Source organism: Ciconia boyciana, chromosome 3 (genome assembly GCF_034638445.1).
Source record: "Ciconia boyciana chromosome 3, ASM3463844v1, whole genome shotgun sequence".
NCBI classification, from domain to species: Eukaryota; Metazoa; Chordata; class Aves; order Ciconiiformes; family Ciconiidae; genus Ciconia; species Ciconia boyciana.
Window position 1 is genome coordinate 99,644,869 of NC_132936.1, and position 123,528 is coordinate 99,768,396.

The following is a 123,528-nucleotide window of genomic DNA, read 5'->3' on the forward strand; positions in this document are numbered from 1 at the left end:
ATGAAAAGAATAAAATAGTCCTGAGAGGCCTAATATTTAAGTTAGTAAGATTTCCTACCCCAAAAAGCTGACAGACCAACTAATTACATTGACACAGAGCTATTTTCAAGACCACTTATAGACATGAGATTCAAATAAATCAGAATTGGTTGTATGCAGACCCCTGCTTTCTATTTTCTTTAATTCATTTACTTACTTAATTCTGTTCATTCCTTGAGGCACAGCGTATCAGTGCTAATGCTTAACTCAAAAGTAAATGCTTAGTTTCAGGTAGAGCATTCTGACTTACATCTCCAGCAAGGTGCTCTAGAGTGCTGCAAAATGAACGGTAAGTTACCCTGTTACCTAGTGTCAGGATTTCCAAGGTAATTACATTTGGAAGTACCTACATGGCAACTGGTATTATCTAGGGTCCCATTTTGGAATTTGATGTGTGGTCATTCTACTGGCAACTAATTTATTTAACTTAGAAATAAATTGCTAACTAGCTGAAATAAAGAGCATATTATAAATCATGAAACAACACTAATTACTAGATGAGAAAATAAGCATGTGAGGCACAATAACGATATACGATATATTTGTAAAGAACAATTCCTCATGTTTGAAGTAATTTATGAATAACTTATACATTAAATTTTCCTTTGTTGTTTTGCTGCAGAGGAGGATGTCCCATGGAGCACAAGCAGAATTCTAAAGCTGCAAGTCTATAAACACTAAGTGATGCTATATACGGGAAACTTGAGTTGAAGTTTTCTACAAGGACGTAAGGCAGTGTACCTTTTACAAATGAGGTGTAAATTTTACACTGATATGTAACTATGCCACAGATACTTTCACTAAGGGCTGCCTTCAGCCGTGACTGATTTTAATATCCATTCTTACACCTTCTATAGCTCATCCCAGATCCTTTGGTACAAAGAATTGCAGCGGCTTTGTGTACTGTCAGTAAACTCCATCAAGACTTTCTTCCACAGCTGGCTGAAGCAGAAACCAAAAAATCAACACAGCTAGTATAATCAAGTTATAAATATACTGACCCCGTTTAAAGCCAAAGGAACTTCACATTATTGTAAAGTCCATCAGCTTTGATTAGCTTTCTCATATCCATGGAGCACAGCTTAGATCAAACTTTGGATGCACCTATGGCCTACAGTTATAACGGAGTCTAGTGTGTGGTTCTTACTGCTTATTATTCATCAAGACTGCAAAATCTTTTAACATCTCATGCAATGTCTTTCCTTTGGCTTTTTACTTACGAAATCAGACTTTTCCTATCACACTAGCAAAACTGAATATCTGCAGCAATGGGGAGAACTTTTCTATACCTTTCTGTTTGTAATCTTGTGTTGGAGGTATAAGGATACTGCCATTTTCAAATATTTCTCTGCCCATTTAAGATAAATGTTTTTAATTGCATGTCTAGAAAATTTGGAATGGATTTATCATCAAAACATAAAATGTTCATAATTTATTTTAGAAAGTCATCTAAAAGTTATGTTCACATACAATTGTACATTATTACAAATTATAAGTCATAATATTTAATGCACTACATTATGCAAAAAGTCTGATGATGTTCACAACAGCCCTTTCCAGCTAATCTGAAGTGATCTGCTTTGAAATCCTGAACATGCTCCTAGACTACCACTCAACTTCCAAAGAAAAACAGTGCAGAAGTGATGACAGCATCATAAAACTTTTTCCTGACACTTTCAACAGTTTGATAGTGTAGTGTTTGATAATGTAGTGTCATTTTCTTTCACTGAAAGAAAATGGAAACATCCCAAAGTAATGCGAGTGGCTACCCTTGAGGCATTTTGCCTTAATATCTCTATGCCTCAGTTTTTCTATTTTAAAAAACGTTCATAATATTCATTCACACCAGCAGGGTGTTGTAAAGCTAAATTTATTATTGTTTGTAAAATGCTTTTAGAGCATTCAACTGGAAGAATGATAGATATGCAAAATAGAACCTCTTGTAGTTATTATCCTCAGACAATTTCTGTTGAATGTATATAAAAGGAATACTGATTATTCTCAATTATTCTCAAACAATTTGTGTTGAATTTATTTAAAAGGGAATACTTTTTTTTTTAACAGTATAAAGAAAACTTGGCCATTAATCACTAAATAGTATGGTGCCCTCAGATTTTTTTGCAAATAAACAATAATAAATTAAATTGAAAATACATCAGATAGATACACTCCGCCTCTGTTAAGATGTGGATGCACTGAACATCTATGTCATGCTGACATGTGTAACACGAACACAGGCCCACAGTCATCCTTGCCTCTTCTTGTCAGTAAAACATGTACAAAGGCTTCTAAGCATGTGTTTGCTTTTGATGTGCAACTTTCAGCTAAGAAGAAATACAACACTGCCCACTATTTTTTATTTCTGGTACTTGTCTGTGAATCCTGTCAAATTCACACTTCAAAAGGAGCATCTTAACATAGTTTTCAGAGCATGAGGAGACCCTCACTTGCTCATTCCAGTCATGTTCAAATCAAATAAAAAGAGGCAAGATGTGCTCTCATATGGGACTGGAAGTCAAACCAAGCCTGTGCTTTGCGCTGCCATCCACTCACTTTGCAACTTTAGTCACAAAACTCTGAATTTTCACTCCAATGACCATAAATTTACTGCTACAGTTCCCATAAGTCAGCTCGACCTCCTCCCATACAAAATAAGAGTCCATACCTCTCCTCGGATGTTGACATTTAGGGTATTGTGAATTAGCCAACACCTGGGTTCTGCTTTTTAATCACTTGCACCGTCCATCCTTACCACTCCCAGTTCTGCACAGGCACAGAATGGCTGCAGTTTGATCAAAACTGAAATTTATATTGAAGTTTTTAGTTTTAGAATGTGTAAACAGGACAGACCAATATACCATATAAACTATTACCAACATTCAGAGTAACATATGAGTTTCTGTAAGGTGTTACCTGGATCAGAGCTACTTGCTACTATAACACACATGAACAAAAGGAGATGGCCAGAATGAATATATGCACTCCCAACATTGTGAATAAAAGTTAGTGATCCAAAGGAAAATGTGTTACTCAAGACCAGAATAAGGAGTTGTGACATTTTCAAGAAATCTGAGTTCAGAAACATCTGAATAGCCTTATATTTATCCATAAATGTAATAATTAATGTAAAAATAAATGGGTGAACAGGACTGATTTTTTTTAATCGATGCACCATGACCTCACTACCTGCAGGTCTGAAGATCTGAATGGGCTTCATCCAAACTACAGCCCTTCTGGGACTCTTCATACACTTCATGAGCAGGAGATTCGGTTCTATAAAGCACCAAATCAGCTGGGCAGTAGTAATTATAATGTGATCCGGGATTATCCCTTCCATTCAAGCTCTCACACTAAGCCATCACCAGGCTGGGTAGAAGACGGCAGGCACGTGCACGTGGGGACACGTGCGCAGATGACTCTTCCCGCTCTTTTCTGAAAGACCCGTGTCTGATGCTGGCAGCAGGAGTGGGCAGGAACCTGTGCCAGAGAGACCCTCTCTGCCTGGAGCTGGAGAGGATAATCCCCTGCAGGGTTCTTAATTTGAAGATGTTTAGGGGGAAACCAATAATGACTCAGAAGAAAACTAAGAGAGAAACCATATTCCTTAGTCCCCAGCCCTTTTATATATTTACACAGTGGGGATAGGCAGTGACAGCTGTGAAACCTTGCGATCTAACCCCAGGCACTATTGACTTGGCACCATACTACTTCCTTTTCCCTAAGACCAAATGCCTAAAAATAGCAACGCTTGCCAAAATGTTTATGTTTTTAGCTTCGGTCGGTTGTCTTCACATTCAGACCTCTTCTCTTCTTCTGCCCTATCCCTCTGATTAGATTACATTCCTCTTAGTTGTGGGAGCTGGGATTACGCCTGAGCTGGGAACTGGAGGGAATACAGTAAAGCAGTCTAAAAGGGAAGGGGGAATATTTCTGACATTCCTCCCAGTGAAAGCAAGCAGTAATTGACCAAACACGCTGTACATCCACACTCGGCGCTTACACACTGGGTGAAAGGGTCGGCCCTTGATCTCTCTGTGTTGCCTTCTTGCATTTCCCGCAAGGCATTACCTTTGTTGACAGATTCCGTCCTTCTCGTCAATGAGGACTGTCATCTGGTCCCTCAGGCTACGCTCTTGACTGCTTCAATTGATCCTTTATTTTGCTCTTATTTCTGGATGCCATGTTGTCACTGTCGCCGGGATTTCGTATGTGCAACTGAGTATTACTATAAGTATAAATCATAGCGCCTCAATTTAAAAAAATAAATACAAATAATTAAAAAAATTAAGATTGTCCAAAATCCTCTAGCTTTACTTTTGCTTGTGTTTAATATTTCTAAACATTACATCCCTCATTCTCTTCATTTCCACCCCCTGCCACGTAGCTCTGAATGACTTTCAACCTCACTGCCAACTACTGCAAAAAGAATAAATCAGGTAGCAACTGGTTTCAGCCGAAGTCTACAGTGATTCTTACTGGCATTGCAAAGCTTACTTGAATTCACAAGGGGCTTAAAAAGCACTGAGATGGCAGAGATTGTTGTGGCAGAAGCAACTGGAAAATGTCCTGAGATTGAAACACAGACATATTAACATCACCCTTGTGGACGCTAATGACTTGCACTTTAAAATGCCAGAGGCTCATACTGCCAGCTAAAACAAAGAAAAAACACATTTTTCGTCTCCAAAGACTTTAGATCTTTCCAAACTCTGAGGGCAAATTCAGCCATAATGTATTTTTGCAGTAGAGCAGGGCAGCTCATGCATGCCACTGGGGGAATCATTGCCTGGAGTTGCTGTAGGCAGTGTAGTCGGTATAGCTAAATAAAACAGCAGCTGAAAACCTTTGAGAGGTTAGACTAGTAATGAAGCATTCTATAATGCAATGCAATCAAACCTAAACAGTTTGAAGGCATATCTTGCTGACACTCGCAACCCTTGTCTTTCTCACTGAAATGTATTTAAGGAAATGACGACCAAACGCAAGGATTTCTGCAAAAGCTTTACCATTTAAATTGACACATAATTAGAAAAATATTTTAATCTTTTGATGAGGTAACAATGTCCTACTTAGATGTTTCTAGATGAGGAATTCTGTTAAGAGCTTAGTAGTAATGGCAGATTGGAAACTTTCTGAAACTGTAAATGTTTAAAGAGATCTACTCGAAGAAACGGAAAGGTAACAGGAAAGGAAGAAAAACAGATGCTGACAATAAAGAGAAGGCTAGGAAAAGGCTTAGAACCAAATCTTTGGAATAAAAAGTAAAAACAGGACTGGTTTAAGTGGGAAAATACGTGTAGGATAGGAAAACTAGAGGCCAAATTCATCCTCAGTATAAATCTAATGATGAACCAAGCTCAAGAAACTTTAAGTGGACTGGGAAAAAGTCTGTTTCCTTCTTTTTTGATGCTTTTTAATACGTAAAAGAAAAAAATTCCAAGTTTTATTTGCTTACATTAGAAATGCAAGCCACATGTACTTTTTTTCTTCACAGATTCCATGGATGACTAAACAACGAGCAGGGTAAGATTTCTGTGCTATATGGATTGCATTAAACCTGAATAACTGAGAAAGTAATTTATACTTCACCTAACTGAAAATACATTTTCTTCTTCTTAAGGACAAAAAATACTGATTAATTAATGTTTCAGAGTTTTCTTAGGGACCTACTGCTACCTCCATGTGAAGTAATTCTTATAATAGAATGAGTCTGAAAAAAGAATGTTTTGTCAAAGTCAAGTGAGAAAGAGATGAAAATGCAAAAAGATATAGAAGAAAAACTTTGTATGGTCACCCATGTATCACATATTTATAATGGAATTCGGTCTTGGTGAGGGGAAAAATGTTTGCTCAATGAATTTCTGGGTCTGCGCCTCACAAATGTTTAGGCACATCTCTATCCTCACGTACATCTTAGTAAAGATATGTGTTACGTACATTTAAGCCAGTGGCTGGAGTTGTCAAGTGAGTAGTTAAAAAGATGAAAGTAAAATGTGAAAGTGTGAAGTTTGTAGGCAGAAATTAAAACAAAAACAAAACCCAGACAAAAAAAATTAAATTCCTCCCAAAAATGAGGAAATAAAGTGTAGTTCAGGGATAAAAAGGTAACACATATACACGACTGAAAACCAGAAGAAATCAGTTAAATTCTGAGGGCTAATGTTGGGGGGGGGGGGGCGGGGGGGGGGGGAGAAAGAGATTAACTTGCCAAGATCCTCAATATAAGGGACCAGCTCCATTCCTCTTTTGACCTATCCCGCCAATAGGCAAACTCCTTCCTATTGGAGTCCTAATGCATTCCAACTAATTCACTGCGCATCTTCTAAATTCAGATTTAGATTTAAAAGTGTTGGAAGTGGTCCTCTAGGTAAAAAGTTTAGATTCCATTTGTTCTTGTAAAAATATTTTCTAGATGCTCGAGCTTGAATTTCATCATGTACAGATAACCTTTACCAAAAAACTCTGGGAAGATGGAGAGTCTTGACCAAATAATGAGAGTTAACTGTAAATGAACCTGCAGGAAAGTGGGCATGCTTAACATGGTTGTAATTCTAGTCGGTCTTTAAACCAGGAGTGAACAAATTATCCAAGATTCAAACACAACCTGGCCAGAAAAATGTATAGTAGTATCGAACTGAAGCAAGTGAAGTAATTTAAACAAATATAAATGTTATTGAGCTGATCCATAAGTCCTTGCACACCCTAAAATGCTATTGATGAAGTCCTTACACTGAAGTTTTACAAGGACCAGAAACACAACTTTGGGCCATGACCATACAGATTTCTCTGTATGTTTAATATTTTTTCAGAACAGAGAATGTAAATTTAAAGCACTGTATGTATCACCAACTAAATCTTTGTGGAGTCCCCCTTATTCTGTACAAAGTATGTTTTTACTCTCAGTTTAAGCTTTATATACTTCAAGGAATTCTTACTCCAAAATAAAAGTTTAAAAATGCTGATAAATTATAGCAAGCTTATCTCCAGAATTGCATTCAATGCTGAAAGAAGCAAAGTAAGAACTATTAATAAAGATCATGCTGTGTAGCCAGGGAATATCTAACACAGCAACCCAGGGTACAGACAGCTAACAGTCATCAGCAAGATCCTTCTCTTCAGTTCCCCTTCTGCTCCCTAGCTAAAAGTCAGGAAAATATTCTACTTGGCCTGACTTCAGTTTATAAAGCATCGGAACCTGTCAGCAGTATTAGCACCAATTTTATTATTGTCTTACTAAAATTTACAAATAAATAAGGACTAATATCTCACTAGATCACATTTTAAATACCGAATTTAATAACTAACTTCAGTGTCATGAACACTTCAAGACAGGATAAAATAGCATCATTGCTAAAAGAAGACATCTAGCCACCATCAGTCTCTTAGCTTCCCATTTCTGCATAGGCCCACTCCTTGTCATCACCGTGTGCTGGCACAAACATGTGTGTGGCTGTACAGTGTAAAGGATTGGGGAGGTAATCTGGCTTAAAACTAACCCAGACTGATACACCCATCTGGTTCATCAAATAGCTATGTAAACACTTGTACCAGCACAAAAGGATGGTGTGGGTCAGGACTCAGAAGCAAAATACAGATGGAGGGAAATATTTTTAATATATCCTTCTTGCTACCTATCTCAGAGGGTTCCTCAGCTCTTAGTGACAGACTGATTCCCCCACAGATATCAGACTGCATTCACATGACAGCCTCACACTTCGATACATAGTCCATTGCCTCAAACAGAACAAGCACTTCTCAATGTATAAAGATCAGGCTAAGCTTATTTATTTGATTAATCAAAATTATTTCAAACTTTTATATATGTCCCTGTCTCCTGCTCTGTCCTTGCCTTTCCTCCATGAATTTTTGGGGCTACACAGTAAAATTGGATGCTAATGTCCATTGAATAAGAAACGTGTGGAAGAAGGATTTAAACAGAGAAGTGGGGATGGATATGGCATGGCATTGTCTTAACACACTTTCTAAGCAAAGATACAGGAGCTAATACATGCACACATCAAGCCGATCACAACACATTGTGGTGTTCTCAGTGCCAGCAACATCTCCCTCCCCATCACCTCGTGCTCTTCTGACCTACACGATGGACATTCACAGGCAGGTCTCACAGAGGTAACCCTGCATCTCCAGGGAGGGTGCCCTGCCAAGAAAGTCCTCTTCCACAGTGACCACTCATTCCAACACACCTGAATTTTACATGGGCTGAAATAACTCCGTTATTGTTCATCTGTACCAGCTGACTACATGATCCCAATAATTTTTTATAAGTGAGCGAGCCATTTCCATTACTTACTGCTCCATGAGTTTTCTCACTAATTCAGTGATTCTTCCTTTAGGTTTTAAGTAAAGTACTAAGCTGAGAATGATCTCTATATAACCTCACTAGATTATAATTTATTTTGCTAGCTATTCCTAGCAAATACATTTTGACTATTACTAGTTAACGCATTCTGAATTTACTGTTGTTGAAGAGCAATCATTTTTGAATTGGTGTCACTAAGTCAAATGCCTTACAAAAGTGTGCCAACACAGCTGCCACCTGTATCAACCAGACTGGTAGTCCTGTCAGAACAGTATCAAAGACAAGACCTAATTTCTGTGAAATCGTGCTGGTTAACATTAACTGCATTCTCAGCATTTAATTCTCTATTGATGAAGTCCATGATCAGTTGACCTGTTACTTTCTTGAAGCTCTGTGCCTAAAGTTGTCTTGTATTTCATTTCCCAAGTCAACTGTCTTATCACTTAGAACAGTGGCAGATCATTCTCCTGGTTCTCTGGAACTTCTCAGATTTTCATTTAAAAATCAACATCACTAGTCACCACAGGTCTGTTAAGAACCTCTTGGGATGACTTGTTTCAACCTGCTTACATAAAAATACTTAATGCTAAAAAGTAGTCCTTTTATCCTCATTGTGGGGCAATAAAGTTTTATTGTTCATATATATGGAGGCACCCAGGTTTGTTGTAAATTACAACCATGACATTATTAACTACTTCTACATTTTCTGCATTGTAGAAAATTCTGCCTTTTATGCTGAGAAACTGACCTTTCACTAACAGAATTCTTCTTTTTTCATGTAATGAAAAAATTACTTTTCCCTATTTTTGTGTATAATGAGAACAGTCTCTGGGTTGAGAGTTTTAATATAACAACTGGATCCCAGCCATTAGATTGTACAAGAAACCTGAAACCTTTTGGCTAGATAAAACAGAGTCATGTCTTCATTTTGAAGTATAGGTAGTTGAATATTTTTCAAAATCCGTGCTTAAACCTGATAGTTATGTTGCTAATATTAGACAGCAGTAAACATACTTTTCTTCCTTGCTTTTTGTTTGCAAGTGTTGACTACAGAGTACCTGCATAACAATAAGCCATTATATCAGGTATTGGGCCACTGAGAAATTCTGAATAACTGAAGATTATAGAGTGCCTAACCTTCAAACAGGATTCAAGGCAACATAGCGTGATTTTCACCAAAGCTGCAAACCTAGCCCAGTGCGTGTTGGAGAGACATCTGGCCCCTTGGATGGAAGAGAAATTTTCCAGGGATTAGATGTAGCCAGAAGCTCCTTTGAATAAAGCAGAAGAGGAGGAAGAATCCTTCAATCTCAGTTTGTCCTGCAAGTTTATAAACCTAGCCATACCATTTAAGAACTGGTTATTTATTTTTTTCCTTGCTAACATTTATTCAGCGCAAATATTACAAATATGTGGGAAGAAATTCTCACTGTGAAAGATGCAATATGCTCTTCCCTCTGAAAATAAGCAATTTTTACTAGTACTTTCCTAAGAACAGCAACAATCAAGAAACAAAACAAATGAGGACAAAGCCCTTCTTAAAATTTTATTTTAAGGCCAATATTCAGTGTACAAAATCAGACTTACTGGAGCATGAAATTCTTGTCTGAGTCACTGATTTAGTAAAATAATCAAAAAGTGTTTCATGGCTTCACCAGAACATATATTTGCCAATAATAAGCAGAGGATTTTGCAGAGTGAGTCCATGTTTGAAATATTTCTTTCCGTACTGCTAAAAATACCTTCTCTTTTGCATGTTTTTGATTAATGCCTTTAAAACATGAGTTTACAGAAATACACAAATACTTTTATGCCACAAAGTCATGTATTTAAAGTAATTTATTAGACAAGTTAGGGAAAAGTAAAAGTGATTATTTCATAGGAGATATGTTTAAAATGTTAATAATTTTTTCTTCCTTTCCAGGGATCACTTGTGCCACACCTTGGATAGCCCAATATATTCGACTGCTATTTTATCTTGATTTATCCAGACAGTATCTGCCCTATGGGAAATACTTGAACTTTACAGCCTTCACACATTGCAGCAATGGGAAAATATCAGCAACACAACCCATGTTGCTGAAACAGGTTACCCTCTCCAGTTAAATGATCCCCAGTCCAGTCATCCTAACTGAAGTTTATGAAAAAAGAAATCTGTTTGATAGAGTCTGCAGTATTTAATGATAAACATTTATTTTGAGTAGCACAAAATCTAAGTAGTTAGGAAAATATAAAGTAGTCAGAAACCCCAAAGAGAATTCAAGCTGTTTGTTAAGCAAATTTGGAATTCACACTTGGATTTGACTCTCATTAACTGACAATTTTATTTCATTTGAGCTGACATTTTGTCCCTAACTCACTCTGTGTGTGTACAGGTCTAGCTAGAAAGATGTTTTACTATAAATGTGCACTTCTTGAGAAAAGAACAGATTTTTTTCATGACACAACATAAAAATATATATAAAATCCATTCAAGGGCCTAAAGCAACATGGAAAAGGCGACCACTGAACCCTACTTATGGTAAGTATATCTATTTGTTTTTTAAACTCAGCAGCTCTGGAGTTCAGGAGGAAACCCTTTCAGAAAACAATTAAAGCCAGGAAAACAATACAAATTTTCTACATGACTAATTGACACTTGAGTTATAAGTTTTGTCTTGTTACATAATCAGTACTTGCACTTAAAAAAAAGTAAAAAAATAATTGTTTCTGCCCTGCCTTCACAATTGGAAGTACTACTTCTCAGTTAGAGCACAGTCCTACCAACATTTGATTTGGCATTTGACTTAACCAATGGGGCAGAAATGTCCAGCAGGGATGATGGAAAACTATAGCAAGAGAAGAAAAATCTCTCAAAGCAGACCAGCTGCCAAAAAAATTAAAAACTTCTTCCATCAGTGACTGATCTGTTTTAAGAGGTTCTTGCTCTCTGCCCTTCAAAATGCTTGTTTACACCTCTCTGGATATTTCTGTCTTCTTGGTCAGTCGGGTTTGTGGACTTACTCTGAGGGAAGAGAAATAAACAGAAAAATGGGAGTTCTTAACACAATGAAAGCTAATTTGATTATTGTTCATAAAGATATCAATCCAGCTACCATTTTAGACATCCATATCATATTTGAATGACCTGAATGAAAGTAAATTAAGTGTTGTTCAGATGTACAAATGTATAGTAGCATGCTGTATCTGTCCCTGGCACGTATACCAGTGAGGCAGACATGTGTGAGATAGATACATATACTGTATGTGTACACCAAGGGTTTTAACATTTGTTTTAATGTTAGTGGATTAGGCCTTGCAGACTCCAAGTGGCCTTTGGATTAACCCTTCTAGATCACATATGACTAATTGCCCAACTCCTAAAAAATATTCAATAACCATTAAGATAAATCAGAACATCTGTAAGAAAAGCTCAAATACTTTGAACCAAAGCAGAAACCTAGACTTTAGATGCTCTCACTCAGTCTGTCTTATATCCAGAATTACACATTTTTTTCCTTGTTTGGGATAGGAGGAGATTTGGCAGAAAGAATCAGCCAGCGTGCCCACTGATATAAAAACAGCATAAGGATTCTTATCTAAAGTAAACCCTGCAAGCTTATGAATCATGTTTTATGATAATTTCCCAGTCCAGCTAGCAATCTGCATGATCTCTGAATAATTCCATTCTTGTTTCCAACCAAAAGTTAAAGCATGCATCAAAATCTGAAAATTATTTATTACATACTGGAGCTACTGGCAGCTGAAATACAGTTTTACCATTCCTGAAACTTGTCTTACTACCTCCTCCCCTCCAATACTCATAATAGCCAAACCCTGGGACATGATATTCTTTGTAGTACAGCGTGCCCACAGTTAAACATGTAAAACAAAGGCAATGACGGAAGAAACACAATATGTGATGCACATGCACATATATCTTAATTCTTACTTTGCTGTTATTTAAAAGCAACAGATTTAAGAGACTGAAGGACTACTAATCAGTTACAGATTTATGATGGTTTTGCAGTTTTCAGTAACAGTACAGCATGCAAATCTCTCAACTATGAGATTCACTACAGCTCTAAGAATATACCTTCTGACAAAAGCAGCTACCTCAACTTCTCATTTTATGCAGCCTATAGAAAAATTTCAGATGTGACCCAGTTATGTCACAACCATTTTCAAACTGTGATCCTCTGAAAAGTAACTATATAAAAAAAGCACCTTCTTACTCATCAGATCTACTCCCCATAGATAGCCAGGATAAGATCTGCTGACTTGGTTACAAAAATAAAGGCTCTACTACTTATTAAAATTTCTACTAACCTTGCAAAACTAACAGAGCTGAGGAGAACAGGGAGCTAAATTCTTTTGCATCTTCAGTGGAAATAATTATTTTACAGTGCAATACAGCTCTAAAAGAGCTCATCAAAGATTTTGAGTGGGATCAAACAACAGCAAAGGCATACTTTTGTCTGCAGAAACATTTTAACTAACAGATACATGGAATAAGGAATTAATTTAGCATTTTGTTAGAGATTAAATCACCATTGGCCATTGGAAAGGAATTGTTTTACATGAAAGCCGAGCATTCTTTATATGGAAATCAACAGGGCTCTCAAGCAGCAACTTTCAAATCAAATTGTCTATTATCTGTCTTTCTCCGGTTCCTTGGTTTGCCACTTTATTGTCATTTCAACAAGACTTTTAGATATTAGCCTACAAATCGTAAGATTTGGCTCTTTGATTCTTTCTTTGCTACTGCTTGTTCCTGTTCCAGTAGCTCGGTTTGATTTTATCCCCCTGCCAGACCCAGAACAAAGCAAAACAATATGCCATACCCTCAAGGCTTCCAGTCAGGCTTCCATAGATTACGAGAATGGCTTAAACTTAAGTAAACTTACAGCATGGATAAGAGGACCTGTTTTTGTTGGAGGGGAAGAGGGGAAACAGTTGACACTTGAGAGACAAACAGCCCCCAAAGGCACCCAAGCAACAAAAATTAATCTTAAATGTCCATGAAAAAATACATGGATCTTCCCACCATCTTCTTGCAAGTGAACTGTGCTTACTTTCATTTTGTTTCTGGGACATGACCAGCAATCCCTTTTCCATCCAGTCAGCAGCATTACCAGTTACTCAGTTACTCCCATCTCACAGATTTCTCCTTCCTCTCTGACAAACTATTCTATTTTCACCTTTCTCTGCTTCCCTTCTGAACAATGTGTTTGTTTGTACCACCTCCATCTCACTTCTATAGCTCTTGAACTTCCTACTTCATTTTCATCCTCTCAAAATAAAACCTGACTAGTTCAGAAAATGTGTTGACTTCAGTCTTATTGCAACTAGAGATTTTTTGTGGAGTACCTGCTTTGCTGTATGTTAGGTAACACCAGACAAATTGCAAGACCTGAAAGACACTGAAGTAATAAAAGCGGGAGGCAATTTGGGATCCTGGAAAATATTCCTAAGAAGGAAATCACATTACTGCTAGCATTAAGCAACTCAAGCTCTAAAAATCACATATTTGTTTAAAGAACCACTCTTTTAACATATTTTTTTCTCTAAGTTCATCAGACGTTCTCAGGTTATGCTTTAAGCTTTTTTGCAAATGAAGCCGAAATATGCATTTTCACAAGATCTGAGAAATATTAAGAGATTCAACAGAAAAATGTGAGGGTTTCCAATAGCAATTGTGCAAGTACTTTAACCTGATCCTACTTTCTTCTCTCAGAACAAAATGGAAATGAGATATTAAAAGTGTACAAAAACCTCAGCAAGTGTGAATTTAGACTTAGGTTTTCTTTGCTGTCACAGAAGACTATCTGTATATAGATATATCTATCTATATAAAAACATACAGAGAACCACATTCATCATTATCCTTTTATCTTTTACTGACTCGAGAGTCGTCTCTTCCAGAGGCGTTACTGCTTCAGCCTGAATTGCATGCCCGAGATTAGGCAAGAGGCTTAAGCCAACACTTTCAGTCAGGTTTAGAGAACAAGCCATAGGGAAAGGTCACTTTTTGGTTTCTTTGTCATGTTTCCTCAAAATATATTAAGAATGCGTGTTCTTCATACCAGAATCTGTTAATCTGAAATCTAAGGTTATCCTTACTCAGCCATCAGAAATAAAACCAATAGTGATACTAACAATACAAATAAGTATGTATCTCACTATCTTCTCAATTCCATGTCCCACCTTCCCCCAAAGTCTCAGGTAAACACCCCAAATTATTCTCTCCATGGCAAACCTTCCTGATTTCCCAAGATGAATGCAGCCACTAAATGAATGCTGGGAACTATGATGCCTCTCCTCATTGTGAAACATAGACCATGTACCACACTGAATTATGACCTTGGTGGGGGGGATGGATGTCTTACTGCACTGGTGTCATCCACACAGAGCTGCCTCTAGATGAGGCCATGTTAATTTAGGGAACAGGAGAGAACAGGCAAAAGTATCAGGAGGTTAGGAGCAAGAGGTCCCCTCCCTACACACCACAAGATGTTTTGTGCCCACCTTAAAACCTCCTCCTGCCTTGAAAACTCTAGAAATGAACCCCATCTTTCCAGCAGGGATTTGATGGCTCCGTCAGACAGCTCAGCCAGTAGAGGGCACCTCTGAGACCCCCAAAGGAACCATGGAATTAACCTAGACCCGGCTGCACAGCCTGCAAGCACAGACCACATTTGGCTTTTTCAAAGGTTAACATCTCATAAACCTTTTATATGAGATAAAGGCAATTAGCCACGATCCCTGTTATCATCTTACCCTCCGACACACAGCAGCCACATCCAAACCGCCTAACGGCAACAGTCCTAGGCCAAAGTTGATTCTCTTCTGCACCTCCTCTTACGTTTCCTCCACTGTTGCAGGCATTTTGACACAACTTGGATCATTCACTCCCAAAGTTTTTACTGCTCAGATTCTGGGTATGCATTTATAGTGTAATTTTAACTTTGGATTTCCAGATTTTCCAAAGCTAATTGTGGCATAAACTACATTTTTTAGCTGTTTTGTACATAGGGGGGTTTATTTGAAAGATAGGAAAGCGAGTGAAGAAAGCTCCAATTACAAAGTGTAATTATAACTCTTGCTTTGGAAATTTCAACATCATGCTTCAATTAAGTTTTAAAATTATTAAGAAGTGTTTATGATGAACTCTCTATGGAATCAGCAGAAACCTTATCAGAACTTACAAGCTGCAGTAGAGACAGTATGCATGTAGGCAATGCGTATCTATGACCTTAAATAACTAGAACCATTCTGTGGCCTTCAAGCCGACTGGAAGAGTTTAGCCACTTTTAAATCCTCCCACCCTCCAGCGCAGCGTGGCGATCACCAAACTGCCTACTGGCAACAGCCCCAAGCTGTTTGATGCTAATTCTTCAAACTATGCCAGGCAACATAACATGGCACTGCATAATTATTATCCCTAGGGATAGTCTCCTGGGAATTATTAATGATGGGAATAAATTGCCTGGGCAGAGCAAATCCAGCCAAGAACCTTGGAGGATGTGGCCTGTTTAGAGAGAGGAAAAAACAGGAAGTCAGCAGAGGATTTATTTTGCTTGTCTGGAGCTTTCTGTTAATTCTTTCTTTTGGTTGCAAGACCAACAAACCATGTTTCCTTAGACTGCTTCCTTCTCCCGGTCCCTTGTCTGCCACACGTCTTTCCTTCCCATGTCTCTTAGCCTGGACTCACTCACGCCTGATTTTTCACTTCTCCCTTACGCAGCTGACCACAGCTTTTCTTTCTGTGGCTTCTACGACTCCTTCCTTTCCCTAGTGCATCTTTTGCAACCCTCCTACTTGGATGAGTTTCTTCATCCCCCTCATTGGGTATGTTTGTGCCTTTGGCCTTTTCCGTATCTCTGGATCTGTACTTTTCATATCTGGATAATCTTTTCTACAAATACAGCATAGCTACTGTGCTGAGGACCCACAGATCTCTCTCAAGCTTTTTGTCCATGCTGAAATCCTGGTGCCTCATTGACACCTTGTGTATGACTCATCAACTCAAGCATGGCGTGGCTAAAATGAAACTTTCACTCTTCACCTAATAACTCCTCCTGTTTCTCAACTACTACTGGTGACACTACCATACAGTGCTTTCTCTAAATCCTCACATATGAGCGGTAATAATTTTTCTCCACGAATAACATATCTAATACACTATTTGCTTTCTTCACCCAGAGAACTAAAACTCTCACCTAGACTCTAAACATTGTCTCAATTTACCAATTAAGAATTTTCTCTTTTTCACATCTTGATAAGTGTGACATAGACCCCCACATCCATTCAGAGAACTTCAGCAAATATAATTTCTTAAGTCTACTGCTTCAGATGTATCACACTTTGAATTAATTCCTTGGGACCTCCTTTCCTTTTCACATCAAATAGCTGTCTTCACAGAATCATATCTACAACCCCTCATGCAGCAGTGAAAAGACAGCTTCTCTCTAAGCAGCCCATCATTTCAGATCCCGTTATCTACTTACTAGCTTTTCAAACACCTTTTCATTTTCTTTGTCCTTTGGAGGAATTTCTGGTCAGCATCTGTCCCATTGTTCTCCTTCAAAACACTTCTTAAAACTGCTCTTTACTGATTCAGTAGCAGTGAAGTCTCAGCAGCAAGAACCTACTATTTATTATGCTGACCAATGTCATCTCATTGTTTTCCTTTACTCTTCTAGTCATTTATCATTTCTGGTCCTTATTGTAAGCATAGTAGACATTTTTGTATGGTGTCTTTAGAGTGAGCTCCCAGGGGTTCTACTCCATAATCAAGTTTGGCAAGCACATACCAAAGCCAGCCTAATAATTAGCATGAATGCTACTAGGTTTGTACTTGGGCTAAAAAGCTCATCTTGGTGTTCCTTATTAAGACTGAACTCTGTATTCTGTGAAATACCATAACATTGTGATACATCAGAAGCCATGATAACCAGCAACATTACTAACGTTGTCTTACTACCTGGAGCTCATGCCTTATGGCTTGACTATGAGAAGTCTTGAGCATCCAGGACTTTCTTATAAACAGCAAAACTGGGTGTTCACAACTTTTAAAAACTGGGCCCTTCGCATCTTGATGAGGAGACCTTACAAGTCTTACCAAATAAAGTGTAATTGGAAGTGGCTGATAGTAATTGATTTGATAAAAATCAATCATGTCATCTCTTTTGATGAACAATCTGCACCCTGGAGTAATTATTTGCAACCTATGGCAAAAATAATTACATATTTTTTGTACGAAAACATGCACTTAACTTATAAGTACCTATCTAATTTAGTGTTTTATGTCATAGGAACCAGCTTTAACTTGCATGCCAAAATGAAACATCAATGCTGATGGCATCGTAGAAAATATAAAGACGCTCAGGTAGAGACTTACTTAAAAACTTAAAGTTTTTAATTAAGGTTCTTCCCTCTGCCCCTCGCTCCCATTTTGTTCGCAGAAGGGAGGGCAGTAGGGGATGGCGACGTTTCAGAGGCCCCCGTAGCCCTGTAGAGGCTGACCGCCACCAGTGGCTTTCCCAGCCCAACTATGCAAGTATTGCCTTCCTGGAGCAACACGTACAACTCAACTAGCGGCACGCTCAAGACGGAGCTTTTTTTACTACCCACAAGAACAGGCTGAGGGATTTTTTTTCGCATTTGCACGCCACCTGCAGCGTTTTCAGCGGTGTCTGAAATACCCCACAGACAGTGAGCGGCAGCTCCGTCCCGCCTCAAACCCTGAGCGAGCGGGAGCCGCCGGGAACCGCCTTCCTCTCCCTCCGGACAGCGACCGCCGGGCTCCAGGGCACCGGGAGCCCCTCCCCTCACCGCCCAGGGGCCCGCAACGGCCGCCAACGGCCCGCCGAGCTCCGGCCCGCTGGCGCGCGGACTACAAGCAACGCCCGCGCCCCGCCGCCCACGTGACTTCCTTCCGCTGGCAAGGACGGGCAGGTGCTACCCACCCGCGAGACTCTCCCGGGCCAACCGGCACCTATCGCGGAACTGCACGGAGGGCGCGTAAAGCCGTGCCCATCTCCCGGGAGAGCCGGCCGGGAAAGCCTGTGCTTCCCTGTGCTCTCTTCCGCCTCCAGGAGCGCGGCGAGACACGCCGAGCCCACGCCTTTTTCCCCTGACGGTACCCTCCCGACCGCCTTCCGCTGGCGCCGCTCCGGGTTGGCTGTCGATCGACCCGACCCGGGGTTGGGGCTGCGCCGCCGACCGTGCGTGGAATAACCCATCAGTGGCACAGGGTGGAACTGGAAGCACGCCGGTGCCTGAGCGGGCCCGCTCCGACAGCGGGGCCGGCAGCCCCCCCCCTGCGGAGAATGGTTCCTGCCGTCACGTGGGCCGGGGGAGGCGGAGTGCCGACGCCTGCCGCCCCTCGCCCCCTGGTGCGCCTGCGCAATAGCGCGGCGCCCGGCTCACGTGCTCCTCCGCGTCCGGCGCGCGCGGCGGTCATGGCTGCGTTGCTGAGCTCTGCCGGGCGCCTGCGAGCGCTCTGCTCGCGCCTCCTGCCTCTCCTCCGCCCGCCCGCGGCCGCCGCCCTCCCGCCGGCCCCCGTCAGGTGAGACCCTGCGCCGCGGGGCTGCCCGGCGCTCGGCGGTGGGCCGGCAGGCCGCTGAGACGGTGGGAGGCGCGGCGGGGCCGGCTGAGGCGGCGGTCCTCGTGGCCAAGGGCACTGCCGGCTGGGCCGCCTCGCGCGCCCGCGGCCGTTGGCCTCTCCTGTGCCGCCCCCTGGGGCTGCCGGCGGGAGGCCTGCGGCCCGGCCCGGCTCGGCGGCCTCTCGCCGAGGGTTAGCTCGGAAGGGTTAGCTCAGGGTGAAAGGTGGTGGGGGAGCCCCGCTTCCCTCCGGCCGGGTCGGCGAGGGCGGACCGCTCCTTCCGCAGCGCCACTTCGCAGCCGTGTCTCGTTGGGCTCAAACGAAAGCAGAGCGCTCTCCTTTCTGAAGAGCAAAGGGCACTGTCCTCCGGAGGATACTGCTGTAGTGGGACAAACTGCAGAGCGGGAGCCGAGGAGAAGAGGAGAGACCAGGCGGACATAAGCAGTCATTGACTGTGGATAACCGCAGTTGGAATCTGGGCTTCTTCACTGTGCCTGTCAGACTATGCTGTTATTGAGAGGAATATCTTAATTCCTTTGCTATGGTTCCCTCTCTTCCATAATGCAGGCAGGGTGGAAAACTCACCTCACCTGTGTGCATGCCTGTCGCTGTTTTGGCCACACTAATATGTGGTTGGTGCCCTGCAGGAAGTTTGGAGAGACAACCCTTCCATAACATGAGTACTTTTTTTTTTTTAGGTTAAAAAAATGTTAGTTTTGAAGATCTAAGCTTTCTTTCCAGTGGTGGTGCACTGCAGCTCCACATTTGGGATGTTTTTTCTCTTAAGCACATACTTCTTGTATGTAGATGTGCAAAAAAAGGCTCAGCCCTGAATACATGAACAACATGTCAGAATCCATGTTTGTAGGAAACATACAATATTTCAGGGGTTTTTGCATGCACAATTTTTTCAATAAATCATGAGGGTGATGTTGGCATTCTGTTATATAGGCAAACTAGTTGTTTCCATAATTTTTTCCTTAATTACTTTTCCTCAGAAGGAAGCATCTTGTGCAGATGATAGCTATGTCAAAGTTTGGTATTTATTTTTTGTATTTCATGTAGTGAGTATGCTGTTACAACTACATGAAGATTTGTGCAAGCTTTTTTAACGTTAAGGTTACTTCATTGTCAACAAGTTCTCAAACTGCTTGTGAATGAGGGAGAGGTTTGTTTATGACTTCTGAGTCTTGATGGAGTTAGATTTTTCGTTTCCACTATGTCCAGTTTCTAAGTCTTAAAACAGGGAGTTGGAAATGAGTTGAGATACTTACCTTTCATTTATGTTAAATGACTTGGTGTGATTATAATTATAGTTGTTAACTAAAAATTTGTATAAAAATAAACAATTAGAATAATTAGAAATAATTTGTAAAAATAAATGCCTAGCTAAATAGATGTTTAGGTCAGTTTCCTCCAAGGATATTAATATTTGCTGTGTTTCTTCCAGTGTTTGCAAAACCTAGTGAGGATCCAGCGCAGGTGGGTGGGAAGGGGATTGTGCCTTGTTATAGCTCTGGTGGTCCCTCTAAGTCAATGTAACTTAATTCCTCGTAGAAAACCAGAACAGTTGTCTGCCATTCTAGATAGATTAATATATTCAGCAGAGGACTTGGTGAGTTCCGGAGCTGGTTCGGGAGAAGGGATGGGAACAGATGAGAGTCAGCAATAGTGAACTGCTAGAGGGAAGTCTTGCCATCAAATAAGGAAGTTGTTGCTACCTGCGCTAGCTTTAGTGCTTATCAAACCTATCGTGAGCTGATTTTATTTGGTAGCCTGACTGAAATGTTACCTAAAAAAGAATATAATTTTCTGCTGGTTTTAGTTGTTGAAGTGTAACAGATTGTTAAATGCTAAAGTTGGTGTGAAGGATGGAGTAGACCTGTGTGCAGGAAGGACCGGGAACTGGGAAGACGTGCTGTATGGTTGGGAACAGAACCACATGTTTAGTTAGTTCCAAATCATGAATAAACTTTTCTACTTCGTGGTAATGCAGCTGAGTTTTGTTTTCCTCAACTGGAAGCTTAATTTCCTAAATTAGTTTGTTCCAAGAAGTAATATTCACTGAAATTAATGTATGACTTGATGAAGGACTAACAGCACTTTTTTTCTAGAACTGTGTTTCTGGAAAGAACTTGAAAAGTGCTTTATGTGATGATTGGCTCTAACAGTTGGGTTTTGTTTTTTTGTTTGGTGTCATCACCCCACCCCCACCCCCCCAATACTTTTTTCTTGCACCAAATTATATTATTCTATATTTTCAAGTATAAATGGCGTCATATGTGGGATAGTTTAGTGATCATGCTGAAAACTCGTTAATTCTCAGGCTAGATTTAGTTATGTGAGAAAGGTGCTTGGTAGTGAACATATTCACGGGCAACAGCCATGGTATTTATTTCATAGCTTTTAGGTCTCAGTCTAAACTGTGAATTATATGAAAGTAAGACTGAGCAGCACACCTACATTTGTGCATTCTTTTGTAACTTCATTCCTAAGATAATTTTTCACCTAACATCTTTGTCTTACCGTCACTTTACTATATGGGTTTAGGCATCCTAGTGCACACGTGATAATCTAGGACCAAAGTGTAAAGCAAAGGTAACGTTTATGAACTGAAATGGCACATATAAGCAGATAATCACATTTCATTTTTTACCTCAAGTAACTGTTCAGTTTTGTTTTTTTCTACCTAACTCTTAATTTCTGGAAATAGACCTCTTTTGAAGAACTAGAATAACATATGGACAACATTTAGACTTGCTGCACTTGCTGTTCAGGTCTCAAGGTGGTATTTCGAGAGTGAAATGCATTCTGCTGCAGTAAATTCCAGAGAATATTGATAAAGTTCCAATTGGAATAGTGGGGAAAAACCCCCACAGTTTTAAGAGTAAATAAATAACAAGGAATAATCTAGCATTTCGCAAGAGAACTGGGTAAATGACTAGATGTTTACATGTGCTTGGTAGAGTTGCTTTAGCATTGAACATAAAGTCAGTACAGAGGCAGGTTTGAGACTTGCATTTTAGTAATGGTTACAGAAAAGTTGGAAATCTGTTAACTTCTTTAGAGATGTGAAACAGCATCCATTCACATTTAAGCACAGGTTTTATCAAAGCATTGTATTGCTCTGATTTTTCAATCTAAACTTATTCTGAAAATGAGTTAGGACAGTAGATGGATATCCAATTGCATTGGATGGTTGAGAAGCATTTAATAGCAAATCAGATCTAATGCAAATTTACCATTTCACTTGACTGCCTCTAGTATGAAATGTGAAATATACTGAGCTATATGTCATCACTCTCATGCCATGCAATTATAACATAAATAAGCCATGACAGACCAATACAACAAACTTCAGATCTACAACAACAAACTTTAGCATTGTGCTGATTTATGTGGTACAGATTATTTACTGGAACTTTGTTCATAGAAGCTTCACTAAGGGAAGAGGTGCTTAAATTTTCTGCTAGTAGCTGACTGTCAAGAATGCTGTAACAAACCTCTCAATCGATGAGTGTTCAGAGTAGATTTTGAATTAATGTCAGAATATCTCTTGGGGACTTTACATACTCTAGGTGATTATGTTATGGTTTGATGTTACAGCTTGCTGCTGTCAGAAAGTTAGTGTTAGGAGGAAGGGTATTGGCTCCATTCTTCCCACATTGACCACCCTCCTGCTCTAAATCAGGGTGCTCCTTGGACCTATTACTGGGCTGATTTCATTTGCTAGACTGCAAGGAAAAAGTTTTCTGACAGATCAGCAGGTTTTATTGGATCAGGTAAGGATTTGATGAACTCTAGAAGGGTGGGACCACGGGCAAAAGGAGAAGAGGAAACCCTGCGTGATGACTGTGTGATATTAGATCAATGCAGCTGTATTGCTGAACTGCACTTCTAGATGTGTGAGTGCTAGGATACTCATCCTGAAGTCGTCACCCTATCTCTCCTCAGAGAAAAGGAGAACAATTAAGCTCCTAAGGCATAGATCATAAAAGTAGCTGAGGAGGAAAATCAAGTGGAATTTCTACATGCAAGTCTTGCAAGGCATCTTTGGCCTTGCTGTCACTTCCTCAGTTTGAGATTCTCATCTGTGAATTTAAATGTTGGTTTTTGGGACTGTGGGGCAAAGAGCATCTCCCCAAACAGCAAATTATGCTGTAGTGAAACCTTTTGCTTTTTGCAAGGTCTGTGTTCAATTCACAGGAGTGATTGCTGAGGAAGTTGGTAAGAGGGTACCATGTGCAATGCTTTTCAAGTTGTCCTTGTAAAGACTGTTGACTTTTGGTACGTTGTGGTGTGTTTGTACAAGATTAAAGCATGTTGGTGAGATGGGAGGAAGAATACCCTTTTAAAGAATCTTGTTTCAGATCTGGGGGGATTTGATTTGAGCTTTTGGTAAGCCATAAGTTAAAAACCCAAATGATTCAGGGTTTAATACATGGTACTTTTTTTTTTTTAATTAGCTACAAACAAGTTGGTTTTGGCTATTCACTATCATACTCAGCAATCCATCACCAGTGGACAAAAATGTAGAATTGAATGCTTAATTATTTTACATTAGAAAAATGATAGAATTAGTGGGCTTTAAATGCAGAGGAGGCATTCAGTAGATTTGTTTTTGATAATACTGAATCAATGCTCTGTTGTAGTAAAGTTTCGCAAGCTGCATTGTTGTTGTAGTTATTGTATATGTTTTACTGATGGACATAAAATGTCTAGAGACTTCCAAAGAAATAGTGCAAATCAAAGCTTTTCTGCTTTGCTTCTTGCAAATCACTTGGGCAAAGTTTTAGATATTCTCCAAGAAACTTGAGGTTTCTCAGTCTAAATGAAAAAACATAAAGTTTTCTCTCTTGTAGGATCCTACTGTATCTCATTGAAACAAGGATACAGTGGCCTGACATTGTGGCCTTTATTTTGTAGGTGACCATAGCTAAGTCAGGGGAAATACCATTTAGCAGTCATGTGAGTCATGCTAGGATCTCAGGTGGTATATTTAGTCTTATTTAGTAAATTTAGCTAATGTTAAGTCTGTAGTGCTTCTATGTACCGTAATTAATTTTAACTCTTAAGTTTACCATTATTTTGCTTTGAGCATGTCTTATATTTTGAAAACTTTCATACACCTTTTGCCTATTTAGTTTAGAAAGAACAAAATATTTTGTACTTTTCGTAGAAAAAGCATAGTAACTACCTTATTGTGGCTCTGATAAAGGGAGGCAAATATCCATACAGTGGCTTTTTCTTTTTTTGAATGTTTGGAATTGGTCAAATTTTGCACAAAGTAAACTTTCTGCTGCTGCCAGGGAGAGCACTGGAACCACTTTGTGAGTTTTGGGGAAGATGGGACATTTTTTACTCAGGCTGGTGTGTAAGATGTGTTCCTTTAGGAAATTGAAGGCACTGCCTTTAGTCTGCTCTAGAAATGTGGAAAACATGTAAGTACATTAATACGGTACTGGGATTCTCACTAAACCCTTGCAAACATAGAAGAATTTTACTAGTTGACTTGGTATAAATTTCGCAATGCACACTTCATCTCTCCGTAAGTTTTTTTATGAGTTTATCTTCAACTACTTTCCAAATGTTCTAAGCTAAATTGGAGGTGAAAAGTTACCACTAAATAGCAGGTGGTTGTGTGTTGGGATTACGAATGTATAATTGGTTAACTTTTCCAGTGTAGGCAAGATCTACAGTTTTAATCCTCACAATTGTAGAGACGAAGCTGAAAATGGTGTAAAGGTACAATTATGTAAAGGCTCAAATATCGGAAGGCTATCTCTAATCTTGTGATTGTGGGAATAGGGGAGAGATCACTTTATAGGGCTTGATATATCCTTTTGAGCTTCTCTGGGTAGGTACAAAGAAACACAGTTCTGAAGCATAGTAAAGAGAAATTACACATGTTGGGGAAAGAATCAGATTGCTAATTCAAACGGATCTGAAGTTTATTGTGCAGCTTCACGTGCTTGTAAATATGTTTCACATGGAGAAAATCTTAAAATGCTGTTTAAAGGTAATTGGTGGAAATAAATACTTGGTACTCATTGCAGCCCTTGGAGAAGTATCATGCATTTTGCTGTGTAGCATAGCATTTAATTCTGAACAAAGTTAATTAAAATAATTGAATAAATATGGTTACATCATAAGACTATATAATCTAACACCTAGCACTGAGGCAGCATCAGAAATGCCAAGGTCATGTGGGATTTTTTTTTCCCCCTCCTAATCTTATTTTATGAGCTTCCAAATGAGAAAGTTTGACCGTCGAAGTATCCTGTTCTAATATTTCATTACAATTAATATTACAACAATTAGTATTACTACTGTGATGCCTGATGGATTAAGTACAGTTGCTTCTCTGCTTAGAGTGTGGGATGGGGTAGATGGGTCTTTTGAGTTTTTTAAACTTGTTTTTTTTTCAGTAAACACCGTGACAAGCAGAATAATTCTCTCTGTATTTTATCTATGTTGCTTTTGTTAGGAGTTGAAGAATTGAAGTTTTCTTTTTTGCTGCATGATATTTCATGTTTAGCAGTGGCTCATTTTCAGTACTTTTTTTGCTTGTACTGTTGTCTAGCCAATTGTACACCATCTTACATTTCTGCTTTTGTTTTTTGTCTAAAACATATAACTTCTTGGTCTGTATTGAATTTCCTTTTTGCTGATTTCAGACCATTACCTCAAGTAAAAAAGATGACTCTGAAATCTGAGGCTCTCCTTCTAAGAGTTTGCTACCATTATGATGTTGTCTGCAAATTTTAGAAGTTTATTAACTCTTCTGTCATCCAGATTGTTAATGAAATTGAGTGGACACTGATTGTACCAGTCTTTCAGTTGGGTCAGCAGATAGCTTAATTTCGAGTCCCACAAAATATATTCCCAATTTTGCAACAAACCCTGATCAGCACATTTTAATTTTATGTATTTTTCTTATTTTTTTTAAACAACTACTGCACCCATATTTTTGTAACTAAAAGTACATTGTTTTGCTTGTTTTGCTTATGAGATTGTCAGGTAACATGGTGCCAAAAGCCTGTACGTCAATCTGTATTTTTTTATTGATTATGCTTCTGTTTTTCATGATTTTGGAAGGTAATTCCAAAGGACTGGAGATTGAGTAAGGTCCATTAATGTGTCTTAAATATAACATATCTTAATGTTTCCAGAAATTACTTAGCTCATTCTTCCTTATTCTCACCTACAACCTCATCTCCATGTTAAAATTTAGTCATGGTAAAATGGTTAAAATTTACATAGTATGGTTACAATTAACATTTTTTGAAACTTAAACAGTGTATGATCTGTGATTTTTCTTTTTTCCATTTTAAGAGGTATGCGTGTTTTCTAAAATCATTTTTCTTGTATTTAGAAGCCTTTCTTGCTGCCTTTTTATGTGACTTCCTGACTGAAATGGTTAACATGGCCTCCTTGATTTTTATCCTCGCTTTTTTAAAATTCCCCTTAATTGTGTGTTCTTTCTCAACTTCTAAAAGTTAAAGAAGAATCACACAAGGTTGTTGAAGATTCCTGATGCATGGATAACTGCTTCATTTTGTTAGCTTCTTTTTCTGTTTCATGGGGAGGTTGTGGCATTAGTATCAGTTTTCAGTAAATATGTTGTCTACTGTGTTCTTCTGTCCTTCACTTGATTGCCTGAAATAAAACCTGATACTGTGTCCCTTAATTTGTTAAGTTTGCATTTTTTTGGAAGCTTTCTGGTCTGCTTAATCTTTCATCTTTTAGAATAGTGAGCTCTTAGCTTTTTTTTTCATTTTCTCCTAAGTTTTGTGTTCTAAGTTGATTTGTAGTGCTAAGAACCAAATTCAAGACAGTAGATGCCTGCAGCTTCATCCAGCTTTTGAAGCCACAGTTATTTGTAACAAATTCTTACTATGGGATTGGCTTAGCATTACACAGTGCCTTAAATCATGCTCGAAGTGTAATTTATTCAAATGCTGAAAGCCTACAGATAAGGTACACCTGAGTCTTATGTTAGATGTTATATTTCAGATTGATAATGGTAATTTAGGTGGATGCCAGTGGAAGTTTAAGAGTTCTTCAGGTTGTTTTGTACTCTTGTGCTGTTTTCCCTTGTCTGCCTAAAACTGAAACTCAGACTCCCATGTTGCCATTCCTTAAAATGTCTTTAATCAGTATAAATTAACAGAAACACCAGTACCATATTTGATAATATTGGGGGGATGGGGGTGGGGGGTGTGGTGTGAATAGAAATGCCCAATTCTGCTGGTCTTTCAGAAGCTTAAGTTAGTGTATAAATATAACACTTCATATAAGAGTATAGTATTTTAAAGTGTGCAACTGTAGCAATTGATATAGTATATTCTAAACTTACGTTATAAACAGCATCATGCTAAACACGAAGCAGGGGGAGTTTAGTAACAAACGAAACTTTAGTCCCCTCATGCTGTTAACCAGCGTATTTTGAGCACGCAAATACTGTTTTTATCTTCATACTTAATATTGATGGAGCTATGCAAGTGCTTTAAAATGTTTGTGACTTTTGACACATGGAGAATCTTACAAAGATGTCTTTCTTAATACAGTGCAGGACTTAAGAATTGTAGATGTCAATTAGTTTATGGTTACAAGTGTGCTATGTGGTATAAGATATAATTCAATAATTTGCAAAATACTATAAAATAATAGCAGATTTTTATAGAGAAAGGCATTTCAATTTTAATCTGAAGCACAGGAGTTTTGTCCACTTGTGCTTTGATTGTTCATGGAAATTGGAGAATAAATTTCTATGTTACAAAGACAGTAAGTCCTGTGTTGCTACTTGCTTACAAACCATTTTTTCCAACCTGACTTGAAGTATTCTGAAAAGCTTTCAAGTAGCTTTTTTAAATGCGTATATAAGAGTGGATGATACCATTTTCTTTTGTATCTATATCTTTAAGAAAAAATAAAGAACTTGCAATCATAACAGTTCCATTCTTATAGGTATCCAGTGGCTAGCTCATAGTTGAGTATTGCTATTTATGTGTTATTAAAGAGTTTATCTAAGTTGTAGACATTTCATTTGGTTGTTACACCCAAGAGGACTTAAGATTTAGTATCTTACTCTTATTCTTACCTTGTACTACTGGATTTTACTCTAGTCTAATGATTTCTGTTTTAGGGAAAGTACCTTGTGTCTGGTTATATGATGAAGTAGAAGAAGAGGAAAAGGAAGGAAGGAAAGAATCAGGGAAAATGACACCCTTGGAAATGCTTCTAGTGAGGGATGGCATTACTACTAACAAAAAAAAAGTTTGATAGTGTTAATCTGATGAAACACCAAAAGTGGTGTTTAAGTTTCTTCTTTTTCTTCCTAGTTCCTCTGATTTTAGCCACCTATTCCTACTCCATTTATTTTTTTCTGGTTCGTTCTGGTGTTTTTTGGGCATCGTGAGCTGTTTCCACTCCAACCTGATGGAACAGTAATTGTTTTTTTTGTAGAAGTGGCTGAATTGGTATTGTGCTAGGTTAGTGAGTTAAATAAGCTCACAGAGGGATCTGAATAAATTGAGAGCTAGCCCAAAGGAATCAGTGGGAACTTGCATCTAGAAGGAGGTAGAACTGAGACTGAAGGAGGGGATCTCTCCTTTTCTGACAGTCTTTTTCCCTTCTCCAATTTTTTCTTCCTTGTCCTTTTCCTAGTCAAATAAAATGCAGATAATTTGTTGGCCTCTGGAAAATTCTTCACGAGGAAACTGGAGGAGATTGGGCACTGTAAAATTTGCCTGCTTGAAAAAGATAATGCCAAATGGTAGTGATGTTCCTCATTACTAAAGAATTTTTTTTTAAATGCCTTCAAAAATCAAACGTCTTCTACTAAACTGTTTTCACAGCTCCATTAGGAAAGAGCTTCTGCTTCAGGCTGGTTTTATTTGAAGAATTTTACTCCTAGAACTTACAGCCTGCTCAGTTATCAAACCAGGATTTCAAACAGCAAGGAAAAAGGTGGTCTTTGGGCTACTTCCTACTCACAAGAGGCAACCAGATGGGAAACCACTGGTCTGTTTTTTCCACCACACTGATATGCACCCCACTGCTGATTTTTCTGCCGTTTAGCACCTTGCTGCGAATGCTGCTGAAACACTGAATTGCCAGCAAGCTTTCTCTCCTCCACTGGACTTCCTCTCCTAGGGCCGTAAACTAGCATGGGTTGGTGAGAAACCAACCACCAGATATACCTGTGAAAAAGTTCCAGGTGTGGGAAATAATTTTGTAGAGGATGCCAATACTTCTCACTTCTAGGCTGCCATTTCAACAAAATGTGCAGCCATTACTGCATAGGACTCCTGGAATATCTGTAACAGCAGGGAGTACAACTAGGTTTTTTTTAAGCTAGTCTAGAGACCTTACAGAAATGTAGCTGAAGAGCTGTCTAGAGAGCCAGAGATGAGGGAGGGCAATTTCAGAAGTTGCTGAATCTTTTTGCCATCCAGTATGTATTACTTCCTTCGTATAGGATTCTGGAGGAAGATAGTCTTAGTTTATTTTATGAAGTTGTAAGGACAATTGACAACAGACTTCCAAAAATGCTTGTGTGTAATGATCATTTTACCTGCACAGGCTGTTCACAATTCCACTATGGCACAAATACTATTTTCTTATTCTTACATACATCACTTGTTCTTTAAAAAAAAAAAAAAAGCAAGCTCTTATTGTTTTGCTAGACATAAGAAAACTTTCTCATCGTGTTTCTTGTTGTTGTCATACTTCAGTTTGAGAAAATAAATATTTAAACAAATGCAGTGTTCATGTTTGGTTTACATTGCAGGATGGCCACTTCATGCTTCTTAATGTAAGTTCTGCAGAATGGGGAACGAACGCATTGCTCTTCAAGCCATTGTTGTCTAAAACACTGGCCTTTAGGTTTTGTGTATTTTAATTGAAAAGAAAAGTATGATTTGCTGCCTTGATTTGCTGTGTTCTGGAAGAGATGTTTGTGACGGTTCTTGGAGTGATTTTTCAAAAGCATGGGAGAGCTTTTGTGGGAAGCTGTAATGGGACAATAGACTTTTTACAGCACTTGGATGACTTGAAGATTTTTATTTTTGTGGGAATAGTGTTTGAACCATTTAACGCATGAGGTGAATCCAACTGAAAATCTCAGAGAAACAGTTGTTACTGTGAGAAAATACAGGACTATCTTTTTAAGTAGAAAGACACTGAAATGAATCACCTGTATTTGTTTATATCAATATGGAATGTTTTTGAGAAACTGTTCAGCAAGAAGTGCATTATCTTTTTGACATTGTGTGACTAGTGTAGTTGCAAAATGACTCACGGAAGTGTAATCTCTATTTTTTGTTTGTTTTTATTTAAGCAAAAACATTATGTACCAAATAAGGTTCCTTACGGTTGCACCTCAAGAGGAGGGAAGTGTTAAAGAAGAACCAATTTCAGAAATTCAAACCAGATGGACCTGGCAATTTGACTGGGCATTAAATAAACTGGATAACTCTGTCAGAAAAACTGGCCGCATCCCTAAAGCCCTTCTACTAAAAATCTTCCATGAAATATGCAAAACAGGTAAGTTGCTTCCAATTAAAACAAAATAAAAGGTAAATTTAAAGCTGCAATGTAACGATTCGTCAAACCAAGGAAATTAATTGAAAGAGTTCTGATTTATATTTTGTCCTTGAGTGGTGTTTAATCTGCTGCATATGTTGATGAACAGACTTTAAATGCTTTAGAGATGTTATTTTGCTTTGAATGCACACATTTACTTTTCCAGGTTTTTTTGTCTTTGGGAATTTATAAGTCTTGTAAAAATTCAGTGTAGTTTTAAGAAATCTTATCATGTTGCCTTGCTTATTGTGGATTTTTAATCTGGTAATGTTACACCTTCCTTATATAACTGTATTGTGCACACTGAACAGGGATCATATCTGTCTGTTTTACACAGTATATTTTTTAAATGTCTGTAATAAACCATGCTGTCCTTAAGAGGTTATTTGTTTTGAAATGGAACTATACAGGGAAATGTGGAGGTGATCCCCAAGTTTCCGCATTCCTAGGTAGCTGTGGTTATTCAGGACAAGAAAGCTTTATTTTTTTGAATAAAATGAGAATAAACAGCTGAGGCACTGTTCATTGTGACAGATTCAATACCCCTTTGGCTAAAAATAGCCAGACTGTATTAATATTTTGCAAACCACGTACTACAATTGATGAGGTTTGGTACCAGTTAGGATGAGTCAATGGAGATATTTGCTAAATATACTCACTAAGTATTACTGCCAATATTTATTGATGACAGCATGTATTGTTTTGTTTTAGTTTTAAACTTTGCTGTGTATTGCTCTGGACTGTTAATGGCCTGGGTACCTGGGATTGCGCTTTTAAAAGTTTTGTGGTTCACTGTTTAAAAGCTGAGTCTTCAATTCATGCTCTCTTTCTGTTGAACTTCTTCATTTTTTTTTCTTTTTGCTTGTGATATCTTTTCTGATTCTAACTGCTTTGTCTTTTTTAGGCATAAATTTATAACTTGTGAGTGTGGGTTGGCTAGAATTTTATGTCTCTAAGCTTATCTGCGAATCACAGTTCTTCATGACCTTTGATTAGTTACACAGTTTTTAAGAAGTCATATTAACAAAAAGATTAATTGCTTATGGTGGTTTCCTTTGGCTGTGTAAGTATATTTAAAAAAAAAAAAAAAGCGTAGAACTTCAACAGATTTAACTAGGACACTATTAAAATAAATGACAAATATTTCCATATGAAAAATTCAGTCCTTTTTTATTAATAATGTTGAAAACTAATTTAGCAAAAGTGTGGGAGGTTAGTTACTGTTGATTTCTTAAAGATTTGCCTGTGTTCTTCCATTTCTGATTACAACATGAAAAATGCCCAAAGAAGGTGCTTGCTGTAGATCTCTTGTCCTGCATCTTTCCATACTCATACTGCCAAACCTTTTCGTGTTTCTTTCACCTTTCAAGGTACTCAGTCACTAATATAACGCTGGCATTGTGAAACTGGAGATGTGTTGGCGTGCTTATTGCACAAACTAATTGTATGCAGGGATTTGAAAGTTAGTCAAGTATGACTTATCTCACCACTCCATTATGTCTTCAGAAGTTCAAATCCCCATTTGAAGTTTGTACCTGCTCCCTCTCACTGTTTTAACTTATTTCTCTTCTTTTCTCATTATTGCTTATTTTTTCCCCACTACTGCCTGTGTTTCTTCCCAGATGAGTTTACTCTGTATAAATAACTTTTCTGTTGTAGATTGCGCTCTTGAAACATAGTTTACAATAGTTATGTAGTATCCTAGATTTGCTGGTCCTTCTTGGTACCTGAAGATCTAGTTCTAGACAGTATATAGCTTTCTGTTGTTGAGGTTTTTTTACTTTATTTTGCTGTTATTTTGTAGCTGCATAGCTGTTTCTATAGCTCTGTATAATTAAAAATTACACTTGCAGTGATCAGCAGCAGCTGGAGAGATCTTTACTGGCAACAGCTCCTGCCTCTATGCTGGGTGTTGGCATGATGATTTGGAAGTAACTTACAAAGCATTAGTGATGCTTTAGACTTCAAGTCATTTTGGAAATCTGAATCTTTCAGGTCTGCATGTATGTCTCTCAGATAGAAAACCCTGCAGATTTTTTCATCACTTATGTTGTATGTGAACATTTATCTTGCTCCTTGTTAGATGAAGTTAGTTCTGAAGTATACCTTTCTCTGTGATAGGAAAGGAATAGACAACATTTTTTTGCCCTTTTTTTTTTCTTTCCAGTATGCTTCTTTCTAAAGAAACTCTCCTTTTTATTTGAAATTGCTGGGTTTGCATATAAAGATGTGATTGAAAAAAATTTGTCTCTAGCTTATTGGGTAATCTGTGATTGCTCTGCCTTACTTTGCCTCAGGAGTAGTAGTGGAGTCCAAGAAAGACAGATGAGTTAATAGTTACTTTTTTGACGTTCTGGGGCTAGTGCAGAAGTCAGAGAAGGTAGACATTCTTAGAGCTTCCTCTGCTATTCTATAGATGTAAATGATCTCATTTATTTTATATTGAGCATGGGCAGAAGTGGAAATGGAAATTTAAATGTGGAATGTCTCTGAATACCAGTTTTGGAATAGTATGGAATTGGTATGAAGTATTTTGCCATTTTAGAAATTTACCAGAAAGTAATGTCCCTGTTGAAATGATCAAATGAATGATCATATGGATGAAATGATCTATGGATCTTGGATTAGGAAATCTAAAGTACTAGATCATCTGAGTTTAGTATTTTGTGTTGTACTTTTTAAAAATTTCTTCTCAGCTGAGCTCATTATTGTACTAAATGAAATGTTTTATTGTCAATCTTTTTCATGATAGTGCATAATAGTGTCATTGTTTAATCATTTGGGTATCCTGTTCAGTAAAAATCTTCAGTCTTGGAGGAGATTCTATTCTATACAAAATGCTTAAATATTTCAGTGGGTCAGTCTCGAATCTTTTTTCTAATATTAAATGCATAATTATTTATAAATAAATTTGTTGTGTTCCACTTGCAGGGTGTCCAGGGAGTAACCAGACCTTGCTTTTGTTGCGAAGTTGTGGTGCTCTTTTACCAGAGGTATTGTCACCTGAAAGAACAGAACTAGCCCATATGATATGGGACAAGATGAAAGAACTGGGTAGGTTGGTTTTGTTAGTCCCTTTTGCAAGAACAGCTATGTGCTTTAGTTACTTTCTTTGTAATAGAAGACTGAATGTGTTTTAGTAGTGTTTAAATGTTAGGTTATAACAGCAGATACTCATTACCGAATAAACACTAGGTTTTATTATTCAGGTGAGAGACCTATTTCCTATTCTGGGAGTTATACTGACATCTAGGGGTGTTAATAATAAATCTAAAGATTTTTTTTTGTAAGATGCTTAAATTGGACTTTCGCTTGATTTTGATTATTGTAAGAATGTATTTTACTTTTCTGTTAGATGTTACCTTGATATCTGGTGGGCTGAGTATTCCCAGTGCTGCCAGCTATTTTATCAGATGATTGTTTTTAAGTTAATCATTTATCTATAGATGTTGCATAGGTGAACTGCTTCTTGATAGTAATATTGCTGAATCTGTAAAATAAATACAGCTGTAGAGACTGTGGAATAGCATGCATATGAGCATTGATGTTACTGTGCTCTTATGTTTTAGCCTTTTATAAACACGTGTGCTGTTAAATAGATGTCTGATATTTCCAAGGTGCATAAAAGGAAGCAGTCTGATTATACATGAAGTTCATACAGAATAAAATTGGTATGAAAGTAATTACCTGACAAAGCTTTAAAATCATGTTGAATTTAGAGAATCTACATTGACTGACTGTGATTGAAATATTTCCTTAGGTGCTGTGTATGATACAAGCCATTATAATGCTTTACTTAAAGTCTACCTTCAGAACGAGCACAAATTTTCTCCAACAGAATTCTTGGCCAGAATGGAGGAAACTAATGTGCAGCCCAATAGAGTAGGTACCCTTTTATGATATCTTCATTCTTAATGGTAGTATCCATTTATTGGATGGAAATCATTAACTTCCCCTTTTCATTTTCTGTAGGTTACATACCAGAGGTTGATTGCTGCTTATTGCAATGAGGGTGACATTGAAGGAGCAAGGTATTATTTTGCATTTATGTTTAAAGGGATTTCCACAAAATCTGTTTCTCATATTCCCTGCCATTAATGCTAAAACTCATTTCAGTGTAATTCTTATAAATTGAGCAAAGCAAAGAGGGGGTTTAAGTATACTTTAACCAAGCACTGAAGAGCAGTTTATTAGAGACAGCTGGAACCTACACAAGCAAAATAAAAATAAGTGATAGACTAGTGTGTTCAAATCAAATTATATTCAAGTTGCTCAGAAAATAACTTGTTTTGTCATTTCTAGAGCCAGTGTGAAAAAGTGTGAGGTTATGAAGGCTTACTGCCTATGTAAGAAAATGGCTACTGGGAAAGGCATTTGAGAACAAAGTGGGCTAAGGAGCAAATAGTAGTAATTCTGTTTGTTGTTGTTATTGTTCTGCAGGGCTTGCTGAATATCTGTCTAACGTTTTAATTTTAGCAATTAAATTTAGCAGTGTGATTGCTGGGCATGAGACATAAGTAAAAGGAAGAAAAAAATAAAAAAACCCAGCCCCACCCTTGTGTCTGCATATTTCAAAGTGACAAATACAATTCATCTGAAAAAGTGAAAATGACCAAATTATGAGCATTGTATGCAGCATCCTCAAATGTAATTGCTCAGTGAGATCAGGATTTGGTTTTGTTTGATGATACAGTACTTGTCCAGCAGAGCAGCAATAGCTCAGTAGTTTATCTTTTCAAAGGAAAAAATATCTAATAATTCATTGTCTTGTATTTTGCAGTAAGATTCTTGGATTTATGAAGAACAAAGATCTCCCAATCACTGAGGCAGTATTCAGTAGCCTTGTGAAAGGTCATGCAAGATCAGGGTAACTTTTAATACCTTTTTTCCTTTGTTTTCTTCTAGTTTTATTACAATATAAAGTGTACAGAAAAATTACATGCTGCAGAATAGTGTGATGGTTTTGAATAATAATCTATGGAAGACTGTCTTTTTATACATTTTTGAAGCAAAACAGGGCTATTTAACAAAGGAAGTAGATTTTTCTTGTGTCTGAAAATCTTGAATTTCAAGATAAATTACTGAACTTTTGTACTGTTTGAAAAAGAAATTTGCTGCACTTAGTTTTGAACTTTTTCAACTGCTAAAGTTGAAGAGTATTTTAAGTAATACAATAATTAACAGATTGGCACTTACACCTTTCAGGATTTGCTTAGTTAAAATAAGTTTCTCTATGCTTGTTGCAGTCTTTGTTTCCAACTCTAATTTAATGAGGAAATGTGGAAGTGACAGTAAATGTTATTATGATTAAATCTACTGAGGGTCTTTCTTTTGAATTCTTTTAGAGATATGAAGAGTGCAGAAAATATCCTTTCAGTGATGAGGATGGCCGGTGTTGAACCAGGTCCAGACACCTATTTATCACTGCTGAATGTGTATGCTGAAAAGGGTGATGCTGATAGCATCAAAAAGGTATTGCAAGTTTGAGTTTAAATACAGTTTGTTTGATCTTTTGTTCAATTTAACTTTGGAATGCTTTCTATCCATGCAGGAGGAATAATACTGAATTTTATAACTTGTTTCCTCCTAGTCTGCAGCAGATTTTTTTTTTTTTGCATCTGAATAGCTCGTTAATTGAAAGCAGTCTCATACTTTATGAAAAATACTTGTCTTTTGATAGTTGCCTTTCACTCTGAGAAGATATGTTTGCCAGTGAGTGATTTAATAATTCAGGGTTTTTTTTAGAGACAGATAGTGCACATGAGATATTTATATATTTATTTATAAAAGTTAATAAAAAGTAAACCTTGATTATCCTGCTCCCACTGATCCATTCTTTGGCTTCCATTGAAGCCACAGAACCTTTCCAGTAAAACTGAAATTTTTTTGAGAGTTCATACCAACAACTTAGGTATTCATGAAGTGTGGATAAGATAATGCTGCCTTACAGCCCTTTGTGTAGCTGATTTTTTTTCAAGTATTCTCTCTTACTTTTGTTAAATCAAAGAAGTATTCGGAAAGGAATGAGAAAAGAAAATGGGTTTCAGTTTAATAAGTAGTATCAGATTGAGAGGACCAAATCAAGGAAGAGGATGTGGGCAACATAATATTGTTCTGTGACATACAAATTAAAGACAGTGTCATCAACCAACCTTCTTCCAAACACTAACAAAAAGTTTGATTAATCATTCTCCCCTTTTCAAATAAATTCTTTTGAAAGTCATCTCACAATGGGAATACCTCTGGTGTTTTCATATATTATTAGGTATTGGAGAGAAACTATTATATCCCTTTTATCTGTCCCTTTTTCTTCTTACAGTCGAAAGGTGTTTGATCTCTGTAGATATTAGGTATTCTCTTTACCATGTTCCATGTATTTAAACCCATGGTTTTAAAAAAGGAAAAAAAACCTGGCTTTTTGTGTGTGGGTTTTTTTTTTTAAATTTTTATGTATCCTGTTTTGAGTCACTTTGGATTTTACTAAAGTTAGATTTATTCTGGTTTACAGACTCTAGAAGAGGTTGAGAAGACTGAAGGGTACCTTATGGATAGAATTTTGATGCAGGTGATTTTTAGCCTTGCCAAGGCTGGATATCCTCAGTACATTGAAGATATTAAAGAACGCATAAGATTTGAAAGGGAATTAATTCCAGGTATGTCCTTGGTTACTACAGCAGTGTTTTGCTACTCAGGGTGGAGAGGGAAAGCTTTTTTTTAACAATAACTAATGTTACCAAAAATAGGCAATTTTGTACTTCTCTTGAATACTTAGGAAAAATACTATTTTTGCCATTAATTTGTGGACTCATTTGTGCTGCTTTGGATCACATTTTATAAAATTTAAATATAACCCAATTTTAATCATTTACCTACAAAAATTAATCTATCAATTTTTTAACTTCTAAAATTCATTAAGATTTTATAGGAAAGCAGTAAGTGTGGAGTCCTATCTTCAGACAACACTGTTGTGACAGCTCTTTGTGAATATCATAAAAGGAGACTAAACACTGAATATAGTTTTCTTTATCTACAGTTCAAGTCACTTTTGGATCCCAATATGCGTAATCTGATTGATAACTGTTAATTATACTTCATCCATTTTTTCTTTTTTGACATGTCTAGGAATGTTTCTCTTTAGTATCCTTCTGTCATGCTGCAGTGGTGATGCTTCTGTAATTTTTGGCATGGTCTTCTAATGGGAAGAGTGAGTTTCATTGATAAATATAAATAATTCTGAAAAAGGTAGTCTCAAATTTGGTTAATCATGTTTAAAAGTATGCTAATCATACTTGTAAAACATTTACTTTTCTAGCTTTAATTTTTAGTAGTTTAATGCGAAAATAGTTATATGCACTTTTTAAATTTTGTTTTGTTGTTCTCTGTTTTTCAATTGCTAGATGCGATGAACCTGTGTTTGACTCTGATAACTCATGGCTTCGAAGATATAAGTTTCCGTATTTTGAAGTCTCTTAATCATTTATCACGTGATAATGTGGACCAGGGTAGCTTCTTCTTGCAACATTGTGTAAATAGAGATGTGGTATGCAGAATAGTAATACTTTTTTTCTTGATATACTAATAACAGTATATTTATTTAGTTTCATGCAACTGCGAAGATGGAAAATGGTAGATTTCTTGCACGGTTCTTAAAGAATAAAAGAAGGATTTTAATGTTTCATATCACTTTGCATAGTAAATTGAAATTCACAGAGGAATCGTGTTTGGCATGTGTAATATCCATTTCCTAAACATTAGAAGAATGTGATGTTCTTAACAATTTGAGCAATTGAAAAATATACTAAATTAATTTTTGAAATTCTTTGCAGCCTCTGAACAAGCTGAAGCAATTTTGTAATGAGTTAAAAGAAGCAAAAATGCACTCGGCACCGTTACCATTTATTTTGCGTTGCGCTTTGGAGGCCAACAAATCAGGTACTCTGCTTATTTGGTTATTTTACATATGCTTATTTAAAGTACTTGGTCACTGTTTAATTATCCTGTGAATGTTTTCAGCATTGGCCATTGATGTGATGAAGATGATGAAAGAGGAAGGCTTGCCACTCAGACCTCACTATTCCTGGCCTTTGCTAGTTACGTTCCAGAAAGAGAAGAATCTTAAAGGTTAGTTACCTGATAAATGCTCCTCTAGCTTTATTGCAAACCTAGTGCACAAATCTGTATTAAAACATTGCTATGAGATTGAGCAGACTCTTTAAAGTAAACAAAGGCCTTGCTACGTGTCTTTGTTGCAAACAATTTTTCCTTCAGAAAGACTTTTTTAAAACCTCCTTTCTTACTTAATCATGGTACAGTTCTACAAATTTCAAGTCTACCTTTGCACAGAAAGGTGTGAGAGAGTGTTTAATTATCTTTTTAACTCTTCACATTCTTTCTGCCTTCCACTGGTTCTTTTTGCTGCTCATTACCTTCTACAGAGTTTACTCTTGAAGAAACTGAAATCTGAGAGAAGAATTTAAAAGTAAGGTTATGTTATAATAGCTCTCTTGGACTGCAAACACAATCCTTTTTTCAAGCCAACTTATTATTATCTACCTGATAAGCCAAACGCGAGTTTCGTTACAATAATAAAAACTGCAGGAGAACTTAGATTGCTGAATGTGTGAGCCTGACCTGACAGCATACTGATTGAAGGACAGAAATGCTCAATCTTTGGGATTCTTAAGTAGGTTTAAGCATTTAGCATACTTTCCCCTGTTACACATGGGGATGTCTACAGGATATGAATAAGAATTGAACAAATATTAAATTTTAGAGTACAGTATCTAATTCTTTGGTTTGCGTTATTGGTAATTCAGAAAGAATGGTATTGTAAAAAGATGCTTTTAACAGAAGTACTTCCCCCTTGGGGAAACAAAAAACTGTCTTTTTCATCTTATCTCACAGTATAATGTGCTTTAGAATGAGATGCAGAGTTGTTAGTGTGACACTGGGTGACAAACAAAATGCACAAACAAAAAAAAAGTGCTTTTAGCAGAGTCTTCATATCGCAATTTTATCTTAAATATACAGTCACATTCCAGTTTGGAAGAAATGCTGAAACAAGTATTCCCTAATTGTTTCTGGCTATAAAAATGTCTCAAGTCTTTTTCAAAAAGCCTTTGTGAAAACAATATTCAGTTTTTATTAACTCTTTAAGCTCTGTTCCTGCTAGACTACTTCCCAAGTTTATCTTCTCCCAGGTTTTCAAATGCTTGAAAGTTCTGTGGTATTTTAAAAGTCTGGCAATGTTGTTTTAGTTGGGTCCTTTGTGACTTACCTGAAGTACAATGTTGCCAAAAAAAGTAAATTGAAATCAGTGTCATACTTCTCTTTGTGGATGCTGCCCACTGAAAAAACATGCTTTCTGTTTGTTACTCCATGGAAAATTTCACCTCGCTAACACAATTATAAGAGACGTCGGAAGTATTTTTAGATTTTGTCTTAGCTCCCAAAACTGAAGCAATATCTGACTGTTGAGAGAAACTTAAGTTTTCATATCTCTTTTGATCTTTGGCAAGATCAGAGGTTGCCTTAATTTGGACTCCTACTGTAGAAATCAACTATGCTTTGGCTAGTAGTTCCTGCTGGAACTCATGTAAGCAAATTGAGAAGAAAACTGGTGAAGGAACCCTCAATTCTGGCTCTCTTTGCCATTTTCTAGAGACTCTTTCTATCTGCAAAGGCATTGGATACATAAACTTCTGTATGGCTGTATGACAGTACTGTGGATCTGCAAACACGTTTTTGTAACCTGGTACTTAGAGTTTGAATTGTCAAGTGGGAACATTACTACTGTGTGCGTGCCTACAAAAGCCAGTGATTTTGCAGTTCTTAAAATACATAAGAAGATATCTAAGCAATTTCTTCTGCAGTGAAGAATCAGTGGAATTATTCTTGCTGCAATGAAACAAGTTGTCTTGTTCTTTCCCATGTGTAAGCTCACATTCATTTTTTGAAATTCAATAATAAAAAAATGAGTAAATGAGATCCACTATCTAAAAATACAGCCAATACACTTGAAGGAAAGTAAATAGGGGGGGAAAAACCCACCCCCCCGAAATTGTTCCATAGAAATAATAGAGCAAAAAATAATGCTGCAGTGAGAACCTAAAGGTGACAGCAGATAGTAAATGAACAGAATGGTGCTTTCTAGCAGCAAAAAATAAGAGCTGTGTGAACAAAAGTGTAGATAGACACTGTATCACATCTCATACCAAAAATGAGGTAATAATTCCTTTCTCTACAAAGTAGTAATGCATGGCCTAGTATGTGTAATTTTTCATCTCGGTATAGGTAAGGCTGAAAATGGAGAAGAACTTAGAGGAAAAACTATTAAAAATCTGATGGGATTTAGACAGTAGACTAAATAATCATTAAAGAACACAGAACATAAGCAACAACCTATCTAGAATTGCAGGGTACAATGTCTGAATCGGTACAATGTCTGAATCGGTATGTATAATGTGACCCAAACAATTATATAACTAGTAGCAATGTTTAATTATATGTTTATCTAATTTTTATTTTAACGAAAGCCGACACTGGATATCAAAGGAAATTCCCTAATTTCTGTATTATGGAATTGAGTTTGAAAGAAAAGTAGCGGTGAAGTGCTGGTTAAGAGGAATGAAACTAAGGAAGGCCATTTTTAAATATACCATAGAGAACTTAACCACTCTGAAATAGCAAACAGCTCTTTTCAGTCATTTTACACAGGCAGATAATTTCAGATGGGGCGTTCTGGCTTTTATGTGCATCTGTTATATAAGTTGATAATTACTTATTTCCATAGTATTTATCTAGGTAAATGCTGTTAGGCTTTTAGGAATGGAAGGTGCTTGCAGGGTTTAAAAGATCAATATGTGGTGGATCTGAAACTGTTATTGGCGCTGAGATTCTTCTTGTATCGGATAATACAGTAAGAACAGGAGGGCCTAGTATAAATAAGCAGAAATGTTGGACTTATACTTGTTAGTGAATATTCTATAGCTGCCCTTCATCTTTGTATAATCATGTTATTTTTAAAGACAGTTTTTAAAAGTCAGTTGCGTATTTCACTTTTGTTTTCTACTAAACTGTTATATACACAAAGCATGGTTAGTGAATTGTAATTCAGTTTTTACTTTGGGAAATAAGGGAAATAAGAGTCTGAGTCCAGAGAGGAATAAGGGTGGTGATTTCACAAAGTAACTACTTGAAACACTGTTTTGTAGACAGGCCTTTCTGGCAAAGAACTTTCTGAGTGCATCTGAAATTAACAGCACAGCAAAAATATGTTAAATATTATGTTGTTTTCCTGAATGCGACTTCACTTTTTGAACTGAGAGTTTTATTTTTTTGTTTCCTTAGAAAACTGCTTAAAGCCCAGTTTTACTGCCCTTGCACGTGTAGAACTGTACGTAACTGCCTTAGAAATCCCCCCTGTTCTGATGGGACTACTTTAGGAAGAAGGCACGACTTATTGTGAGAAACTTAGGAAATGAAAAGGGGACTGAAATGCAAGTCTCACTTTTCACTTCTTGAAAAGCAGCAAGTTGTTCTGCTCTACCACAGAAATATTATAACCATCTTGTAACTTATCTCTTCTGTATTTGTACTTGGATATACTGATTCGAGGCTGGAATCTGTTCTGTTGAGGTGTTTGAGTGCTATTTCCAGTATAGACAAAAAGGAGAACAGAAGTTTGTCTGTGTTTTGTTCCCTATTTCTGTCCTCTTTCCACTCACTCAATTATTTGATTTTTAGATACTCAGCTCCTGCAGTGCTTGCATATCTCAGCCCAAGATCTCAAAAACCTGTTCTTGATCGAGCAGGGAGACAGCTGGAAGACTTTACTGTGGGTTTTAGTCATATCCAGTCTTCTGGATCAGTGGTCTCCAAAGTGGGATGTGCAAGGCAATCCATTGGGGTGTGAGTGGGCTGTTAATAAATAAAATAAATAATTTTTTACTTTGTATTTTTGTGTTTATTTTATAATGTGCATAATATATCAGTACAGTAGTACATGTATATAATTTCTAAATAAATATATATGTGCTGGGGGTGTGTTCTGAAAAAAATTTGGGAGACCAGTGTTCTAGATAAGTGTGACTGCACTTTTGTGTCTCTCTTTTTAGTCTGTTCTTTGGTTTGGGGAGAGAAGAGGTTAGTGTATTTTCCAATATGAGGAGCAAAGAATTTTTGAAAGTCCACACACATAATGCTCAAATCCTATTTCATGCATGTATTTGACAATTTTGTAGTATTTTGATTGAAGTGTGAATGTTTCATTGCTTTGTATTGTGGAAAATATCTATGTGATAATAAAGTAGTTCTGTTCTCAGTGAGGTAGAAAATGCATGCAAAATTGTGGATTCTGTGTTGGTTTTCATTAGTCTTCTATTCCCCCCAAAATTGTACATCAGCCATCGTAGAAATGAAGAAATGTGTGGCAGCATTTTTTTCAAGTTTGCGATTAATTTGCCTATGTGCAGTATTTACTGGTATTCCTCAATCTGCATCTCGGTGTTGTGCTGGTGTTCTAATCTTTATATATGCCCTTTCCTACTCAGGAACTGTGCCCTAGTAGGCATTTGTGACAAGTGTCTGCTAGGGAATGGGGACACTTAACAAGCCTGTTTTCTATTCTGTTCTAGATGGAAATTTGAACTCAAATCTCCTGAGTTTACCACACCTTATTCACTGTGGTATCTAGTTCTTGGTCTTCAAACTACTTTCTAGTGGTACATATACAATTATTTTTGAAAAGGTTTCAGCATAAGAGGACTTAATATATTTTCTGGGAAGTTGAAAACATGAAATAGAAACTAGCTGTCAAAATTTGAAAGGTATCAAGAAAGACTTACTGTAATTAATTCTTTATTCATATTTTTGCAGATTCTGGGCCAAAATCAGAGTTTTGTTTAAGGCAAACTCGAACAGATGATGCGACTTTAATCTAGTGTGACTTGCCTGCATGTATTTTCAAGTGCTCAAAGGGAATTCACATTTGATTATTTGCACCATAGTGCACTGCATAAAATATTCATGGAAGTGTCACTTTTCCATAGGTGGCACTCCAGGGCAAAGACAGGGACTTTGGGAAACTTTACATTTTTAAAGTAATAAGTATGAAATGCAAGTTGCAAAAAACATATGCTGTTTGGTACTGGTGTCCTGCAGCAACTGACAAATCATTTTCAGACCAGCAAAAAATGATAATGCCTGTATTGGTTTTGACAGGGGTTCAGAGTTTGCTAGCTAGGGTTACTGTAAGAAGTTTCTGCAAATCAGAAGAGTGTGAGCAATTAAAAAGCATGACATATACTCTAAAACTCTACACTCTTATTGCTGAACTATTAAGATTTGATATCTGTTGTCTTCAAATGCATATCTACAGTAGTAATATACAGTCTAGTTGTGTGTATTGATCTGAACCCTGTAAAAGTTATAATGTAGCTTCACTGGGACCTGGGAGACTCCAGCCTTTCTCTGAATTTCCAGTTTGAAGTTGATGTGTTGATAGAGTAATCAACGTGTTTACTTACAAAAATGTTACTTGTTTTAAAGAAATCTAGAGACAAATCTTGAAAGCTTGCCTTGCTAATCAGGGTTGGATACTGGGAACAAAGCTAAGAATGTATTGCGTGTTGAAGAATGCATTTGTATATTGAATTTGATTATATATTTTACACCAAATATCAGATTTGGTTTTTATTCACAATAATACAGACATTTTGATAGCTCTAAAAGATGTTTTGCAAACATGACTAAGAGTAACTGTCATATATTCACTGTGTTAGAAAATAACTTTGTATACTAGCAATTTCCAAACTAGCCAAGAGTTTCATGTTTTTGATAGTACAGCACAGGAAGTTTAGTGAATCTATTTTAAGTTTCACAGTTAAGAACTTTATTAACACCTAAAATAAAAATGCAGAATTTTGCATGGCAATTTCAAGGAGGGAAATTGAGGAGACAAGTCCTTTTTTTTGAAAAACAACGTTTATTTTTAAATGTTGAGCCTCAAGTTTTCATTTTTCTGAAATGCTTAGCCTTACCAATTTTGCCTTTATAGGTGTCTTTGAGGTCCTCAAAGTGATGCACGAGTTGGGGGTGGAACTGGATACAGAAACGTACACAGACTATGTTTTTAAAAATTTTGCTGATAGTGAAACTGCCCGTGCCCAGCTGAAGGTGAGTTTGCATTTAGAATTCATAGAAAAACAAGCCAAACAACAGTAATTTTTATGCTCTCTGTGAAGGCTTTAGATCCCAGTAGTGCTCTAAACATGAACTTGGTATGGTGAAGCCTGTTCAGAATATTTAGATTATTTTTGAAACAGTTGTGGCACTGATGGTTTGTTTACTGTGTCTTTCTCCTACTGCTTTTCTTTCTCATTTTCAGAGCTAACCAAAATATTTTGCTCAAGACTTACTAGCTTTCTGTTTCCAGAAGTGGAAAACTAAATAAATGAATGATGTCCTTTTTTTTTTTTTTTACACTTAGGGGGATGAGAAGTATTACAATTGTTTCTGTTGATTTTTTTTAAAACTTGCTAAAGAATTCAGAATTGCAGATGAAGTTTAACTGTCCCACTCTTTCTGCCTTTGATAACTTTGTCTCTTGCAATTGATTTCAATACAAAAGCTGGATAATTTTTGATCAGTAGCAACTTACCTGGCTAGCCATGTAGACTTCTGTAGAGCACCTTCTATGTTCTACCAATAAACATATTGTTCTACCAACAGCTACCAATAAAAGAATGCCAATGTCCTTTTGGAGAGAAGCGTTTAAAAATACAAAGTATCAGAAGGTCTTTTCTGTGTGTACTTCCAATGATTGTTTGCTTTATGTCTAGAAAAATGACTGCCTATTTGAAACTGTTGGACTCTCTGTAGCAGAAATAAGATATGAAGCAGCACATGGAAGACTGAACAATGTTCTTTCTCTACGTAAGTAATTTTCATGTTGCATATTACTACGTACTTGGCGGTAGCGTTGATTGTTTGTAGGGTAAGAGATTTACATGTATTAATATATGAGGTTTAAAGGTAGTGGGAAACTTGAGCAAAGCTTTTATTATGTGAGGTCCTCTATGATGAGATATCAGACTGTTTGAAACTACCTATTCTGGACAACATATCATAGTTAAATTCTTTTTTAATGTTGAACCTGGCCGTAAGATTTACATATAAGATATTTACAAATCACAGCTTTGCTGTGATTGTGATAGGATTATGATCCTCTTGTACTTAGAGGGCTTAAGGAAACAATTTGCCTTGCACAATGACTGTTAAGTTGTTGGTGCGGGGATTGTTTTTGTTTGCAGCATCAGTTACAACAGGACGCTAGTCTAACAATATGGCTCTGAAGTACTACAGAACTATTAATAAGAGAACCAGCTTTAAAGAACTGATTGGCACTGACATTAACCTGAGGGTTCTCTGCTGATCTGTTGGTCATGGAAGTTATGTGTATAAATTTGATGGGTTGATTAGGTGATGAAGTTGTAACAGCATGAATTAATCACTTTTTAAGAGTTTTCTCCGAAGACTGTTCTAATGCTCAGTGCTTGCAAAAGTTAATATACATCATTGACTGAGTGTATGGGTTGGGATGATTTGCTTGGTTAAGTCAGAATATATGTTTCTCTTCAAAATTTAAAACAAGTACAGTTTTTATTTGCCTAGTATACTGAGACAATAATAAAACACCTAAATTTGGACTAAATCTGATACAGAAAGATCTGTGTGGTGTTTTTTTTTTTTTAAACAACAGTTTTATGTGTCCAAGGTTCAGGGAAAAGCTTAAGCAGTCTTTTGCTGCAATTGTCATCAACTGTTTTATTTAATAAATACAGAAATATGTAGTCTATACACCATGACCCTGGGAAGCTGTTGTGTTGGAAATAAGAACAATAAATGAGAACAATAAATGAGTAGTTACTTATCAGTGATTTAATTTTTGTATTGGAGATTTATCAATTAGTGAATTTTTAAGATTCACCTTACATTCTGCCATTATTTTGTTTGTTCTTATTACAAAAAAACCCCCCACAACATTAACCATGGAAAATGAAGTACCTAAAATAACTTTGAAATTTTTTTCAAAGGATAACTATTTATTAGGAGCAATGAAATTTATTCTGGAAAGTGAAATAGTGGTTTGGGTGTGGTTTGGGTTTTTTTGTTGTTTGTTTTGTTTTGTTTTTTCTTACATGAAAAAGTAGACCCACCCCTGCACACTAATTTTGGTTAACTGAAACAGGTTTTAATGTGTTATAAGGCACAAATATGTGTGTGCCTGGTATATGGTAAATGTATATGGTATCAAAAGTATGATACAGGCACATAGAGTAGGCTGCATTCTGTCTTACTATCATGAAATTAGTCTCACAGTGTATTCTTTAGCTGTTGTTTGTGTGTTGAATTTAAATCTTGTAGCGGTATTTCTGTTTACAAAGGCTAGGGTTAATAATTCATGGTTTCATGAATTTCTTTTGAACTTGAGCTTTAAAGGAAGGTACTCCTGTAAATAGTTTACCAAGCTGAAATGAATGCTAGTAAATCTAATTAGCACCTATGTAATGATAAGGCACCAATATTAAACAGATTATTTTTTTGTTTTGTTTTTGACTTGGCTCCTTTTGCAGTGTTACAAAGAGGGAAAAATAGATGCAGCATGGAAAATAGTTAAAGATTGTCTCATCAGTGTAGTCGGGGGAGGCAAAGGTTGGTTATTAATGCAGGTTGCTATCTAGGTGTATTGATTCAGCTTCTCATACCTTATAATGTATAGATTTCTGCTACTGACAAGATGAAAACTACGAAGCATCAGCTGAGGAATCTGGGCGCATAAGGCAGCGTACATGAGAGCTGCTTTTTCCCTTTATCGTGCCGTTCCATTCCACTTCATTGTCAGCCTCTTGATTTTTCTCAGACTTGTTTGTTGCTAAGGAAACCAGGTTGCCGATTGTCAGCAGCAGCTGAGCATGCTAAGATGCTTTTCTGCTCATCTTTTTATGAGCAAAAAGTTTAATATACCACTGGAGGAGGATTTGTATTAAGAGTTTCTTGAAACCAAATTTACCTGAGATTTTCAAACTAAAATAAACGTTCCAACATTTAAAACTTTTCATTTTCTAAATGCCTGGAGTTAGACTAAGGAGTGGTTTTAGGATGTAGTTCCTGCCATTTATTTCCCAGGTTCCTGTAGAGCTGGTGTTTTTGTTTCAGTTCTCTTCTACCATATACCATATTGCAGTCCTTGCTGAAAGGGCCCAGTGCATTCAGGTTTTTACAGGGGTTAATTCTATTGTGATAGCAAAGTCAGATGTTAACAACTTCATACAGGACTTAAATGCATCTACTAGTGTATTTTTTTTCTTTGCTGGACTATGGTGCTGGAATGAGAGACAGCAATTCTAGAGGAAGAAGGTAGAATGATTTGGAATATTTACCCAAGAAATGATGTAAAGATGAGGACATAGGGCGTAACTGTACATGACGTCTCACGGACATCTAATTTTAAGTAATTTTAGAGTTTCCTTTGTTTTTAGCCAATATTGTAAATATCAACATTTACAACTGTGTACCTTTTTCTTTTTTCCCCTTATGTTTACCTTAATTCAGTGGATAGTACTTTAGAAGGAACTAGTTATTCTTTCTTGTCAGGCAATTTACACCAGCAGAAGCAAATGCCTAAGAAGGTGTCATTGTTTTTATTTATTTATTTATTTATTTTTTTAAATAATAATTAAAAAAGGCAAAATTGTAAAGTCTATTTTAAGGCAGGTATTCAGTCTGAAACAATTAGCAAACCATTTGCCTCTGGTGTCTCTTTTTTTGTTCCAGTGCTAATATCTCAAGTTTTCTTGATTAGAATTGTTTGGATTTTGTTTTGCTTTTTGGAACGTAATACTTTTTTCAGTCTCATACTTTTTTACAGATAAGATGCTTACTCCTATTACTAATTTGTATAAAAGACTGATGTATTAACTATTGACATTAAAGGAAATGAAGAGGGAAAAATCTCTCTTTTAGAATATTTGATCCTTTTTGAAATGGAACAGATTTAGAGCTGGTAAAACCTTCGTATTTGAGATTTTGATTTACAAAAGTTTGTCAGCATTTACTAAACTAATGAAATAGTTCTTGTAATGATACCCTATGTACATGACCTAATGACTTGTTGCAGTTCAGGGATTTTTTTTTTTTACAATGAATATTTAGAAATATTTCTTTCATATGCAGTGTCTTCAGCAAGCACACCTCCTATTGATGCTCGTCAGTTTAGAAACAGCCTCATTTTGGGTTTTAAAAGGTAAGGTTGCTATATGAATACCTTGTTTTTTTCCTCTGTAGCAAAGTTCCCTCACTTTTTTGCCTTCTCGAGCGCAAGTCTGCACAGTCTTCCCCCCCACCCCCCGTTTGAAAATTTAAAAGTGGGGTTCCAGCTGTAGCAGATCTGAGGGATATCTTTGTTCCTTTCTGCTCTCCCTGGTTTCCTTCCTCCTGCTATATGTGAGCATACCTTTGAAGTATTATGTACAGTAAATTAAAAAACTTCACTGTTTTTGTTTGTTCTGTGGTATTTGACAGCATATAAACTTCTTGGGAAAGTAAACATTTGGGGTTTTATGTTCACTTTTTTGTTTATAAACTGCTATGCTAATGTAAGATTTCCCTAAATTTTATCACTATTAACCATTAAAGTAAATGCGTACTTAATGAAGACAAAATACCAGTAGGAGCCAGGTGTATTCTACTACATCTGATAACTTTCTGAGCCCTCTGGGTTAATACAACTCCAGAATACTCATATTTAACATCTAATGTTATGCTACATTGCCATGACTTTGTATTCACAGCCATATGGTCCCGTTTTGCAAGGAGGGTTCCTTGCTAACTTGCAGGGTTGTCTTAAGCTTATGCAAGTATATGTGAATTAACAAGCATTTCTGTCATTCACTGTTTGCCCAGTCAAACATTTAGGACTCTGAGGTTTTTTTGCAGCATACCTACACCACTGGGAACCAGAGAGGTCACTTTAATATTACTCAGTCTGAAGGCTGATTTTGTTGACTAAGTTACTGCCTAAAATTTTGTAATGGCTATGCGATATAACTATGTTTAGGTTGGATATTAGTAAAACATACCAGGTGAGTATGACCAAAATAATTTCCTAGTAAACTGCAAGTTCTATCTAGCTGATCCTGCTCTACCGTGGGAAAAGGAGGAGAAAAAGCAAACCAGTGTTCAAATTGGGTTTGTTAACTAGACCCTAGCTGACATTGACATCCAAGGGATAAGTGAAAGAATGTTTTAGATCCAGTAGGGGTATTTTACTATGCCTTTTAGTAGTCAGTCCCAGAATCATCCTTTTCAGATGTATTAATTACAGTAACAAATTTTTGAAACACATTTTCTCTGTAAGTGTGGATAAATATTCAATTGAAGTAGGACTTGCACTAGAAAGGAAGCCATATCAATGTTTACCACACACAACCAATGCTAGCATGAAATACGCCTACCACTGGAGAGTTCTGCAGGTGTTCAGAATGTGATTTAAAGTATCTTTCAAAAGTTATCAACTTGTATTGTGAAAACTAGCTGCTGAAGAATCATATTCTCCTCAAGTGAAACAGTTACTCTCCTCAGGGGTGGAACAGTTACTACTGTTGGGATTTCAATAGTTATTGGACATCTGAGCTAAAAACTTGAAATTCTGAGGGAAATTAAGGTTGGGGGTTTTTTTTGTTTTGTTTTGTTTTTTTACTTCAGCTTACTGTTTTCACCATCTCCTTGCCACTTGTAAGTGTGGCATAAGTTTTTTTTATTTCTTTAATATTAATCTCTCTTGTTTGCCTTTATTGCTACCTGGCTTCAGAAGCTATGTACAAGGTTGGCTGTGCCCAGATTTCACCCTTATTGTTTCTGAAAAAGTGCCAATTCATGTTTCCTTTTCTATTTTAAACTTAATGGTTAGAACAGCCTGAAAATGAACCTTGAGGGTATGATAGGATAGAAGAAAAGAATACTTGTACCTTTTATAAAGACCACAGCACAATTTTATGACTAAATGCAGGTCTCAAATGTTCTGAGTGGGGTTTAGGACTGGCGTACAAAAGTACAGGGTATGGACACCAGGGACATATGTGCAATGTCTGTGGCAGACTAGTTTATGGATTACTGTTGAAGCTGCTCTTCTCTAGTAACTGCTTTGAAGTATTCCCATTCTATCTGCTTGATGTACCATTACTATTTCAGAGTCAAGTACTTTAGGAAATTGATGCATTTGATATCTGCAGTTCATTGTCATGCTGTCAGTGGTGGAGTGAGTTCACCCAGGAAAGCTTAACTAACCTCACAGATAGCTTCCCCCCCCTCCATGGACCTGCATTTCACTCATTTTCAAATACAAGTGGCAGTTGCACAAAAAGAATAAATGTTTCATAAGCTTGAACCTCCTAAATAAAATACTAAACTTCTATGAATACTTTCAGTTTCTGTTTAGCTGTTCAGACTGACATTTTCTCCTTATGAGAATTATAGGAAGATAAAATAAAGTCATAAATTTTTGTTCTCTTAGCCTTGTCTAAGTTAATGCTGCTTTATAGTTGTGGAAAAGTTATAGCTTCCAGTGAGAATTTTGATGTTCTACAAATTATAGGAATATGTCGGGTTTTTTATACTTCAGTGAACTGGTTAACATTTTAATATGTTGAATTTTTTATGCCTTAGTAAACTGGATAACATTTGATCTTTGGTTGTAACCTGATGATGTACAGATAAGTGCTCTCCATCAAGTCCTGTTCTGTTCTATGAGGGGAGAAATTAGAGGAGTTCTATGTTTTGTTTTCTATTTTTTAAAATATTATCTATTTATCTCACTATAATAAGTATTATACCTTAAGTAAGAGATTTAATTACTTTCTTTTTTGCATGGTATAAATGCATTTATAGCTGCCTGTAGTTACCTGTATGTACTAAAAAAAAAAAATCTAGTTTTAATGCACAGGAGTCCAGATTTTTGCTGTAGCAAATTCCACATATCAAGTGTTTGCTATGTAAAATGTGACTTGAGTGAACCTTATTTTCTTGAAATGATAAATAGTATGAAGTATAAAATAAAACAGTACAATTAGGACATGTTAAAAGATTGAACTGAAAATAAAACTAAAATATATTCTTTGTAGTCTTAGTTATCTGTTTGGATTGCTGCATTATTTTAAGGTATTTAGCAGAAACTATGCCCATATGCGGTATAGTAAAAAGTACAATACTTACTCTGTACAAAGTTGGTTTAAACAATATGTGGCAATTATTTGTGTATTTGATTTTATTTAAATTATTGAATAAGATCCTCAGTGTTAACGATCTGTGGTTTTGGTTTTTTTTAAAAAGATACAAGAGTAAAATCATTTTGTTGCTTTTAATTTGTTATCCTTTGCTGCCCTCTTCAGCTCAGATGATGTACATCTTTGGAGCAAGGTAAGTGGAGATAATGCTGTAAATAAAATCAAGTTCTTTAGGCGCTGCATGTTTGTGATTCATTACTGTAAATCTAAATTCTGAGCCCGATAATTGTAGACCTGATTAATTTGAGCAAGACTTTTGTCAGTGGCAGATTGTACAACTGTACAAAGTTGAATTTTCAAATTGGACAGTTAAGTGTAATTGTGAAAAATCAAATGTGGTGTTACCGTGTAGTGTAGCTTATGCTACTCAATTTCTAGATCAATGTTATAGCTGAGAAAGTACTGTATAGTTGTAGCTTTTGGAACAAAGTCTGCCATGGTTGTGTAATCTGACATTGTTTAATTCCTTTCCTTGCCTTGCCTAAACTTTCTTCCTATCCCCACACTAGTACTAATAAAATAATAAGGCACAATTAGAATTTTAAAGTTTCTGTCATGTAACTTAAAACATTGAAGGCAAAGCCAGATAAAAGAAATCACCTGAATGAAGTCAAGGGGAAATGACTGGTCATCTTGCCCTCCCTGCTATGGGCTACATTAATTAGAAAGACATTGCAGTATAACTTGGTCAATAAATTTTGCAGAGCACTAGCATAGAGGAGATGTTGGCAGATATTGCCTGGGATGAGGTTACAGAATTTGGGAAGGGATGCACTGTGCTTCTTGTCTTTTTTTTCTTCGATGCTGTACCTGCTGACTAATAAACTAGCACATAGCTTGCAGTATATTTTAGATTTTGCAAAGAAATCTTGGAATGAAATGGAAATTGTAATTTGGAAAGTCACTGATTAATGATTTTTATAAATCAGGTACAGCTTGTGAGGTGCAGGTTTTTTGTATTTTACTACCATTTTCTGTTTTGTGAAGATTATGGTGAGGTGATGTTTTTGTCCTCTGCCTCTATCCTTCCTTTTTTGCATTTAAAAAATAAAACGGGAGGGCAGGGAGAGAAAAAAAGGAGATCTCTTATTACTCCCATTGTGAAATTAATTTTGAAGGATAGTTAGAGGACTGAAGTAATGGTGGGCTGCACATGAAGTAGTATATAGAGTTACTTCTGCTGTTCTCCACAATGGAAGAAAGATACATTTTCTTGTCTTCGCTAAATTTATGAGTAAATATGTGTATTAACCTTCTAAAATAAGAAATGCGAACTTGGGGAATAAGTAGATACTGAGCATTAGAAATAATATCATACATTCATTTTTTCCTGTAATCCATCCTTTTTGGTATTCTCGGAGATTTGATTCAGAAGGAGAACTGTGTTATCCTGACTTTCTTGGATTTTATTGTAGTTGTAGATTCTTCTGAGTGTTGATTTGTCATAGGAGGATGAGGGCAAAAGGGCAGAAGAGAGCTGTAGTTTAACTGTGCACAATGTCCGTGGTATTGGTAGAATGAGAAGTGATAGGTATTCCATTGCACATCTCGTATTTTCTGGCTTTGTTTATCCATTTTCATTAACAATTGAAGGTGAGGGTTCCTTTTGTTTTGTCATTACTTAAAACACAGCACTTCAACAGTGGGAATGCATCTCCCTCTAACTTCTTTCAGATTGCATTCTAGAATCATGGCAGATAAAGCAAAATTCTTGAAATACTTAATCTCAGTTTTTATCTACAGATGATGTAATTTCCTTAAGAACAGTCAAATGGGTTTTTGAAGTAGGTCAAATGGGGTTTTGATAGTTCAGGTTAAAGTATTTGTAGGTAGGATGTGGGGGCTTTTGGGTAAATGCTTCTTTTCTTCTGGTGAAGTAAAATCTACATATTCATTCAGTTTGTATGACTGATGGAACGTGTGCTAAATTTAGTTAAATGCAGTTAATTTTTATGGAGGCATATTTTGTCATTCAAAATTGCACTTATTTACAACAGCTGTACTAGTTATCTTAAATCTAGCAGAGCATGATAAATCATGTTTCTCTATTTTCTTTATGTATTTGCTTCTTAAAAAAAAAAAAGCTTTGTGGGCCAGTTTCAGCCTTTTGGTAAATTGGAACATAATTGTAGCATCTCCAGGAGTGACACTGGCTAATATTTGCTTTAAGCAATGTCTTATGATAGTTAATTTTCTGTAGAATGATACATAAACAGACTACTGGAGTGTCTGTCTTACTGCCATACCTCAGAAAGCATTTCTGTTTGCAATATTTTTTTAAGAAAAACCTATTATTTACAAAAAAACCCACTTCCTTTTATTTCTTAGGGAATTACTATGATGTGGTAAAGAATAATACTTTAACAGAGAAATGCTTTATTATTTTGAGAATTCAATTTCAGATACTATTTGTCCTTGCTTGCTTCTTTTGGCTGCAATGTACGATTATTCTGTCTTACCAGATAACGGAACTGTTGTACAAGGATGAACGTTATTGCCTGACGCCTCCAGGACCAACTGGTAGAGTTTCAATTTCTATGATTGTAACTTATCCACAAATCCGTTCTTCTGTGTAATGATGGGTTTGAGGGATTACAACAGTAAACACTGATTGCTTCTTTTTGAAAGTGAAATTTGAAAACATGTTGGGTAAAATCCTGATTCGAATAATCAGAGCATATTTTGTGAGATCCATGAGATCTTTTTTCAGAATTATAAGCAAACCTTGCTGATAATGATTTATTTTTCTAAATTTATAGACCAAAATAGAGATTTAGAATGAACACAGTATCAGTGCTTAAATACTAAAAAAAAAAGCAGTTTTTCAACCTAGTTTTACCTTTAGCTATTCTGATTTTGTGAAGCAAAATGGTACGTAACACCCCAAATCTTCTACTTTGAAATAAATATACTTTTTTAATATAATCTGTTTTTAAAAAAACAGGGTTTGTTTTCCTCCTGTCAGGGCCGGAGGGACAAGGGCTATGGGGAAAGCTAACCTTTGAGAAAACAGTAATTAATGCTCTTCCTATTCTCAGCTACAGGACCCCATATATTTTTACACTTGCATAGATAAGAAACTTAGCACTGTTTGCTAAAATCTGTTACTCTTGATTTTCATTTGCTAATAGGCAACTTCTTCAGTATTAGTTGATCTAATGATTAAAATATTTATGTTTTTATATTAATATTACAATACTTAATGTAGTTTGGTAATGGAACATAATGGGTAAAATGCACAGAATAAATATGCAAAGTGTTAGAAATCTGCTTTTTCTTTTAAGCAATGACAAAATATTTGTGGCAACTATTTGGGGTAGCGGGCAGGAAAGGGGGGGAAGGCCTTGGGCAGTACCACTTCTGTCACACAGTAGTGGAAAAAATAGATTGAAGTAAGATTCTGTACTGAAAAGCTGTCACTAGGTCTGAAAATAATTAATATTCCTTTCACTCACCAGTTAGATATGTGCTCCCAAACCACATAATCTCTATGCCTCAGTGATCATTGTTGCCATTTCAGAGCCTCTCATCAGGGTGACATCTCACACCAAAATGATTTCTTATAAATTAATCTTGATAACATGACAGTCTCGGTAATTTTAGTGGAATGCTTTCTCTTGTTTTTTTCCACAGAAGCTGTTGGCTATTTTCTTTATCACTTGATTGACAGCATGAGTGACTCAGAGGTACAGGCCAAGGAGGAGCGTTTGAGACAATACTTCCATCAGCTGAAGAAGATGGTACCATTTCATTTTTTGCTACATAATGCCTGTCCTGCCTGACATGTATCTATTAGATTTGAAATTGCTGCTTTTAAGTACAACCAGACCACTTCTCAATGACATGCAAGAGCTGGAGACTTGAATTACGTCTGAGATAATTTCTGTTAGACAAATTTCAGTTTGGTTGTGTTTCAAAACTCTCATAATTTTTTCCCCACCTCTTGGTACAGAATATAGTTATCCCTACAACGCACTACAGCGGCATTTGCAGACTGCTGGACTCCTCTCAAGTTCCTGAATTAATTAAGGTCTGTGGTTCTATAGCAATTATTCTGAAGCTTAAAAAATGGAGTATCTGTACTCTGTGAATATATTCTCCTTTGCAAAATAAATATCTTTATTCAGTGATTTTATGTAAGCCTTTTAACCTTTCCATGATTTTTCACTGTTGAAGCTGTTTTCATTTCATATGTGAAAGTTTTTAAGGGATACATTTAATAAGTGCTTTTTCAAGTCAATATAATAATACTGTAGAATACAGCTTTTTTAACATTGCCATTATATAATTAACTGAAACATTTTTAGCATGATATGCTTACTTAGAGATTGAACTTTTTGGGTGGATTAGTGATATCTTTGTCTTACTACATTTTAGGGTGCAAGGTTACTGTCTCTTAAAAAATCCCTGTCTACAGACAACATTCCAGAAGTAAGTAAATTCACAGATAGCTATGCTTGTTCTTACTGTAATAATAATGTTTGGATAGGGGTTTTAGATGAAGTGTAATCACTAGCTTTCAGATCATGGAAGTATATTAATGTTATTTAAATCTACCATTTGAAGTTCAGAGGTTACTTTCCAGAGTAGGAGTAAAGGCTACCCAGATTTTCACTTAGACCTGATACTTGACCTTGGAGTTGGCTGAGGTTTCATGCCTCAGTTTCCCTGTCTGGTAAATATTTTTTTGAAAGTTCTAGTTAGTCAACAGTGGTGGTGTGAGGCTTAATTCATGCTTGTAAATTATAGTGATCCACTTGAGTGGCAGGAGCCATATAAATCCATACTGCTTCTAATGGTGGAGTGTCAAGTCTTTATATCTCTGATCTGAGCAGAGTGGAGATGGAAAAAGAAACAGGCTTCTATTCCCTACTTCCCTGAACACAAAGAACTGAGTACGAGAGAAATAGTAATGTTGACCTTCGTAGATATGCTACTTAATGCTTCTTTTACTGCATTCTGACTCAAATCTTCAATTAGTATGTAGTATTTAAACAGATAAAAGCACCTTAAATGATTAAAAAATTTATTGTAGTATGAAAGAAGAGGATTATTTTGTCTGTCTTTTATTAAAGTGATCCGACAAGTTGTTCGGGGAAGGGTGTTTTTGCAATTGACATTCTTTCTGTTACCTCCATTTAGAGTGCTAAATCTGACGTGTCTGCTTTGGAGGAGAAACTAGAAAAGCGAAAAGCTGAAAACCAGCCTATTACAGATGTCTTGAAACAACTCATACATGCTCTTTGTGAAGAAGAGGTATCTTAAGCAATGCAGAGATAATTGGAAACATAGCTATATTTTTAAAGGAACATAAATGACTGTATTATGGAAAGAGATAGTTAGGCAAAGACAAGTGCAGTGCTTGAGGTTTCCTGGTTTGATGCTTATAAATCAAACATAAGTGCAAAAAGCAATTAAATCAAAAGGTTAACTAATTTCAGCAACACCTTGAATGGCATGTTTTGGGGTTGCTGAAGTTTGTTTACAATAATCTGCAAAGTGAATGATAGTAACAGCTGTGATAGGTTTATCATACATGCCAAATGTCCTTTCAAGCCATGGCTCCGGTCTCTTATATCTAGATTGTCAAGCAACTGATACATGCACTAGTCATTTGCAATTCAAATATTACTAGGTTGTTAATGCAGGGATTGAAATTCCATTTTCCTGCAGGAGGAAAGCTCTTCTGAGATAAAGGGTCTCTTGCCTTCATTCGGCAGGCGTCCAGCTGTAGTTTACATTCATTTAGTGTGTGTCTGTAATTTGTGGGGTATCACCACACTTTTATTCAGTTTCTTGTTCAGTATGATCCTGCCTATAAAGCTGTATGTATAGGAACAGTAACAGTCACGCAGATGATAGCACAATATTCTCAGTTGCTAAGAATACAGTTTAGAAAGAGTGATTCTCAGCTGTCTGTCTCTACAATTTTGCATATGAAATAAGACTAGAAGCAAACACCATTGTAAGTTCAAAGTGGTCAAATGTATGAATAGGAATGTATAAAAAAAATAAGCTGTCTATGGGATCATTAAGTAGTTTCTTATTCTTTAGAAAGTAGTTTTGTTATGTGTTTGGCAGTGTACCAGGTAAATATTGTTACACATTCCAAATAAATAATAACTATTTTAGAATTTCGGTTAATCATGATTATGGTGTCTGTCTGGATTAAAAAAAAAAAGGTCTTACATTAAAACATGCTAGAAATATAAATTTAAACCAAGAAAATTAATTTAGAAATCTACTTTCAAGTTAATCTAAAAGGTGTTTTAGAAAAAAATTAATTTCTGCAAAATAACTTTCACTCTTAAAATTTGCTAAAGCATTACAGCACTGTGTTTCCAAATGTGATCTTACACTACTAAAAGCACTAAAGCAGTCATGTAACTGCACACTGAATATATAAGAATCATAATGTCATATTGACTTTTCCTCTAGTTCACATCTTTGCTTTGTTCCTTTTTTAGAATATGCAAAAAGCCCTTGAAGTGAAAGCCAAATACGAACCGGACATGGTTGTCGGTGGCTATGCAGCCTTAATAAATTTGTGCTGTCGACATGATAATGTAGAAGAGGCAATGAACCTGAAAGAAAAAGTGTAAGTACACCGGCACTGAAACATGTCACAGAGATTTATGCTGATACACAGACCTTGTTGAATTAAGTAGGTTGAGTATTAACCCCCTCATCCATTTTTAATTAGTTTTCCCCACCAATGTATGTGCATTTAAAACAGTCAAGGGTGTGGTTTTTTGAAACAAAAAATTTGCTTTGTATAATTGAAGATCAGAACAGCTACTTTGTATGGTCAGTAATTATCTTTTTTTAAAGGCAAATTGCTATGTAAGATCTGTTTTGTTTTTATTTTAAACTTACATAGTGTCTAAACTGAAGTTTGGCTTAATTTAAGGGAAAAAAAAATGTACCTGTATTGTGTCTGAGAATAGCACCTAGAATGTGTTTAGAATATGCTGCACCTATATTGTCTTTAGAATAATAATGTTTCTGAGTGACATCATTTTAAGACTATCAACAAACATTCTACTTTCAATTTTTATTTTCAGAGTTTTGTATTTTGGCTGTGAGAACTAGCTCCCAGCTAAAACACACTACGCATGACTTATCCCGGAGAAAATTGTTATAGATCATCTTTCTATTTGCCCCTTCCCTTTTTCCCTTGAAAGCCTCCTTTCAGTCTGATGCTACAGTGAATATAGAACAAGTTTATGTGTTACTTTCAGGTTCTCTCTCTCTCATATGCACTCACAAAGTATTTGCTTTGGTTTTACAGTAGGTTAGCAGGCAGGTGCTTATTACACCTTGCTAGCGTTTGAAATTGTGAAATGATTGAGCTGTGAATATCAAGAAATTTGCCACTCTGCAAGTAAGGGTAGTGTATTGGTTTTGGCTGTACTACCACTCTCTCACAATCCCAGTAGCGAGCTTGCATGAAGTAAAATTGAGTCTTCTACTGGAGCTTCACTTCAGTAGCGCATTTTTACTGATCTGCCTCAAGTGTAGCATAATATTGCTAAGAAGTGACTCTGAGTTGTTATAAAAAGAAACAATAGAGCAGGAATTAATTTTAAAACTTCCAGAAAAAAGAAAACAAATACATAGCAGAAACTTCAAAATAGTAGCTCTTAACTTGTTACTATAGGTGAATAGTTTAATGTTCTTTATCAAAAAGAACATAGCCCTGCCCCAGCCATGTGGGCTGAGTTTTCTTCCCAGGGTTGTGGGAAATACCCTATTTTATGCAATAACTACCAAATAGTTAAGCAAGCCATTTGGCTCTTTAAATTATAACTTCTGGGTTTTGGGGGCGGGAAGGTGTGTGGAAACTATTTTTAAATCACATTTTAATGGTGCACCTTTTAAAGTCTATCAGATTTTTCCTTTAATACTTATTATAACTTTTAGCTCTCAATGCTGTTGTTTTGTTACGTAGTTTTAAAAACAAATCTTTAAGCTGAATCCATAAAATGTGAACTTCTGTTGATACAATTCTTAATGTTTTAATTTCTAGCTTCCCTCAGAATTCACCTGTTGCTCTTGACACTGGAAAGTATGTAGCACTGGTAGAAGTCTTGGGAAAGCATGGTAGACTAGAAGGTAATCCATTTGTTTTCATTGTGTTTCTGCTATATAATAAAGGTATCTTGCCTCAAGAATAAAAATGTGAGTTGATATTAATGGTATATCATGTCCTGAAAAGTGCTTGAACATTTTGCATACAAATTTGCATGTGAATTCAACCAGAGATGCTTGGACAGTGCAGGCCATTAGTTTTAATGGATTGGCAAGCTTGTCATTTACATTTGCACAGCTCAGTGCTTTTTGCATTTCTGCAGCTAGTTTTTATTAGCATTGCTGTTTGGATTGAGTTTGAAGATCATGACTTATGGCACAAATTGCGTATGTGCCTAGACTAATGGCTTTGTTTTTGCTTAAGAAGGTCTGAAGGCTGAACATAAAACCTATAAACATAACCTTATAAGAGCCAAGTACTGCAAAAAATCATTTAACTTTTTATAAAGTATATATTTTTCTGTTAGTATTCTTCTATGTGTTTGTTATTGAATTTTAGAGTCAATCTGTCAAACTGCCTGGAAATTTTGGCTTTTAATGAGTGTTCTGCAAACTGCTTATTTTGTATTTCTAGATGTTTGCATTAAGCTGTTAGCTCTTTAATTTCTGTAATTTAGTCTAATATAATTCTGTAATTTAGATGATTTGGTTGATCTTTAAAAGAACTCTAGACTGTCATCAACTTTAAAAGGCGATTCTGAATATCAGGTTCTGCGATTCTGTAGAAGACTTAACACCACAAAAGCATGGTCCAAGCCTAGGCACAAAATGTTATGGTTTTATATAAAACACTGTACGATAACATGAAAAAGCTAATGTAATTTTTTTCTTATAAGATCCTTCTTTGAAATTTGTCTTGGCCTCTTATTAAGCTTACTATTAGAAAAATAATAAACAAAGCTGATGTTTTCCAAATCGTAATAAATCAGATCATGACCACCTCTACATTAAAGCAGTTTGAAAAGATTAGCTTGCTTTTAAGAGCATAAATGTCCCTCAAAATAAAACAATTCATAAATGTAGCCAGATATAAAGTGGTCAAAACACTCTGTCTATGCAATAATTAAGAACATTATAAGAATGCGCTTATTCCATATACCAAAATGTTTGTTTCTGCCTTACTAATGAAGCTTAATGAACCTAATGTTTTAACATGCAGTCTGTTAGAAAGCTTTCATTGGCTCTCCTTGGCTAATTAGTATCGACACAGCAAACAGGCCCTATCGGTATCAGACCATTAGTCTGGCTGTATATACAGTGTAAACATATCTTTATTATCTGGCCTCGTGACAAGCCATCTGCTGAAGAAACAATGGAGTGATTTAGCAGATGTTAGCATTGAACGATAAAAGCATCCATTTAGTAGAATCTTGCAGCTATAGGGCAGACTATACAGGGTTATGTGGAGCAGAGTGGGCACACAGTTCCTATCTATAATTTGTAGTCAAAGTTGCAGCAAAATGATAAAACCATGCTATTGTGGATTTATAATTGTAGTCTCGTTTAGAAATGCAAGTAGTAATTAACTTGAAATCGGCATTATACGCCAGAATTTACATTCCTGCTGGGTTTGAAATGCTGTTTTAATAGCAGTTTGTTTTCCCTACATGAAATTACCTAAGGGTCTTTTGTGTTGTTTCATTGTAGATGCTATTAACATTCTAACAGAGATGAAAGAGAAGGATGTTCCTATCTCAGACAGAACAGTTGCATCTTTTTTCCGCATTCTTAATGCTGCTGCCATGCGAGGTGAAGTTGAAACAGTGAATCGATTACATGAGACCATTGTGAACCTGGGGTTGGCAGAAACTGCTGTCCTTCATTCCCCTCTGATCACAGTTCACCTTGAAAAGTAAGCTATGTTTGGGCTTCAGATGAAGCAAGTTATGATATATTTATTTGTATTATATAACCTGTGTATGCTATACACAGCTGCACATTCATGTTTGAAAGTGCTCATGCACGTAAACATGCACACATGCATGCACATATAATACCAAAGTGATCTAGGAATAGTAATGAACGAATGTGTTTTCTTAAGTTAGATAAGTCTGTTTTCATCAGTTAACACATCACATCATGGTCTCTGGGAACAACAGCTGTGTTTTATGGACACGTCAGAGATGAAGTGGCTGTATATTGGAATATGCTTATGTATTAGTTGATTCTAAAGTCTGTTTGACAAGATAGCTATTCAGAGCATGATAGGTATATTCTCAGCTCTTGTGGTTAAGTAGTATGTGTTTTCCCATCAAAACAGCATTATTTTGCTGTGCCATCCAATTCATCTCAGGTGAGTTGAAGGGCTGTTGTTGAACACTGAAATATTTTTAATTCACATAATTCAAATAATTTGATGTTATTGCCAATGGACTGATATGTTGCTGTAAATTAAAATTCAAAGAAAATACTGTCTGGTTTGTCTATTGTGATATTTTTTTTTCCATATATACTTTTAATACCATTTAATAGAGAAAAGGAAGTTCATACGTTTATTCTGGCAGGAAGTATCCGTAATTCCATGTGTCATGTTCCTTTGCATAAATTTTCATTATGAGGTGTAGGATATTTGAGTTAATGTATGTATGAACTATATAACAGTTTCTTACTAAAATTGAGCCAAGAGTCCCTTTTCACTTCCTTTACCATATGCACAATCCTTTTATTTTTTTCTTAGGTCATTTATGTAGTTGCCGGATTTTAATCTCTTGCAGCTAGAGTGATTGATCAGTTTCTTGCCGTTTGGTTCATGTGTATGAAATGTTCTTGGCTTAAATGTAATACCTATGAAACAAATTAATTTTTCATAGTATCGTGTAAGTCAGCCTCAAAGATGCATATTAATGTTTTTGTTAACATGTAGAGTTCTTTAGTTCTTGTAAGTATTCTGGGTATGCAAGGTCTGTATAATGTTTTCTGTATTCAAAATTCTTGTCAAAAAGATGTAACTCTTGGTAGATGCATGTACATTATCTTCTAAAAATAGTATTTTAGTGTAGTGGTCAACAGTGAAGAATATAGTGTACATCTTTTCAGTCAGCAGCAGTACCTTGGTTACGTCACAAGACAAGGTAGATGTTTATAAAAGTAATTTAACTGCAATCGTATGTAACTAATGTGTCGGAAAAACATCTGATATGCTTTGCAGTGTGCAGTAAGAGCTGCTGCATTTTACATAATTGCTTTATGCATGTTGACATGCAAGTTGTACATGGTGCTGCTTGGGTTCTTTTCACTTGAGAAGTAGTATATGATGATGTAAATAAAGATGTGATCATGTGTGGATGCCAAGGGGGACAGTAAAGAGTGTTTATTTAGTTTGATTCCACATTCTTTTGGATTATAAATGTTTGGTAAAACTTTCTAAAAAGTTTTTTTTTTAATAAAAGGACTTTTGATGAAACTAGATTTTTAAAAGAGCAAGTAATTCCATACTGTGGAACTGTATGGCTACAAATCACTGGTACTCACCTGTATAACTCTTAATACATTTCGTGTATATAAATACAATACAGAGTAAGTGCATTTCCTCTGGGGTGGAGAGATTTGCTTCCTCTCTGGTGTTAGAACATAAGGGGAAAGCTTTTTCCACATAATTTGCTTGGGAGGAATAACTACATTTCACTGATTTTTTTTTTTTTTTTTTTTTTTGCCTTGGAGATGCTAAATTATTTCAGTCACTCATAACTTTCAAAAAGTGTTAGTCATTTCTTTCAGCAGTAGTGCTTACTATTTGCCATCCTACAGCTCGAGTATCATGCTGAAATGCTGTCATTTAGCTGCAGATTGTCAGCATGCCTCTGAAATTAGCTCTGGGATATTTTTTAATGTTCCACAGCAGTGGTTGTGCTAGTGTTTTGTGTTCTTAATTTATTTCAAACTTTTAAAGTAAGGCTTGTAAAGGAATCTGTGATTTGCTTTTGAAGATTTCAGTGATTGTAGGTGTAAAATGTTTTAATCTACCCCTTTTCTCTGTACCCAGTCCTGAATATTCTGAAATTCTTGTTAAGTCCTAGTGCGTGTTAAAAGTGACAATTTGCAGCAGAGCATGGAAAAGAAAAAAAATTGATGATGATGAACAGTATAACTTGACAAAAGCTAACAAAAACTAATATTCTAGTAGAATGGACATTTTGCCTTTAATATTTTGAGAAATATTTAACTGAAGTAACTAGAGAGAGAACTCATACTATCTTGGTTTGTTTTTTTTTTTTTACCCTGAGTAAATTTAAGGGGAACCACCCCCCTGCTTTTAATTGTATGATCTTTCTTTATGACTCTGAGCAGTTTCTCAAGAGGGTGAAATCACATTAAAAATTGAGACAGCCCACATGTGGAATCTTAGTCTGTCATTGAAGGTGATAAACCTGCCTTGGACAGTATGACAAAAATCTTAGTTTTTAAAAGGTGCAAGAACGTGAAGAGCTTGTACTTTTTCTTAAAACATGTCTTTCTTTTGAACTGGTTCTTCCAACTGATAATAATTGGAAAAGGTTGTGTTACCTACACCATATAAAACTTACAATTTTAAGGATTGTAGTTTTGGCTTTTACCTTCTCTACCAACTGTCAGGGGAAACATGAGCCATTTTACAACACTGAAGAGGTTTGTGAAGCTAACCTGCTCCTGTGCTATATGATACTTTGATAATACCTGTTTACAGGATGATAAATTAACAGATATAGTAACTACTGATGATTTTTTTCCTCTTCTTCCAAGAAAGCTGCATAAGCCAACTCTCGTACAACCAAAAACAGGAATATACATCTTAAACTTGATGTGGTTCCTGTCTTTTCATTAACATAAGTTTGTTTCTACTCACCTTGAATATCATCTCTGAGAAAAGAAACAAACCAAAACATCTTCAGGTTTGAAATTTACTAATTCCCTATATCAGAAGTGCTCTTAAGCAGAGGGAAGAAAATTTGCAGGTAAACTATGAAAACATTATGTTACAGACTGTACGAACAAAATATTTTGTAGTTTTAAGTCAGTGAATGCAAGCAGTTAACATCTGTATTTTAAACGATCAAAAGGCTATAGCTGGATTGTGTTTCTTTAAAAATGGTTAGTATATTTTAATACAGTGTTGTCCATTAAAGCATTGTGAGCTGGTTTGTGATTAATCTTATATAAACCCATTTTGTTTAGTTTCTTATGTAGCAGATAGTGTGAATCCAGTGCCTTGACAATTTTTCTTCTGTTGTTTTCACAGAGTTAAATTCACCTATAATTTTGTTTGAGATGATTCTGTAGTTAATTGGCTTTTAAATTTACTTTTAAAATAGGCATCTTTTAAAATTAGGTGGTATTTTTAGTGGGGAAAAATTATCTCTAGTGGGGAGTTTTTTCTGATTTTTAGCGGCTTTATTTCAAATATTTGTATTAAAACTCTTTACGTGTTGCAATGAAATTAGGGATGTTTGGCTCTCTTACTCCATTATTGCAATTAGGAATTTAGCATCATCAGTGCCAAAGGACAAAAGTGTCTCATTTGCCCTATGGGGACAGGACAGTGATAAGATGATTTTTTGTCAAGGATCATTGGGTCGTAATTAAGTTACATTCATGGCTATTGCTTTTTGAAGGATGATTGGTAAATGACAGGCTTCATGTGCTTGGTACGGACAGTGTTCACTAGGGTTTTTTCTCCCTCTGTCAGAAAATCCTGTTGAGTCTGATAATGTAAATGTGGCATTTTATTCTGAACAAAAGAGCAGGGAAATGAGCTATCTTGTCTAATCATTCAGTTGTTTAACACCGACTTCCAGTTTAGACTCAATTGGCTGGAAAGCACTTGACATGTGAAGTTAGTGCTGTTCCGAACGCATGTTTGAGTAAATTTTAAAGTAAGTGACAGCTAAATTGTACCTAGGGAAATTACAAAGCCTTCAACACAGTTAATTTTTTGGGGAGGATTAGTTGTAATTGCAACACCAGTCTCCTTGAAGATTCCTTAGTATAGCAAATGAACAGAAAAACATTTAGCTCTTTCAAGAGCCTGTTCTCTTTTAACAGAATAATTTTTGTAAAGCTGATTGTACCTTGCTGAATTGACTTCCCTCTACACTAACATCTGCTTCAGATTTGTAGAGAGGGATTTGTTTTACCAGTCTACCCTCCACCCCCACCCCATAGAGTCCCTTTTTTCTTTCTACCTCTCTAGTGATTTCAGGTTTGAGAGCTTTTCAATCAGTAAACGCCTTAGGTAAATTGCCACTTCACTAAAGCTTTATGCATAATGTTGCAGCACTTCATTCCAATTAAAATCAATATTTGGAGTCTTATTTTTATCAGGCAGACTCTCTGGTTGGGAAAGTTGTTTATTACAAGTAAAAGGGTTAGATTTAGTGCTACATTCTTGAAGCAAGAGGGGAGTGGCTTGTTGAAATTGAAGGGGGATGTTATATCCATGCATGTTATAGCCAGTCCTGCTACAGAGTGTGTTCTGCAAACACTCAGACATTTGAGTAATTTTGTCTCTTCAAATAGCTTTGTGTGAATAAAATTGCCCACACAAATGTTTTGGAAATTTGTGCCCGTAGTATCTTGGACTTCATAGGCATCCTAAACAGAAACCAAACGAATCCCAAAACTTATGGTGTCTTAACAGTAGCATCCATTTAGTTGAAAAATAATGCCAAAGTAGGACTCTTCCAGGATTACATAAGGGCCAAGCATAATACAGTGATGACTGAGGCTCCTTCTGTCATTCGAAAATAACAGTATATCTTCCTTTTTAAAATAACAAGTTTCAATGAGAGGGAAAAATACACCTAATCTTTAAGTAGAACAGGTATTAGCCCTGAACAGATAATATTTGTGAGTGACTTAAAGTTGTAGTATCTGGCCAACTCAATATGAAGCATGGATCATCTGTGTTCACATTTTAAATGCTATTTTGTCCAGACTGACACTGGAAATCAGATTTTTCCAACATGGCTATGCGTATATGGGCTTTATTTCTTTTTTTACTTCATCCATATTAATTAAATAGTAGTTTTGGACCAGGCTTTTAATGTAGTAATGTAGTAAGTATCCTTTGGAAAGATAAAAGCATGTTCAACATGCGTAAGTTCATACAAAAAGACTGCCAAAAATTTTCAGATGTATGGTTGTTTGTTAGCTTAAAATCCTTATGTCTAAATAGCGTTTTCTTAAAATGTGGAAAATCTTTTTTTAAATTAGTAAGTTGTAACAAGAAACATTAAAATGCTACCTATACTCAAAATTTGAAGCTTACAGTAAGTTCCTAATTTTCATTGGGCTTTTCTAACAGGATTGTAAAAACTGCTTACAGAAGTGGTTGGTGGTACTTACTTGGAATTAACTGCAGGTTGTGACAATTAAGAAATACTGCGGGTTGTTGAATAAATCACATTAACTCAAGTACAAAGATAAGCTTGGTGGTTTCTTCTTTGGAGTAGAGTACAAAATTTCTTTGTAGAGGCTGAACTTCTATACCTTTTATGGTTTTATAGCTGGTTGTTGCCAGTTTTATCATATTATCTGTTTTATCTAGTAAACTGTGGATTACTGGTTGCTTGAATGGAACAGAACAGATATATCAGATTTCGATAAACTCAAAACAAATGTCTAGTAAATCAGTGTGTAAGATCCTGACCTCCTTAAATGCAGACTTATTCAGGTGCCTTTGAGCAGTAAGTACCAGTAACAAGTACAATATTTCTATTTTTGTTATCTCAGTTCTTTGCTGACTTTTCTCTGCATATACAGTATTAATGCCTTCAGAAGTATACGTTTAGAGACTAGAAAACTCTTAATGTTCCTGTTTGAATGACATTCTAATTATTCATTCATTTATTGATAGCTTTGACCTAAAAACAGTCACTTTAATCCTTTAGGAATACAGCCGAAACAATACTGTGGCTGTTTGAACATCAATCTGAAAAGCTAGATTTATCACTGAAAACTTTAATTTGAATGTATAAATGTTGTTGTGCCTCCTTAGAAATTGAGTAGTTTTCTGTAAAACTGTTTTTTTAGATGTTAACTGAACTTGCATCTAAAGCAGGAGAAAAATACTGATTATATAAAGCTTTATATCTGTCTATGGTAACTACCATAGTATTTCTCTTTTATGACAGTAATCTAGCCTGCAACATCTACTTGCAGTTTTGAAATTAACCTGTAATTTAGTCTTCACCCCAAATGACAAAAATTCAAATGACTCCATGGGGTGCCAGAAGATGCACTGTAAACAGGGCTCGGTAAGGGGGATAAGGTAGAAATCCGTCATCTTAGGTTCATTTTCAGAATGCCAGTATTACTGAACAAAATTAATTCTTCTTCTGTGTTTTACTCTTAACATTTTAAAAATACTAGCCTAGATGAAGATAGTAGTATATAGTAGTCTAGATAGTTCATTCTTTGAAAAAGCACAATTTGTGCTGCACAAGAAATGCAGTGTGAGAAGAGGACTTCTGAATTTGGCTTGTTTTAACAGTAATACCTTAATTTGTTAAGGTTCAGTTGATCAATAATAAAGTTGCTTCAGGAATGCAAAATCATTATTTCAAGTCAGTTTTATTATGGCCTTCAGCTGCTGCTGTTAAGTGATTTTATTTATTTATTTTTTTCCCCTTTCTTACTTCCACCACCCTCTACTTGATAAGCCTTTTGAAATCTAAAATGCAGTCTTATTGACTGTTTGGCTACTTACTACATTTTGTGCATGTCACTTTGGTTCGTTTCAATTTCAGTTTAAACCTTCCCCTTGAAGGATAACTTCACATATTGTTTTACCAGTGTTTCAGTGGTTGTCCTCTGTTGGTTTTAGTTTGGTTTTTTTTTAGATTGGGTTGTAATCCTTTGAAAAAGGGTCTGCAAGCAGATGATTCAGTTCTGTTAGTTGCGCAGCGTAGAATGTTAATTTATATTTGTTGTTATTTTAAGCTCCAGATCTGATTGTTTTTATGGCTTTTCAGTTTTGCATTTTAACTATGCATACTTCTGAAGACGTTAATACTGTATACGCAGGGAAAAAAAGTCAGCAAAGGACTGAGATAACAACAATGGAAATGCTGTACTTGTTACTGGTACTTACTGCTTAAAGGCACCTGAATAAGTGCATTTAAGGAAGTCAGCATCTTACACGCTTATTTATTAGTACCATGGATATATACTAGTGCCGTGGCTCTGTGACATGGATAGGCCAGCATAAAATACATTTTGGGACCTTAATATATTGTTGAATTAATTGCAAAAATTACATTTTTATTGCAGAAAATATACATTGGATTCTGACCTTTATATAGAATGCAAAAGTGCTAGCCCTTCAGTTGTGACAAAATGGAAATCAACAGATGATTTATAGCTAGTCTGTTCAGGTGTAAAACAAGTATAAAGCAATCTAAAGAGCTGTGGTTAACTTAGCTAACTCTGGAGATCTATACTGAAATAAAAATGCTGTGGAAAAATTTTAAAGAGCTTAAAAATTGAATATGCCTAAACAGAGACATTTAGAGGTAATATAATGTGCACGATATTACTTATTAACAAGAAAAAATAGAACTCTTAAATACAAACTGAAATTTCCATGGAATTGAGGTTTCATCACAGTAGTATATAGCAGAACTTAAGAATTTTACTTCAAAAATTAAGTGCATCTAATGATGAAGAGCATTCACACCTTTGGTTAATTTGTAGTGAACAGCGGTCATGCAATCAAAAATTATACAGCCAAGAGCTTTAAGCATAAATCTGTAGTTCTGTTTTCATTTCTGTGGCTGTCAAGCGTACATGGTATTTGTAGGAAAATTTACCTGTTATTTAAAAATAACTGTAGCATATTGTGGGGAAAAAAATACACTCTTGGATTATAGACTGCTGAATGAATTTTCCTTGAAATTTTCAAGAGTAAAGTGGGTTCAGCATGCACTACTTTTGCTCAGAATGTTTGATTGTTTTTATTCTTGTTTTATTTCATTCAACAAGGGATGACATGCCTGCAGCTCTGGAAGCTTTAATCAACTGTTATAAGAAGTATGGTAAAATTCTTCAGCTTCATAACATCTACTGTAGACTGATAGAAAAAGGAGATGCTGATCTTCTACAAAAGGGTTAGTTACATGTAGTCAAATGCTGTCCGGGTATATGGCGTGTTTTCTGGAGGCTTTTCTTCCATGATTTGTGTATCATTTATTTTAACTGAAAGAAAAAAAATAGTTTGTCTTTATATGTGTAACTTTAAAGGACTTAAATGATGCTTACGTTCTTCAGATTGAAAATGGATATTAATTTTAAATGTAGAAGAATCCTAATGTTTGGATAATACAGCATCAAGCTCTCAAACATTAGTGCTAATACTTGTTCTAGCTACATACATTATTATTAAGAAACAACTTAATAGTAACACAACACAATAGTAAACCAACATGTTTTTCAAATAGCTATGCAATTAAGAAATCCTATATCCTCACTCTCTACAAGTAGAGAATGCCAATATATAGTCTGTCTACTTTATTGAATGTAATTCAAAATATAGTGCAGATAAACAGGAAAACATTTTAAATATACTCAACCGCAAAGCTACAACAAATTGTGTAGTATGTTGTAATCATTCTGTATGTTTCAAAATGTATTTCCCTATAGCTTATTCTTGGAGTTTTGTGATGCTTGGAAAATATTACTATTAAGAATACCTGATGTACATATTAAAATGCTTCAATATATTTAATAAATTAATGAGTTTTATTATCTCTTTAGTTTCAGATTTTATAAGCAGAGAATATGGTGACATGATGGCTCTTTATGATCTCTTCTTCGCCTTCTTGCAAACCGGAAAATACAAAGAGGCGAGGAAGGTCATTGAGGTGGGATTTTAACTATAGTACTCTAATCGTGCAGCTATTTAGACTCTTAATTAGAAACATTTAAAGTTTTTAACCTTTAATTACACTTGTTCTGATTCATGTTAATAGAATTCAATTCCAATAATAAAAAAAAACCTCGACCAGCTTTATTTTGTATAATTACAGTTCAGAAGAGAGGCAGTCTTGTTGTATATTGAAATTGTTTCCTCACTTTTTCAAATTCGCTGTTATATATCAAAATGATATTTGCATATTAAATATCGGATTGTGGAACAATTAAATTAAACTGGCATTCCTGGGTGTAAAGTTGCTAATCCTCTTTCCGAAGGAATTCTTTGTTCTTAAAAGCACTGGAATTTAATTTGCTGCAGACCATGCTCAGATTTATTTGTAATGCTTGTCTACAAGTTAATCAGCCAAACAAGCGCTGTCTGCTACTGTTTGGCATTTAATTTAGCATTTCTTCTCTCTCTCTTTTTCAGGATAGTAAGCAGCTTATAGGAAGTGGTAGGTGACAAACTTGGTCTATTTAGGATTAGTATATTTTATCTAGACTTGATTGAAATTGTGCTTACTGAAATTGATAAGTCAAAGGGGCAGCTGCAGAGTCTGCCCAGATTGTGATTATTTTTCTTCTTAACGCAGTTGTATATTTTTAAAATGCTGCATAAGTTTTCTGGTTAATGTGTGGGAGGAGGCATCTTGCAGAAAAAGTAATACTTTGTCCTCATCGTTTTTGTGTTATGTGCATACATAACTCTGTAACCTAATTTTCTGGGTTTTTTCCTTCCTAAGACAAAGTATGCTTTTTTCCTAAATCCCCCTAGAATATTTGAGATACCGGTTATCCCTACTTGAATTATCTAATAGAATTCTTGCATTTAAAAAAATCTTAACTGAAGATCTGCTTGTTTGTCTGTGGTGGAACAATACTGTCCTGCTGCGGGGTTTGTGGAAATTGCTAAGCACGATGTTGAAGCATTGATGTTTTTGTTCTGAGAGGGTTTTTTGGAGCTCAAAGTCTTATAATACAGAAGAATAGAAATATCAGTATCCGACAGAAGATGATACTGAGGAGTTGAGTTCTTTTTATAGTGATTAAAGCATATAGGAGGTAAAAGGATGAAATCTGAGAATTGGAAGTAAAATTAAAGCTAAATGAGTAGAACTGGTACTTGGTGTGATTTAGCAGCTGTTTCTTTGATACTGGCATTTAATTTCTCAAAACTTATATTGGTGGCTACAGTTCAGCAGTCATAAATAGGATGGTACGCAAACTGTCAAATTGTTGAGGCTTTGAAACTTTTGTCATTTTCTTAATAGGTGCCAAATTATCTCTGCAAATATTCAGTATTTGGTCATTGATCATAAATTATTAGTAACCACAAACAGACATTTAGGTGTAAATCTGAACACATGATATCTGGAGACTAAATGGAAGTTTTTTCTGGCTTTTTATGCTATTTAGAGTAGGTTTTCTTGCTCTTACCAAACTTCCTTGAAGTACGAATTAGAGCTTTGTATATGCTGTTGAGAAAAAGAGGTTTTACATTCCAGAATTTTTAGGAATATAGGAATTTAGCTAGGAATAGTATGCATGTATTTTACCAGTGGATAAAGTGGCACAAAATGAATTACTATATGGTGTGTTATATTTTAAGTATGCTTTTATTATGTACCCATATGTTAGGTATTTTCAAAGAAATTTTTTCCTCAGGGGGAGGAATCTTAAAATTGTTATTTTGCCAAAGAGGAGAATAGCTTTTATTGTTTTAAACCATAAACACGTTACTATTTGGTTTTTGTGTTTGTTGGGAAGTTGAAGCCTTAATGAATATAATGTGGAAGATGGAGTACAAGGTATATGTGTATCCTTTTCTCTCGTCCAGTGGTTTTTGTGACTAAATTACTTCTCTTGTTGGTCATCTCAGATTGTTTTTCTTTTTTCCTTTCATGTGAAATAATATTCAGTAAAGGGTGATCAATTGGTGCTGCTTTCTGTTTTTAGATGCTGTTGCATATTAGACACGGATTACCTTTCAGCATGTACTTCTATCATGTATTGCTGATTATGGTGGTCAATTGATTTTAGTGGTATCATTTGTGTTAAAAGTATCTGTGGAGTTAATAAAGAGTATCTAAAAGGGCAGTAATGCAGCTGGAAAAAAACTTCCTTAGGAGCTAAGGAAATGAAGACCATGGACAATATGGTCATTTGAATGGGGTGTTACTCATTGGAGACCACTCCCTCAGCTTGCTCTTGCTATTTTTAGAAATCAGCCATATGCTAGATGCTTATGTGAAACTTAGTGACAACTGCTGCTTTGAAAAACTTGCAACTCAAAGCCCTAGGAATAAGAAAACTCTTAAATCTCAATCTTTGGTAAAATACAAGTGGGTGACAATAGTGGGAAAGGAAGAAGGGTAAGATTTGAGTGAGATTATAAAAATTAGGTGAGAGTTGTGTATGTACATTATCCGGTCACAAATGTGTTGTGCATGTGTATATATAAGCTCATGTTGTGGGTTATTGTCATATCAAGAAAGCTGAAAGCTCTGGGGCTCATCTGCTTGCTGGAAGGACAGCAAGACTAAGCAGAGAATGATAGTATAAAAGACAACGAAAGGTGTATAGAAAGGAGATGAGGCAAAGAATGCACCTGACAGATACCAGAACAAGTAAACTGAAGCATGTGGTAGTTTGGTGGTGTGAGTCTCTTTTGAAGCGATGCTAAGTGGAAGAGAAGCTGTGGTTGAGAAGGCTGTGGGGGAAAATGCAGCTAAGTTCTAAGGCTTCACAGAGTTTGGTTGATAAGGTAACAGTTTCCAATGTTGCTGGACTGCCTTGTTAAGCTCTTGAAAGTCTATTCTCATTTGTTCTGTGGCAGGTAGCTAGAGAAGAAAGCCTCTCTCGAAGACAGTACCTCCAAATGAGGTAGCCTTGGCTGCTCTGTAAAGTAAAAGTCTTTTTTATTCTAGCTGTTCCTGAAGATTCCTGAGCCCTTGAGGTTATGCTGGTAGATGGATGTGCTGATAGATGCTCTTTTGCTTTCCACTGGGAACAAGTTCTACCATTGGGTGCTATAGTACTTCAAAGCATGATTTAGTCTTCAGTTCTTAATTGCACCTCAGCTGATCAGTTAGCTTTTGTCTTGAGTCCTTCAAAGGTGATCATGTCAAAACAAAGTTAGCACATCTGTCTCCTTGCCCCTTATGGTAAGGTCACGTACTAGCTTGCTTTCCCTTGGAGTTGGCACAGCATGACTTCTGTGTCATCAAATCTAACTCTAGTTACTTAGGATTTTTTCCCTTACTTGGAAAGGCAGTTTAATTGCCTTTTTCCCTTCAATTTTGTTTTTCATAAAAAAGAAAGGAAGAAAATAAAGTCAATACACTTTGACTTTAACTAAATTAAACTGCATTAAAATTCATGTAGGCTAAAAGAAAGGGATATGAATTTTCAATAAATAGGATGAGGGAAGAAGTACCTTCTAGAAAGGTACTGTCTTCTAAAATGTTGTCTTATTTTGATAATATCTAATCAAATTTTCTCCTGGAGAGAGATCTTACGTAATTATTCATATGTGTTGCTCCAGAGGTCCAGGTGGTAGATCAGAGAGTCTGGAAGGAGTTGCTTGGCCTAGTATTCTTTTAAGTCTGGTATGTAAATGGTAAGAGAATTTTCTAGAGCCTAGTCCTCCAAATCCCTCCAATCCACAGCTTCTTACCTGTTGCCAGAACTGAACAATTTTAATTCCCTTATGTTCACTCAGTTGTTGACTGCCACTTTATTAACCTGATCAAGCTGATGGTGGAGAGCTGGACTGATGTGAAGGTCATCCAGGAGAGTGGGAATGAAAAAGGGAATGTTACACCACCTTGGAGGAATCTACTTCCCCCCTCCTTCACCTGTTGTTTGCATGCTGCATGGAGGTTTAAAGATTTAACTACCTAAAGTAGTTAGAATACAGTTGTTGTCTGTCATTTTGGTCCAATTTTAATTATTTGGTCGTATCTGAATTTTGCACTGAGATCTCATACTTGCAGCTGTTTTACATGCATGATGGTTGAGTATTTCTAGTTTCACCCTTTTTCCTTCATTTATTATTCATGCTGAATGCAATTATCAAAATACTCTCTGAATCTGCATGTAATTAAACCCATGTCCACTCTTGGCTCTTTCTGGTAGTCACAAGACTTAAATATTGTTAAGTACTGTAACAGTCCAGCAGAGGTTCAAGCAAGCCCTTTAAATCTCCTTAGCAAAAGTCTAAACCGTGTTTTCATGAAGTAGAAACAAACACTTTACACCTATGGCTAAAGTATGCAAGGTTTTAAACTGGTGTTAAATCCATTTCTGCACTGTATTGATAAAATCATTACACCTTAAACTGTATTTCCTTGGACAGCGAAGTACTTGTGTGAAAAACAAACAAACAAAACCAAAACAAGCACCACATTAAAAAAGGGGTATCAGGTCACTGGCATTTTTAGTTAGGAGCTTATGGACTCCTCTGATAGGAACTAGGAGTTGGTAGAGATGTTCGACTGTTTTTTGTTGTTTGGCAGATACTTCTTGAAATCTTTCTAGATCAAATCACATCAGCTATTAAATTAAAATTGTTCCTTCAATGAAAGAGTAAAAGCCGTAGTTTCTGCTCTGTTTGTAGTTTTACTGGAAATGAAGGCTAAGAGAGGATTACTGTATTTAGGTTATAGGGAAAGATCTCAGAACTATATGGCAAAATTTTTTAGCAGAAGACCAACCTGTACAAGTTTGCTACCACTAGAGGAACCTCCCTTGAAAATGGCAATGCATAGAGCATGGCTTCAGAGTTCTTTTAACCAGACTTTATACTTTCCTCATCTTCTGCTCTCATACTGAATATATCATTTATATTTAATAGTTAAATATATCATACCATATCTCTCATATCTCAAGACACTTATGTGAAGAATTGAGGGACAAATGGTTGTGAAATATTGAAATGTGTTCCAATGTGAATAAATGCAAGAAAAGGCATTTGCTGCCGAAATTCAAGACCTGACAAAAGAACTGTTTTGGGTGAGTTTAGTTTACAGGAATATATCTATCAACAGATGTCAAGTTAATTCAGGAAGTAAATAGATTTAAGCAAAGAATTGTGACATCCACTGTCAGCAGACCTCAAGATACCAGGTGCCATTATCTACCATAAAAACAATGAGAATATTTCTACTTGATATTGAGAGATTACAACCTTCTTTCATCCAGATTACTTTTTTAAGAGTCTACATCATAGAATTGAGTCTTGCTGATTTTATGCTGGAGATAAACTATTGGGAGAAGATGATTTCTTGATTTGTGACAACAGGATTTAGGGATTTTTTTTAATGTGTAATTTAATGATGGTTATATCTAGTGTCTGAATTTACCTACAAAGACTTATTTTTGGTCCAGTTAAGAAAAGAGTGAAGGTGATTAGAACAAAATATAAATGTTTGTGAATGTTGTATGCAAATTGTATTAGATAACAGTGGTCTGAGATTGAGGAGTAGTTTGTAGGGGGTGTAATAGCTTTTATTGGAGCAAAGGTATACAACTGAGAGGGAAGGGAAAGGCTGAAGAGCTTTTAGGCACACAAGCCCTATAATTACAAGAAAATATTTTTTTTTTCTTACTATTTAGTCCTATTAGTCTAATAAAAGCATTACTTCTCCTTATGAAACTGGACTCTGATACAGCTATTAGTGAAGCTGGATTTTGTGTCCATGCATATGTGGGTTTATAAAAAAAAAGGGTGCTTACTAGTTCAGTGCACATTATTTAGAAGTTCTGAAGTACTGCTTTCTTAAAAGAATGCAAATGAATATGTTTCAAATAAGTAAATTGGGTAAAAATTTATTGAACAAATTCCTTCTGGAAAGGAAGATAATGTTTTGGAATGTGGGATCATGGTAAGAGCTGTGGGTCCTTTCTTAGCTCCAGGGACTTTGTGTTAGAGGGAAGATACTACTGAGTTTTATAATGCTTTTTGAGTTCATCATACAACCAAATCACATTACAGTGCAAAGAGCAAATTTTTGCTCTCTTTTGAGTCTAGAAAATCTTTGAGGATTTTGTTTGGAGCAGGGGTTTTGCATATCTTTGTAATCTTTTCTTCCAGTATGATTATTGTTGTGAAGTTCTCTTATTGTCTAATGATTTTTTTATAATAATACTTTACTGCATAATTTCTGTTGGAAATCTTACTGCTAAATGTAGGGTATTCCAATAGTACTTAAGCATATATCAGTCTCAGCTGTCATGAGTAATGCTGCAGTTGTAAAGCTCTTTCCTATTTTTATTTTGGTATTTTTGGAAAATAATCAAGTTTGCTTACATTTTTTGCTATGTCTGCCTAACATAAAGCACCATTATTCCTGTTTCAAGAGAAATAAATCATGAGTATTTACTGAACAGATACTAATTGTGTTGGGAAAGTCTGTAAACTACGTAACTGACAGAAGCTTTGAGGCAAATACATACTTAAGGAAAAACAAAAAAACCCAACAGTAAAAACTGATGTTTTGTGACTTTTCCCAGTAGAGACTGTAAGCTTTGCATTTTCTTATTGTGAACTACTGCTGCTTTTTATGTAAGAATTAGCCTAGTATAAGTAGGCTAGTTGTTACCTCAGGTAATTGTAGGATAGGCAGAAAGGACAGCATGAGCTTGAATTGTAATCACTCCCAACAGGAGAGTTAGGGCAGATAAATATGTAGACATGTGTCCATTTATGTCTTTCATTAAATATCAGATAGTGCAAATAAAACACCGAATACACTATAATTGTGTAGCTTTTGAAGGCATAACTTGCAATGGAGCAACTCATAATTTTCAAACTCTGATGCTATATTAGAGTACTTGCCCTTGTTATCAAACTTGAAAATTAGTCATATTGAAGGTACAGATTTAATTTTATTCAAGCTTTCATATAGTTATCCTTTACCCAAAAGGTTGAGCAAGTGTCCAGATGTTTCAGATGAGCTTCTCATTAAAGAAATCAGTATTATGGGGGTTGGGGTGTGTTTAGTCATATTATTTATTTCTGGGCAAAACTGCTTACAAAAAACAAAAGCAATTACTCTTTTTTTAGAGAAATCCTGTCTTAGTTATAAGCGGTTTGAAAGGTTTTATTTTGTTTAGAAAGAATAAAGTGAATGAGGATATCTTCCCATGCCATCACTGAAGAAACCATTTTTGAAATCCACGAGAGCTAAACTTTTTTCAAGGTAGAAAATGAACTTGTAGAAAACTATTACTTCCATTGCCTGCCATATACAGATGTAGCTCTAGTGTTATCCTGGTAGTACAATGACTTAAAGAAAAGCAGAGCTAGAGAGGGGTAATGTATTTTATTACATAGCTGATAAGATTGCAACAGGAAAGATGCTTTTTGATGCAGAGATTATTTTTAGATCCCTCAGTCTTTAAAGATGCTTCTTTTATAAACTTCTAGACTATTGCGTAAAAGTTCGTATGTTCAGAGACAGTAATCAAAACAATCTTCTGTGTATTCCATATATCCCACTATGGTACTTCACTTACGTTATGCTATAAAGATTATAATGTAAGAAATGCAGCAAAATGGTATGCTTGTTTCATGCATAGGAACACAGATTTAAGAGTATATAAAAAATCTTAATATAAATGGTTTAATCAGTATTTTTTGAGACTAATGCATTGCTATCTGAAGGTGAAGGAGTATTGAATAAGAGGCAAAGATATAACAGAAGTGTAAGATAATTTTAACCATCTCATCCATCAACTAGATTTAGATGACTACATAAGGTACAAAAACTTACATCTGTGTATTCTTTTTACTTTCCGATTAGGCAGTACACCTACTGCTTAATAGAAGTGAGGACTTCTGCCAAGAGTTTTAACGTAGGGGAAGATTCAAGCATAGTGTACAGTGTTTATGTTGTAAAAAACTTTGTTCAAGTAAGCTGCCACGCAGAAATATCCCAGGCCTCATTGAAGCTGCGTGGAATTTGTGACATTTTATAGACATTTTTGTGGAATCAGGGAAAAATTTATCTTTAAATTAAGAACTTGCCATCAACTGTTCTGTTTTCACCGATGCTTATGTTGGAGAGAGCTGGTAGAAATGACATACATCAGTTCTTATAGCTGTCTGTTTAAGGCTGTCTGTTTGGAGAAGTAACGCATTTTCTTGCAAGACATTGCTTTGGCATCTAAATCTCAGTAACTGGTTCTGGTACTGGTAACATAAGTCTGTTATGGCTGTTGATGTAACTCATCATGAAATGTTCTTCTTCCTTAGCAGCATTAGCTGTCTCTTATTATTACTGGCTTTTTTTAGCCGCAAGAGAGGAACGAATGGATCTACCTGTCCAAAAAATACCATCAGAAAGTTCAGCATGGATAGTGTTTATAAAATTTGGCTGTTTCTTTCCAATATGTTTGTATAGTGATTATAGTAGAACTGTTTCCCTAAGAAAAGACTGAAAGTTGGGAAGAAAATGTAAGTAAGGAAACATAAAACACTTAAGGAGGGCAGAGTTAAACTTGAAAGGTTAGAATTGATGCGTTACTCACAGCGAAGTTACACTGTGAAGGGTTAGAATAAGTTGTCCAGGATATGTAACAATTATTTTGCCAACCAGTGCACAGTAGTAGTTTGTGGAAGTGCAGTGCTGGAAGGTTAAAACAAGGGAGTAATCCACCTTGTGTCATGTATATGCCAAACGAAAAATACTTTTGCTGGCTTTTAAATAATTATGCATCCAAAGCCAGCCGTAGGAAAAGTGGTGCTGTTTTGGGACACTCTCAACTCTTAGTTTTCTGAAAGTCCCTCTTTTTGAACAATACCACACGGTTTCTTGTCTGTTATGTTGTGTTTTGCGGTTTTTCTCCTTAAGTAAGTTTTGTGTTTAAAGAGAAAAAGGTTGCTTTAGGCAAGTAGAGAGAAGTAAATAAATATTTTTCCACGTATCTTCTGTAAATCACCTAACTTTTTTTTTAAGGCTTTAAAAATAAAAAAAATGGTATTGGTCTGTTAGCTGTAACTGTTACAGAACACTAATGTAAACAATACTTGAATATTTCTATCATTATCTAAAAATCTGGAAAAACATCAAATAGAATCCTCTCTGACAGGTCAGTGTTTTGCTAGACAATCTGTTTTCTTTCAGTTGTAATAGGTAGATTAGCACAAATAAAAATGTTAATACAGAAAAGATTTTTTTCTGGTGATTGGAGCCTTTCAGTCACCTGTCTGAAGTAACTGGTTCTAGGAAGGAAGAGAATGAATCAGATGCTTTCAGTGTATTAGGATTGTTGCATTCGCATGATTTTTGAGTGCTGCTTGGCAAGAGCTCTTCTAAAGATGCAGCATATTTTTTCCCCTTCTGGTTAGTTTTCCCTTCTGTGTGTGAAGATACAGAATCAATGAGTTAAACTAGTGTAGGCTTGTATGCTGAGCCTCAGAAAGATAGTAACAAAGGTGGTCAAAAGTATGGAATGGTTTCTGTAGGAGATATGACTAAGTAGGCGGGTTCTGCTTAGTCTGGAAAAGAAACAGTGAAACAAGGAATTATGTATACTGCTCAGGAAATTAATATGAAATGGAGAGGATAAAGAGAAATCAATTGTGCATTGTCTTCCAATACAAAATCTAGGGGCTTCAAATGAAGCTGGTAGAAGCTAGGCTGAAAACAAATAAAAAGTAGTAGTATTTTGGTTGTTTTCTGTAAAAGGTAACTGAGGCAACCCTTTGCCAAAAGATCTTATGAATGATAAATCGTATGGGGTTCCAGGGGCAACTGGAAAAGCTCATGGAAGAGAAATCACTTACTAGAAACAGCGTGACCCACTGAATCTCAAGTAGTTGGAGAGTGAAAGAGCACTAAGGGGGAAGTATCGCTGGGGTTTGTCATTTTATATTCTCCTTCAGGCACTGTTAGGAAGAGGATAAAAGGCTAGATGAACTTCTGGTCTAGTACAGTACAGCTGTTTTATATTCAGAGAGAATTTAAAATCCAGAAAACCTCCATGTTTAGTTTATACGCTGTATGAATTCCTTGAGACTCTAAAATAGTTGTTTCATTCTTTAAAGCAGTGAATTGCCCTAAAACTGGGAAGAAAAACAGAGAACAAAATGTTATGACTCAATAATACTTTTTTGTTGTTGTTCACTGAAACAAGCAAGATCAAAATTTTAAATGGGAATTTGGAAGAGTAATTAGAGTAACAATTTTTTACTGTTTTTTTTAATTCCTTGCATTTTTTTATTCTGTATTTTAGTCTGCTGTATTGTAGGAAGTCTGCTTCCTGCTAAATGCAATGTTTAAAATTCCCTAAGATGGTAAGGGATAAGCTACAAATATGGACTATCAGGCAAGCCCTGGAGATTTAGTTAATCTGACCTAGATGTTCTTTTGATGATTGAGACCTGCAGTATGTGAAAACACTTCTCAATTTCAAAATGAAACAGAAGGATATCTGTTGTATAACTCAGCTGTCCTTGTAGTGACAGACGCATCAATCATTTCTGAACAGGAAAGGATTTACTATAAAAAGTTTGTAGCTTTGGAGCTGTTGAGTTCATTGGCATTCGGATCAGCAATGATATTGGAAGTTGTAAGTGAATTCAGCATTTGAATTTTACCATGTCCTAAAGAGGATTAGCTACAAATGCAGGCAACATACTCTTTTCTTTTTCATTTTCAAGAGCCTGTTGTGTAAGATGTTAATTCTTGACTTAGTTTTCAGCATATTTTATGTGAAACTGCTTGGCAGCTCTTAAAAAAAGCACTGGACAGGTACCTATAAACATAAATAACTGTGGGGGAAAAAACCTGATCAGAAAAAAAGCAAGTACCTGGAAAGCAAAAATGTGTTTAATATATACCATTTTTGAATACTTGAGAAGCCACTATTTTTCTGTAACCTCTTGGGTTGAGACTATTTTTATAGTACAGTTAAATACATAGAAAACATGGTCGATGTTGAAGAATGGGAGGTTAGCATCCTCTATTTTTTAAAACCCTTACAATGATTACATAAAATGGTTTGTATGGTTGGCAGGATTATATGGCCTAACATTTACTCTGCAGAACACCGTTTCCTGTAACTTCAGCAAATTTTAACATTTTTGACTGAAGTTTTGCATGCTGGTTTTCTGGTGTATGCTGAATTATTTCAGAAGGATATAATGGTAATAATTCTGCTCTTGGAAGATACAGGGAAAGGAAATTATCTGTGTTAAAAATACAGAAGGTAAATTGATGTTTCCAATGGTAATTTTTTCGGCTGCTTTGGAACTGAGACAATATTTCTCACAGCTTTTTGTTCAAACTGCCATTTACCTTTTATGTAAAGTGGTGTTCAAATTTTGGAAGTTGGACTTCATGTTTAAACAGTAGAGACTTCTTATAATATTAACAGCTAAAAGCCTTCAAGAGTCAAAACACATGTTTCTCTGTAGGGATGAAGAGACATTTCCTCGGAACCACTTTTAGCTATATTAATGTGAATTTAGACACCTGAAATGAAAGCAGAGTCCTCTCTGTAAATGATCCTTGTGCTAAAACAAGAGTGTACTCTGTGGGAGGGAGGGGTAAGAGGTGAAAATGATGGATGCTTTGCACACAGTTTTTTGTATCATTTTTTTAGATACGTTGGACATAAGTACTGGCACGCCTGTAACATGTTTCTTTAAGAACTTTGAATTTTCCTATGTTTTATTTAAGAATTTTTATTATTTAAGATTTTATTTAAGAATTTATTTAAGTGGAGGAACTGATATTTTGATTATGGTCTGCGGTGGTGAGAAGACACAATGTGGTAGTCTATACCAGATGGAGTTTCCAAGGATTGAAACCTTTTTGAGAATGTGTGTTCTGTAGCTGTAGCCCGCTCGAAACAACAAAGGAATGAATAAGCAAAGGGTCATTAAATCTGGGAAAATTAATAACAGAAAGAACTGTGGCATATTAACTATTATACATCAGTTCCTCCGTGTACACACACTTAAGAGTAAGGTTTTGCTCTGTTCTGGGACAGGAATTGCCTTACAGTTAGCATACCTGGCATCTGCATTGGCCGCGCGTTACAGTTGTAACAGTTACTGCTCTGTAAATTCCTGTTTTTCTTACTGAGCAAGAGAAGTCAATATCTAAAAACACTATTGATTCTAGGTATTAATAGTTGTAAGAAAATGGCTAATGTTAGCAGAGAAGGGGTACCAAATGGTGGTGATGTGGTTGAGAGGCATGGTTTTCTAGTTGCTAAGACATTGTAGTGGTGTTGAATATGAACATTTCATTGTGAAGACAGTTTGGAAACATTTGGTGTAATTCTTTACCGTGAGTAATCCAAATTATTACCATGGGTAATAGCAATGATACTCTATTACTGTGGTGATAGATGTGACTTAACATTTTAGTTTATCTGAAGTGTATTTTAAATCAACACTCTCGGCAGCGTTCAACCAAAAAGGAAAAAGTCTTGAATAAAATGACTGCAGTTTTTAAGTCTCTTACAAATGCAACCTAACTTGATTATTTGTGAGCTTGTAGTCTCATTCAGGTTTCAAAAAACAAACAAAAACTATGAGCTTTTATTATGAGTACATGTGTTATGTTTTCTTTTCCTTAGAATGTTCTATGTGAAGTAATGTGTTTCTTCTTATGGAAATATTTTACAGACTCCTGGCTTGAGAGCACACTCTGGAAGGTTGCAGTGGTTTGCAAAAAAGTGTATATCAAATAATCAGGTATGTGGCTCGTATGATGTCTTCTATGTAACTGTCATTATATTCCAAGAAAAATTGTTTGGAAATATTTCATTGCTTGATTTCTGTGTTTGTGAAAGGACATGTGACAGGCTGATGAGGTGAACTCAATGCTCTGTGTAAATGCTGGTGTATACTTAAACATAAATATTATTTTAGCTGAATGCACACAGCATGTAAGTGCATGTATATAGAAAAATAATTGTTTGGCTGAGGTATAACTATGTTCTTTCTTTTTAAAGATGGAAACTTTGGAACACTTGGTAGAATTAACTCAAAATCTATTTGAATGTGATAGAGATGAGATGTATTACTACCTGCTTCAACTGTGTGGTAAGTGAGCTTGTGATCTTTTTCATGTTGTAATCTGTTTTCCTTTGTGGTTGGAGATAGGCAATAACCCTGAATTGGAGAGGAGTTTTATCCTGATACGCCATTAGCCTGGATACTGTTTCTGAGGCATCTTGCGGGGGAGAGAGTACAGGGTTTTTTTACCTGCAGACCTCAACACTTACATAGAACTTATACGAGTCTTCCAATCCATGCTGTTGTCTTGTGTCCTAATTTGAAAGTTTACTCTTGTTTTGATTTTTAATATGCTTAAAGAAGAAAAACTGCTCGTTTGTTATGTCTTCGTAACTGGTGAAGATCTGTAGTTTCCTGTAATTGGATCTGGTTCTGAAAGGTGCATTTTTATTTTTTTTTTAAATCTACCAATTCTTCACCAGCCACAACCTAACTTTTGCATCATTTATAAGAATGGAACAGTGTTTTAAATTGAAAGTTCATTTCTATGCTACACTTAATGTAGGATGTATCTATAGTGTTTTTCATTTCCTCTTTTCTGTATTTTTCAGTCTGTGCTGGCTTTGTTATTCAGTGTATCATACTGTATTATACATAATAAAAATTTTGGAAACTTTAGTCCTAGTTATTTTAAAGTCTTGAAAAAACGTTTTGTGTTAAGATTGGATATGGAGCACTAAATAGTTAATTGGGACATAAAAAAAGCATTACAGGGATTGCTATGTACTTTGGTAATGTGTATATATGTTAATGAGCCATTACAGCAATTTGATATGTGGTCATGGGAAAACTTGCATTTGAGCTTGAAGTAATTTTAGGCTGTTCCCCATGTATATTTTTGGTTGACTAGAAATAGCGATGTTTTAATGCTAAAGACAATATTACTCGAACCCCCTTTTTCTTTTCATATGGTAATGAAAGAGGCTTCTTCCCCATTGCACTTACCACAAGCAGAAGAGATGCGTACTTCCACAAAAAAATGACTAGAGACCCTTTGAGAACTTTTTTCCTTTTCATTTCCTGAACAGCTGCAGAAAGCTTCAAAACCAATCTGTAGTGTTACCCAATTGTGGCTTTGCATATACTGGTTCACCATCAAAAATCAAGTAGGTCTGAAAAGCAATCTTGTCTCAACAGGGAGGGAGCCTTCCTGTTTCTCCACTCATCCTGTTCACCTCTGTCAGTGACTAAGTCTGACAGTGTGCCTGCTAGGAAGAGAATCTAAGAAGAGACAATTTATCAAATTCTGTCATGCAAAATCTTCAGTCTTCTTTCAGAAGACAAAACCAATTCCATCTATTCAAAGAAGTGGAAAACGTTTGTGGGTTTCTGTCACCTTAAAAACCAAAAACCGTGCACATTCCTGCTTTCAACCATTTTAGATTATCTGTCAAAGCTGCCCCATGCACAAGTACAGTAGAGAGTTGTCATTGTGCACCTGAGCCATAACTTCAGATCTATTTTAAGCATGTAAAAAAAAAAAAAAAAATCTACCATCTAGTCTAAGCTGTGATCAAAAATGTTGAAAACAATGCATTTGGTTTTGTAGAATCACAGAATAATTTATGCTGGAGGGAGCCTCAGGAGTTTTAGGCCTAGCCCTTTCCCAGCTTCAAAGTTAGATCAAATCATGGCCTTGTCTAGTAAAGTTTTGAGTGCCTCCAAGGGTGGAAATCAAACAGCCTCCCTGTGCAACCTGTTCCAGGGTTTGATCATCTTCAGATACTCCATTGCTGCAACTTTTAACCATCACCCTTCATCCTTTGCTGTGCACTTGCGAGGAGAGACTGGCTCGCTCTTCTCTGTAACTGTCAGTTTGGTAGTTGAAGAAAGGAATTGGATCCCTTGTTAGCCTGCTTTTCTTCAGGCTGCCAAAAACTCATCATCTTCAGCTTCCTCTCTTACTTCATCTGCTCCAGCCCCACGTCTGTCTTGGTGGCTGAATTTGCTCCAGTTGCTAGCATCTCTTTTATCGTTGTAGAGCCCAAAACTGGAAACTAGATGTGTCCTCTAGATGTGGCCTCACAAGTGACAAACATAGGGACAAACACATGAAAAAGTGTTAAGACATTCTCTGTCCTACTCTGTTAACTGCCATAATAATCTTCTTTAAAATGTTATATGCAGTATTTAGTCCCTAAAACCAATCACTTTATTTGACTTAAGGTAGTCACCAAGTTTGCTGCCTCTTCTAAAAAGCCGAAGTGATTTCAGAACCTTGTTGAAAGTGGGCTTGGATCTTGAACCAGCCCAGTGACATAGCCATGTGTTTTCCTAAACCCGTGCTGCTCCTGAAAGACAATAACATTGCACTGTAACATTTCAGTATTGCATTGCAATGTTGTTTGCAAAGCAGCATATGTTGCTTTGAAATGCCAACTTTATAACAATTCTAGAGAATATCCAAGTGTGTCATGCTGCTTCCAGGTGGCTGCTCCAGCTTTTTCTTTGCGTTATGACTTAGTCAGTGGAGCCTGAGCTACAGAACAGCTGAAGTTCCTTAACTGAACAGTGGAAGAATAGTTGAAGAGCTGCTGTTACAGGCTGAGATATTGCTGTGTGAATTATTCATTCCATCATCTGCCTTCTGACTCTGCCTTCTTGCCTTGCATCTCTTCATTTCTGGGGTTCTGAATTAAACCATGGAATGGACAGATTACAGCTAGCAGATGTTGGGGTTAGGTAGCTGTGGCTAGGACCTACAACCAGAAGCCAATGCTGTTGTGGTGACTTCATGATAGGAGACACAGGAAACCACCTGGTGTATGTAGTTAAATAGTAGTTAACTGTTTTCTTTCACAAAGTCCAGCTTTCTTTTTGTTTGCAGTTTTGTACAGTGGTGTATATATAAATTGCTATTCTTGTTAAAAACAGTTGAATTCTGTGAATTTAGTAGCAATTTATTTAAGTTTTTCTCTTTCAGAAAACTTACCTTTTACAGTCTTCAGATATGCTTTTTTTCATCGCAAAATGAGAGCCTGAAAGCCTAGAACACTTCTTTGACTTAGTCAAGTGTGGCCAGATAGCATGGCCAGCAGGACTAGGGAAGTGATTGTCCCCCTGTACTCGGCACTGGTGAGGCCGCACCTCGAATACTGTGTTCAGTTTTGGGCCCCTCACTACAAGAGAGACATTGGGGTGCTGGAGCGTGTCCAGAGAAGGGCAACGAAGCTGGTGAAGGGTCTAGAGCAGAAGTCTGATGAGGAGCGGCTGAGGGAACTGGGGTTGTTTAGCCTGGAGAAAAGGAGGCCGAGGGGAGACCTTAAAGGACCTTAAACTACCTGAAAGGAGGTTGTAGAGAGGTGAGGGTTGGTCTCTTCTCCCAGTGATAGGACAAGAGGAAACAAGTGACAGGACAAGAGGAAATGGCCTCAAGTTGTGCCAGGGGAGGTTTAGACTGGATATTAGGAAATTTTACTTCACTGAAAGGGTTATCAAGCATTGGAACAGGCTGCCCAGGGAAGTGGTTGAGTCGCCATCCCTGGAAGTATTTAAAAGATGTTTGGATGAGGTGCTTAGGGACATGGTATAGTGGTGGTCTTGGTAGTGTTAGGTTTATGGTTGGACTCGATGATCTTAAAGGTCTTTTCCAACCTATACGATTCTATGATTCTGTGACTTGAAAGTGGTAAACTTCTGGGATGTAGATGCTCTAACTCAGTAGCAACATAACCAGAGGATTTCATTTCAAGCATTTTGGAATAGAACTTAAAAGTTGGTACCTTAGAGTGTCAATGTTTTGTAATAATTTAAAAATTTTTGTAATTGTTTTTACAATTAACAGTTAAGAATATTAGAACTGATGAGCTAGGAGGAACACTTCTGCAGTATTTTTGAGTTGATTTCTCATTAATTTGAAAAATCATCCAATCCTTTGGGGTTTTTTTTTTTGTTTGCATCATCTGGTGCCCTCTGTATTTTAATTAGTTTAGAACTTTTCAACTTGATGATCGTATGAAGCAGTAGTACATGGTTAATTGATGAATTATTTTCCAAAGATACCTATTTTTAGTCACTTTAGATACGTATGTATACTCTAAATGTGCTTTTATCTGAAGATTGGAATCTTATTTCAGAAAACAATGGTGACTGGGGAAAAGCTGAAGCTGTTTGGACTAAAATTCAAGAAGAAAATGTTGTTCCTCGTGCAAAAACACTAACGTTACTGGCTGATATACTTGAGAAAAATGGTCAGGTTGTTCCATTTGAGGTACCTAAGGTAATTGGAGTTTAACTTTCCTAGCTAACAACACTTTTGAATATATTTCTTTACATTGAAAAATGTTAACAGATACCATTACAGTAACTTAAATAAGTTTGTTTTAAAGGTTAAGCATGAAGATACCAGAAGTTTAAGTGCTTCTAATGTGGAAGAAAGAAAAATAAGGATGCTTTGCAAGAAAAACAATGCAAAAGGTAAACTGAAAACCACTGGGTGTTTTTCCCCTTCAGCATTAATTTTAAGATTTTGATTAATTACAGAGCAACACATGCTGCCTGCTGCTTTTTGTTGGTTTGCTAGTATGTTAGCAAAGGTACATGATAATGTTACCTGCCAATATTCTTCTTCAGAAACTGATATGAGAAGGATATGCTAAAATATTTAAAATGTCATTGGAAATGCTGACTTTTAAATGCATGTTTGAAAGCCAGTCTGGGGTGAAGTTGCCAATTTTAAAATTACCAAAATATTGCTGGCCTGTAGTTCACTTTATACTGTTGGGTTAACACCATGTTCTAGACTTTCAAATGTATCTATTAAACACCAGAAACTAAATTTATGTACAGGATTGATGCTAAAAATACCGTTTTTATGGTTTCCAGAAAATCTAGCTGTTTGGTCACAAGTTTTATGGTGTGAGACATGAGAAGTGTAGTGAGAAGAAAGATTAATATTAAGTGAAATTGCTGAGACATGTTTATGGGAAGGTAATTACCTAGTAAAAGAAGTTGTTCAGAGCTTTTGTATTTGCCCCTACTGTTGAAGTCATAATACTAAGATCAGATATGGTTCCACAGGTACCTTATTTAAGCTATAGATTAGGCACAGAAATTAAATAGATGAGATTAAATGAGATGGGACTATGTTATGGAGAAAATCATTGCTCTCTTCCTATCTGGCTTTTATCTGTTAGTCTATTTTCTATTTGTTGATGTTGCAAGGCTATTTATTTCTATTTCAAGGGAGGATTCAATGTGTTGCATAGTGTCTTTAGCTTCTTTACAACTAAGATTAAAGTGGTCCATGTTTCTCTGTAGAATTTGCAAACTTTTCCTCCTGTTGTTCCTCCCCCAAAGAAATACACAGACTATAAACAAAAGATCAAAATCTGTGTCCTCACAGTTCACTGTTTCCAAACCCCTGTGCCTGTGGGTGCCACCCCACAAATAAAATTATTGAGACATCACTTCAGATCAATTCTGCTACGGAAAATGAATAGCTCTTCTGCGCTAACTTCCCTACCTCAGATAAAAACAGAATTAACTTATGCCACGGGTATTTGCCTTTGTATACAGAAAGGAGGCGTGTACTTCAGTGCAGTTCCTGTGGCTCAGTCTGTGTGTAAATCATTGGAAATCCATTCCTAGCCATCTCATCTCAAAGCAGGGTCACAGAGTCAGAACTAGCATTACTGGACCTTTCAAGGAGGGGTGGAAATCAGTCCATTTCTAGCATTTGCCAAGGTGCAGAGCATTTGAATATTCTGGAAATCCTAATTTTCTTCGCCTATACTATGACAGATAACTAGGTATCTCACTTGAAAGCAGATTAGAAAATAAAATTAAATAGGTTTAAAAAAATTAATTTTGCTGAATGAGGAAGATTTACAAATACAAGATACCTAGTTATTTTCTTCTCTGAGTGTTATCAGTATATTTTACAGGTTGAACACACAGATTTTTAAGCTTTGAGTTTTTAAAAGAAGAATCTGTCAGTCATTCACACAGTTAACTTCTGTTGTTAGTGAAATGACCCTATAGAATTATTCAGTCATAGGAGCACTGATTAGAAGTCTAAAGTGGAGTCTGGATATTCTGTATGTAGGGAGTGCAATCTCGTGTTATGTATATGAACTTTAGAATCGTGTATTATGCAGACATAAAGTTAATGTTTTCAGGAGATTCTTCATGCTGGTAAATTTTGGGAATCAAAATGAGAAACGAAGAAGTATTTTCACTGAAAGCCATGCAAAATTAATGGAATGCATTTTATAACATCATTCCTAGAAAAGTGTCCTGTGCCTTTGATATCATAAATGATCAAGTGGAGAGCAAGAGGAAACTAAATAAGCCCTGGACGTTGCAGGGAGACTAGTTTAAAACAAAAATGTAAAATGTAACTGCTAACAGTTGATGATGACATTTGATACTGAATTTATCGTAAATTATTCCTGCATATTCTTTTATTTAAAGGTGCAGTATTTGAGAGGAGGTGGTCTAGAGCTATTGGGAATTAAGAGAAAAAATACAAATGTTGGGAAGCAGTTCCTGTCTTGTTGGGAAACAGTTCTCTTAGTTTTTATAGTTTTATAGGGTTTTTTTAAGACAGAGTTGTCAATTTTTATAATAGTATAATGTAATTTTGATGTGAATGTAATAGGGCAGAATATAACTTTTTATCAGCATCAGCTTTCTGATAGGAAAGAGATTAACTTAATCTAGTTATGTAACTAATTTCACAAACTTATCAGTGCTGACATGGAGGTGTTTTGAAAATCTGTTCTCTGAAGTGCTTGATTTATGCAAAGTCATCTTTTCATTTTTATCTTGATTCCTCAGTGTGAGAATTTGACTCTAGGGGATCATGTTACACATATCCCAAACAGTTGCAATTGCTGAAATGAATTTGACTGTCTTGAGAACTGAGACTTTCTTGGCAAGTTGTCACTTTTCTAACAAATCTTTCTGCTTGAAATAGCTAGTATAACACGATACGATTTTGAAACCAAGAACTTGCTCTTTTGAATGCTAATATACTTTAGTAATTTTAGATGCAATCTGAAGAATAAGCCGATAATACCTGATCAGGCATATGTCTCAGTTCGAGACTCATCTAGGTATACTTCAAACATGCTACTTGCACTGATACAAAATCAAGTTAAGAAAATAATCTGAATAGGATAATCATTCTGAGGTTGGGACTGACATACACAACAAAACATCCCAGAACAGGAAAATAAACCTGATAAAAAGATTTTTAGTTCTTCATTGAACTAGTCATTACAAAAAGGATTTAAATATATTTCCTTGTAGAAATAGACCTTAAATTTTGTGGACTGTAATAATTGATGGTAACACATGCTTGACATCATGTCCACTGGTGGCAAGGTCCATTTCTGTACCCAACCAAGGGAAAGCAATATTCAAACACAGGGTGAAACCCTAGTTCATTCTAAAGAGAGCAGAACTTTTGTAGGAGTCTCCAAACATAAGGATTTTTTGGCTTAAAAAATAGAATTTAAACAGGCTTTCACAAGCAGAAAGAACAAACCTATCACCAGCCAGCTACATTTTTGTTAATGAAATAATTACTTGTAATAGATTATACTAGTGAAAGGGTTTTTGTTATTGTGGAATATGATTGCTAGTCTACTGGTATCTCAGATTTCAGAAAAGTGGAAGAAGAAATGTCTTTCTCCCTGAATTTAAGTGTGAACACTCTTTGAATGCTGGTGTTCAGCATCTGAGCAGGCAAGAGGGTTCAGCCCATTGCAACAGGCCAAGCTTTGACCTCAGGCCTATAAATAAACATGGTAGAGGATTTCAAGACCTTTTCTGTGTCGTCCTCTTGTTGTTTTATTGGTCTTTTTGTTGACAGTGCAATCACTATTGTAATGTCAGACATCAGTCATTCTCTCTCTCATCTCTCTCTCTCTCTCTCATACGTGAAACTCACGCAGAAGTGGATTTAATTTTTACTGTGATATTCTTGTCCCTTATCTCTGTTCGTATATATATATTTAATGTAGCTCCAAGTGTCCACAGTAGATTATGGATGGCAACATTAATTCTCATTATTAACTCAGTGTAAGAGTTTGTGTGTTGTAAATAATAAATTTTATGCATAGTCATTTTTGCGCCTGCATTTCAGGAGGTTTTTATGTATACTCTTTGGTTGAAGAAGTTTAAGATTCAAACCAAAAGGCACACCCAACAGTTTTGGTTTGGGGAATGCCAGCTTAAAATTCCACAGCACACTGTAGTAAGTGCTATTAGTGTGACACTTCTTGTGACAGTAAGATTCGAATGGGGTGTCTTCATCTTTACTTTCAGAGTATAAGAAAAAAAATTAATGCTTAGCTGTGAAATTTGTAGTGATAGTCCAAGTATTTCTGAAAAGTTTTAAAGGTTATTGTGGCTATGATTTGAATTAGCAAAGGGATTATTTTTTGAGTTTCATTAAATGGAACGTGCAGTTACAGTTCAGATGTAAAAGATCATTTGTGGTTCTTAACACAGCTTTCTAGCATATGTTACAGCCCGGATAGCAGTTTTAGCTGCATGCTTATAGCTGCATAATCTTGTTTCAGAAAAATAAATGAGTGAAAAGTGTGCTTATCATTTTTTTCCCCCTTTTTGGTAACATCTTTTCATACACTGACAGTTATTGTGAATGCATGAAATAAAACTGTTAATCAGTCAAACAAATGCAGCGTAGTTTACTTGCTAAATATCTGTATATTTCTAAATTGTATGTTTTGTATAAATCTTGTTGTAGCCAAATAATTTGATCTCCCCATATTGGAATCACCTCCTATATTATTTGTTAAATGCTGTTGTAATCGTGCACCAGACACTGTAGCTATATACCCCAGAATTAGGTGTTGCTTTAAAAATCCTGAGTCTTCCCCTTCTAACCAGCTGTGTTGGTATTTAAGCAACAGCCACATATAGAAAAACAGCAGTAGCAAACTTTTTGTTCTGTGGAGGTATGTGTCAGTTGAGTGTGGTATACAAGCAGTTTTGAACAAGCTGTGACCAACAGCTTTGGGCTCAAAGATGTAAGCAGAGGATAAATAGATTTAAGATGGATCTTTTCAATGAATAGGTGATTTCTTTATATGATCAACATCATCGCAATATGATATTTCATTTTGGCTTTTTTTTCCTTTCTTTTCATTTTTAGAGGCATACAATATTTTCCTGAAAATGCAAGGGAAGAATGAGTTTCATTATCGTTCTTATGGCACCCTTATAAAAGCATTGTTAACACGGAATTGTCTTGAAGAAGCCATCGAAGTGAAACACATGTAAGGCTTTTCTGTGTTTGGGGGATTTTGATTGGTTGGGGGGGGTGGGGTGGGTGTTATTTTAAAATAATAATTTCTGAATCATTTTCAGGTAAGTCCTTTTCTTTCAATGGGAAAACAGGTCATGAGTGGTAATTAGGAGTTATGGTAAGAAATACACCAGTGTTTCATAGGGCGATGTACCATATATTAAAAAGGTACAAGGGTGACAGTATGTATCGCTAATAACTCATTTCAACTAACAGTATCAACGAATGTACTTGGCATCAGAACTGAAAGTCTACCCTTCTGGCAGTCTGCCTTTTCCTCTATAGAGCAGTATCCAAACAGACAAGATCCCTTCACTTAACTGCCCGTGAGCCTTCCCCTCAATGCCCATCCCTGCTGCTGTCCTACCCTACCCACACTCCCTCGCAGCTGGCTGCCTGACAGATGCAAAGTGGTACATTTGACTGTGATGCCAGTGGCTAGGAGATGACCATAAACCTTAGATCCAACTCTTACACTTCTGAAATAAATCCAACCTGCTGTCATGTATTATTAGAATCACCAGAATCGAATTAACCTTCAGTGAGTTGTATGGTACACCACTTGCTTTAATTATTGCCTGTAATGTGTATTCTGGTGGGATTATAGGCTTCAGAGTAAAAGTGTTACTACTCATCAGTGTAGAGGTAAGAACAACAAAAATTTAAGTTTAAGTAATTTAAGTCTTTCAGTTTTTTCAGCTAAAACAAGAACAGTGGTTGTCATCAATTGTGTTCTCTGACTGAATACAGAGAATTTCAGAGTGCCTGTAGGTAACCTACATGATGCATAGAGCACTATAAAAATCTAATAATTTTTAGAGTCAACTTAGTTTTTGATGTCCGGGAACAGTATAGTGTAAGATGATGTTTATTATTTTCATGTTTTCTTTAAAAGTGTTTAGACCGAAGAAATGTGTCTCATTGAAGAAGTATTTGAGTTCTGCATTCAGAAGAACAAATAATGTTTTTTCAAATAGGTGTCAGTAACTGGGCTTTATGATAAGGAATGTTTGTGCTTGATGGATATATGGCTTATAGCAAGGAAAACCTAAAACAGTTTATCAAATTAAGCTCCCTGAAATGGAAGTAACTGATAAATCTTTGTAAATAGAAGATGGAAAGGACGTGTTTTAGAATTACAAAGAATGTTGATAAAATTTAGGTAGTTTGTTTAACGTTAGTAGAAAATATTCATGTATCGAAAGGTGTATTGAAAGATTCTTCAGGGAAGAAGTTTGAAACTCTACTGAAGATTTGTATGTGCATTAACTGCTTCCCTGCTCCACAGCTCAAACGCACTTGTAAGGAAGATGCACAAAGTATTGCATGTTATCAGCAGTAATTTGCAGATTGGAAGAACAGAAAGAAGGTGGTGGCTTGTCCTAGTATTTCGATGATTCAGAATTCCCACTTTTTAGATAAATGTTTTAGTATGTAAATTCAAAATGCAGGGAAAAAAATGAACAAAAAATGTTGAAGACTAAAAGAGTTGGAGATGTGTTTTAAAGCCTCTGAACCTTGAGATATTTAGGAAAAAAGAAAATAGGATTTAATAAGAGGTTCTATTCTTGGTCACTGGTCAAAGCCAACTATCATCATAACCCCTGTGCTTTTCAGAACTCTCATACTCCATCTTGTAGCATAGAAATGTCAAATAATGACATTCTGAGAAGCCTGTAAGAGCTCACTGTTGCGTCAAGACAGAGAATGCTTCATATTGGCAGTGTTCATGGTGTTTATCTATGTATCTTTTTTTCTAGTAACAAAATCATGCTTACATTGAGCATTTTCAAAAGTCTGTAAGTTTTAAATTATTCACTGAAGTAGAGAAAGTGATTGTGTGTGTACACAAGGTTGAGGAATAGCAAATCTGTGTGTTTCGCACACGTTTCTGCGTGCTTGACAATTTTTTCAACCTCATATTACAAAGAGATTACTCCTACAAAGCCTAAATGTGTGCAGTGGCCTGAAACTTGTGCAACTCCTAATATTTTCATAAAATACAGGAAAGCTACCTTCATTTATGTAAGCTAACATCTTTTTCTTTTTACTCTGCTTGAAGCCAAATTTGAAATTTAAATAATATTTAGAGAGCCTTAGTATGAGTATTAGCATAGGCAACAAAATAAGTAATTTTTTTATTTAAAAAGGCCAGATAATTTTAAAACTTCCCTCCTGTTATCAGAACTGAGAAACTTCCATGAGAAGGTGATGTGGTAGAAGGCAATTGCACTCCTACTCTGCATTTAGGGGGGGAAAAAAAAACCAAAACCCCAAACAAAAACAAACCAACCAACTAACCCAGAAGGTTACTGATCTGTTGGTCAACCCAAGTCTGGTTGCTTTGGCATTCTATCACTGTTTTGAGGAATATTTACTGCATTCAGTCCAAGAAGTTTTAAATAGAAATTTAGGAGTATTGGAATGATGGATTAGTTCTGTAATAGTAGCTAACATCTATTTAATCACACTAAAGATTGGAAGATTGGAGAAAGTAAATCCTTTGTTATATGTAATTTACAGTCTCATGCATGAATTGTTGACTTAAGGGCTTTGACAGATGGGACAAAGGGGAAAAAAAAGGCGGAACTGAGCAGTGGGTGCTTAGGCAGGGATTAAGAGGATTGGTTGGGAGAGTAAGAAAATCCTGAGTCCAGTGACTGCATTTGTGAGCCTGGGAGGCTGAAAGTGACTGAGAGGATAGTCATATTGTGTGTGATGTGAAGGATTTTCTTGGGATTGAGGAGAATAATTTAGCAATGACCCTGCTTACCTCCCAATCCGCTCAGCCTCTAAGTTCAAGTAGGTAGGCTGCTCAGTTGTTTGCCACAAGATGATCATTGAGGTTTATCTTGATTGCTGATATGGTAAATGGCAGTGCCCCCCTTTTCTGTGTAGAGATTTTGTAATCTAGAAATGAACATTTGTAAAGTTATCCTTATATATTAAAAATGTGGCTATATGTAATTTAGGAATGGGAACATTTTGTAGTATGCGATCAATGTGATTGCTGGTTAGTCTCTCGTGACTAATTTCCAGAGTGTTAGAAAGCTTTAGCAGTGTTATTAAAGTAAAGATTCCCTTTGCTATAGATACACGAAGTTTTGTATTACAGGAGATAAAGAATTGATAAGCGAAATACAATTTTAACATGGCTAAGGCAGCAAATGTAGTATGTTCACTTTAAAACCTGTATATATCTAGATGACAGAAATTTGAAAATTAATCAACCAAATGATATGGTGTTAGTTCATAATATGCTTTAGTTTATGTTTAAAATATACAGTGCTGAAAATAAATGTTTCATTTTTATTGCTGAAAGAATAGTTTTACATTTTATAATTATGGTGACTATTGAAAAAAGAAGAAAAAGTATCCAGCTTAGGATACAACAGAACAATGCAGGGCATGCAGTTATTTTAGTCATCTAATATGTCAGCATTCAAGAATCTGAACCGATTGTTTAAAAAAAATCTTGTACTTTGTTTCTTTTGTTGCTCACTTCCAACTTTGTCATCTGTCAGAATGCAAAAAAAAATTATCCTTCTATAACCATTGACAGGATAACACAAAAGCTGTCTCCAGGTCGATATTTTGCAGCAATATTTTTAACATACGAACAGTAGTTTTTATAATTTCACCTTGGTGCTCAACCATTTATTATCGTATCAGAAGCATGTCAGTAATTCCTTTCTAAATGTCTGCTTCTTTTAGTGCTGAGACCCACATCAAGGGCTTCACACTGAACAGTGCTGCCAGCAGCCTCCTCATCATATCGCAAGTTAGGCGGGATTATTTGAAAGGTATGTCACAATGCTTGACCTTTACGTCACATTAATGCCTCTGCAGATTTTTCTTGTAACGCCCTTCGAATACTTGGATAAAGGAGTCCATTTAGCAAATTACCTGCTTATCAAGAGCCTTTTGTGGTAGCTGAGAGACGTAAATTACTGTACATGCATTTATAATACAGCTTGAATATGAATGTACTTGTCATTTGACCACTTAGTCCAGTTTCCATTCCATTTAACACAAGATGGGTTTTCTTAAGATGAATCACAGCTCTTCAGACATGCAAAATTTGTGCTCCAGAACGAGAGAAAGTACAGGCTTTCAAGTGCGTTAAAATTCACAGCACAAGTCATTTTGCTTTGGAAATTAACATACTTTAGAGCATCTGAAACAATTCCCAGCAGTTGTTTCTTGCATATTGTGTTGGTTGTGTGAGATATCAGATGAGTTAAATTGACTGTTAAATGTGCATGATTGTGCACAAAATGATTATAATATTGATTTAAAAACTTAATCAAATACTTTTTAATAGTTCTCAATACCAACAGTAACAAAATACTCAGTTTGGTTTTCTTTTTAATGTAACAATGATGATAGAAAAGAAAATGGTGGCTGAAGAGTATGTAAGGGTACCCAACAAGATGGTGGATAAAGTTTATAGTTGTGTTATTTTAGTTCTAGGCATTGGTTGTGTTGCAGCCTAGAATTCAGCTCCACAGCATTGCATTTTACTTATTTAGTTGTTCTGTAGAACTCTTGTGAGAGAGGAAAACTCTGCAAGCACATAGTTTTACGTGCAGTGCTGTGTCTTTTATCCCTGTGCAAGCGTAAGTACAATATTGATAACATATTTTCATTAGTGCCTTCAAGCATTAAAGCAGCTACGTACGAAGAAAGTGTATTACACTGAATTGGGTTTTACTTTCATACGAGAAAGCATACCAGAAAATCAGTTTTTTGATTCTGCCATCAGTTAATTTTATTTCATTCCATTATGCGTAGCTGTAGTAGCCCATACCCATGTAACATCAGCTACATTAAAATACTCTAGGACAAGCATTTACATGCATCTTCTCACTTGTGCTCTTTCCTGCAGCTGATAAACTTGTCTTCTTTCACATTCCTTCCCCATTCAGTCTCCAGTCTGATGTCATTGCCAGGTGTCATCGACTGAAGTATTTGTGGTGGATGCAATTGCTTCTCTTGCTCTTGGCAAGTCTTAAGTTTTTGCAGCTTTCAAGTCCTTCACCTGACTTTCCTGTCTCATTCTAATAAATTTTCTGCTTTTTCTTGTCCACTGTGCCACAAAGTTTTGCCAGTTCTTCCTAAATATTGCACACCAAAAATCTTCACTTCTTCAGAACATCACTGATGTTTCTGTATTCTGCCCACTCTTGCGCTAAGTGATTTCTTTTTAGCTAGCATACTAAGTTCTCTGCTACGTCAACCCTCTCCCTTGCTGTACTCTAAAAATGTTTATTTTTGCACAATACAAAGTTTCTCAGGAAGTCTGTGGAATTACATTGGTTTGCAAAATTATATTTTCCTTTATTTTGGTGCATTGAACAAGCTTTACTTTGGTAATTTAACTGAACAGTCAGACTTGATCCTTGTTTCTGTTTTAATGTGAAAGATACTGCTCTTTTTGTAAGTGAAGCCTTGAAAATGGAAGCTACTAAATATTTCAACCATACTGGTAATTTTCTGAGGCTCATAGATTACCCAAAAAATTTTTGGGCACAGTCTTTTTGTAATCTTTTGGTGGTGGGCTTACTTTGACCTGCATCATGCCAAGGCTTTCACTTGTGTAAAACTTGCTTGCTTGATCACTTCCTTGTATAGTTCACCATCGTTCTATGCTGTGTAACATGGTATAGTTAAAAGTTTTTATGTAGGTCCCTAAGTATACTCGTAAGAGCTCTTATATCTTCTAGCAAGAACTTGGTAAAATCCAGGTTACTTTAAGAGTCAGAACTTGATTTTCACGGTATGGAATTTGCAGATTTTATAGGAAAGCCTTTAGAAAGATAAGTGGTCAGTTTTCACAAGCACACAGTTACCTGCTTTTAAGTACTGAAAAATCAAGGGATTAAATTATGAATTCAGATTAGTAGTAATGAGCGCTTTTGCATAAGAAGAAAAAAGATACCAGCAGAATTATCTAGTATGCTACTAGCACATAATTTCTTGCAGTAGTGCTGCACACATGCAACTTCCAAATCTTTCTCTGTCCTTGTTCTTGAGAAGGTTGATCATGCTCCATGATAAAGGGAGGTCCACACTTACAGTCAGGAGAGAATTTGAACTTAGCATGTGTTTTAAGTTTGCTTTTTAAATGTTGGGAATCTAGCCCATGATGTATTGCCCCTTTCCTTCCCTAAAAAGAACGGGTATAAAAAAAAAAGAGGGGGGTGGTGCAGAAAGAAAATTTTCTGTGAAGGAAGGTTAGGCATACAGGATGTTTTTTCTTCCTCTCTTGTAAAAGGTAATATTTGGTTTCTGCAGTACCTGCATATTGAATTGGAATGTTAATGCTGTGGAGTTCAAGTGGGTGTATATTATGTTAGAAGTGTTATCCCTTGGTATTATAACTATTATCTGTGATTAATCCTGCCTGTGCTGGTAAGGAATAAGAGATTTTTACCAGAGGGGCATGTCTTTCTGTGTGTGTTTGCTCATGTATAATGTAAATTGACAAGAATTCTGGTTAGAGAAATGAGGCACTGCATCTGTGGTGAGTTTGGGGAATTTGAGGCAGACGGACAGGAGATTGATTTTGTCTGTTTTTAACATAGGTAATTGCTATAACTTTAGGAGTTCTTGAGGTAACTGTCCAGTTTTGAGTTTATTTTTGTTGTCATATGGAGACTTGTGTTGCATGCTTTTATTGAAAAGTTAAATGTTGGTAAACAAAGTTTTGGTGCACACTTAAAAAGACAAATCTGAATACTAGGCTCTAGCAGTTTCAATAATGACTTACATTTTTAAACTATATTTATTCTTAAGTATGCAACACTTTTGTTTTTTAGTAAGGAAAATTGATTATAGTTTGGGGAAAAAAGCTGAAAAGGTCATGACTTTAAGGTCATAAGGGAGGACATTTATGACAGCTGCTTTCCTTGAGCTGGTTACTAAAATAAATTAATTAAATGTTAAAAGTATCTTAATACTTTTTATTGAGCAAATATTAAAGCATTTTAACCTGAATTACGGTTGAAATTTTTTATTTGTGTGTGTATATATTCAAGTTATAATTTACTATAGCAATTTTGGGGCTTAAGTTCAGCAAGAGAATTATTTTCTGTACATGCTTTTAAAAGGGTAGGGTTAATGACACTAGCAGCATGGTTGCCTTCTGAACTAAAATCTGATTTCCTTTTCCCTTATTTCTTTACCATTGTTAGATGCCATGGCTGTTTTAAAAGAAATGCTTGACAATGGCTTGTTGCCTACTAGACCAGCAGTTATTGCGCTCACTCAGACTCTGGCAGAAAAAGGAGATTTAAAGAACCTGCAAGCACTTAAAAACATGCTGGAAGACATCACAAAATCAGTTGGTGTATCTGCCTCACTAATTGCTAACGCTATTGCATTGGCTCATACTAAGAAGTAAGTATCTCTGGGACTGGTATATGTAATTCTTTTATGCAGAGTGGTGGGAAATCACTTGCATTGTCCATTTCATTCTGTTTCCATTCTTACAACAGTGTCCTAGATGTTAAAATTCTGGTCAAGTTGAGCAATGTGCTGTTCAGTTATGTGCTGGTATCATTTCCCAAACACAATTGGGGTTGAAAATCATTTAATGAAATACAGGGATAGCTATGAAGCATTTGGGAGAGCATAAGGTCTTCTCTGGTGGTGTAATTTAGCTTTGACACCTTTGTTCTAATGTATTACACCTCATGTAAAGTGTTCTCCTTGGTGTGAGATCAAAAGCCCTATGAAATCTGAATGTAAAATTGAATTACTTCATTAATATAAACATAAAAAAATCTTGGAACTTAGCACCCACAGGTTAATAATATAATACTTTTTTGGAAACAAAAACCTGCTACCTGTTCCAGTAGTTGAAATTACAAAATATTATTGTGTTTACCCTCAAAATGAGAAAGCCAGACATACATGTTTGGACTGGTTTTATATTTTTTTTGTCAGAATTATTAAAAATTGGGTGCTATGCTCTTAGGCCACAGTTTCGATCATTATAATTATCCCCACACTTTGAGTATCCTTTGATTCAACTATTTAATTCAGCATCATGTTCTGCCTAGCATTTTTTGGTTTAGTTGATACGTTGGTACTGTGCTAGTTTATCCTTTGTATAAAACTGCATGGAGGAAGCACTTCTGGGAGAAAGGGCATACTGTGAACTTCTCAAATATGCTTTGCAGGAACCAGTCTTCAGGAATCCTACATATTCTGTTATTTTATTTCAAACCAGTTTCATCAGGTAGAGCTCCTGTGTCTAACTTGGCAGGAAAGCTGTAGAACTGTGTAGTACGTAACAGATACCTGATCGCCTCAGGCATGCCAAACCAGACAGAATATTTACAGAAATGTTTGGAACAGCAAGAGGACTTGAATTGAAGGAGAACCATGCAGGCCAGTTCCAGTAGTGAGCTCACTATATTTTCAGCCACTGAAAAACAGTCTGTTTGTAAAGGACTAATCCTGTAAATACTTAGATCTGAGTGGTCCTTGGCACACAGTTCTAGAGCATTGACTTTTGCCTAAATTAAACACTCCAGGTACGAGAGACACTTCAGGATTTGTCTCATAAGCTGCATATTTACACACAAAAGTGTTGCAAAGTCATGCAGTGTTCTTAAGATGTAGATTGGTGACAAGAATAAATAAATAAATAAATTGCTGTATGCAGGCACAGGTTATTTAACCAGCATCAACTTTTCTGTTCCCTTACCGAAACTAGCTTGGATGTATGAACAGACTTAGCAGCAGCATAAATAATATGCACCTTATATATTCTTAAATATCTTGCAAGCTGTACCTAGACAACTATGAAAAAAAGATTCTTACAGATATTTTTAATACCTTTTCATTTATTGGTAGATTCATGTTTCTGATACAGTTTTCAAAGCATTTTTCATAGCTTTCAAATGTGCTTCACCGAAAAGCATTCATCATGCTCTGATTTCTTTTTCAATTAAATTAGTTTTTAGAGTGGACTGATAAGATATGTTGTCATTTGAACTTTTTAGAATGCTAGAAGTAGAGTTTACACTTTGGTGAATACTTCCTGCATTATTTTATTAGCATTTGCTATGTTTGGGCCGTAAGATTAAAAGTGTTTAGACAAAAGTACTGACCAAACGACATTTACTATTGTCTTTTGCATCCAAAAAGGCAGGCATGGGGAAAATCGGGTAAATAATTAATTGAATAGCATTAAAAAAAATACTTGAGTTGTGTGCATTAATTATTCACATACCTTCCATTAATATTTTGATTTTGCCTTCTAGATTTGCAGAACACATTTTCCTAAAGCAGCTAGCTGAACTCTTCTTTCTTAATGACAAAAAAAGTGTGTCAAAATTACTTAGGCTTTGTACAGGTCAAAGGTCATTAAAAAAAATTTTGCTTACAGGTGAATTTATTCGTTCAGTCATAAATGTTTTCACTTTTACAATATCTGAATGAAGTCGTAAGTACTCAACCATTCCTGGGAAATATAACCTTAATGTAGAAAACAAACTTTAATATAATTGCTTCTTTATGTTTAGAAATCTTGATTTCAGAAACTAAGCCAGTTCAATCTCTTTTCCTAGCAATGACCTTGATGCTGCCGTGGAATACCTTGAGCCTCTGCTTATCTCTGGTGCACAGAATCCCGATCGAGCTGTCAGAAATATTTCCTATTTGTTAAGAAAGGTGTCTGAGGAAGGATTAGAACCAGCTTTGGAAAAATGTAAGTTAATTGTGATGATATTTAAATATTCTGACTAGACAGAGGTGTTATGAAAGAGCTATTACATGTAAAACCTGCTCAGTCAGCATAAATCATGCCTGTGAAGTTTACAAAAGTGGCTTTTCAATCAAAGATTTTCCTTATGTACCCATCATTTTGCAGTTGGTGTGATGGCAGAACGACTGGCCAGTCAGTTTGGAATTTACAGACCTGTCACAGATCTTTTCCTTCAATATGTCAGTGCAGACAGAGTGGATGATGCCAGATCGCTGATACAGGTAATGACATAACAAGAGAGGTACAGAAATGCTTAGACTTCTTCAAAGGTTAACTGAGAAATTGTCAAAAAAAGGTGTTGTATAGCATAGGCTAGTACTAGTATGCTTTTGAATTAGTGTGAGTAGCAGTAGCACAGTTTAGACTACTCCAAACCAGGAGCTCGTACTAATAGTAGTAGTGGGTGCCAGAGTCAGAAGATTTTTTGTCTTCTAATAACCTGAAGGAAATTAAGGAAGACTTGTATATTGCTTGAAATTCCACTGAAAACAAATAAGTTTTCTGCTAGACAGCAGTTGCTTCTTGCAAACCATTTCCTTGCAACTTCTCACATAATTTCTTAAGTGCTGCAAATATAATAATATCTTACAGCTGTACAGTTTGCAAACCAGAAGCAGGCAATGTTTGCTTTTCATGGACCTTATTTCACTTGGTTGCTATATTGTATATGCTGCATTCAAGGTTTATTAAGAGCTGAATTTGCTTTCTATTCACTTGAGTGTCACAGATGCATTTAAAGACAAATGTTGGTCTCTGGGCCGCAGTCTCAGCTGAGTTAGCAATCTTCAGGGAATGAGACAACTGCATTCATCCTTTTGTACAGAGCTAAAGATAAAGCCGAGCCAGAGGTGGGATGAACTGTGGGTGATGGGAGCTGCCGCTGGCAGCGTGCAGGAACAGGCTCCATCAGGGAGGCTCATCCCAGCAGGTGGCAGTCTAGCAGTCATCCCGATTCTGCAGATTGTTCTGTGTTTGTAGGCTCCTGCCTCAAATTGAGGCTTCTTACCATCTCCTGGTAGTGCCTACTACTCATTTACTAGTTCCTAAGTATTTTAAGCTATTAAAGAAAAAGCTCTGTTTCATCCATCAGGTGTTTTATGATACTCCAAGACCATTTTTTGAGAAGAATGTGTACCAACAAATGTGTTCAGTTACTTCTGCTACAGTGTGAGGTGTATTCTTTGTATAGTCCCTGCCCTGGAATATTACATTGTTTATTGCTTTGCCTAACAGGTCATCTGAGTATTAAATTAAAAGGAGCTTACAATTTTGATATAAAACCCTCTTGCTATATAGCATGAAACATCAAAATGTGAAAAAAATCTCAAGTTATTTTACTCTTCCTGATTTTTTGATTGCTCTTGGCTTGAAATGAATGAAATGGAATGAGTAAATGAAAATCGGTTACAATTTCTTGCTTTTGTGAAGATAGGGGGTTTTGCGTTTTTAAATAAAATCTACATGTTCTTACAATTTTTTAAAACATGGAATAATTTCCATTCATACATTCCTGAAACAACTTATTACAACAGCATCCAACTGTTGGAATTAAATTCATGGCTGTATAGCATACTTGAAATAACATTGTATATGCTATGTCTTGGGGGAGGGCTTTAAAATATTTCATATTAAGTAGACATGCACAGATAAGCTTGAGTTGAAACTTCTGTGTATATGAGAATTTGTTTTTTATATGGTGCAGGAAAAACTTTCAGCTGTGTTTAAACATTCTTGACTGTGATTGTAGATTAAGTATTCTACTAATAGGTAACTAGAAGTTAGTAATAATCACTGTTCATTGTTTGTTATTTTCTCGAAGTAAACCACAATCTAAATGAAATATTTTGCTTGTAATAATCTGAAATATTTGTATACACATGGACAATCCTTGCTTTCAAAAATGTGACTAAAAAGTCTATTTAAAAGTTCAAGAAACAGCAACAGTGTCTTTTGTACTGTCTGGAGGGAGAATGTTTGCATTGACAAAAGTCAAAAGTGGTTTGATATTTCAGCATGAAAGGGGGCTGTGGAAAACATTTCTCCAACTAGACTGTCTCTTTCTGCTCAGGGCATCCTTATTTCTTATACTGACAGTAGGTGAAAATGGCTAGAATCAGTAAATAAAATGTTGTAAGTTTCTCCCACGAATATTTCACCTCTGTTTATCACCATGAAGCGATTTTTTTGTCAGAACACTACGGGTACGTTTTTGTCTCAGTTTGCCTGATGGAATGAGGCTTCACACGGTTTCACCTGGACCTTAAAGAGCTTGTCAAACCATGTTACACATACAGTACATTCATAATGGCATAAACCAAAATTTCTTGCATATGTCTAAAATACTAATTGAATGTAGTAAATTCATGGTATGTGTATTTTTATATGCACACAATATTCTTGTCTTCCTGTGCATTTTGGTACTGATGAAATAGCTTACAGCTGGTAAAAAGCACTGTGCATTGTAAGAATTTTAAGACTTACACCTTTGAGGAATATACACTAAAATATTGTATATTTTATTTTGCTCTTGTTTCTAAAGTAAGATAGATTTTTGATTTATCTGGTCTGTCTCAAACTTTAAGTTCAACTTCTCTCTCTCTCAAACACTGTCTGTTGCAGTGAAAGCCTTTTATAAAATAGAGAGATTGAAATCAGTCCTTTGTATGCATAAGTGTAGGTAATTATACTTTAAAGAGAACTTGCTTTGTACATTTTAATTTTTATAAAGAAACGAGCAGTTATCTCCCTGACACCTTATTAAATGTATAATTAACCTTATGATCCCTAGCTCACTTGTGAATGCTTGGCAGTATAATTGGTGAGGAATAGTGTTTCTCTTTTTCATTCTTTTGCAGTCCTAAACCTCGTTTTTATGGTATGTTGAAGTATTAGTTTAATTCTTTCCCCTTTTGTTTTAAACAAACTTTATACCTATCATTTTAAAAACAACGTTTACCAAAACGGTGCATGAAATGAACTTGTTTCCTGTGTTCAGTGGTGTTTTGTTTTGGGTTTTCTCAGACTAATGGTCAATTATTTATCTTGGAAATAGGTAATATATTAGTATATTATTTTAAACATCTGTAATTGGAAATTTTCACCTTAGTCATTTTGTTTATCTCTAACCTACTCATGGCTGCTACATTAATTATTTCTTTTTCTTTAGAGGTGTGGTACATTAGTTGAGGAGAAGAGAACTTTAGTGACTTTTATGGCTAGATCAGCATCTAAACCTGGACAGGTATAATATTTTTTCATGTATATCATTGTATATGTGGCAAAATACTATTTCATCAACCTTTGTTGAAGTGTTTTGGATCTTGAACTTCACAGTTGACAGCTTTATCAGGTTTCTTGGGGAGGGGGAAGGTTAATTTGCAGAACTGGTTACATTTAAAGAAACAGTTTACTTTATGGAGCATGATGGAAAGGAGGGTGTAGTTAATATTTTTCTATTGTTTCAGTAATTTCCTGCATTTCTGATGTTATACTTTATATCCTACAAACATTGTGCTTTAAATGTTTTACTGCACTATCCAGTTCAGTATCGCAACCTGAAAGTACTTATTTTGTTGGCTACATTGTATGAATACAAATGCAAGTTAAAACCTCAGCCTCTCTGTGATGATAAAATGCCTCTGCGTTTACATTAAAAGACACATTTCACATTACTTGTTATGGTGGTTTGGGCATGTATCTAGTTTGAGCATCTGTTAAGATTCCTGGCTTTGTGCTCTCTCCCTATAATTCGAAATGCTGTCATTTATGTGTCTGCTCTACTCCTCTCCCTCCCTCCCTCATATGCCCTGCTCAAAGTAAAAAAAACAAACAAACAAAACAAACAAAAACAAACCAACAAAAAAAACCTCCACAAAAAACAAAACACACCAAAAACCAACACAAACAAACAAACAAAAAAACCCACCCCCCCAAACAAACAAAAAAACCACCACACCAAAAAACCCACCCAAAACAAATCACCCCAAATCCCAACACTGAACAACAACAACAACAAAACCAAAACACACGCAGGCATGCAGAACCACATTGATTTCTCTTTCACAGAGGAGCAGCATCAGTAGGCAGTTAATACACAAGCTAGAATAAATACTTTTCAAATGAGGGAAAATGCACATTTATGTTTTGTGGAAATTGCCATTAAATACTCATAGATTAAAAGTTCTCCTGTTGAAGTGATGATGATAAATATGATGATAAGCACCATCTTTTGGTGTCTGTAGAAGAAATTTTAAAACTTGAAGTTTTCTAGCTTTTCAAGCTGAAGTTTTAATAACACATAGAAGTTAGTAGTATGTGATGAAGATGTTATTCATTTCTCTAAACTTTTTTTAATTCAGGACCTGAGAGTTTTTGAAACTGGAATCAGAGTTTGAGGGAGGGAGGTTCCAAATTTAAGCATGTTAGTTAGTGATCTGACTTTTTAAGCACTGATTATAGCTACCATTGACCTCTAGGTCAGTGAAGTCTGCTGGGTGGTTTGCTTTTTTTTAATCGTTAGAAATCCTGACATATTCTCATTAATACATTAATTCCCTCCTTAAAAAAAAAAGAGAAACTAATGTTTAGGATTCTTGACTATGGGTTTTAGTCCTGTATTGTTAGTTTTATTTTGTGTCTAATTTCTTTGACTATTTCTTATCTGCATATGAAATTTTGGGAAGGAAGTAGTTACATCTACTTTCAGTTGCACAGTCCATTCCTTGTTATCAGTACAGTTCATATCACTTAAAAGATCTGAAATAATTATTCTAACTTGGGCAATTTTATTTCATTCTTTAAGATTTGAAGTTAATGCTCTTTTTGTCTGTGCATTAAATTTCATAGGCAAAGAAGATCGAGACACTTCTAGAACTGATTCCTGAGCATCTAGATATGGAAATTGCATACCGTTACCTCATGAGATGTTATGGTAATTTACACGCCTTGGAATAGTTTTTTAGTAAGAACTTGAGACATTCAGAAAGGTCATGGAAGCCCTTAGAAAGGGGAGTAGGATCTACACTCTGTAACTTGCTTTACAGTTTGAGCCACAAAGAGGTGGGGGATTTGTCTGGGGTGTGTGTTGTTTGTCTGTTGGGTCTGTATACTATCCTAGCTATTAGGTTGGAAAAGCAACTGGCTCAAGCCTGGAATCCTTTGCAAAAGGAGCTGTGTTACTTTAAAGGATACTGCTACAATAGAGGCTAAGTAAGGGCTTCGTGGACTAAAACAGAATCCATTCTAACCCATGGAGAGAAATACTGTAGAAATGAATGTCTTTTAAAATGAATCTAGCTTTTTTCCCCAAAACATGTAATAAGTATATTAGTTCCTTTTATGTGTGCGTTTCAAAATCATAAGTGATTAGTTCTATCAGTAATGTGCAAGGACCTTATTGTTATTAGTGTAGATTCTTTATATCCATTTTTATTCAGCCAAAGTTAATATTCCAGATGTCTGCATTTGGATTTACCTAAATAGTTGATTTGAAGTGCTAATCAGTTCTCTTTATAGTTGAAGTCAGAGAGGAACAGCTCTAAAAAATCAAGTTGCTTATTTAAATATGTTTATTTGCAACACTCACTCTTGAAAAACCAGGACACATAGCCCCTATGGCAACACTCAGTTGGAAGCTTGCATCTCTGTGCTGTAGTGTCCTTTGCCTTGTGTACTCTGATATGGTCTTCCAGTTTTATTACAGGGAGTAAATACTCTTCATATGTGTATTACAAGCAAAAAGAGATAAATAGGAATAATTAAGTAAAACACTTCAAACCCAAATCCAAGGTATGGTGTTAAAGGAATACAAACTTCACTGTATTTGAATCACTTGTAGAAGTTCTCATCATGTAGTGTCTAACTTAGAAAATTCACTTGCTTAGTAACGTTCAAAACAGCAGTCACTACCAAAATCGTTTAGCCCCATAGTTTCATTCACAACAGGGTAAGTTTTCTAACGTGTTTTTATAAAACAAAAAACCGCCCTTTTGTCACTAGCACTGTACTTGCTGCTTTACACTATCATTAGCCCTTTACTGCTTTTACCTCAGTAAAAATTCTGTAAGTGAACTAATTAATTTTTTCAATATCTTCTCCAACTACATCATAGTACAACAATTTCCTAGAGATTGCAGAGAATCAATCACTTGCTCTATTATGCCTAAAACAGTGGTTAGAGTGTATTCAGCATGTGAAGCCACACTGTATGTGAAGAGATAGTTGCTGTAGTTTCTTCAGGCAGAGATGTAACTGGCGCATAACAAGTTCTAGAGGAGACATTCAGTACCAGCATGAAGAGTTTTAAAAGCTGTTTCTAGGTTATTCTGTACAAGCATCTCACCTGTATGAGACATCGATTCCATTCCTGTATTAGGTAGAAGAGTGCACATCAGTTACTTGACCCACTTTACCAGGGCTGGGCTGGATGAGTCATACTAGGATATCTTTGCATTTTCTATTGCATCTTCCTGTTTTAAGGAAGTAAGGTGTTGTCCTACTCTTAGGATATTCAGGGATGTTTACTATATTCCGTCCCCACCACAGACCTGTACACATGAACAGCAATTTAGCTGCTACTTCCCCTCATCCCTTCTCTTCCATTTTTGATACTTTCTGTAGTGGTATGTTAGTTTCATTTGGCTGTTAAAATGATCACCAGCAAAATATTTAGCACAACTGAAATTTAGAAGGCTGTCCTTAGGTTGTGTTCTAACCAAGAGGCCTAGAAATAAGATCTTTTATTTAAAAGATTTTGGTTTTATTTTTTTCATTTTACAGTTAGTAAGCTTTAAAACATGATTTCTCATTTTGGGCCAAGTCCAACCTTGTAGTATCATCATTTTCTAGAGAACAAATGATTCTCCTGTCAGGCCTGTTGTTATTTTTAATTAGTTAGAAAGGGGAATGAAAGATAACAGAGTACTATTACTATAATTGGTTACTGTTGCTAGTTATCAAAATAAATGGACAAATAAAATTATAATTATTTATGTGTTTAGCAAAGGTATAGTAGGATACAGAAGCTGAAAGAAGTCTGATCATATATCAGACATCCATGACTGAACAAATAAAGGGACGTTTACTCCTTTCCTTGTCCTGAGATACAATCCACTGCCAGGACTAGATTTCCTTCATCTGGTGAGATGCATAATTCTTTGCTGTATACCTTCTAGAAAAAGGGAATATGTAAAATCACATTTGCATGGTCCATTAAACACAATCTAAGTATCAGCTCTTTTTTTGTTTTGTTTTCCATACAGTAAATACATCTATTTTAAAGAAATAGAAAATTAATGATTTCTATTAGGCTTTCATTAAACCATTGCTTCATGCAGTTTCTGCAGTAGCCTCCCACATTCAAAAAGGAGCTCAGCCACTTGCCAGATGTTAGTGGGAAGCTTTTTCTCATGAGAAAGGGACACAAGCAATCCATTTCTGCATAATGAAAGCTGCTTTTTTAAGAACCATTGTTTTTGTAGCCCCTATAGTTGTGAAGATGGTGTTTCCAAGTGTCAACAAGGAAGAACCTGAGACAACTCCCATTCGGCAGGTGTTTGCGTTTTCCCAAGCAACAAAATTAATTTAGCTGGACATGATGGCTTCTTTGTTGTTCACAAGGTGCTAGGAACTGTTGTACTGATTCTAGGACCCTGAAGACAACAGTGAAACTGTCAGGGGTTGCTTTAATTTCATCCTGATGCTTCTCAAGCAAATGTCTGAGCAGCAGCAAAGTCCACGCTTAAGCATGAGTCAATGTAGAAGGAGGAGTTTCTCCCCTCTCCCACTTTAGAGGAAGGAGAAATATACTCCACTCTTCTACACCTAGAAGCGAATAGTGCTTTAAATAAATGAAGAATGGATTAGTTAGAACCTGTTGCAGGGGGTGGTGCCTTTTATGGAATATCCAGCAAAATGTTATTGGTTACTTAAGCTGTTAAGGTTTGTAATAGCGTTAGTGGGTCAGAAAAACTTTCCTCCTGCTCAGAAGGATGAAACGTGTTTTTCTTTGTGTTCTAAAATGAGCATCTGACCTTTGTTTTCTTTGTTCCTTTAGCTTATAGTTTTGATGTAACCAGCACCTGTAACCATAACAATATTCTGCCCTTACTTAAGGGATTTAAATTCTGTCCTAGAGTTCTCACATGCTGAACTTGGGTGGCTTTTGTTCTAGCTTTTGTTTTTATTTTTTATGATTCGCTTCAGAAAGAGGCATATGGCTCTATCTCACATTCTAGTGGTGTGTTCTCACTGTGCAGCTCCTATTCCTTTGTGGTTCCAGCACATTCTTGAAGGAATTGCTCATCCAGCCTCAAATAAAAAGGAAAGCTAGAACAGCTATATGTTCTGTGAATTGTCAGTAGGATATGAAGAATATCCAGAATATTTGGAGTATTGTATATTAAAATATTTAGAGTATGTTTTGGCAAGTAGTAGGAATGTGTGACATCATGGAAGCAGGTGAAAATAGGAACACTTAACCACTGAGGGGGTTTTTTGGTTTTTATTTCTTTCCTCAGAATTGGATGGGGATGTTGCTTCCGTAAAGGCTGTGTATGAGAAAACAAAAGCGAAGAATATACAGCTGCATGAGCTATCTCTGAAATCTTTAGCAGCTTTTCTGAAGAAAGTAGGAGAGCCTGTCCCTTTCACTGAACCCCCTGTGAGTATTTCCTAATTAAGAAATGGATCTGCAGAGTTGTGTATGTTCGATGTTAATAAAACAAATTGCATGAATAATTACATAGGGATTAGATCTCTGCAGAGACTCCTCAAAGGAGGTAATGTATGAAGTACCGAGTGTTGTAGGAGCTATAGTAATCTTGCATTGGATTTGACTTGAGGAAATAAAACCTCTTGGGGCTTACGATATTTAAGGTACCTGATGCTTATCAGGCACTCATCTACAGGTGTACCTTTATCAAATGTCCTTGGGGCATTTATCTAAGCAATTGAACTTTAAAAGGCTTATAGAATGTGTATTTCATTAACAATTAATGGGTTTTAGTTTCCATTAATTACCTGTTTTGTATCTATACAAGTTGCTGCTTTAGTAGGATGGGATTTTAGAACTGTAGGAATTCTTTTTCTATTGCAGCTTTGCTTCTGGCTGCCTTGCTAACAGATATATGCAACTGTGCAAATATATCTTACTTGAGGGTGACAAGTGGCATGACACTAAATCTGTCAAGACTGTAAATACTTCTTTCACATCATTCCTTTGACTAATAGTCTACTAGTACCATTTTAGCGAAGCAGACTTTAAAGACATATTTTCCCTCTCTAGGCAAACTTTTTATTGCCATTTTCTAGCCACTTTTTATATTTTTAAGTAAGTGTTTTTCTGTAGTTCTGTAAAGACCTGATTATATGCTGTTTCTCCATATTGCTTCATGATAAATGTGATTTTTCTTTTCTCATCTTGCAAAGAATTGGAGAAAATTTTGGCATAAAATGTTTGGTTTAGCCTTTTAACAGCTGTGGAGTTTTATGCAAATAATTTATAATCTGAATTTTTATTTGGACTGTGTAAATTTAAAACTTAGAATCTCTTTCTTACATGTAGCTACTGAAAATAAGAGTGTTTTTGAAAATCACTAAAATGATTCATTTTCTGATTTCTCTGTTCAATGTTTCTCTAATGCAGCTTAGTCTTTAAAAGCTTCTCAATTTTTTTTGACACAATTGCAGATTGCAGTTAAAAAGTATTTTCATTTTTAAAATTGATTATATTATTGTATTTTGTAATAGAAGCTTCATTATGCATTTTTGGCAAGGTTTTCCTTTTCCTTTTATTCTCTCTCTCTGGTATTTCTCTTAATTATACAGACTTCAATACAGATCTAGTTTTGCATGACAGAGAATAATAGATTTTGCTTTTGTCAGGACATTAGACTTTGTTCAGAATTAGTAACTTTTCAGTTGAAACAATGTTGAACTTGTTTATTCCACTATTTGTAGGAGACATTCAAGTTCTATGTGGAAAAATGGAGGAAAAGAAAATTGGAGGAAGCATCATGAACAGACACTCTTTTATGCTTTAGTTTATGAAATTGTTAAATATTACATTCAATAAAAATTTTAAAAAGCATGTTGTTCTGTGTAATTTTTAATATAAATCTGTGTTTAAGCAGCGCTTGCCATAGCTGTAATTGATAGAAACATTCATTAATGGAAATGCTGTTAAAATTGCTAATGAAATATCAAGATGCAGCTTTCTAGGCTATTTCTGTTTTGATGTATGATCTGCTATAACCTGAACTGTATTTTGGCTCCTGTTGATTCACCATATATGTATATCAAGAAAGTTGCTAGAGGGGTATGTAACTGTAACTTAAGCAAACTGTCTTATCCTTTGTTGTTCTCTGTCTGATCGATGTACTTTGGGGTGAAAGTAGAAAGGTGAAGAACATCATCTTCCGGACTCATCTGTATCTACACAGAAAATAAACACATCTTTTTTAGATTTCTCCTAAATGTTCTTCTCTTGTGTTAAGTATCTCGTTAGGGCATTTGATATTATAGGTAAAGGCAAAATACTTCTACCTCTTACACTAGCTTGTGCGTTGTAGTTTTATAGCATCTTTAACTCATTCTCATAACTGTTAGTCCAGTTAATTTTATGGATACAAGAACTGCATATCCATGAAAACATGCCTTTTAAACAAAGCAGTGCCCGTTATTTGCAAGGGTAGCAGTTGTTTACTTGCTGGGAGGCTGGTGGGCTTGCTTTATTTGTATAAATGTGGGAGTAAACCTACTCTGGTGTGTAGTCTTACAGTCCAGAGTTGGGGGATCATGAAAATAAGACACAAATTACAGAGATGAAAGAATACATAGAAAATACATCCATTATCTCTGTGAATAATGATGGAAAGTCAGAAATGCACCCTTGGTATAACAAATGGAATACAGTGCCTATGCAGTACTTCAAACAGGTTGTAATGAAATTAAAGCTTGTTTCTGGGTGTTTAATAACTTTGTTGATTGATCTCTACTTTTTCAGTTAGTTAACCTTATCTTTCTTAGGTTTTCCCACATAGGCAACACTGTGGTAATTAAAAATTCATGTGTGCACACAAGGTTTTGACAAAATTTTGAAAGACTTGTACGGTAATCTGAATGTGTCAAAGTTGGGACCTAATTTTTTAAAGTAAAATTTCCAATTCGTTAACTAGCTAGTATATTTATAAATACACAGAAAATTTCCACTGTACTCAAAAAATGAGGCATAACTAATCACGGGCTGAGGCGAGTGGTAAATTTTGTTTTCCAGATAAGCCGTGTGAATCCTAGCTGTGTCTGCTCTGGTGGTGTGGTTTTACAATGACCTTCGTTAGTTCACAAGCATAGACTCGACAACATACTGCACCTACATGGCTCTAACCGCCTGGCACCCTTTGTTCCTGGGTTGTCAAGATAAGGCATTAACATTTGAAATTTCATTCATAGCCTAATGGTTGTGTGCCCTATCTGAAAGCAAGCCTAGGCAGTACTCAGTTTATTTCATTTCACAAATGGAGGTGTTCCTTTTTTCTAAAGCTGCAGCTACCTTACATGTGTTTCAGTGTAATAGCAGCATAATTGAAGACTGTGTCAACTAGTTGGCAACCCTTTCTCTAGTGCCACAGCTCTTGTTTTTAGAGGTCATCTCATGAATCTCTCTGTTTCGCAGCGGTAGCTGTGTTCCAGTAAGTGGAGTCACGTCTGAGCGTAACTGAAGGCGATGGCCCTGTATGCTTTTTGGGCTGAGCTAGCACATAGGATAAGGAAGAGAATGAATGTTACTTGAAGCAAACACCGGGTCATCACAGAGGAAGTTAAGAGCAGATCTGTAGATCTTAACTACCTTTTTGACGAGGAGGTGGAATCTCATGGGTGTGGACCAGGTGCAATTGACTGTCAGGTGCTGCACCTGTCATTAGTCTGTGCTGTGATACTGGCAGGTTGTGTTTGCTGGCTGCTGCCTTCTGAGGCAGAAAAGCACCAGCTGTAGCCAGATGTGCCCATGTGTGAGGTCTGACCATGCGGGATTAGTACTAGTTAGCATCTACACGTTTTTCTTGTAACTTGCTTGACTTGAACTCTAACAGAATAATGCCCTATGATTTTATAGTTGCAATTGTGGAAATGGAAAGTAAATTTGATAGCCTTTAACTGAAGAATATAAATTGTTTTCAGCTCTGAAACTGCATTTGGAGTGACCTCATGGAGAGCTATGGGCTGAAAGAGCTGGCTGCTGAGCTGATTAAACACCAGTGAGGCACTGCAGGAGCACGAGACCAAACAGTGCCAGGGGTTCGTGGCAGCAGTGGTAGGGTAACGGGTGAAGGTGCACACTGACCACTTGGGATCATGTTGCAATAGCCCTGGCCCATGGAGCCTTGTGGCAGAGATGGGAAAGCAGAGATTATTCAAAGGATAGGGAAAGGCTGCCATTGGGTGATAATATTTCTGATTTTCTGTTCCAGTAAATGTTTCGTGTACAATTAAGGAATGATTACACAGAGGAGTGCAGTCTCTTCTGTCTTTAAAATGTGGGACAGTGAGGGATTTGTGCCACTCCGGGACACAATCATCTCGGTCTGAAACAGGGTTATACTGGGAAGGTTTTGCAGAATTGGCATTTGTGCTGACTCTTCTAGAATACGCTTGAAATTATAATCTTGTGCATTGGTGTGCTGGGACTCAGCCATTTCAAGCATGAAGAAAAATGCAGTTTAGGGGGTTAGCGTTTCTTTACCAAATTAGTAGGCAGTTTCATTATTTATTTCCTCATATTCAAAGAAAGAAACCTGTGAGATGACAAAATGCAGAATGGCAGTCTTGCAGACTTGTCATGGTGATTCATTAGTCCAGATACCAAACATACTCTGTCATACTGACCACAGCACTTATCCCTTTAAAGCGGAAAAGAGTTATTCACCACCGGCTAGTGGATAACTGGGATTGTACAAGATCCAGAGCAGGTGCAACGTCTCTGGATGGGAGTGCGTGAGATAGGAGTGCGCTTTTCCAGAGGCTTTCGTGGGAAGCTGAGAGTGTGCTGATGTGAAATGACCTGACATGTTACTGTAAAAAGCAAATTGTGTGAGCATGTATGTGTTTGCATTATAGTGTGTCTTGATTGGGGTTGAGAGGACTGGAAGAAGCTTGCTGCTTGAATTGAGACGACTTAATCTCACTTCGGTGCCCTGCACATTATGGACTCACCTCTTTCTTCCACTCCCCTTGAGGCAGGGGTAGGAGAAGGGTGCTTTTTGGCTTTTGAGCTCAATATGGGAAAAGTTTCCTTGTTAACTAGCAATGTAGTCATTTTGCAGCATGATAATTACATGCTGTAGTTCTATCCTCGTCTACTGAAACAGTTTGTTCAACTAATTGTCTCCTGAGACCCTTTTCTATAGCAAGAAATGTACGTTGGTAGGTTAGTAACTGTCTCCACACTTCCTTAATACGTACTCACTGTAGAAAATGGAGTAGCTGAACAGATCGTGTCTTTGGCAGTGGCAGCTCAGAAGGTTTTTATAGATTGAATGCCTGAGTCAGCAGGATTTCAGCTGCAGTTTACAGTAACAAGGGAGGATCATAACAGTGAAGGTAGGATCACGAGTGCACATATTGACAGAGAAACAGACTGGAAGCATGTTCACCAGACTCCTACCTATTTATTGCTTTTCTCAAAGGTGTGATGCTTCTGGACTCTTCAGGAACACGGCAGAGGAGGAAGTGACAGAAGTGATGGATGTGACCAGGAGGTTTTGCTGTTCAATGTGAGAAATCTGTCAGCATCTAGAAGGAATGTCCAATTTCCTGCACCAGTATATTGTTGCTGTAAAGGTGAAAAAAACATGTAAGAAAAAGCTGACGTTGTCATTGAATTTCAGCCATTTTTAGCAAAGATTCTCTGCATTTCCTAAAGTTATTCTCATAATTTCTGTGTAAAGTCAATTGCAAAAAGATATTTTGTTTCCAGAATGGCTGCAGCCTCTGATGGTTTGCCAGCACTTCAGTGAATCAATACTCAGAGGAAACCCAATAATATCCTTTCAAGTTAGTGGCTCCAGCTGAGACTGTGATGTAATCCAAGGGTGTCTTTCTGAATATGAGTGTGCAGATCCTCAGCTACAGGAGCAAAGTTCTGGATCTCCCATTAGGTATGGAAATAAGAGCAGATATGGAAGTTTGAGGTTTGAGTTTTCTCTACTGTTTCCTGTAATTAAGAAAATGAGATAGTAGAAACTGTCTTACGCAGTGCCTGCTATAGACAGGAGTTCCACATTGATCTACTTTTGGATAAAACTATTAGTGCAAGGTTTCTGTCTGATACTCTTAAACCTCTATATTACAATTGGCTTATGCTTCACAATTTCTCATGATTACCCTTATAACACCGTGATAAAGCAGTGGTACCTATAGAATTGTTGTTGTCTGCAGCAATAGCTCCAAACTTCTTTGTAGTTCTGTGTTTCTTGTAGTTATTTCACTCAGCTATAAGTGCCAGTGAACTCAGGGTTCAGAAAGCAATGAACCTCAGTGTCTCACACTGAAAGTGGTGAGCCTTGAAAAGTAGCAGCAAATTTAATTCTTGGTTTTGCAAGTAGTTTGCATCTGCTGCTCTTAACATAGTCCTTGAAACCAGGGCAAATCTGAAAAGTGGAGTTACGGGAAGAGTTGTAGATAGTGGAGATGAATCTTCAGGGGAGGAGAGGAGGGTGGACTTTTAGACAGAAAACAGTTTGGGCTGGAGGGAAAGCAGGGGAGTGTGGACAGGACGAGGTTGGCCTGGCCAGCCTCCTTCGAGGTTGCTGAAGAAGGCTCTGAAAGGCCATTTTGCGGGGTGCTGGATTTTTATTTATGGGAGAGGGGCTATGAAGAGTGGTTGTCAAAATACAGGATCACCGCAGAGGAACTCTGAAGGGATTGGAAGTACTGGGAAAATACCTAGGTGGGAAGGATGAGAGTTGGTATTGTCGGTGGCAGTAAGAAGACAAAGCTAGCAGCTTCAGCGTGATGCCTTAGGCCTGGTTGGATTGGGAATGAATGACCATGAGGGGAGGGAGCAGCCCTCAACTTGCTGGCAGTCAGGGTCAATGACACACCACCATGGATCTTTGCCTTTCTCAAGGCTCCCACTGTCTCCTCCTCAACCACTTCTCCTTGAGGTTCACTGGAGAAGAAAGCAGTGGCAGCAGCAAGGGCTGCTAAGGGTGAGTTGGCTGCTAAGCCCAACTCAATGAAGAAAGAGGCTGTGAAGGACTGATCAGAGCTGCTGAGCCAAGCCTGGTCCTCTTACACCTTTCCACCATGGGGAGTCATGATGGTACTAGGCCCGTAATTACAGCTGGGTAACTGAAGAAACAGGAGCATCGTCATGTGCCAAATATCCTAAAGGAAGTTTGTTCCAGCAGCAGCCTCTTAAACCTCACACTTCTCAACTTTGAAAGCAGCTCTAGGACCAAGTGTGTTATTAGTGTAATTCAGGGTGGTTCTAAAGATGGGTCTGAATACGGGACAGTGTTTGGCATTGGGGCTGTTAGATTTCTTTGCATGTTCTGATATCGAAGTTGCAGCCTGAGGTGAGGCTCCAACCAAAGCAACTGTGTTAGGTTGCTGAGCCCGCTACCTAGCCATACTCTGAAAAGCTTTCTGCCTAAACCGAAAATAAATCAAGCAATTGCCTTTGTTACTTGCAGAGTTCCCTGGGATTTCGCTCTGGTTAGTTTAGCTAGTGGCTTGAACAGTTCATGTGTGAAGGTTAGCTCAACTGTAAATCCTGATCATCTCTAGCAATTGTCCATTTTTAGGGCCCTCAGAACGCTTTGTAAATAAAATTACACTCTAAAGATTGGAAGTATGATAGAAAGTGTATGCTCATTTGAAAACGCATTAGGAGCCATATATCCATAGAATTTGCTTAAACAAGGTTTTTGCTTTCCTTCATGGATTTGTTGACTCAGCCTGTGTTTCAAACGTTAATGTTCAAAGTGAGACAGCTAGTAATATGATGTGTCACACCTGGTTAACTGTTCAGCATTCCAGGGAGGAGGAAAAAACCCTGATCAAACGTGATAACTGAAAATAAATATATATAATGTTAAATTATTTTTTTAAAAAAACCCTTTGGTTTTCCATCTTTTTTTATAGTTTTAATGACAGCCATGTTTTTCATCATCTATAGTACATACAAAATATTGTGCTCCAATTGTTTTTATGCCCAGGAATACTATTTCTGCATTTGAGTGTCTTTCTCACTGACATCAATAACATTATAAATTTGTCTAAATTCAGCAAGTAAAAACAAGGTTGAAAACTATGTTTTATACCACTAGCTGCAGGGGGCATAAAATTACGGTAATTTGTGGCTTTACTATTGTCAGTCATGTACAAGAGTTTTTTCCAGTGGAAACTTATCATGCGCCTGGCACTGAACGTACTACAAAGCTGCAAGGCGTTTTTCTAATACAAAAGCACTGAGAAATTCCCTATGAAGTATATAAAGCTAAATATTCATTCACCTGTCTTGTCTTGCTTTTAGAAGGGACCGACCTGAAGCAAGCACGTCCACAGTGTTTGACAGCGTTGAGCTCTGCTGTAATCAGACAGCGCGCTTTTCTAGGTAACTACAATACCTGGACAAAATGCATTTTTACGTGATTACTAGTAGGAGTTGTGGGTACAGGAGGAAGGCAGGAAAGCAGGTACAGCATGCGATGTGAACGGCCAGAGCCACTGGCACAGAATTACTGCAGGAGTGGTGGGAGGGTGCCAGCTTCTTAACTGTTCTCGCTGGCCTGAAATGCCCCTGCAGCTCCGTGGGGGGTGGCAACGCACGCCTGGATTGCTAGGAATTACAAGCCAAAAGGTTTATTCAATGATTGTGTTAAGGGGATGCTAAAAGAGCAAAAAAAGCTGTTGGTGCTCTGCCTTTCTCAGCAGAGGTCAGAGTCTCTTGGGGTGATGGCCCCCGCAGGTTTGTCCTCCGACTTACCCACCTGGAAATCTGACTGCCTTGTGTAAGGTAACATCCTGCAGCTGGAGGCAGCTCATTAGGGCAGCACAGGTCCTGTTTTTCAAAGTTTTCAGTTTGTGCAGCACATTTTGTTGTTGCCTGGTTTGGAACTCCAGGTTTTGGCTTTGTGCCTTTCTACAATTAGTTGAAGCACTGCTGCAAGGTGATTTGCTATTTTTAACTAAGAGTAGTAGAAAATTTGGGTGTTTGTTCAAAAGCAATAATTAAGATAATAGTTCTTTTAGGGCACTCTTCTCAGCATTGTGACTTGCATCATGAGAAGGAAGATGTTTACTTGTGTCAGGGAGGAGCTGTGGGGTGGAGGCTGGACTGGCATAGCAGAAGGGTTACTTTTTTATTTTTCTTCTGACTTTCTTGGTGAAACATGAAGTATTTTTTATTTTAAAAAAGTTTCTGTTGTTTTCTAAATGTTTCCCTAGCCCCCAGTAAATGAAATTGAGCAAAGATACTGTCTTGAAGAATGATGATGTTAACAGTTAACTAGTACGGCTGTATATCATCGCAAGGCTCTGTACGTTTTGGTTTTTTGACTATTTGTGAATCTTTGTAGATTTCCAATTGCTATGCATTTGCTTGAGAATTCGGTACTGAAGTAGTAGATGACTATTTTGTGGGCTAATTTGCTTGTGTACAAAATACAAATGATTTTTGAGGGAAGTGGCATTGTTTGTTTACTCATCATATGGGTTCTGGCCAGTACTTTAATATTTATGCCTCTAAACCCACTTGTTAAACATAAACAATTAAGTTGAGGCAGAAACAGTACTGAGATACGCTAGGAACCTTAGAAAAATCTGATCAGATGCTTAAAAAGGAGCAAAAGATCCAAATGTGTTGTTGATGGGAGATGCGGGTTCTGGAGCCATGATGTGAAGGTTGAGGGGGTCTGTTAAGCTGCAGTGTCTTAGCACTGGAAGCATTAAAAGTATCAAATTGTGACCATGAAAGCAAAATAATGCCAACAAAATTTGCAATTCAAAATAACCATAAGTTTGATGTAATGACAAAATAAACATCAACAAACAGTTTTATAATTAATTCTATAAATTGGCAACAGCACTTCTATAAATTATGGATCTGAATTGCTTTTTAAATATTCCCTGAAAAAAACCTGTGAGCTATCATAGGTATTACGGTTGTGTGTGTATATACATTTGTATGTAATCTATTCATGCAGATACCTCTACATATACATACTAATATGAACACACGTACATTATATATATATGCTTTTTAAAGCTCGTCAGTTCTTAAAAGGGTTAAGCGGTTTTAAAATTACCTCAACCCACTGCTTAAACATTGTTGCCTTAATTAATAGCTGCTAACATATGAAGGGCTTGTCTTGGCTCTCAGAGTGTAAAAAAAAAAAAAAAAAAAAAAAAAGAGCAGCATGTCACAGAGCTCCATGTACACTGTTTCTTGTCTACTGCCATTAAAATTAATCATTGTGGCTAAAACCTGAAAGGTTTGTTATTTCTGGTACAAGTGGACATACCAACACCTGTAACTTCTTGCGTAGCATATTGTCTGTGGGGTTTTTTAAAGGAATTTCATGGGGTTTTTTTAATAAAAAGGGATGGCTAGTGATACTTGTTACTGATTTAGCGTTTCTGAATGCATTTTGCAATGAACAAATATGGGATGAAACTTTCAACAGCTACTTATTAATTTAGCTTAGCCAGAGTGAAAGCTAGTCCTTTCCAAACGACGAGTTAGAAGTATTTTGGAGGACTGCCACTACCCACGAGCCAATATGCAAAGCAGTGTTTCTATAATCCGTTTTCCAGTGCTGAAAAAGTTTGTCCCTTTTGCCAAGTGGAGAGAGTGCATAAACTTGGAGTGGAGGTTGGGGAAGAACTTCACAACTCTCCCTGTATTAATTACTTCAAGTAACCAACACAAATTTTTCTTACCTCTTTCTTTACAAACAAGACACCACCTTCTAGTACATAGAGTTGTTGCACCAACACACAGTACTTTATAGTATCCATGTAACCAACACAGATTTTTTTTTTTAATTCTGAATTTGGTGAATTTTCCTTTCAAGTATCGTTGTTGCTTGTATTTGATGTTCCCATTCCCAAATTTGATGTATATGCAGGCTGAAACCCCATAGCTTGTTACAGTTAGGTCATGCACCGGGTGGTTCAAACAGCAGTTGGGCAAAACAACTTGGAAACTGCAACTGATTAAACATGGTGCCATTTCAAAACCAGTTTTGCACTGACTTGGTTGCTTGCAGTAGCAGGGACCATGACTTAACAGCTGAGGAGATCTTTTCCAAACCTGACCAGGGAGGATACAGGAAAGCAAAGATGGTAGCAGATGAATCCTTGGGATGGCGGCGTTGTCGGACTGGTGGGCAGTGTTCTGCTCAAATGGCAGATCTGGCTTACCACAGTGCTTAAGTCCATAACAAACTAAGTGCGGTCGTGTGTGGAATGGACAGTACGATGAGTTTTGCGCAGTGTCTGGCTTGTGATCTTTAGTCTCTGTGTTGAGATTGTTGCGGACTGCCGTAGCTTTGGTTCTACTGGTACAGGGAGTGCAGGCAAGAGGGCACACCAAGCTTCTGCTGACACAGGGGAGTCTAAGGGAAAGGAACAGCTACTCTGAAACTTGGAAGGCAAAGCTGTTCTGAGATTAAATGATGACATTTAGCTGTGGTTAGAACTCCCAGAAATATTTCTATTCCCTCCCTAACCACTTGTTTTTGCAGCAGCAGCTCTGCTGTGGAAGTGCGAAACCTTTTCTGCACGCAGCTAACACGAAGCAGGCCACGAACGCAGAGGCCAAAGCATGCAGCGTGACCTTCGCTGGCTGGGAGGTGCGTAACTCCCCCTGAGCTTGTACCGTTTTTCAGCTCCTGGTAGTGCGAGTGGGGCAGGTTGTGTGTCATCCACCCACTCTTCCCTGTGCTCTTCTCTGTACACAGCCCCACGGCATGCTATTGTTAGGCAGGAACGCTAATTGCTGGTATTTCAAGGCTCCTATCTTCTTATTGCTAAAGCCTGTAACAATAATCACAGCCTATATTCCCCATCTCTAGGCATCAAGGAAACAAGATATGATCATAGGCAGTGTGCTAATGTAATTGTAGTATATAGAATATGAGCTTTTTCTATGTAAACACAGGCCTGGCCACATCCTATGATAGCTCTTCCTACACTCCATACGATGGCTGTTCGTAGGCTCACCGCTCATTATGTATACATCTACCCTTGTCATAACACCACCTCTGAAACACTCACACCGTTTGGTCCTGCTGCATAATGTTAAGAGGGTGGAATTTTAAATTGAAAAAGGTTGTTTAAGTAATGTCAGCAGCCTGACTAATTTCACAAAAGGAAGGAAATTCAAAGTTAAGGCTATGGTATATTCTTATCTAGATGCCTGAAGATTTCTGTGCATGACAATATGCCCCTAAAATTCAGAGCTGTCCCTTATGTCTTTAATTTCTCCCATTGTGTCTCTCCTTTTTTTATTAAACATCAAAGTGAATTCACAACAGAGAGTCAGCCTAGAATTTAATCCTCTAAATACCTTGAAA

At 36.4% G+C, this 123,528-nt stretch overlaps 1 protein-coding gene across 1 annotated transcript; it reads left to right on the plus strand.

The window, feature by feature from the left end:
• Nucleotides 1–18,750: 18,750 nt before the first annotated feature.
• Nucleotides 18,751–113,412, plus strand: LRPPRC (leucine rich pentatricopeptide repeat containing). The gene is made up of 38 exons (XM_072856796.1): nucleotides 18,751–18,911; nucleotides 30,292–30,497; nucleotides 33,468–33,590; nucleotides 34,297–34,418; nucleotides 34,509–34,567; nucleotides 35,317–35,403; nucleotides 35,882–36,008; nucleotides 37,045–37,189; nucleotides 37,934–38,076; nucleotides 38,363–38,468; nucleotides 38,550–38,657; nucleotides 44,593–44,711; nucleotides 45,377–45,470; nucleotides 48,771–48,840; nucleotides 51,983–52,010; nucleotides 54,340–54,397; nucleotides 55,511–55,617; nucleotides 55,830–55,907; nucleotides 56,255–56,308; nucleotides 57,020–57,133; nucleotides 58,345–58,475; nucleotides 59,907–59,992; nucleotides 61,616–61,820; nucleotides 69,926–70,050; nucleotides 70,697–70,803; nucleotides 83,499–83,567; nucleotides 83,828–83,918; nucleotides 87,968–88,110; nucleotides 88,220–88,307; nucleotides 93,019–93,142; nucleotides 96,886–96,974; nucleotides 100,368–100,572; nucleotides 102,753–102,892; nucleotides 103,055–103,170; nucleotides 106,116–106,190; nucleotides 107,795–107,879; nucleotides 111,466–111,608; nucleotides 112,907–113,412. The coding sequence occupies exons 1-38, from the start codon at nucleotides 18,805–18,807 to the stop codon at nucleotides 112,964–112,966; spliced, it is 4,137 nt and encodes a 1,378-aa protein (XP_072712897.1). The 5' UTR covers nucleotides 18,751–18,804; the 3' UTR covers nucleotides 112,967–113,412.
• The last annotated feature ends 10,116 nt before the right edge of the window (nucleotides 113,413–123,528 follow it).

Bases quoted from the DNA above. Each gene is read 5' to 3' on its own strand.
- LRPPRC (XM_072856796.1), top strand. From the start codon at position 18,805: ATGGCTGCGTTGCTGAGCTCTGCCGGGCGCCTGCGAGCGCTCTGCTCG. The intron at 36,009-37,044 runs GTATTGCAAGTT...TCTGGTTTACAG, and splicing joins ATGCTGATAGCATCAAAAAG to ACTCTAGAAGAGGTTGAGAA. The intron at 48,841-51,982 runs GTAAGGTTGCTA...TGCCCTCTTCAG, and splicing joins CTCATTTTGGGTTTTAAAAG to CTCAGATGATGTACATCTTT.